General features: G+C 45.4%; 1 protein-coding gene across 1 annotated transcript; it reads left to right on the top strand.

Moving 5' to 3' along the window:
* Positions 1-65,910: 65,910 nt before the first annotated feature.
* Positions 65,911-119,129, top strand: kcnq5 (potassium voltage-gated channel subfamily Q member 5). Its single transcript, XM_033022083.1, has 14 exons — positions 65,911-65,999; positions 71,841-71,931; positions 74,773-74,899; positions 89,636-89,811; positions 93,328-93,453; positions 95,586-95,696; positions 99,715-99,810; positions 105,425-105,522; positions 107,976-108,002; positions 113,356-113,579; positions 114,649-114,754; positions 115,475-115,606; positions 116,835-116,961; positions 117,172-119,129. Exons 1-14 carry the CDS (start codon positions 65,911-65,913, stop codon positions 118,018-118,020), a joined length of 2,379 nt encoding a protein of 792 aa, XP_032877974.1. The 3' UTR covers positions 118,021-119,129.
* Positions 119,130-121,896: the final 2,767 nt, after the last annotated feature.

A 121,896-nucleotide genomic window follows, 5' to 3' on the forward strand; every position in this document is an offset into this window, starting at 1 on the left:
GTTGAAGAGCTGCAAATTCTGAAGCCAGACAAAGGAATTTTGTTCAGACAAGGGCGTGCTCAGCCCCCTGCTGTACTCACTCTATACTCATGACTGTGTAGCCGGACATAGCGCAAAACTCCATCATCAAGTTCGCCGACTACACCACTGTTATTGAACGAATCACAGATGGTGATGAGTCAGAGTATAGAAGTGTGATCGACCGATTGACCAAATGGTGCCAGCATAACAACCTGGTTCTCAACACCAGCAAAACCAAGGAACTGATTGTGGACTTTGGAAGGGGTAGGATAGGGACCCACAATTCCGTTTATATCAACAGGACGATGGTGGAAAGGGTCAAGAACTTCAAATTCCTGGATGTGCATATTTCCGAAGATCTTTCCTGGCTCCAGCACACTGATGCAATTATAAAGAAGGCACATCAGCGCCTCTACTTCCTGAGAAGATTACGGAGAGTCGGTATGTCAAGGAGGACTCTCTCGAACTTCTACAGGTGCACAGTAGAGAGCATGCTGACTGGTTGCATCGTGGCTTGGTTCGGCAACTTGAACGTCCAGGAGCGGCAAAGAATGCGGCAAGTTGTGACCACTGCCCAGTCCAGCATCGACTCTGACCTCCCCACCATCAAAGGAATCTATCGCAGTCGCTGCCTCAAAAAGGCTGCCAACATCATCAAAGACCCACACCTTCCGGGCCACACACTCATCTCTCCATTGCCATCGGGAAGAAGGTACAGGAGCCTGAAATCTGTAACATCCAGGTTCAGGAAAAGCTACTTCCCCACAGCCATCAGGCTATTAAACACAACATCAAATAAGCTCTGAACAATAACAGTGTTTTATAACTATTGCACTTTATCTGTTTATTTATTGTGTATATATATGGTCTATGGTTCATAGACACACTGGAATTTATCTCCCGTTCTGTATTATGTTTACATATTCTGTTGTGCTGCAGCTAGCAAGAATTTCATTGTCCTATCTGGGACACATGACACTAAAACTCTCTTGACTCTTGAATGTAGGGGGATGAGAGAAATATATGAAATGATATGGCCTGGTGGAGAACAGAGGAGGTGTTCCCTTTAAACACTCCCTTTAAACTTAAGGGATTCACTGAAACGATTATTATTCTACTGTGTAACAACTTAAAAAATATATAATTAACAATGTATGGGAATATTAATGGAATCATTTCCAATAATTCAGAATATCTGCTTGTTCAGCATCAGTGAAGACCCAAGCCGCTGAGTTTAATTGAGTTTAGTTTATTGTCACGTGTACCGAGGTACAGTGAAAAGTTTTTGTTGTGTTCTAACCAGTCAGCGGAAAAACAATATATGATGACAATCGAGCCATCAACAGTGTGGTGGATGATAAAGGGAATAACACGGATAACGTTTAGTGCAAGATAGAGTCCTGTAAAGTTTGATCAAAGATAGTCCGAGGGTCTCCAATGAGGTATATAGTCGCTCAGGACTGCTCTCTAGTTGTTGACAAGATGGTTCAGCATTACTGCATTGCTTAACTTTGGCTCAAAAGTACCCGGGGCCTGAATAAATGAACTCAGGTAGATGACAGTAAACGTCAGTCGAGCAAAGTTGGTGAGTTTGCCCAGGCAAAGGGACTGAAGTAACACAGCGACAGAGGGGTTAGAAAATGGGCAGATAGATGCGAGTAATTGCTGGCTCCTGCTGAGGTAGAACGTGGGAATGTGCTTGGAGTTTCCTCACATACTGCTCACACGATACCCCGGAGCAAGAGAGAGAAAGAGAGAGAGAGAGAGAGCAATGTTCATTAAATTGTGTAGCTGTGAGAATCTGCTCTAAACCCAGTCAGCTGAATCACAGTTTTGTTCCATTCCACTGCAGATTGTTTTGTCCAGAATGGAGGAGGAGTAGGAGGTGGGGTGGGTGGGGTAGTGACCACAATAGCACGATGCACTTCTTAAACCTCCTAGGAAACCAACAATCAATTTTGGCTCTCTTTGCAGCGGCACAAAGCGAAGGGATAGATTTAAAACCCAGTTCAAATCTTAATCAGGAGCTGGCGCTGACAGACTCCCCGGCCCGAGAGAGAGAGCAGGATCTGTGAGCTGAACTCTGCGCCACTTCGCTGCTTTTGTTTGGTTGCTGGAATGTGCTGAGTGAGACTAATGACCAGCTGAGAGAATATAAATAGATCACCTGATTACTCTTGGTATTGGCCTCCCTGCAATTGCTCTGCGCTTCACACCTGCACCCGCGCAGGGTTAGCGGAGGAGCTGATTGAATTTCAGTAAAGATAAATGCTGCGTTTTTTTTCCCGAGGAATAGCCCTTGGGAAATACCGTCGTAGTCCAAAGAAGTCAGTCCAACTCTGATGGGTGAGTAGGCATCCAGATTTGGTGCCCAAATCACCAAAAGTAGCAATGCAGCTATTTTTTTTTAAATAAATAGTGCTGCAATTGATTTCTGGAGGCAGAGAACGGATTGTCATGTATGAAGAAATAGAGGCTAATTTATAAAACCCGTGCTTACATTTTTTCAGGTTTATTAGCTTGATCGTTCACTCATCTTGAGCAAAGAACAAAGTGCTGGAGGAACTCAGTGGGTCAGCCAGCATCTGAGTGGAGGGAATGGACAAAAATGGAATGGATAGATTCCAGCATTGAGTTCAGTTTATTGTCACGTGTACCGAGGTACAGTGAAAAGCTTTAGTCTGTGCAAACCAGTCAGCAGAAAGACAATACATGATTACAATCAATCCATCCACACTATGCAAATATATGATAATGGGATTAATATGAATAAAATTTAGTGCAAGATAAAGTCGAGTAAAGTTCGATTAAAGATAGTCCAATGAGGTAAATAGTAGCGCAGAACTGCTCACTACTTGTTGGTAGGATGATTCAGTTGTCCGATAATAGCTGGGAAGAAACTGTCCCTGAATCTGGACGTGTGCATTTTCACACTTCTGTACCTCTTGCTTGATGGGAGAGGGGAGAAGAGGGAGTGACTGGGGTGAGTCAACTATATGCTCATTATGCTGCTAGCCTTGCTCAGAGAACTGATAATAACTCCTGGAGAACTGATAGAATAGGGAGACCTAAGGGTACACAGTTCCCCGAAAGGGTCAACACTGGTACAGGGTGGGGAAGAAGATTATTGGCATGCTTGCCTTCGTTGGTCAAGCCATTGAATGCAGGATCACTAGTAGATAGAACATGTGTTTTGTGCAAGGCCTGAAATCTGGATCAACCAATACCTCAGGTGACCACAGACTGTGATGGATCATCGAAGGCAGTGTTCAACTTCACATCAACATCTGCATCTGCGGAAAGGTAGATCCTCAGGTACACAAAGTGGTCCACATTTTCCAGGTTCTGCTGTGAATCTTTGTTGTCAAAATATCATGGTTGTTCAGCGGGGCATTCGGGTCATTTGTTTGTGGATATTAAGCGTAAGATGAAGAAGGGTCTCGACCCGAAACGTCACCCATTCCCTCTCTCCAGAGATGCTGCCTGTCCCGCTGAGTTACTCCAGGTGTTTGTGTCGATCATAAACGTAAGATCCATCGTCCTGCATGCTTCGGTGAATGAGTTGGAGTCCAGCTTCCAAGCTATGCAAATGCAAGCAGAACCTGGATATAGCAGCTCCAACATGAAGGCTGTGGTAACTCTAGTCCAGAGACAATTTGCAGCAGGAACATTTGTTAGTAGTTGGATGCAGCAGGAAATATTGATGAAACATCAGCAGCTTTACAGCAGCTTTGTCCGATACCAGTCTTCACTGAGATTGGACATCTTGTAGAGTCAATGATTAAGAACATGAAGCCAATGTAAGGTGGAGAATTAGTTTTGCGGGCAACCGGATTTGAGGCAAGTGCTCCTCCGTCCCTCTCAGTAGAGGGGGTTAAAAGCATTGGTAAGGTCGGGAAGGTAAAGTGAGTACAGTGCTTCTCCCAGTATGTCTCTTGGAGTTGTGCTGTGAAGAACATGTCCACGGTGCCTCTGGATGGATGGAGTCTGCATTGCATTTCTGGAAATTACTCTTTGATCAGTGGGAGGTATTGGTGGAAAAAGACTGTGACAGCCACCTCTACTGTAGCAACATAAAGACATTTCTCTACTCCTACCCCCACAGACACCCCTCCCCCCCCTACCCCCTCCCCCCTCCCCCCCCCCCCCCCCCCCCCCCAGCATCCCACGCAGTTGCCTGGGTTGGACTTACATTCTTGCTTCAAGATGCTCACAGCACCCCAGAGGTCCCCTAATGTGCCCTTTATCCAGTTGTGGATTCACAGATGAAATGCCTCGCCATTCACCACTGCATTCAAACTGGGACTTGCAAACGATAAAACGGCTTAGTAAAATCTGGTTGCTCCGTCAGTTGGTAAAAATTGTCTTTTTGGGGCCCAGCGAGGCCGGAATATTCACCTTCAGGTAAAATTTGCACTGCTGTTGAAAAAATTGGGCGGGTGAGGAGTGGGGGTTACCCTGGAAACAAGATGCTGGGGAGAACCAGGGAATTGAAGAGACACAAGAGACTCCAGATGCTGGAATCTGGAGTAAACATCAGTCTGCTGCAGGAACTCAGTGGGCCAGGCAGCATCTGTACTAAGAACTGTACAGTCACTGGTTCGGGGTCAAGACTCCTTCTCCAGATTAGGCCCAGGAGAAGTCTCAACCCGAAATGTTGTTTGCCAATTTCCCACCTCAGATGCTGCCTGACCCGCTGAGTTCCCCCAGCAGGTTGTTTTTAACTGTAGATTCCCATTTCCGGACAGGTACTTAGAAATCCAGGAATTGTGCCAACTGTTTCACATCACATCGAGCCTATGTTCACAGCAAGGTGCTGGGTGACCGCAGAAAACAAAGTGGGTCCAGGCAGGGGTCAGTGTGAGGCCGCCTGCTTCCTTATGCGGTGGCAGGCAGAAGATAGGACCGTTCGGTGAACTTTGGTAACTTTGACGGTGCCAGAAACGTGGCGACTCTTAGACACTACCTAGGTGAGGTCTGCTGTATGATTTTACCAGGTTATATGCAAAACCAAGCATTTCACTGTACATGTGACAATAAAGTATCAGGGAGGTACACAAAAATGCTGGAGAAACTCAGCGGGTGCAGCAGCATCTATGGAGCGAAGGAAATAGGCAACGTTTCGGGCCAAAACCCTTCTTCAGACTGATGGGGGGTTTCGGCCCGAAACGTTGCCTAGTTCCTTCGCTCCATAGATGCTGCTGATGCTGCTGCACCCGCTGAGTTTCTCCAGCATTTTTGTGTTCCTTCGATTTTCCAGCATCTGCAGTTCCTTCTTAAACAAAGTATCAGGGAGCCATTGAATTCTTTGTTCCCAGAGTTGTGTGAATGGCTTTCTGGCTTTGTTTTAACAACCTGCCTGGACCTGGTCTGCATTGGAGTCACAAAGCAGAGTTAGTGAGCTGCAAACAGTAGTGGCACAGTGGTGGAGCTGCTGCATTACAGTGCCAGAGACCAGGGTTCGATCCTGGCTACTGGTTTGCACTGGGTCTGTATGGAGTTTGTACATTCTCTCTGTGACCGTGTGGGTTTTCTCCAGTTTCCTCCCACATTCCAAAGATCTGCAGGTTCGCAGGTTAATCAGCTTCGGTAAATTGCCCCTAGTGTGTATGATAGAACTGGTGCATGGGGTGATTGCTGGCCAGCGTGAAGTCGGTAAGCCAAAGGGCCTGTTTCCATGCCATCGCTAAACTAAACTGAACGGCTGGACTAATGTGCAGGAATGCTGATTTCCGAGGCTGTTGAAGAAGTTGACAAAGTAAGTGATAAACTAGCCGGTGAACATCGCCAGAACATCCAGGAGTGGAGGTTGCAGCAGCCTTGTGATGGACCTTGGTCTCTGATCTGTTCTCTGATCGGACGTGGATAAACACATTTTTGCTGTTCAGTGCGCAAGCTCATCCATCATTCAGGACCAGACGTTCTCATCTATTTTCTTATCCATCTATCGGATTGACCCACCACACAGCTTCAAAAGTGATGAAGTGGAACTGCAACGTTTACTGATTAAGGAACTTGGCAGAATCTGGATATTGTTCCTCCTTGGAGCAGATCCCTCTGCACACTGCTGCGTATTGCATTAGTACTGAAGGTACAATTGAGGGAACAAAGTCCTCCCGACTAACATGTGGGTCAGTTATAACTGCAATCTATACTTACTAGTAATCGAAAGCAAAACACTGCGGAAGCTGGAAATACTCTGTGGGTCAGTCAGCATCTGAGCAAAGAGAATCAGAATTAACATTTCAGGTCGATAGATTTTCATCTGGATTTATGAAAGGCTCTGATGGTAGGTTATTGTGCTTCAATAGTTCCACAGATAGAAACATAGAAAATAGGTGCAGGAGTAGGCCATTCGGCCCTTCGAGCCTGCACCGCCATTCAATATGATCATGGCTGATCATCCAACTCAGTATCCTGTACCTGCCTTCTCTCCATACCCCCTGATCCCTTTAGCCACAAGGGCCACATCTAACTCCCTCTTAAATATAGCCAATGAACTGGCCTCAACTACCTTCTGTGGCAGAGAATTCCAGAGATTCGCCACTCTCTGTGTGAAAAATGTTTTTCTCATCTCGGTCCTAAAAAATTTCCCCCTTATCCTTAAACTGTGACCCCTTGTTCTGGACTTCCCCAACTTCGGGAACAATCTTCCTGCATCTAGCCTGTCCAACCCCTTAAGAATTTTGTAAGTTTCTATAAGATCCCCCCTCAATCTTCTAAATTCTAGCGAGTACAAGCCGAGTCTATCCAGTCTTTCTTCATATGAAAGTCCTGACATCCCAGGAATCAGTCTGGTGAACCTTCTCTGTACTCCCTCTATGGCAAGAATGTCTTTCCTCAGATTAGGAGACCAAAACTGTACGCAATACTCCAGGTGTGGTCTCACCAAGACCCTGTACAACTGCAGTAGAACCTCCCTGCTTATCGATACTGCTTATCTTTTGAGTACCTTGCCATGTATTTTGTCACATCATCGCAGTGAATGGCTCAATTGTGGGCGTGTGTTTTCTTTCCGCTGGCTGGCTGGCGCGCTGCAAGGGCTTTTCACTGTGCCCCGGTACACATGACAATAAAGTCAACTAAATTATTTCTATATGATTGTGTTTGTATCTATATAGCATCTTTACCAAGGCAAAGCATTCTGAATTGTTTCCAAGTTATTAGAAACAAAATTTGACGTCCCCAGAGCACCACAAGATGATAAGAAAATATGACAGAAAGTTTGGTCAATGGTGTAGTATTAAAGAGGATCCCAAAGATGGAGTGTCGTGAGGCAAAGAAGTTGAGAGAGAGAGATTTGCACTGTGGAAAGAGTGCAGCCAATTACAAGCAAAACACAACGTGCTGGAGTAACTCGGTGGGTCAGGCAGCATCTGTGGTGGGAACAGATGGCCATTGTTTCGGGTCGGGAAGTTTCTTCAGAATAATAAAACATGAACAAGCAAGTGATAAACTAGCCAGCTAACATTTTTCTCTAGAACATCTCCAGAGTGGAGATTGGAGCAGGCATGCTTAAAATGTGGATTTCAAACATGTCGGAAACCTTACATCTTGAAGAAATGAGACTCCTCCTAACAGACAAAGCAGACCAATTCCTAAGGATTTGGTCTCCATTTGTCGACTTCTTACAAGCATATGGTGCAACACAAATGACCTGTTTCAGGTGGTCAAGAATAATAAATAGCTATCTCTCCTTTATTCTTCTGCTTTCTACCTCTCCTTCTTTTCTATTTTCTTTCTTCTCTCTTTTTCTCTTTCTCACTTTCCAATATCACACACCTCTCTATTTCTTTCCTATTCTCTTTCTGTCTTTTTTTTGTTAAAATAAAAAGTTTAAAAAAATAAGAAGCTGTACATGAAATGTAACATGCCAATATATACTAGGTATCTACGGTACCATATTAGTGTACTTACTTCTAATAAAATTTAAATTAAAAAATTAATTAATTAATTAATTAAAAAAAGAGCAGGCATGTGACATTTTAGTTTAGTTTAGTTCAGCTTAGTTTAGTTTATAACGTTTGTTATCACAAAACAGTTTAGTTAGGGCTTGAGCTAGGAGAATGGGACTCCAGCCGCCTCGTGCTGGGGCTAGAGGGTTACGAAGATTTGAAGAGGGAGTAGGTCAGAAAATGAGAGTCACTTGCATTTGAATAGCTTCAAACACATCACAACTGGTACTTTATCAAGTGCGAATGTAGCATCAAATTTGTGCACAGTGAGGCACCATGAAAGCAGATGGTTCCACTGAAAGATCATTTCAATGAAACATGGACTCTCTCTCTCTCTCTCCCTCCAATATCTTCCGCATTCTCTGTTCGTTAGTGAAACCAGATGGTCTGCCTTGGTAAAGGTGAGCAAAGGGTAGTTATTGGCCAGGTAGCCTGGGATAACTCTCCTACTCACTATTCAAACACACCCATCGAATGCTTTACATCTTTCTGATAATGCAGTTGGAACTCCTGTTCCATCTCCTTCATGTGCTCCTTCATAAGGGCACTGGTGTAATTTGAAACAAAGTGTTGCTATGTAAGATTCGGGAGTGGAGAGTGACACTGGGTGGAAGTGGCTGGCGGCTGAAGTTGGAGACTGTATCTCCAGTGGCTGGCATGGAAAACCACACAGGGAAGCGGGATTGTTTTTGTGTAGGTCCGCTCTCGATGCTGCCAGATCCCCACTGGTTGCACATTCTGGGCCTGGATTTAACTGAGAAAATACAGTCCAGAAATGCTGGCAAACCAGAGTCAAAACTCCCACCTACCCTGCAGGACTGACAGCGGAAGTGGGGTCAGAAAGAAATATTTCAAAGTATGCACGAGGGTCAACAGTGTGAGTGATGAGGGTGAGTGTGAACAGTGAAAATGAGTGTGAACCAGATGGAAGGTGATCAACTAATGTCCAACAGTCCAGACAATCTGCCAAGTGCAGCAGCTTCATGGAGTTTTACTCGCGAGGCATTTCTTGCCGGGTTGTGTGTTTGAGGTTGTACTGGGAGCACCCAGCGAGCTTCAAATAGGATCTCATGGCCTCGTGCACTGTTCCATCAGTATTGTCAATGGTTGAATTGTTCCAGGCAAACCCTCAGAGGATAATGTACCCAACTTGGTTTTTTTCGGCCCTTTCATTCAGAGATTCATAAAGTCATGCAGCACAGTGACACGCCCTTCAGCCCAACTCGTCCATGCTAACCAAGATTCCCGTCTACTGCATTCTTTCCTCCCAGCCCCGCAAACTGCCTGAAGAAGGACCCTGACCCAAAACGTCACCTATCCATGGTCATGGGGGAAGCATGCAAACTCCACACAGACTGCAGCAGAGGTGTGGATTGAACCCTGATCGCTGGAGCTGTAAAGCAGCATCTGTACCTACTGAGCCACTCTGCCATCTATTATTGTGTGGGGTTTAATGTCCTTGAATTCTTGTTAGTAATTTCTTACAAGCCTGTGAATTTTCAACAACAATTTATCTTTCTGACATAATAAATAGTTCCTCCCAATAAAGTGATTCAATGAAGTGATTCAAGAATTAGCTTTAGCAAATTAGTAACAAGGCTCTCGACTCCACATTCCCAATGGCTCTGTGGGCAGCTGTTATGGGTAAAGTGAGGGATGTGGATCAGGGAGAGGTGTTTGATTAGATTGAGAATTATCGGCAGAAACTGTATTCCTTGAGTTGAGGTATAGGGCGAAAATCTGGTTCTTTGGAATTCAGAGCATCAGTGAGCTGTGGGACTAGGGGTTATGTGAAGAGATTGATAGGTGGGATTGAGCTACAAAGATGGGAAGACTATGTTGAGAAATATCAGGAGAAATCTGAGAGTCATGCACAGGCCATTGGACCGACCATCAACCACCCATTCACACGAATCCTACATGAAGCCTATTTTTTTAATCAGCCCACATTCCCATCAACACTCTCCAGATTTTAAAACTCATCAGCACACTTTATGTGGCCAATTAATCTACCAACCATCTTTGGGAAGTGGGTGGAAACTGGAGCAGCAAAGGGAAAAATCATGCAGTCACTGGGAGAACAAGCAAACTCCGCAATTGAACAATCAGAAGCAACAATTGAACTCGGGGTCTCTGGCACTGTGAGGTCGTGGCTCTATTAACTGTGCTGTCCGAAGATAAAGTAAATGTATTGTATTGTGGAACAGGATAAGCTGAAGTCCAAGAAGTCCTGAGATATGAAGATCTATTTTGTGCCTAAAACCTGAATTGGTTATATCTGTGAACTTGAAGTCTTGGGGCGGCACAGTGGTGCAGCGGTAGAGTTGCTGCCTTACAGCGCCAGAGACTTGGGTTCGATCCTGACTATGGGTGCTGTCTGTATGGAGTTCGTACTTTCTCCACATGGCCTGCGTGGATTTTCTCTGGGATCTCCGGTTTCCTCCCACACTCCAAATACGTGGAGATTTGTAGATTAATTGGCTTGGTGTACATAGTTGTAAATTGTAAGATATGTTGGTGTGCGGGGATCGCTGGTCGGCGTGGACTCGGTGGGCCGAAAAGCCTGTTTCCACATCTCTAAACGAAACTTAACTAAGTGGGCTTCCTGTTAATGTTCTGCATGTGAGTTTCTGGAGTAATGGGCTGGTTCTAAACGTATCTAGGAACAGCATCAGATGGCCACAGATACAGGACACAAGCCGTATTGATAACGAATACTTTAGAACAGTTAGTTTTCACACACAGTTCTAAATAATTAATTTTTTGCTATCAGATTTTGTTGTTTTCGCTCTTGTGATGTGTGAGTGTCTGTCGGTGGGAGGTCAGGAGCTGCTAACTGCAGTGGAGGAGGAGGAGGAGGAGGAGGACTATCCCTGACCTCCATCAGAGATCGTGTCTCTCCACCCACTTGACCACCTGCATTCAGCAAGGCCTTTCTTGACCCCTTTCCCCAATGTCTCCTCTTTCTATATCCCAATATCTGAAGAAGGGCTTTCACCTGAAACATCACCTATTCTTTTTCTCCAGAGATGCTGCCTGACCCGTTGAGTTACTCCAGCATCTTTGAGTCTATCTCCTCCCCCACTGTCTTCTCCTATCACTGCCGTGAAATCTCACTCCCTTCTTCTTTCACATTGCTTCTCCCTCTTTCTCTCATTTTCTCTGTCCATTTCTGTCACTCTCCGTGGCTCTCACTGTCACTCTTGCTGTCAGTCCTGCACTCCAGCACTCTCTTCATTGCTCTTGCTCTTTCACATTCCTTCTTGGTCTCTCACTGTTTCCCTCTGTCACTTTTACCATCATGTCTGACCTCTGCGTCACTTTCACTGTCATTCTGCATTTGTGTGTGTCTCGTGCTGTTGTTATCCGATACCTATCTCCTCCCTCCCCCTCCCCCTCCCCCTCCTCCTCCCCCTCCCCCTCTCCCTCTCCCTCTCCGATTCTGTGTGTTCAACAATTGTCTCAGAATTTTCCTATTGTCCCCCTACCTATTACTAATCCTGCCTCACACAATTTGCCCACTCCCACTGCAACGTTTCTTGCATCTCACCACAATCTTTTGAATGTATTCAGCTTACAGGCCCTGCATGTTCAAAGAAGCCAACCTGATAACAGCCTCGTGTTTATAACTGAAGGGGCAAGTTTCCTGATTAGATCATGCGAACTTGGGCTCTATGTTGAAGCCCTCTCTGAGGAACAACTAATGGCGCAGCTGGTAGAGCTGCTGCCTCACAGTCCCAGAGACCTGGGTTTGATCCTGACCTCAGGTGCTGTCTGTGTGGAATTTACACATTCCTGCGTGCGTTTCCTCCAGATGCTCCATTTTGCCTCCCTCTCTCCCTCTCTCCCTCCCTCCCTCCCTCTCTCCCTCTCACCCTCTCTCCCTCCCTCCCTCCCTCTCTCCCTCTCTCCCTCTCAGAGGAAGATGTGGGGTTTGGAGGTTAATCAGTCTCTAAATTGCCCCTAGTGTGTAGGGTGTTGATGGGAAAATTGGGATAAGATAGAACTGGTGTGAACAGGTGATTAGTGGTCGGCGCAGGGCCAGTTTCCACGCGGCAAAACTAAACTAAACTAAAACAAAACCTCCTTCAACATCCTTCCAATACCCCAAATTGAAATGTATCTGCGATATCATGACAAACAATTCCAAAAGCTACTCGTAAACAGGATAGTGAAGCCGATATGCTTGAGCTGCAAGATGTGGAACGAATCACTATTAATATTAGACCCAGTGTGAAGGGCAAAAGATTATTTTGGCATACTGGCATTACGTACTTTCCGTCTGCAAACTCAGCACTCCTAGAATTCAATCCATACTGTTCATAGACGAGACTAACATAACTTTCCTGCCACTTTGTTTATCTCCCTAACATTGCCAAAATGCTGACTGTGTCACCAGCAGGTAGAAACAAGGAACTTCAGATGCTGGTTTACAAAAAAAAACAAAGTGCTGGAGTAACTCAGTGGGTCAGGCAGCAACTCTGGAAAACATGGATATCAAAATGACATCAAATGCTGGAGTAACTCAGACAAAAAAAAACAATTACAGTACTTTGTGTTTTTTATTTTTGTTATCGATGTTCTACAGAATTGCTACCTGCATCGCTGAGTTACACCGGCATTTTGTGTCTAATTTTAGTAAACCAGCAAGCTCATGTTCACCCATTATTGTCGCCAAACTGTGACTTGACACAAATTCAGTGCTCTACCCATGTGACTGTGGCAGGACTGAGAGTACGTTGGCCAAAGCATCTAGGTTTGGCTCAGGAGGTGGTGGTGAACAAAACGGGCACCACCACAGAGGAATGAACACAAACACATCACAACACAGAAATGGGCCGGCACAGTGGAGCAGCGGTAGAGTTGCTGCCTTACAGCGCTTACAACGCCAGAGACCCAGGTTCGATCCCGACTAGGGGTGCTCTTTGTACGGGGTTTGTACATTCTCCCCGTGACGCATTGGGTTTCCACCGAGCTCTTCGGTTTCCTCCCACACTCCAAAGATGTACATGTATGAAAGACTCACTTTGCTTCCATTTAAGCATTATATTGACGTTAAAATTCAGATCCCTGACTTCAAATCCCTCTGTAATTGCTCTCCGACAAACCTATAAACTGCCTGGATACCGTTGTGCTCCTTCAATTCCAATCTGTTGATCATCTCCAAGTTCAACTGCTCCAAAAGTGACACTCGTGCCTTGTATGGCCAATCCCCGAATCTCTTAGTTTCCCACCTTGAAGCTCCCTGTCCGCACTTACCCCTCCTTAAAGTCTCTCTATTTGGTTAAACTTTTCATCACCTGGCCTAAGATATCCTTATGTAACTCTATGTCAATTCTTGCTTAATTATACTCCTGTGAAGTGCTTTGGGACACTTTGCTTCACTGAATACAAAGTGCATAGAAGTAATTTTTACTTTAGAGATACAGCATGGAAACGGGCCCCATCGGCCCACCGAGTCCGCGCTGACTAGTGATCACCCGTAGTTCTAGTATGCTAGTTCAATCTTACACACTAGGGACAATTTACTATTTATTTCAGAAGCCAGAGCACCCAGAGAAAACCCACAAGGTCACAGAGAAAACGTACAAACTCCATACAGACAGCACCCGTAGTCAGGACCGAACCCAGGTCTTTGGCTGTAAGGCAGCAACACCACTGTGCCACCCAAATTATCGTTCATAAAGAATCGTAAGAGCACAGAAAGAAGTCCTTTCTGCCCATCTCATCAATGCTAATCCCATTTTCCTGCATTGGTCCTGTATCCCACTAGATGTCTCTTATCCAAATACCTTTTAAACATTGTTGATAAGGATGGAAATCTTCCGTGACATTTTTGTTTTGAACGCTCAAAACCTTTATTTTAAAGCATTGCAATTGCCAAGTAAGTTTGATATTTGCAGCAGAAAATATTGTGGCAGACTAATGCTGACATCACTGCACAGGGAAGTTGCTGACTCAGCCGTCCTGGAACAACATTGTTATGTCAGCTTGACAATGCGGCTTAATTCCCCTCTTACACGCTGTCAGGTTCTGTAAGTCCCCAGACAGTGATATCTGCACACACTCTTCAAACCCATGGAAATGAATCCAACGATGAACGTTGGCGGGAGAATGGAGCGAGTGAGAATGGTTAGCAGTGATTAAACGTGTAAAAGCGAGTTGCTATGATCACCACCCCCCGGTTGCTGGTTGCGAGGTGTAGGTGGGTGGTGGTGAACCGCGAGCATTCTGCACTTGGGCTTCCCTGCTCTTCCACCCCACAATCTTCAGAATCCAAGTTCATAGCTTCTCTCATAGAAACATAGAAACATAGAAAATAGGTGCAGGAGTAGGAGTAGGCCATTCGGCCCTTCGAGCCTGCACCGCCATTCAATATGATCATGGCTGATCATCCAACTCAGTATCCTGTACCTGCCTTCTCTCCATACCCCCTGATCCCTTTAGCCACAAGGGCCACATCTAACTCCCTCTTAAATATAGCCAATGAACTGGCCTCAGCTACCTTCTGTGGCAGAGAGTTCCAGAGACTCACCACTCTCTGTGTGAAAATTGTTTTTCTCAGCTTGGTCCAAAAGGATTTCCCCTTTATCCTTAAACTGTGACCCCTTGTCCTGGACTTCCCCAACATCGGGAACAATCTTCCTGCATCTAGCCTGTCCAACCCCTTAAGAATTTTGTAAGTTTCTATACGAGCCCCCCTCAATCTTCTAAATTCTAGCGAGTACAAGCCGAGTCTATCCAGTCTTTCTTCATATGAAAGTCCTGACATCCCAGGAATCAGTCTGGTGAACCGTCTCTGTACTCCCTCTATGGCATGAATGCCTCTCGCAAGAGGGGGAATGGGCTGCAGTGACGTGGTGTACACGAAGGGGAACAGAGGACTTTCTGGAGGAGAGTTGGGTCAGTTGGGAGTGGGTTGGCAGGGATGAGAGAAGTTTGACTGAATATATGTTGCCTTGCTAATAATTATAATAAGCCAAAGGAGGATTGTTAATAATGGATGGTGGAATGCTGATTAATGATAGAGGTCCAATGGAGGATTTGCAATCGATGGTTAACAAAGACAGGTTAGTGATGAATGGCTGCTTAAAAAAAGCTTGATAAGTGATGGAGGGCCATTAGTGATGGAGACTTGTTTAATGCTGAAATAACCGAATAGTGAAAGGCCTGGATAGAGCAAATGTGAAGAGGATGTTTCCACTAGTGGGAGAGTCTAGGACCTGAGGTCGGAGCCTCCAAATAAAAGAATGTTCTTTTAGAAAGGAGATGAGGAGGAATTTCTTTAGTCAGAGGGTGGTGAATCTGTGGAACTCATTCCCACAGACGGCTGTGGAGCCCAAGTCAATCAATATTTTTATGGCGGAGATTGACAGATTCTTGATTAATCCGGGTGTCAGGGGTTATGGAGCAAAGGCAGGAGAATGGGGTTGAGAGGGAAAGATAGATCGTCCATGTTTGAATGGTGAAGTGGATTTGTTAGGCCGAATTATAAGATTGTTAAGGGCTTGGACACACTAGAGGCAGGAAACATGTTCCCGATGTTGGGGGAGTCCAGAACCGGGGGTCACAGTTTAAGAATAAGGGATAAGCCATTTAGAACGGAGATGAGGAAACACTTTTTCTCGCTGAGAGTGGTGAGTCTGTGGACTTTGCCTCAGAGGGCGGTGGAGGCAGGTTCTCTGGATGCTTGACCCGCTGAGTTACTCCAGCACTCTGTGAAACATCACCTATGCATGTTCTCCACAGATGCTGCCTGACCCGCTGAGTTGATTGTGAAGCCAGAACATTTTAAATGTAAAGAGGATGAGACACATAGCATGGAAACTGATCCATGTTCCTTCTGCAGTTGTACAGGGCCCTAGTGAGACCACACCTGGAGTATTGTGTGCAGTTTTGATCTCCTAATTTGAGGAAGGACATTCGTGTTATTGAGGGAGTGCAGCGTAGGTTTACAAGGTTAATTCCCATTTAGAACGGAGACGAGGAAACACTTTTTCTCACAGAGGGTGGTGAGTCTGTGGAATTCTCTGCCTCAGAGGGCGGTGGAGGCAGGTTCTCTGGATGCTTTCAAGAGAGAGCTAGATAGGGCTCTTAAAAATAGCGGAGTCAGGGGATATGGAGAGAAGGCAGGAACGGGGTACTGATTGGGGATGATCAGCCATGATCACATTGAATGGCGGTGCTGGCTCGAAGGGCCAAATGGTCAACTCCTGCACCTATTGTCTATTGTCTATTGTCTATTGTCTATTGTCTATTGAATGGCCTAATTCTGCTCCTAGAACTTATGAACTTAAAATGTATATTTAGCTACTGAGGAGTACTTAGTGAGGGAGGACTTGTTAACATTATACTGGTGCGATGAACGTGGGAACAGAGTGCAATTGAGGTTTTGACTGAATGTAAACTTGTCTGATTTACACCATTAATTGAGAGTTGGTGTGGTTGTTGAGTAAATTGATTGACCCAGGCAGCATCGAGGGAGGGGATGGACAGGAGACGTCTTGGGTATGAACCTAGCTAACTCCATCCAAATAATTAGTTGCTTCATCACTCCATCAGCAAGAGATTAGGTTAGAGACAAATATTACAGACAGCACATAGAAACATAGAAACATAGAAACATAGAAATTAGGTGCAGGAGTAGGCCATTCGGCCCTTCGAGCCTGCACCGCCATTCAATATGATCATGGCTGATCATCCAACTCAGTATCCCGTACCTGCCTTCTCTCCATACCCTCTGATTCCCTTAGCCACAAGGGCCACATCTAACTCCCTCTTAAATATAGCCAATGAACTGGCCTCGACTACCCTCTGTGGCAGAGAGTTCCAGAGATTCACCACTCTCTGTGTGAAAAAAGTTCTTCTCATCTCGGTTTTAAAGGATTTCCCCCTTATCCTTAAGCTGTGACCCCTTGTCCTGGACTTCCCCAACATCGGGAGCAATCTTCCTGCATCTAGCCTGTCCAACCCCTTAAGAATTTTATAAGTTTCTATAAGATCCCCTCTCATTCTCCTAAATTCTAGAGAGTATAAACCAAGTCTATCCAGTCTTTCTTCATAAGACAGTCCTGACATCCCAGGAATCAGTATGGTGAACCTTCTCTGCACTCCCTCTAGGGCAATAATGTCCTTTCTCAGATTTGGAGACCAAAACTGTACGCAATACTCCAGGTGTGGTCTCACCAAGACCCTGTACAACTGCAGTAGAACCTCCCTGCTCCTATACTCAAATCCTTTTGCCATGAAAGCTAACATACCATTCGCTTTCTTCACTGCCTGCTGCACCTGCATGCCTACTTTCAATGACTGGTGTACCATGACACCCAGGTCTCGCTGCATCTCCCCTTTTCCTAGTCGGCCACCATTTAGATAATAGTCTGCTTTCCTGTTTTTGCCACCAAAATGGATAACCTCACATTTATCCACATTATACTGCATCTGCCAAACATTTGCCCACTCACCCAGCCTATCCAAGTCACCTTGCAGTCTCCTAGCATCCTCCTCATAGCTAACACTGCCCCCCAGCTTAGTGTCATCCGCAAACTTGGAGATATTGCCTTCAATTCCCTCATCCAGATCATTAATATATATTGTAAATAGCTGGGGTCCCAGCACTGAGCCTTGCGGTACCCCACTAGTCACTGCCCGCCATTGTGAAAAGCACCGAGTACTATAACATGTCAAGCATCATTGTGTAAAATAGATGAATTGCAAGGTGGTGCAAAAGAAGCAATTTAGGTAAAGCAACACGGATGGTTTTTTTGCAGAGCTGATATATTGAATTAAATCCTTTTGAAATAAAGCAAGTAAATTCTCTTTGTGTTCCAACACATTATTTCATTGCCAGAGAGCCCGCTGTCCAGTGGGATAATAAGCTGATTCCTGGCTTCTCCCTCAGTAGGATGCTGGCACCATCAGAGGGTGAGATGGGGTTTTCTCACCAGTAAACAGGCCAATAACGCATTATGCAGTCAGCCACCAAAAACTGATCAAAATGCAAAAAAAAACTGCAGATGCTGGAACTATGAAATAAAAAGTGGCAGAAATCCTCTGCAGGTTTAGTTTTGCTGAGTTTAGAAATATAGCGTGGAAACAGGCCCCTTGGGCTCACCGATTCCCCTCTGACTAACAATCCCCGGACACTAGTTCTATCCCACACACTGGGGACCATTTACAGACGCCAATTAACGTACAAACCTGCACATCTTTAGAATGTGGGAGGAAAACAGAGCACTCGGAGAAATCCCTGGCGGTCACAGGGAGAACATACAAACTGTACACACTGAGCCCATAATGTGGGTTGAACTTGGGTCTCTGGTGCTGTAAGGCAGCAACTCTACCGCTGCACCACTGTGCCGCCCCTAGGTCAGACCTATCATGTGGTCATTAACACAGACCAGCCTGAAGAAACTTTCTTTGTGTACACCCTATCTTATATTAGGGATTCACTACTCTCTGTTGGAAGAGATCTCTTGTCCCAGTTTGGGTCCATATTTTTTGTAGTTCAGAAGAATGATGGGTGAGAGGTGGGAGAGTCTCAAACAAGGTCACATAGTTAAAATATTAGAGACTGATCACCTGATTTTTTTTGTATTTTACAGAGGGCAGCAAATCTCTGGAGTTCTCTACTTCAGAGGACGATGGAGGCTATATGTTAGCAAGTAATTAAATCAAAGGTAGATACATTTTGAAAAGTTTAGGAATTGAGAGCTCTGAGCAATTGGCACAGAAGAGAAATTGTGGGCAGCATAGATCAGCCATGGTCACAATGATCGATAGGATGGGCATGAGGGGCCGAGTGGTCCATTTCCATGTGTTCTTGCATCTCAGTCCCAAAATTGTCTTTTCTTAATATACACTTTTGCTGGGAACACACTCCCCCTTCCTCTATCATATCAAGTCCTAAAATAATTGTATTATTTTAAATAAGATCACCTCTCATTCTTCTAAAGGCTATCGGCCCAGTCTGTTTGATCTCCCTCATGGGACAAGCTCCTCATCCCAGGCCCTTTGCTGCACTCCCCCTTATCAAAGCCTACCCTTCCTTAGATAGGGGGACCAGATGTATCCACAATATTCACGGGGAAGTCCATCAGGATACTTTATAATTCCCAGAACAATCCGTCCAGGCCACTGGGAAGCAGAGATACCAGTCCACAAAGTCGGCCTCGGATGTCGACTATGGGAAAGGATCTGCCGACGCTGTCCGGGCAGGAGTTCCAGAGCCGCGTGCGGCAAATTCGAACCGTCGATCGGCGAGGAAATCCCAATGAGGTAGAGATCGGCCGCCTCACCCGGCCTAGGCGCCACATTTTCAGGGCGAATTTCCAGGAGAGATTTCAAGTGCGCTGTCATAACTTTGTCCCGATTAAGGGAGGTGCTGGACCGCCAGGTGCTGGAAAATCAATTTTGATCTGGAAGTAGAAATTGGCTGGCGAAAGGAAAAAAAATGCGGTGTTGGGGAATAAATGTAAAAATGTTTCCCTGTAGCCTCCCCACAGTAACTAGACACCATTCTGTCTACAGAACACAGCTGTTTTTTTCACCATGGGTGGCCATTGAAACTGACACTTGTGCCATGATACTCTATTAAACAATGTAACATAAAGCCTTTGGTATTTTTAGCTTGCAGTAACAAAAATAAACTTAGAGCTATTATAAGATCTCTGTTTTTGAAAATCCTGTGGGGAAAAATAGTGTTGTTATTGCAAGTCTGGGACTCTCTAGCCCCCTAAACCTATAGCAGAACTTCCGGCATAGAGTACATGAAACGCCAATAATCTGCTATCCAGTTGTCTAAAATCTCAATGGTTCTGTATCTGGCTTATGGGGCAATTTCCATGCTTCCTTTAAACATTCCAGGGCCACATTTTCCATGACCCCATTTTCCAGGACCCCTTTAAACTCCCCATGTCATGTTTCCCACACTCCCTTTACTTGGCAGTGTAATCTTTCCCGAAGATAGAAACAAAGTGCTGGAGCACGTCAGCGAGACAGGCAGCATCTCTGGAGAGAAGGAATGGACGACGTTTCGGGTCGAGACCCTTCTTCAGACTTTTTCAGACCTTCAGTAATTTTTCCCATGCAATCTTTAACCGTACTTGAAAATTTATCACACAAATGTCTAGCATTAAAAAAAAATAGCATATTAGAATTGTGTTGGGCTATTAATCACAGTAATATCAAATAGTCTGGAAAATCGGCCGGGGCAGTATCACCCAAGCATACCAGGTCATCGGAGTTGTGCTTGGTGGCAGTTTTAGATCCTTCTGTACATCAACATTTCATAGTTTCTCAATATTTCTATTTCTCCTGCCAAAATGATTAGCCACATATTATCCAAATTATGTTCCCTGTGCCTTATGTAATTTTACCTTATCCCATATTATGTACAGTATAAGGACATCATTATGGACAAATTATGTTTCCTTATCCATTCACCACCTGTCTATGTCCCTTTGTAGCCAGCTCACAGATGAATGTTCCCATCCAGTTTTGCACCAACATGGATTCATCGCACTCACTGAGTTATTAATATACTTTGTAAGCAGCTGAGGCTCCAGCAATTAATACATGTGGCATCCCATTCATTACTACTTGGCCATCTGAAAACCACCCCTTTATCCTGCTCTGTTTCCTAGCTGCTGCCTGTCTCACTGAGTTACTCCAGCACTTTGAGAATGGCAGGGCAATTCCTCTCCCATGTTTGTTCTTCTCGTGACCAATGATGGTAGCCGTCGCTGGTAATTGCCACTTTGCCTCTATCTTCACTGCCGTTAGTCCGACTCATAATTCCTGCCAGATTCCGGGTTAAATCTCCAGTTTCTCAAAGGCAGGTATTTGTGATGAAGCACTCGTGCTTAGTAAAGGAGTTGGGTTGGGAGACCGCAGTAAGTATTGTTCAAAACATGAAACATAGACCAGTATAGCACAGGAAAACCAATTTCAACACACGATGTGCCAAACATGATGCCTAGTGAAACTCACCCCTTAGCATGCATGTGATCCACATCCCTACATACCCTACATACTCACATGTCTATCTAAAAGCCTCAACCACCACCTGTGGCAGTACCTTCCAGGCATCCACTACTCTGTATAAACTTACTCCACACATCTGTGGAGATCTGTGAAGACCGCAACAAAATTGCAGAGAATTGTGGACGCAGTCAAAATCATCACACAAACCAACCTCCCTTCCATTGACTCCATCTGTACCTCATGCCGCCTCGGCAAGGCCACCAGCATAATCCAAGACCACAGCCCAGATACTCCCTCTTCTCCCCTCTCCTATCAGGCAAGAGGTACAGAAGTATGACAACATACACTTCTAGATTCAAGGCCAGTTTCTTCCCAGCTATTATCAAGCAACTGAACCAACCTATTACCAACTAGAGAGTGGTCCTGTGCTACCCTTACCTCTTTGGAGACCCTCGGACTACCTTTAATCGGACTTTACTGGACTTTATCTTGCACAAAATGTTATTCCCTTGATCATGTATCTGTACACTGAAGCTCAATTGTAATCATATATAATCTTTCCATTAACTGGATAGCACGCAACATAAAGCTTTTCACTGTACCTCAGTACGTGTGACAATAAACTGAACTAACTAACTAACTAACATCTCCTTTAAACTTTCCCCCTCTGACGTAGCCATGCCCACTAATATTTGACATTTCAAGGTTTCAAGGTCAGTTTATTGTCACATGTAGCAATTAAGGTACAGTGAAATTTGAGTTACCATTTCATTGTGTAGGCTCAGAAATATGTGCCTCAAACATTCTGTGTGTGGGGTTTATTTTGAGTATGTGCGTTATCTATAAAAGGTGCAGAGTGTATTGGTCCATTACAGTTGATGCTGATGGGAATCTCAGGCCTATTTGCATCGGAGGTTTGAATTTTAACTCTACCTGTATTTCTTCAAATTATATTTAATTTGAGTCCTTTTTAAATGGAGTTGCAACTTTTCAATCTCCCCTATATCCATTTTGTTTCAAGAGATGACCTGTTCAGTTTCACCTCTTGTTTTGCACTTCTGAGTGCCTTCGTTTTGCCAGCCGGTAGCTACGATTTGCAATCAGCTCACATTTTCACCATTATTCGGACTGTTTTACTTGCCGTGCTGGCCCCTTGACTGGGCTGATGTTGACAGGTTCAAAACAAATACAGGTGGATGTGATTCGCAGCTGAGGTTGTAAGTGGTTAGAAAGCAGCAAGGTTAGGACACTGGAGGGTGTTCAGGCCGAGAATGTTTTTTGGTGATATTTCAGGATACAGGTTAAAGTTTCTATGATACTATGATGGCTGTTACCACACACTGACTTCTAGCAGTTCCTGGTCTATTTTATTTTCCCACTTGCATGTCCTGCAATAGCCCAAATTCTTTGGATGCCCTTGCCTTTAATGACACCCAGGATGTTAGTTTTCAAGTTGGAAATTGTGCAGAGAAGATTTACACGGAAGTCGCCAGGACTCGAGGGTCTGGGCTACAGGGAGAGGTGAACAGGCTAGGACTTTATTCCCTGGAGCGCAGCAGGATGAAGGGTGATCTTATAGAGGTGTACAAAATCATGAGAGGAATAGATCGAGTAAATGCACAGTCTTCTGCCCAGAGTTGGAGAATCGAGAACCAGAGGTTTAAGATGAGGGGGAAAGGATTTAATCGGAACTTTTTTACACAAATGGTGGTGAGTTTCTGGAATGACCTGCAGTTGAGGCAGGTACTATCATGGCATTTAAGAAACATTTAGACAGGTTTAGAAGGATATGGGCCAAGCGCGGGCAGATTCAACTAGTGTAGATGGAGCATGTTGGTCGGCATAGGCAAATTGGGCTGAAGGGCCTGTTTCCATGCTGTATGTCTCTATAACATCCTTCTGACCAGATTTTTAACATCTACCCAATTTAATCCAATGTTTCCCATCTGAGACCAGGTGGTAACAGAGTGTTTGGCCCATTATTGACAGATGGTTTAAATTGCTGCCTGTCTGCAGGAGTGGAGTTGCATTGGGTTAAAGAGGAGTATATTAGGGCAGTAATTAGACTTTTGATTTGGCATTGAGGTGAGGGCATTTTGATATTTTCAAGATTGGGTTAATTAAAGTAAACACATACCGACCCACACTTTATCTCAGTGCTGGATGAATGGGTTGCTGCATATTTTCTTGTGTTTCTTGCATTGACCCAGAGCCTGTTCCCAAATTCCCACTCCGTACACGGGTGACTTTGGGAGCAATTACAATCATCACCTTCTGTGTTACTATTTGAGATACACAAGTTTCCATGTTTATCCGTTGTGAATAGCTGCCAATTGACACTGAATGCAAAAACCTGCCAGACTTCAGTTAATAATAAATATCTAATCCTACTTAAGCTTTAGAATTCCCACTACCCCAAAGGTATCTCCAAAGGAATCCAATAATGTGAAAGACACACAGGAATAGCATAGCTCTGCCCTGAAGCATGACTTGGAGTAGAAAACCCGATGTCACATTTAAAGTTGAAATTTGCTTTTTAAAACTACTGCAGAATAACACCTAGTATTTCTAAGTTTGGGCTTCAGCAATGACCCCTGAACTGCGATTTGTTTAAATTCAGGCATATTCAGGCTGACACTTGCAGAGTGTTCTCATATTGTTAATTAAATCAAATATGAATGATCCTTTGCTGGTTTTAAGACATTTAAAATGATGCTCAGTATTGTCCTACACATTTCATGCCAAAATGGTAGGGATTTTATCCACGATGCAAAAGTGAATCGTTTTTAGTTTAGTTTACTATTGTCACATGTACTGAAGTATGGTGAAAAACTATTTTGTTGCATGTGGACAGATACAGGATTAAGGGTATAACGTTTAGTGCAAGATAATGTCCAGTAACGTTGGATTAAAGATAGTTTGAAGGTGTCCAGTAAGGTAGACGGAAGGTTTCAAAGGTCTTTATTGTCACATGTGTTAATTAAGGTACAGTGATATGTGAATTACCATACAGCCATACGAAAAAAAGCAACACGACACACAACTACATAAAAGTTAACATAAACATGTTAACATAAACAGTGGATTCCCCACATTCCTCACTGTGATGGAAGGCAAAAAAGTCCAATCCTCTTCCTCTTTATTCGGGACAGTCGAACCATCCATTGGGTTAATTGAAGTTCCCGCAGCTGGCGGTCAAAGCCCTCGTGTCGGGGCGATCAAAACTCCTGCGCCGGGTGATCGAAACCCCTGTGTCGAGGCAGTGGAAACTCCCGTGGCTTGGAGTTCCCAAAGTCGGTCACTTACCAGAGACGGTGGGCTCCGTGATGTTAAGTCCGCAAGCACCCACAGTTGCCAGGGATCGCGGGCCCCACAATGATAAAGTCCCGTAGGCACCCGCGGAAGAGCTCTCAAAATCGGTCTCCAGCAAAGGCCGCCAACTCCTCGATGTTTGGCCGCAGTGTAGACGGAGATACGATACGGAAAAAAGTCGCATCTCCATCGAGGAACAGTAAGAGATTATAAAAAGTTTCCCCAACCTCCCCCCTCATCCCCCTCATAAAACAAGCTAAAGAACACTAAAAACACACATTTAACACATACTATTAAACACAAAAGAAAGAAAGGACAGACAGACTGTTGGCAAGGCAGCCATTGCTGGTGCCACCAGGCACTCTCTAGTTGGTGAGACCACTCTCTGGTTGGTGATAGGACCGTTCAGTTCCCTGATAACAGATGGGAGGAAACTGTCCCTGAATATGTAGGTGCATCTGTAAAAGTTGGCGAAGGTTTTTGGGGACATGCTGAGCCTCCTAAGCTTTCTAAGGAAGTAGAGGCGTTGATGTGCTTTCTTTGCCATTGCTTCGTTGTGGCTGGTCCAGGACAAAGTGCTGGTGATATTTAATCCTAAGAACGTTAACCTGTCAATCATCTATACTTCGGCGCAATCAATGTATGTGTGTGGCATGTATGGGCATGTGTGATGCTTCGCTTCCTAATGTCAATCGTTATCTCCTTTGTCTTGCTGACATTGAGAGACAAGGTGTTGTCTTGACACCAGGTCACAAGGTTCTCAAATGTTTTGTTGGAATGTTTCTTGTTATTGGAATATTTGGTCTTGCTGGAATGTTTTGTCATTGGAAAGATTTGTCTTGTTGGGGTGGTATGTTGGAAAAATCTATTGGAATATTTGCTTGGAAGGTTTCTTGTTATTGGAATAATTGGTCTTGTTGGAATGGTACTGTATGTTGGAATATTTGATCTCACTGGAATATTTTGACCTGTTGGCATAATTGGTCGTGTCGGAATGGTATGTTGAAATTATATCACACGTGTTGCCTTCTTGCAATGTTTTGAACTGTTGAAATGGTTTATCCTATCGGAATATTTTGTTTTAATGAGTGATTATGTTGGAACGATTTATCTTGTTGGAGCAACAGTTTGGAATAATTTCAGTGGTTTTGGCTTGTTGAATTAATTTGTTCCATGGAATATTTTGTTGGAATATTTTGTCCTGTTGGAATATTTCATCCTGTTGGAATGTTCCGTCTTTTTGGAGTCGTGGTCTTGTTGGGACGATTTGTCTGTGGGATGGTTTTGTTGTGTTAAAATATTTCATCTTATTGGAGGGTTTTATCCTGTTGAAATGCTCCATCTTCTTGGAATGTTTTGGGGTTTTTGGAGAGCACGTGTTTGTTGGAATGTTTGGATTTGTTGTAGTGTTTCTTTGAAATGTTTTTACCTATTGGAATGCACACTTGTTCAAAGGTTTATACTTGAGTGATCTTATGGAATGTTTAGACTTGTTGCAATGTTGTATAGAAACATAGAAAGTAGGTGCAGGAGTAGGACATTCAGCACTTCGAGCCTGCACCGCCATTCAATATGATCATGGCTGATCATCCAACTCAGTATCCTGTACCTGCCTTCTCTCCATACCCCCTGATCACTTTAGCCACAAGGGCCACATCTAACTCCCTCTTAAGTATAGCCAATGTACTGGCCTCAACTACCTTCTGTGGCAGCGAATTCCAGAGATTCACCACTCTCTGTGTGAAAAATGTTTTTCTCATCTCGGTCCTAAAAGATTTCTCCCTTATCCTTAAACTGTGACCCCTTGTTCTAGACTTCCCCAACATCGGGAACAATCTTCCTGCATCTAGCTTGTCCAACCCCTTAAGAATTTTGTAAGTTTCTATAAGATCCCCCCTCAATCTTCTAAATTCTAGCGAGTACAAGCTGAGTCTATCCAGTCTTTCTTCACATGAAAGTCCTGACATCCCAGGAATCAGTCTGGTGAACCTTCTCTGTACTCCCTCTACGACAAGAATGTCTTTCCTCAGATTAGGAGACCAAAACTGTATGCAATACTCCAGGTGTGGTCTCACCAAGACCCTGTACAACTGCAGTAGAACCTTCCTGCTCCTCTACTCAAATCCTTTTGCTATGAATGCTAACATACCATTTGCTTTCTTAACTGCCTGCTGCACCTGTATAGATATGGGTTTATTATTGTCACGTGTACTGAGACACAGTGAAATACTTGGTTTGTGTGCTATCCATTCAAATCATAACATGCAGCAAGAGACCCACAGACAATCTTTAATTGGACTTTACTGGACTTTATCTTGTACTAAACATTATTCCCTTTTATCATCCTGTGGATGGCTCGATTGCAATCATGTATAGTCTTTCCACTGACTGGATAGCAAGCAACAAAAGCTTTTCACTGCACCTTGGTACACGTGACAACAAGCCAAACTAAACTAAATAGTTGATGCAGAGAAAATAATACCAAAGTGAAGAATATAACAATACTGTTACAGAGAAAGCAGATTTATTTTAAAGTGCAAAGGCTGCAATGAGGTTGGTTCGGAGATCGGCACCACACCCTTAGCTTACGAGGTCTCTTCAATAATTTGATGACAGTGGGGAATAAGCTGTTCTTGAATTTGGTGGTTCGTGCTTTCAAGCTGTTGTATCTTCTACCTGACAGCAGATGGGTGAAGAGTGCATGACCAGGATGCGATTAGTCCTTAATTATGTTGGCTGCTTTTCCGAGGCAGCGTAAAGTGTAGATGGAGTCGATAGGGGGAGGCTGGTTTGTGTGATGGACAACTCTCTGCAATCTTTTGTAGTCTTGGAAGGACAGTTGCCAAATCAAGTTAGAGTTATAGAGTGTTACAGCATGGAAACAGGCCGTTTGGCACAACTTGTCATGCTGATAAAGAGGCCCCATGTACACAACTTTTCCGTGTTTGGCCCATATCCCTCTAAGTCTTTCCTTTCCATTGGCGTGTCCAAATGATTGTTGCTATAGTACCTGCCTCAACTATGTCCTTTGAAGCTTGTTCCATATACCCACTGTGTGGAAAAGGTTGCCCCTCAGGTTCCTAGTAAATCTTTCCTCTCTGATCTTATTGTGTGCAGTTCTGGTCTCCCAATTACAGGAAGGGTGTGGAGGTTTTGGAGAGGAGGTGTACCAGAATGCTGTGTCGATTAGAGGGTTTCAGCTACAAGGAGAGGTTGGATAAACTTGGATTGTTTTATCTGGAACGTCAGAGGTTGAGGGGAGAGTGATAGAAATATATAAAATCATACAATACAATACCATTTATTTGTCATTTGAACCTCACATGAGGTTCAAACGAAATTTGGTTTCTGCAGTCATACAAGAAAAGAACCAAGACACACACCTCCTCACTGTGATGGAAGGCAAAGTCCTGTCTCTCCCCTGCTCTCCATTCTTCTCCCGATGTCAAAACCAGAGCCCCCGGCGGGTGCTAGCAAGTCCTGCGGCTGTTTAAGCCGCGCCGGGCGATGTAAGGCCCCGCTCCAGGTCACTTTCAACCCCGCAATTCGGGCGGGAGAAGTCGCCATTGCCGGTGCCCCGCAAAGCAGTCTCCCACCGGGGATCCGCGAGCTCCGCGCGCCACCGCAGCCGCGCGCCACCGCAGCTCTCCACGCTCCGAACTCTCCACCCTCCGAAGCTGGCCAGCTCCACGATGGTAGGTCCGCAGCTCCGCAGGCTCCGTGACTTGAGCCCCCAGATCGTTCCGGTTGGAGGCCGCTCCACGGTGCTAGGCCCCAACGACAACGGAGACCCGACAGGGAAAAGGTCGGGTCCCCGTGCAGGGAAGAGATTTAAAAGTTTCCCCCACCCCCCACACATACATATTTAAAATCCCACTACAAACTATACCCTCAACGGGACATGAGGGGCATAGACAGGGTAGACATGTTAGAAACTTTTCCCAGGGTGGAGATTTCCAACAAAATAGCTATAAGATAAGAAGAGGAAAATTTAATGGAGATGTGCAGGGCAATTTTTTTTACGCAGTGGGTGATGGGGGCCTGGAACGCATTTACAGATTGGTGGTAGAGGCAGGTATGATTGTGATGTTTAAGAGGCTTGGATTGCATGTAATTGCAAGGAATAGTGGGATAAGTATCATGCATGGGCAGATGAGGTCAATTTAACTTGACATTATGTTCGGCACAGACATTGTGGACCAAAGGGCCTATTCCTGTTCTATGTTCTTAAACCAATGTCCTCTGGTCCTTGATTCCCCCACTTTGGGTAAAAGACGATGTGCATTCATCCTACCTATTCTCCTCTTTGTCTTATACACCTGACAAGAGTCAAGAGTGCAGACAAGAGTCCAGGACATGCATCTTCCTGTTAGAGTAAAGGGCAAGGTAGGTGAGCACTAGGAAGCTTGGGTGACGAGGGAAATGGAAACTCTGGTCAAGAGAAAGAAGGAAACATGGGCAGGTATAAGCAGCTGGGATCAAGAGTATCCCTGGAAGAGTGTCGGGAACTGAGGAGTAAGCTAACGATGGAAATCAGGAGGGCAAAATGGGAATGGGAATGGCTCTGGCAGATAACATTAAGGAAAATTGTTAAAGGAAAAAAGGGTAACCAGAGAGAGAATAGAACCCCTCATGAAACAAAGTAATCACCACTGTGTGAAGCCACCGGAGATGGGCAATGTCCGCAATGAGTTCTTCTCCTCTGTTTTTACCATGCAGAAAGACATGAGGAGTGGGGAACTTGGGGCAGTCAATGGAAGTGCCTTGCGAGCTGTCAGTATTATGGTCAAGGAGGTGCTGAAGGTCCTAACGCAGATGAAGGTAGACAAATCTCTCGACCTGATCAGATATATCTGAGGACACTATGTGAAGCTAGAGAGGAAATTGTAGGTGGCTTGGTTTATGAATTGTGATCAAATACAGGTCAGTTGCCGGATGACTGGCGGGTGGCAAATGGTGTGCTCTATTCAAGAAGGGTTGCAGGGAAACCCTGGAAGTACAGGTCAGTGAGCCTAACATCTGTGGTCGGAAAGTTATTAGAGAGTATTATGAGGGGTAAGATGTACAAGGGTTAATTAGAAACACAGTAGTTGGCATGATTTTGTACATGGTCGTGTCTCACCAATCTGAGTTTTTGAAAATGAGACCAAAAGCATTGATTGGGGCAGAGCTGTAGATGTATATATGGATTTCAGAAAGGCATTCACAAGAGTTCTGTATGGTAGGCTGCTCTGGAAGGTTAGATCACATGCGATCCAGGGACAGATGGCTGAATGGATGGAAAATTGGCTTCATGCAGGGAAGCAGAGGGTGAAGATGGAATGTTGTTTATCAGGACTGGAGACTTGTGACTAGTGGAGTGCCTTTGGGTTTGGTGCTGGGCCCATTGCTGTTTGACATCTATATCAATGAGAACGCACAAGGCATGATTAACAAGTTTAACAACCACGAAAGTGGGTGGTATTGTTGATAGTGAAGCTGATTGTAAAAAAGATTAGTCACAGATTCATAAAGTCAAACAGCGTGGCGACTGGCACTTTGGCACAACATGCCCCTACCAACCAACATACCCCATCTACACCAGTCCTACCTGCCTGCAATTGGTCCATATCCCTCTAAACCTATCCTATCCATGTACCTGTCTAAATGTTTCCTAAACATTGCGATAGTACCTGCCTCAAATACCTCCTCTGGCAGCTCGTTTCATACCCTCACCACCCTTTGTGCAAAAAAGTTACCTCTCAGGTTCCCATTAAATCTATCTCGATTCCCCTATGCTGATCAAGATCTTTCTAATTTTTGATAACCTTCTTAGCTTTCTACGATACCACCCACTTTAGTGTCTTCAAAATCACTAATCGTGTTTTCTGTATTCTCGTCCAAATTGTTGATATAAACCATTAGCACCAAAAGGCCAAGCACCGATCCCTGGGACACACCTAGTCACAACCTTCTACCATCACCCTCGAGATCCTTCCAGGAAGCCAATTCTCTATTCAGTTCAGCTCGCTCTACCTGGATCCCATGCGATGTAACCTTCCAGAGTAGCCTACCATGCGGCACTTTATCAAATGCCTTGGTGCAATCCATATGGACAACGTCTATGGCCTTTTGGTTCTTCGAAAAACTCAATCAAATTCATAAAGCATTCTGATAGGATCCTTTCAACGTTTGTTTTACTTGGTGAAGTACAAACTTGTTCCAATGTCCAAACTTGTTGGAATAGATTGATGGAAGGTTTTAACTATTGGAATGTTTTGGTTCAGTTAGTTTAGTTATTTCCCATGTGTACCAACTACAGTGAAAAGCTTGTGTTGCCCGCTAACCAGTCAGCAGAAAGACGATGCATGATTACAATCAAGCCATCCATAAGGGATAAGAGTAGAATTAGGCCATCCATAAGGTCATAAGGAATAGGAGTAGAATTAGGCCATTCGGCCCATCAAGTCTACTCTGTCATTCAAGCATGGCTGATCTATCTCGCCCTCCTAACCCCATTCTCCTGTCTTCTCCCCATAACCTCTGACAAATGAGTGTACATGATAAAGGGAATAGCGTTAGGTTGAATCCAAAATTCCTCTGCTAACTTCAGTAAGATGTGCTGTGCAAAAGATCACAATGTAATTTACTGACAATAGAAAAGGAAGAAATAAATTGGAAGAAATGGTGATTAAAGAAGTTAATTCATTTATACCGTGGAGAGCGAGTAGAAGCATATACGTTTGGCACCAAATATTCTGTTTCTAGTGGTTTCCTGATGTTGGCTTTAAATCTGTAACATACACCTACCCTCTTGCCTTGCATTTCTCACAGCTGAGTCTGTATTCTGCCAGATTATTTTTCCAATACTTCGTTTCTAATGAGATTAGGTTTTACTGTATGGAGTGCAATCTTGATGATTAACCTCTGAGGGGATTGCGATGAAACCTATGCTTCAGCAAGATGTTACTCAGCAGGTCCAAGGATTATCCCAGTTTGTATCAGCAAAAAATCAACTATCTGAAATAAAACCTAAACATGATGGAAAGTCTCCATTTTAACTTCTTCCGAAAATCCCCACGTCATAGTAACTGGTCTTCAGCCAATGTGATTCATGCCATGTGATGCCAAGAAACACTGGATACCACTTGTATCGAACCTCCTGTCTCCCATCTTTGGCAATGCTGAACTATCTAGTGTGGGCAGCAGCAGCAGACTTAACCTGGCTGTTGAGATTGTGGGAATGAGGGCAAAGTATAAAGACAGATGTTTGCATCTCCTACAGTTGCATTGGATAGTTCTGTGAGGATGGGAGTGGCTGGTGAAGGAGGGAGAGTTGACCAGAGCATTTTGGAAGAAACTGACTTGAACCACGACAGCCTTCCCACTGTTCCAGTTCTGCTGAGGCTCTGTGAAGCAATATTTACCCCTCCCCTCCCCCCCCCTCCCACCAGGGATGCTGCTCGATCAACTGTGTGCTTCCTGCATTTTCTGTTTCTGTTTTCTATTTCTAACACTTGTAGTTTATTTGCTCCAACCTGATCAATAATCTGCCTTGAACCCTGAGCTTTAATTTTCACCGACAGTTACTATCATATCCAAACCTCGCACTGTACACCATTAAGCTCATGCCCTGTAACATGCTGTATTCATTCTACTTGTCTGGTCTGTCATGCAAATGTGGTATATGTACAGGAATCAGGTACAAGGTTACAATGGAACAAGTTTAATGATTTGCTTTAATAACTGCAAGACACAGGAGTGAGTGAAGGGCCTGTCCCACTTGGGCGTCAATTGCACGTAATTTACACGACATAATTTAGGTGTCACGACGCGCGCATCATGACGCGCACGTGATGCGCGCATAGCGTGTGTTACGCACAATGGTGCATGGTGACGTAGGCAGTGTCGCGCGTGGCGCCCCAGGATTTTGGGATTCACTAAATCTTCGCGCGCCACCTGCGTGACCCGCGAATGACGCCCAAGTGGGACGGGCCCTAGATGTTCCCAATTGTTCTGACAACTTCTGCTGGAATGTTCAATTAAATTTGATTGAGATTATAAGGGGATCTGGAAGATAAAGGATTTATTTGGTAGGCGGCAGAACACGAAGGGTGGAGGGGGGGAGCAGATCGCTCTTTCTCTTTGTGGGTCCCTATGATCTACCTTTATGTCCTCACTGAAAAGTTAGCTTACCAGTGTTGAAGGTTTCTGTAGCTATTTGGAGAGCAAGTTCTGAGTTTTGCCCACACCCGATGACAAAAGATTGAAAAAAAAAAAGTGCTGGACCTGTAGAAGAGAGAGTGAGATCTCTTTTGTCTCCTTGCAAAGATTTCCTCTCAACCATAAAGAGCCAAATGGATTAACTGGAATTTGATTTTTCCATCTATGGGAATTGTAACATCCATCATCTGTTGGGGCGTCTAAAAAGTAACAATGACAACGCTTCAAAAGTAATTGAAAATAAAGTTGGGAATGTTCTGAAAATTTGGCAAGATGTTACATAGATGCTCAATCTTTCAAAGACATGTAGCATTGCAAGTATATGCATACAGTAGTTGCCACTGGCTCACTCTCTCACCCCACCCACTTAAGGGATGAAAAAAAAACACATGGTGCTGGAGTAACTCAGCAGGTTAGGCAGCATCTCTGGTGGACATAGACAGGCGACCTTTCGGGTGGGGTCTGACCTTCAAGCCAGAAATCTCACCTATCCATGACCTCCAGAGATGCTGGCTGACCTGCTGAGTTACTCCGGCACTTTGTGTTTCGCTTTCGTAAACGGGCATCTGCAGTTCCTTGAATCTACATTTAAGTAATGAGATGGTTTGAAAAATTGCAGGCAGTTCAACTTTGGCTGAGTTACTCAAGTTGAAACTGGATCCAAAGGTCAATGCAAGAGGTAGCTTTATCAGAAATACAGAATATGAAGGCTGTGAAAATGCTCAATTGCATTTTAATTGGGTGATGCCATGCAATTGCCAGAGACATTAATGATAAACCTAGTTAACTGATGGGCCGCCTTATTGAACTGCCCCAATTTGTAAACTTATATGGTTCCATGGTTTCTGATGGTGATGTAATAGGAGCACAATTGCTTTTTAAGTTGGGCTGATCGTAAATTTACAGCAACTCCAGTGGTTGATTGGTACAAGTTCAAGAAGTGTTCATTAAAATTGATTACTAGCAAGTGCTGAGCAATTGATATCAATTTATGAATACATTGTTTTCTGCACACTTCCCGTTTCTTGCAGACACTGCAGTTTGTTATCACAATTTGGATGTCAATGTGGTTAACATTGTTGCTAAATTTGCAGATGTCACAAATTGATTGTGTCACAGGATATCTCTGGAATCTCTGGATATCTCTGGAATTCTCTGCCACAGAAGGTAGTTGAGGCCAGTTCATTGGCTATATTTAAGAGGGAGTTAGATGTGGCCCTTGTGGCTAAAGGGATCAGGGGGTATGGAGAGAAGGCAGGTACAGGATACTGAGTTGGATGATCAGCCATGATCATATTGAATGGCGGTGCAGGCTCGAAGGGCCGAATGGCCTACTCCTGCACCTAATTTCTATGTTTCTATGTTTCTATCTAAGTTTACTACAGGATCTAGATCATTTGGGAATGTGGGCCAAGAAATGGCAAATGGAATTTAACTGACAAGTGTGAGGTGTTGCACTTTGGCATGTCAACATGCACGGTAAATAGTCGAGCTCTGGATAGTGTTACAGAACAGTGAGATCTGGGAGTACAGGTACGTGGTTCCTGAAAGTGGCAAGTCAGGTTGAAAGTGCGACGTTAGAAGATGTTTGACACTCTGGCCTTCATTGGGAAGAGTATTGAGTACAAAAGTTGGAACAGTTGTACAAGTCATTAGTGAGACCACACTTGGAGTACTGTGTACAGCTCTGGTCGCTCGTCTACAGGGAGGATGTTTCAAGTTGATTGCAGAAATTAGGGTGCAGAAGAGATTCACCGGGACATTACCTAGGCTTGCGGGATTGAGTTATAGGGAGAGGTTGGCTAGGCCGGGACTTTTTTCTTTGGAGGGTAGGCTGCTGCGGATTGGCCTTATTAAAGTGTGCAAGATCATGGATGAAGTGAACGCGTACTGTCATTTTCTGAGGGTGGACTATTCTAAAACGAGAGGGCATAGGCTTAAGATAGAGATTTAAGAGGGTTCCTTAGGGGCAATTTATTCACTCACAGTGAGTAGTTCATATCTGGAATGGGCTGCCAGGGGAAGGTATAGAAGCAGATACAATGATTAATTTTAGAAGACACGGACAGATATCTGGAAAGGAAGGGTTCAGAGGCCTATGGGACTGGACCAGCATGCCAATTTGTTCAGCATTGACAAAGTGGGCATAAAGTGTCTCTATGTCCTGACCTTTGACCTAGGGTGCTGGGTTGCTTTTTCTGGGGTCAGATATGTTGAAGCTCCTACCCTTGTTTCTAATTAATTAATTAATTGATCAGATAACCAATTATTTCTATAATGGGTTTAAGCCGGCAAAATAAAGATATTTACACTTTCTGTGCTCGTGGGGCAAAGCCTCTGGGATTCTGACCTGTGAACCAATGGTCTCCTAGACCCCAATATCCACCAGCCTTGACCTACGAGACTCGTGACTTGTAGCACCATGAACGACGGGGAGCTGACTACTGGGGGTCATGACTCCTGGCATTGTGACCTATGGAGTCGTGACCTACCATCAAGTGAATTCCGGATTTTGATTTCTGGAGTTCATGTTTAGGGTGACGCAGAGGTAGAGTTGCTGATTTACAGCGCCAGAGACCTGGGTTTGATCCTGACCATGTGTGCTGTCTGTACAGAGTTTGTTCGTTCTCACTGTGACCGCATGGAAGATGCACAGGCTTGTAATAATAATAATAATTATAAATACTTTATTGATCCCCTCAGGGAAATTCAGATGTCCAGAAGCCCCCAACCAACAAACCCACAGATTCAAAACGAACGCAGACAGAAAATACATAGAATACAATGTGGACACTACCTGAGAGCCATAAATACTTAAAAAGACCAATAATTAACAATTAAAAATTAAAAATTGCAAAATGCATCCCCCTACAGCCTAGCGGTCTGAATTATAAAATCTAATGGCTGCATGGGTGAAGGATCTCCTGAACCGCTCTGTTCTACAGGGCAGGGAGAGGAGCCGGTTGTTGTTCCGAGTGCTCTTTTGACTCTCCAGAATTACATGGAGGGGATGCCCGGGGTTTTTCAGGATGACCTGCACCTTGTGCCTCATACGCCTCTCAAGCACATCCATCCCAGAGTCTACTCTCCCCTCCAGCACTGAGCTAGCTCGTTTAACCAGTTTGAGGTTTGTAGGTTAATTGGCTTCTGTAAATTGTACCTAGTGTGTAGGATAGAATTAGTGCACAGGTGATCACTGGTTGGCGAGGATTCGGTGGGCCAAAGGGCCTGTTTCCACTCTATTTCTCTAAAGAAAACTAAGTTTAGTTTGATTTTTTTAAACAATGTGCAATCAGAGAGCGGGAACAACTTGAGTTGCAGATAGTAAATAAGTGCGGAGAAAATGGAGTTGACAACAAGAGGTACCCTTCACCACATTGGAGCATGTCTTTTTCTCCACTCCATCATCTGCTTCTCCAGTCACAATAATATGTTAAAAATGGCCTCCTTGCATGCAGTGTTCTCACACTGTGCTGCATACTGGGTAATCAGTTCCAAGAGCATTATATATCCACTGAAGCCTGTTTGAGTGAGACAGCGGGAGAGGGGCGACTGTTGTATGAGACAACCTGGTGATGGGTGCTTGGAGGAAATAGCTCGTTGACAAGCATGTCCAGAATTCAGTCTGCCTCCTCTGCATGCTCACACTGTGAAGCAGGGACAGATGGGGGGAGGCAAGGATGGAAAACTTCCCTGCTTGTCATGGCTTTAAAAGCTTCCAGTGTGCTGGTAATGATGATCCCTCTGGAGTTGGCATGAAATGTTTTGCCTCTGGGAGTGCAGGTGATGGACAGGTAGTCTTCCTGCAAAGTGCTGAAACTCGTTGCTTCCAAGCATGTTCGAGGGGCTGATGGCAAATGGGTTACGCTCCTAGAAGGTATTCTCTGAATAAATCATCAGAAAGATCGTCGGGGCTCTGTGGTTTGGACAGTTATTAATGGAGCTGCTATGTTGGAGGCATTACTGTCTTTGGATTGTTCGGCAAGGAATGGTTCTTCCCTCAGCGCCAGCAGTGATCAAAACCCTCTGGCTCAGCACCTCAGCTCATTAGCGTTTCCTTCAATAAATCATCACCGGTAAAACCCTGTCATTATGGCACCTTGTTGCAACCCTAGTTGTGTCTTTGTTATTCTGCGGATGGAAGCTTCCTTTCGCAAAAGCGTTTGGGAAGCTGAGGGATTTCATCTGGTGATTAGCTGCAACACATGATCTACAGGGAGAAGGAACGGGGCAATGGGATGGAGAATGCAAAAGACCATAAGTAGCATAGCAGTTTAATAATGAATATAGAGAAACAAGCCAAGCACTGGAGGATTGTGGTTTTTTTTTTAACTTGTTTTGAACTTTGGTTGAAGCGCGCTGGGAGACTATGAACAGTTTTATTCTCCAATAATTAAAAAAACTCAGAGCCAGCGAAGATGTTGGACTGTAGTGAGATCAGAAATGGGAGGTTGTAATTATCGAGAAATTCGATTTGATTATCGAGCTGAATCCGAGCTCCGCGAACGGGCCGGTTCAAACTCCGCGGCCCAGGGCGGTCGAAGCTGCCGCCCTCCAGTCCAGCGGACGAAGCTGGTGTTACGGGAACTCCAGAAAAACAAGTCACCAACCTGTGACCTGCGAGCTCCCGACGATATCCTCCACTGCACCCACGGCCGAAGCCTCCGAGGCTCCGAAGTCAGGTCGCCCCCACCGCAAAGCCGTCACAGCCCCGAAGTCGGGTCGCCGCCGCCACAGCCCCGAAGTCGGCCAGCCTCGCATTGGTAAGTCCTGGCTGGCTCTGCCTCCGGAGCCTTGAGGTCGGTCCCCGTTGGAGGCCACCAGCTCTGCGATTAGGCCTCAGCGCAGACAGAGACGGAGACGGGGGATACAACAAGAAAAGGTCGCATCCTCCCCGAAGGAAGAGACTAGAACAGGTTTCTCCCACCCCCCACACATACACAACTAAAATAAATTGAAAATAAACTGTAACGACGGGACAAGAAAAACAAAAAAAGAAAAAACAAACGGACTGCAGGCGAGCCGCAGCTGCTAGGGCAGCGCCGCCACTTCGATCTTTGATCTTCCATCATGTGGAGACCCCATGATTAGGGGACCATAAATATAAGGGCGGCACAGAGGTAGTGTTGCTGCCTTACACTGCCAGTGACCCGGGTTCGATCCTGACTAAGTGTGCTGTCTGTAGGGAGTTTGTACGTTCTCCCCATGACCTGCATGCATTTTCTCCAGGTGATCTGGTTTCCTCCCACACTTCAAAGACGTACAGGCTTGTAGGTTAATTGTTTTTTGTAAAATTGTAAATTGTCCCTGGTCTATAGGATAGTGTTAGTGTATGGGGTGATCGCAGGTCGACATGGACTCAGTGGGCCATGGTGCCTGTATCCGTGCTGTATCTCTAAACTAAACGTGTGAAAAATATACATCTTCTAGATGCGCTGGGACACATCCTCAGTGATGTGATCTGAGGTCATCGGGTGTTTCGGGTCTCACAACATCAGACACCCTCGCCCAGGCGACCCAGCCGGGGCTGATCAGGCCCCGACTTATGTCCCAGCAACAACCGCCCACGGATCAGCCATCTTAATAACTACTCTGCAGGGGTTGGGAGACTGGGCTCTGTGGGGTGAGTCATGGCCGGGCTCCTCCGGCGTCTCACCAGGTTCAAGGCCTGTGCGCTGCACCTCTTTCTCCTTCTCCGAGCATTTCATTCACGCCTGATGGATTTTTAGGCCACGGTGGTTCATTAGGCATTTCCATAGCTTTATTGGGTGTCTTTCTCACAAAGGACACAGACTGGGGTGCTAACCCAGCCTTTCCCGGGTGCCATCTTTCGGTGCCGTCAACTGTCAGTAGTCACCAAACTATTCTTGGTTGTCACCCAGTCTATTCCTAGATGCCATTGGCTGAGCCAGACTTCAGTGTGAAAAATATACATATTCTAGATGCGCTGGGAAGCATCCTCAGTGATGTGACTAAACTAAAAACTTGTAGGTCTGATGGAGAACTCAACAAAGATTTCTTCAGTCAAAGGAAATATAACAAGAATGTGGACCTGGCCACCTCAAGGAATGGTGAGGCAACTGGTGCTGTTGCCTTTAAACAGACAGTGAATAAACAAAAGGGAGAAAGGGATTGAAGGCTGTGATAATTAGTTGGGAATAGGAAACATGGAAAGGAACTCCTGAGGAGCATGAACAACTTCTGTGGACAGTTGGGCAAAATTGTCCCCTATGTTGCAGATTCAGTTTTAATAACTAGAGTTGAAAGACCTTCTTGGCTTGGCCTAGTGAGGTGAAGGTGGACAAAAAAGCTGGAGAAACTCAGCGGGTGAGGCAGCATCTATGGAGCGAAGGAATAGGCGACTTTTCGGGTCGAGACCCGTCTTCAGACTTCTTCAAACATTCCACTGAGGTGAGATCTGTTGAGATCAGTGAAATGTTGAGGTGAGAAGGAGCATAGGTAAGCTTAAGATAGACATAAAATTTTGGCGTAATTCTGCAGAACAGGCAGTCTCCGTGGTGAAAATTTGGGTGATGTTTAAGGTCAGGGTCCTTCTAACACCCGATCGCTAAATGTCTTTAGGTTCTTCCTCTTTGCTTAGCCAGTGGCATTGATTCACTCCTGGTCTGCTGAGCACTTGCATACACTGGCCATTGGCCATGTAGACTGATAACAAATGGCCTACAACATTTCTCTTGACGTCACTTGTAGAAAACTCTTCAATCATGACATTAATAGACAATAGATAATAGGTGCAGGAGTAGGCCATTTGGCCCTTCGAGCCAGCACCGCCCATTAATGTGATCATGGCTGATCATCCCCAATCAGTACCCCGTTCCTGCCTTCTCCCCATATCCCCTGGCTCCGCTATCTTTAAAAGCCCTATCTAGCTCTCTCTTGAAAGTATCCAGAGAACCTGCCTCCACCGCCCTCTGAGGCAGAGAATTCCACAGACTAACACCCGATCGCTAAATGCCTTTAGGTTCTTCCTGTTTGCCTGTTAGGTTCTTCCTGTTAAATGGCAGGGCAGGCTTGAGAGACCGAGTGACCTATTCCAGGTCCTAATTCATATGTTCGAATGTATGTCTTAATGTCAAATAAGACGTAAAATATGCAGAGAACTATGATGGTAATATGTTTTATGGCATGCTGACTTATTTTATTTATTTCTGTATAAGTAAATAAGTAACCCAGGCACAGGTTATTGATAGGGGACGATCAGCCATGATCACAATGAATGGCGGTGCTGGCTCGAAGGGCCGAATGGCCTCCTCCTGCACCTATTTTCTATGTTTCTATGTAAAACAAGTAAAATAAGTCGGCATGCCATAGAAACATAATACCATCATAGTTCATTGCATATTTTTCTTCAACAATTTTTTTTCAGTCAAGACTCTTGTGGCTACCCGTTAACAGCACGTTACTTCTACATGTAACCTTGTCCACCATCTTGTCCACCCTCTCCACGCACTGGTTCCTGGGAACGACCTCTGAATCCTCCGATGCCGCAAAACAGGGGTCAGAGGAAACCATGGAAGCACGCAGCAGGATGCTGCCATCCTTCTGGGAAGAGCAGGGAGAATAACTATTATTCTGTTGTTCACCAACTTGTCAATGTTCTGACACAGCAATCCATCGGCAGCCCCAGATTTCCAGCCTCTGCAGTAAGTCGCTGTCATTGACTTAGTGCTCCTCAGTGGTAGAAGGCTGACATATATACCTGCAGTGTGGACAGAAGGGTGGCACCGCGGTAGAGTTGCTGCCTTACAGAGCTTTCAGCGCCAGAGACCCGGGTTCAATCCTAACTACAGGTGCTGTCTGTATGGAGTTTGTACGTTCTCCCCGTTGCCGCGCGAGTTTTCTCCAAGATTTTTGGTTTCCTCCCACACTCCAAAGACGTACAGGTTTGTAGGTTAATTGGCTTGGTATAAATGTAAATTGTCCCTAGTGTGTGTAGGATAGTGTTAATGTGCAGTGATCGCTGGTTGGCATGGACTCGGTGAGCCGAAGGGCCTGTTTCCACGCTGAATCTCTAAACTAAACTAAATTAAAAGAAGGACCAGTAGCTTGCTGTGGTCACCAACGCTGCCCCTAGTTTATTATGTCCCTTGTTAAAGAGTCCACATTAAGATCCAAGTGTGACAGGTTAATAGTGTAACATAATCTAGTATATATATTACTAAAACTCTCATCGTGTTTGTTTGTGAGTCTGTGTGTCTGCGTGTTTGTGGGTCTGTCTGCAAGTCATGCCATGAATTATGCCAAAATGGTACATGATAGCGCTACCGTTTTTGGGCCTCCTTGCATTGTCCTGTGGTGTGTTGTATCAGGTTCCGTTCAGATATATTTGTATATTTTACAAGTTATTCACATTTAGAACTTTACAAAATCCAGTTTGAAAAAAATCAGTTCAAGTTGCAGTGGCAGTTAGCAGGTCTGACGCCACAATGGGATCTCATTTACATAAACTGCCCACTTAACTTTTCACTGTAAAAAAACAATTGCACTTTCTGGCCCTGCCTGTTACAATGTTGCAAATCACAGGACACTGAGTCCTGGCAGCAAGTGCAATTGGATTTTTTTAAGGTAAAAAGTTGTTTAAGTTTAAAAAGAGGGAGGGTGAAGAGGAGGGGGAGGGAGTGCGGGGGGGATAAGGGGAAACGAGCCGCCCCTGTGCAGTTAAGGGCTATGGGTGAATGGTGGAATATTGCATTGGAGGAATGGGTTGCGTTGGGGGAACGGGTGAGTGGTGGAATATTGTGTTGGGGACGGGTAGCGTTGGGAACCAGGCTTCCCGTGGGGGCTATGGGTGAGTGGTGGAATATTGCGTTGGGGGAACGGGTGAGTGGTGGAATATTGTGTTGGGGACGGGTAGCGTTGGGGACCAGGCTTCCCGTGGGGGCTATGGGTGAGTGGTGGAATATTGCGTTGGGGGAACGGGTTGCGTTGGGGGACCAGGCCTCCCGTGTGACAGGGACCCAACGGGTCCCACTTGGTCTAGTTATACATAAAGATTCCAATCGATACCACCATTGAGTTTTCACATGGGAAGGAGAACTGATATACTTGGCCTGCAGGGAACTTTGCTGAGTTTAGTTTATTGTCACGTGTACCGAGGTGCAGTGAAAAGCTTTTGTTGCGTTGAATATTCTATTGTAAAATAAAAGACAGATTGAAATTGAATGGTTGCTGTTTCTAAAAGCAGAAAGACAAATTATAAGCGGAAAGTCAAATTATAAACAAAAAAACTTACTGGTGGAAAAGGATACAAAATGCTGTGGTAACTCAGTGGGTCAGGCAGCATCGCTGAAGAACAAGGATAAGTGATGTTTCGTGTTGGAACATTTCTTCGGACTGACGCCTGACCTGTTGAGTTACTCCAGCACTTTATATCCTTCACTGTAAAATAGCATCTGCAGTTCCTTGCTTCCTTGCTTCCAAGTGCAGGTGGACTTCAGCGGTTGAGTTGCTGCCTTAGTGCCAGAGTACTGAGTTCGATCCTGACAACGTGCGCTGTCTGTACAATGTTTGTACATTCTCCCCGTGACCTGTGAGGGTTTTCTCCGGTTTCCTCCCACACTCCAAAGATGTACAGGTTTGTAGGTTAATTGGCTCCTGTAAATTGTAAATTGTCCCTATTGTGTGTGTAGTAGGATAGTGTACTGGTTGGTGATCATTGGTTAGCGAGGACTCGGTGGGCCGAAGGGCCTGTTTTCAGGCTGTATCTTTAAACTAAACTACTTTTTAAAAATCCATTTGTGGGAGCTTTCTAAGCACAAATTAGCTGCTACATTACCTTACAACACAATAAACAATAGACAACAGACAATAGGTGCAGGAGTAGGCCATTCGGCCCTTCGAACCAGCACCGCCATTCAATGTGATCATGGTTGATCATCCCCAATCAGTACCCCGTTCCTGCCTTCTCCCCATATCCCCTGACTCCGCTATCTTTAAGGGGCTGTCCCACTGTGGCGACCAAATCCGCGAGTTGAAGTGCCCTTCAAGCTCGAGGGCACTCGCCTGGAAAACCTCGAGCTGGATCGACCGTCACTGTTGAAACAACGAGCTGGATCGACCGACCGCACACACACAAACACACAAACACATCGCAAAGGCGAGGGCCAGGTAAAGCAGTGGAGCGCTGTCTGAAATTCAGACCTGCGATGAAGAAGAAGAAGAAAAGACGGCTGCACAGTGGAGGGGGGAGGGGGGAGTGGAGGAGAGAGGGGGAGGAGAAGGGAGTAGACACTTTTAAGAAGTATAATAACATTTAGCGGGCATTTTACCTACCGATTGGTTTTCCATGATCCTGAAAATTCCAATGAGCCAATCAAAATGCCCGGTCAGCAAAGGAGATTGCCTATGGCTGCCCTCGACTGCCTGTAACTAAATAGCGACTCCATTCCACTGCACTACGAGTTAAAAAGAACCATGCCGACCAAATTTTTACTCGCGGAATATTTATCAACATGCTGAAAATGTTTCTGCGACCTAGGTGAGGACACGAGTATTCGGGAACTTCCCTCGAGCATGAAGGAGAGTTCCAGTCACCTCATAGGACCTCCGAGGACCCCGTGTCAACCATGCTGCGAGTTTGAGTCAAGGGCCAACTCGTCTAAACTCGCAAATTAGGTTGCCGCAGTGGGACAGCCCCTTTAAGAGCCCTATATAGCTCTCTCTTGAAAGTATCCAGAGAACCGGCCTCCACCGCCCTCTGAGGCAGATCACAATATTCCAAATATATTTACTTGGCTATGAGGCACTTTAAAATGTCCTGCGGTTATGAGCTGCCTTATAGAAGTGAAGATTCCTTCTGTGCACATGCATTTGTTTATAATGCAGGGGGAATATTTGCAGCCAACACATTCACAGGATGCTTCCATCTCCACCCGATGATTTTGGGTGCTCTCCTTAATGATCTGGCATTTGCATAATTTATTCATGTAGAGACTGATGCCAAATCCTTCCCTTAGTCCTTCGGGGTCTTTTATTTAATTATCTGAAACTGAATGTTTCAGCACTATTTTCCATCTCTGGTGACCCATAGTTTTTTTTAATTCCAAAAATATACCTTAACAAAGATAGGCAAGTTGCATTATTATACAAACAAAAATTCACTGTTCATGAAACATTATGGATAATCTTAGTTACTGTACGCACAGAGTATGGCACACGAGGGAGTTCCCCTCATATCTAAACAGGGGCATGTTTATAATTGGATAGAGAATTTGTGATAGAAACTTTCTTGGCATACACTACGGGCTTATTGTTAACTTGGACACAAACCATCTGTGTGCAATGGATGTAGACACATAGAAACATAGAAAATAGGTGCAGGAGTAGGCCATTTGGCTCTTCGAGCCTGCACCGCCATTCAATGTGATCATGGCTGATCATCCAATTCAGTATCCTGTACCTGCCTTCTCTCCATACCCCCTGATCCCTTTAGCCACAAGGGCCACATCTAACTCCCTCTTAAATATAGCCAATGAACTGACCTCAACTACCTTCTGTGGCAGAGAATTCCAGAGATTCACCACTCTCTGTGTGAAAAATGTATTTCTCATCTCGGTCCTAAAAGACTTCTCCGTTATCCTTAAACTGTGACCCCGTGTTCTGGACTTCCCCAACATCGGGAACAATCTTCCTGTCCAACCCCTTAAGAATATTGTAAGTTTCTATAAGATCCCCCCTCAATCTTCTAAATTCTAGCGAGCACAAGCCCAGTCTATCCAGTCTTTCTTCATATGAAAGTCCTGCCATCCCAGGAATCAGTCTGGTGAACCTTCTCTGTACTCCCTTTATGGCAAGAATGTCTTTCCTCAGATTAGGAAACCAAAACTGTACACAATACTACAGGTGTGTTCTCACCAAGGCCCTGTACAACTGCAGTAGAACCTCCCTGCTCCTATACTCAAATCATTTTGCTATGAATGCTAACATACCATTCGATTTCTTCACTGCCTGCTGCAACTGCATGCCTACTTTCATTGACTGGTGTACCATGACACCCAGGTCTCGTTGCATCTCCCCTTTTCCTATTCGGCCACCATTTAGATAATAGTCTACTTTCCTGTTCTTGTCACCAAAGTGGATAACCTCACACTTATCCACATTATACTGCATCTGCCATGCATTTGTCCACTCACCCAACCTATCCAAGTCACCTTGCAGCCTCCAAGCATCCTCTTCACAGCTAACACTGCCCCCCAACTTCGTGTCATCCGCAAACTTGGAGATGTTGCATTAAATTCCCTCATCCAAATCATTAATATATATTGTAAATAGCTGGGGTCCCAGCACTGAGCCTTGCGGTACCCCACTAGTCACTGCCTGCCATTCTGAAAAGGACCCGTTTACTCCTACTCTTTGCTTCCTGTTTGCCATCCAGTTCTCTATCCACATCAATACTGAACCCCCAATGCCATGTGCTTTAAGTTTGTATACTAATCTCTTATGTGGGACCTTGTCGAAAGCCTTCTGAAAGTCCAGATATAACACATCCACTGGTTCACCCTTATCCACTCTACTAGTTACTGAGCTTGGCCGCTCGCCCGCTCGGCACCATGGAGGCGCCCGCAGACGCAGCTCCAGCCGGCGGAGCGTCAGTGATGCTCAATCCACTCCTTCAGCTTTATATTCTCCTCGCTGGGCGATGCAGGCGCTGGGCGAGTAGGGCTCCGCCCGTGACTGGCAGCAGACCCGGCCAATCAGTGCGGTGATGGTACAGGAAGGGGCGTCACTATCCCAGCGACTGACAGGAGAGGAGACCAATCGGCGTGGCGGCGACTGACAGGTGGGGAGACCAATCTGTGCAGGCGCGGTTTTTAAGATTTTTAAACCTTAATAACTTTTCAAATATAACATCGAATAGAACAAAACTTGTTGTGAATGCTGAGTAAACATAGAAACATAGAAACATAGAAATTAGGTGCAGGAGTAGGCCATTCGGCCCTTCGAGCCTGCACCGCCATTCAATATGATCATGGCTGATCATCCAACTCAGTATCCCGTACCTGCCTTCTCTCCATACCCCCTGATCCCCTTAGCCACAAGGGCCACATCTAACTCCCTCTTAAATATAGCCAATGAACTGGCCTCGACTACCCTCTGTGGCAGGGAGTTCCAGAGATTCACCACTCTCTGTGTGAAAAAAGTTCTTCTCATCTTGGTTTTAAAGGATTTCCCCCTTATCCTTAAGCTGTGACTCCTTGTCCTGGACTTCCCCAACATCGGGAGCAATCTTCCTGCATCTAGCCTGTCCAACCCCTTAAGAATTTTGTAAGTTTCTATAAGATCCCCTCTCAATCTCCTAAATTCTAGAGAGTATAAACCAAGTCTATCCAGTCTTTCTTCATAAGACAGTCCTGACATCCCAGGAATCAGTCTGGTGAACCTTCTCTGCACTCGCCTCTATGGCAATAATGTCCTTCCTCAGATTTGGAGACCAAAACTGTACGCAATACTCCAGGTGTGGTCTCACCAAGACCCTGTACAACTGCAGTAGAACCTCCCTGCTCCTATACTCAAATCCTTTTGCTATGAAAGCTAACATACCATTCGCTTTCTTCACTGCCTGCTGCACCTGCATGCCCACTTTCAATGACTGGTGTACCATGACACCCAGGTCTCGCTGCATCTCCCCTTTTCCTAGTCGGCCACCATTTAGATAATAGTCTGCTTTCCTGTTTTTGCCACCAAAATGGATAACCTCACATTTATCCACATTATACTGCATCTGCCAAACATTTGCCCACTCACCCAGCCTATCCAAGTCACCTTGCAGTCTCCTAGCATCCTCCTCACAGCTAACACTGCCCCCCCAGCTTAGTGTCATCCGCAAACTTGGAGATATTGCCTTCAATTACCTCATCCAGATCATTAATATATATTGTAAATAGCTGGGGTCCCAGCACTGAGCCTTGCGGTACCCCACTAGTCACTGCCTGCCATTGTGAAAAGGACCCGTTTACTCCTACTCTTTGCTTCCTGTTTGCCAGCCAGTTCTCTATCCACATCAATACTGAACCCCGAATGCCGTGTGCTTTAAGTTTGTAAACTAATCTCTTATGTGGGACCTTGTCGAAAGCCTACTGGAAGTCCAGATACACCACATCCACTGGTTCTCCCCTATCCACGCTACTAGTTACATCCTCGAAGAATTCTATAAGATTCGTCAGACATGATTTACCTTTTGTAAATCCATGCTGACTTTGTCCAATGATTTCACCACTTTCCAAATGTGCTGCTATCCCATCTTTAATAACTGACTCTAGCAGTTTCCCCACTACCGATGTTAGACTAACTGGTCTGTAATTCCCCATTTTCTCTCTCCCTCCCTTCTTAAAAAGCGGGGTTACGTTTGCTACCCGCCAATCCTCAGGAACTACTCCAGAATCTAAAGAGTTTTGAAAGATTATTACTAATGCATCCACTATTTCTGGAGCTACTTCCTTAAGTACTCTGGGATGCAGCCTATCTGGCCCTGGGGATTTATCGGCCTTTAATCCATTTAATTTACCCAACACCACTTCCCGGCTAACCTGGATTTCACTCAATTCCTCCAACTCCTTTGACCCGCGGTCCCCTGCTATTTCCGGCAGATTATTTATGTCTTCCTTAGTGAAGACGGAACCAAAGTAGTTATTCAATTGGTCCGCCATATCCTTGTTCCCCATGATCAACTCACCCGTTTCTGACTGCAAGGGACCTACATTTGTTTTAACTAATCTCTTTCTTTTCACATATCTATAAAAACTTTTGCAGTCAGTTTTTATGTTCCCTGACAGTTTTCCTTCATAATCTATTTTTCCTTTCCTAATTAAGCCCTTTGTCCTCCTCTGCTGGTCTCTGAATTTCTCCCAGTCCTCCGGTATGCTGCTTTTTCTGGCTAATTTGTACGCATCATCCTTCGCTTTGATACTATCCCTGATTTCCCTTGTTATCCACGGATGCACTACCTTCCCTGATTTATTCTTTTGCCAAACTGGGATGAACAATTTTTGTAGTTCATCCATGCAGTCTTTAAATGTCTTCCATTGCATATCCACCGTCAACCCTTTTAGAATTAATTGCCAGTCAATCTTGGCCAATTCACGTCTCATACCCTCAAAGTTACCTTAAGTTCAGAACCATTGTTTCTGAATTAACAATGTCACTCTCCATCCTAATGAAGAACTCAACCATATTATGGTCACTCTTGCCCAAGGGGGCACGTACAACAAGACTGCTAACTAACCCTTCCTCATTACTCAATATCCAGTCTAAAATAGCCTGCTCTCTCGTTGGTTCCTCTACATGTTGATTTAGATAACTATCCCGCATACATTCCAAAAAATCCTGTTCCTCAGCTCCCCTGCCAATTTGATTCACCCAATCTATATGTAGATTGAAGTCACCCATTATAACGGTTTTGCCTTTGTCGCACGCATTTCTAATTTCCTGTTTGAAAGCACAAACTACGGCACATGCAGGAAAGTTGGCGAAAAGGGAGCTGAGGTGTAATCATTTCACGCAGTCAATACGTGGAATAGGTTGCTAGAGGAAGTGGTAGAGGTTGATACAATTACAGCTTTTATAAGATATTTGAACAGGTTCATGGATAGGAGTGGTTTACAGAGATATGTGCCAAACAGAGACAAATGAGTGGCTCAGCTAAGCAAGTTAGTCGGCAAACAGCACAGGAACAGGACCACAATGTCTGTGCTGAACACAATGCCAAGTTAAACTAATCCCCTCCACCTGCACATGATCCATAACCCTCCATGCTCTGCATATCCATCTGCCCTTAAAGTCTCTCAAATGCCATTATTGTATCTGCCTCCATCACCACCCTGGCAGCACATTCCAGGCACCCATCACTCTCTGTGTAAAGAACATGTCTGGCACATCTTCTATAATCTTTTCCTCTCGCACCTGATTCTGTGCCGTGTCGCACTATCACTCTATAACTCTATTAGGAACCAGGGACTTGGTTAATGGTCTCACACATCTCCTTCAAACTTTTCCCCTCTCACCTGATTCTGTGCTGTATAACCATATCGCTCTATAGCTCCATTAGAGATCAGGGACTTGGTTAATAATTAATGATGGGACGACAGATGGCACAATGGGCTAAGTGTTCGGCTGGCAACCGGAAGGTAGCCAGTTCGAATCCCGCTTGGAGTGCATACTGGCGTTGTGTCCTTGGGCAAGACACTTCACCCACCTTTGCCTGTGTGTGAATGTGTGTGAATGTGTGTGAGTGATTGGTGGTGGTCGGAGGGGCCGTAGGCGCAGATTGGCAGCCACGCTTCCGTCAGTCTGCCCCAGGGCAGCTGTGGCTACAGAAGTAGCTTACCACCACCGAGTGTGACTGAGGAGTGAATGAATAATGCGATGTAAAGTGCCTTGAGTATTAGAAAGGCGCTATATAAATCCCATCCATTATTATTATTATTACAGTCTTAGGGTTTAGGTTTAGGATGTGAGGGTTGGAATTGAGATTAGTATACTGAATAGAATTATTGTTGGGATTTGGATGTTTGCTAGGTTTATAATCACGAGTTGTGTTTGGCATACTGTACACAGAGCTCCCATTGGGGTAAGGTTAGATGTAAAGTGGTGATTAATGTTATGATTAAATAAGGGAGTGTTTCATGTTGCAGTTAGATTACGTTGAGTACGATTATGACAATCTTGTACTTTGTTATGGGATGTGTGTTATATCTAGGATTGGCAATTTATGAGTAGGTATATTGTGAGGACCGCAAATCCTATTCAGCATTATTGTAAGGATTGTGAGCCTGATTAGGATTAGGGTTGAGTTGAGTGTTAGAAACTGTGCGTTCATCATTTTTATGGACTACATTATTTCGCAGGAAAATTTCACTATGTTGGAAATCTGCCAGACTCAAAAATATTTATTTCTTCAAGTGGGCCTGTGCTTAATAAAACACAGCATAAACAATTAATTTGTTTCCTCTAACAAGCTGACAGCAGTAAAGAACTAGCTTGTTCCGGGAAAATTTTAATTTTGACATATTCGCCGTTGGCAGTGCTTGGAGATAAGGATATCTTCGATCTACTCTTTCACTTAGTTTGGAGTAATTGGATTCCTTGGTCATTTTCAATCCTGCTCATTAATTTCCTGCATGTGCCGTAGTTTGTGCTTACTTCTCTTGCTGGTTATTACCAAGGCAAAAGCCGGAGCAAATGCCAGCCCGAGTGCCAACATCATTGCCAGAGCTACAATCAAACTCACTGGCACTGTCAGTTTCACCCAACAAGCTGATGAAGGTGGTTCACCTTCAGACTTCAGAGATACAGAGCGGAAACAGGCCCTTCAGCCCACCGAGTCCTCGCTGACCAATGATCACCCCATACACTCGCACTATCCTACACACTAGAGACAATTTACAATTTTTACCAAAGCCAATCAACCTCAAACCTGTACGTTTTTGTGGTGTGGGAGGAAACCAGAAAACAAGGAGAAAACCCACGCGGTCACGGGGAGAATGCACAAATTCCGTACTGACAGCACCCATGGTTGGGATCGAACCCGGGTCTCTGTGTCGCCCCAAACTAACCTGTTAATGGCCTGAAGTAGGGAAGATTGAGAGACTGGCAAGCTTTGTGTGTAGGGTCTACAGTGTGCTTTAGTGCTGTAACTACACACTGAATCCAGCTCTGCTGCATTTTCCATCGCACCTGAGCTGAGCCTGCTGAGGTTTTGTGTAGGCTACTGATGTCCCCATTCACAATCCCAAACACAGGTCTTGCATCTAATTTAGCCCCAATCACTACAGTAGTTTGAGATACAAACTGCCCCCTCACTTGGTGAGCTCCTGGTTCTTTTCCTCCTGAATCGAGCAAGGAAGCAGAAAGTAAGCAGAGAGATACATCAGAGGTAAGCAGAGAGAGGGTGCAGGGAGAGGGGACAGAGAGGGTAGAGATTGACAGGACGCACAGAGTAAGGAGAGTCAGGGGGAACGGGGGGGGGGGGTGGAAATAGAGGACACATCAAGGGGGAAATAGAGGAGATCATGCTCAGAGAGGGGGGAGAAAGGTGGAGTAATGCAGTTGGGGGGAGGAAAGAAGAAGGAGAGAGAGAGAGAGAGAGGGAGAGGGAGAGTGTTGGAAGGTGAGACAAGGGAGAACAGGTAGACAAATGGAAAATAGTAAGACTAATGGAGGATGAAGAGGGTAGAGAAAATGAGATTGAGAATGAGACAATAGAGAAGGAGCAGAGCTTGGTGCTGGTGAGATTTCCACTGCTGCTCTGTGGACTGAGTCATTCTCTACAGACTGAGGATTCCAGGGCTGCCAACTCTCACGCTTTGAGCGTGAGAGTCACGCCCTCAAGCAAACTCTCACGCCCTCACGCTCATCAGAAATTTCTCACGCTCAGTGGTGAGAAATTTTGTGATCAACGAAAATGTCAAAACTCGGATAAACTGCATGGTCCGCGGGTGTTGGAGAGCAGGGGTTGCGGGAGGGATGGGAGCAGAACCAGCGACCGGTGCAGATGCGGGGAGCCGGGACGGCAGAGTGTTTGCCGGGGCCGGCGTGTCGCTCGCTGCAGCTCTGGCCATGGAGCACTCCGGACAGTGCAAGAGTCCCCGGGCTGCGGAGCCGTCGGAAGCGTTGCGCCGCTGCCGCTGCCGCGAGAGTCTCTGTGCCGAAGGGACAGACTCTCAAAGGGAGGTGGAGAGAGAGAGAGAGAGGGGAAGGAGACAGGGAGACAGTGGGGAGAGAGAGAGGGGGGTGAGAGGAGAGAGAGGGGAGAGACGGGGGGGTGTGAATGGAGAGAGGGGAGAGGGGGGGGGAGAGAGGGAAGAGAGAGGTAGGGGAGAGAGAGGGGGAGAGTGAGGTGGGAGGGGGGGGAAGTGAGAGAGGGGTGAGTGGGAAGAAAGAGGGAAGAGAGAGGGGGTGGAGAGGGAGGAGAGGGTAGGAGAGAATGGGAGAGAGAAGGGAAAGAGAGAGCGGTGGTAAAAGAGAGAGAGGGGAGAGGGTGAAAGAGAGAAACGGGGGAAAGAGAGAGATAGGGGGCAAAGAAAAAGAGATAGAGACAGAGGAGAAAGAGAGGGGAGAGAGGGCAAGGGGAAGAGTGAGAAATGGGGAAAAGAGGCAGAGAGAGGGGGGAAGAGAGAGAGGTCAGAGGAGAGACAGAGAGGGGAAAGAGAGAGGGGAGAGTGTGTGGAGAGGGAGAGAGAGGGGGAGATAGGGAGGGAGAAACTGGTTGGGGGAAGCGAGGGGGAGAGAGAGGAGAGAGAGGGGGAGAGAGAGTTATGGGAAAGAGAGGGGAGAGAGAGGGAGAAGGGGGAGAGAGAGAGGGGGAGAGATTAGTTATGGGAAGAGAGGGGAGAGAGAGTTAGGGGAAAGAGAGGGGAGAGAGAGGGAGAAGGGGGAGAGAGAGAGGAGAGAGGGGACAAGAGAGAGTGGGAAGAGTAAGGTGGGAGGAAGAGAGGGGGAAAGAGAGGGGGGAAGAGAGGAGGAAAAGAGAGGGGGGAAGAGAGAGGGGGGGAGAGAGAAGAGAGGGAAGGGGAGAGAGAAGAGAGGGAAGGGGAGAGAGTGAGAGGGGGAGACAGGGGAGAGAGAGGGGGTGAGAGGAGAGACAGAGGGAGAGAGGAGAGAGAGAGGGGGGAAAGAGAGGGGGAGGGGAGAGATAGAGGGAGAGAGAGAGAGGGGGTAGTTGAGAGGAGAGAGAGCGGGAGTCTCTGTGTCGAATTTGCCCAGGTGACCGGCATGGATCAGGCTGCGGCTCGATGCATCCTGGAGGACAACCAGTGGCTGCTGGAAGTAAGTACCAAGCACTGGGTTGAAACGGTAGAAGATAGTGGACTTCAAATGGGGGTGGTTGGAGAAAGCATCCTGCTTGCCTGCTTGATTTTCACTTACTGTAACTGCAGGAAAAATGTTCCCGATGTTGGGGGCGTTCAGAACCATGGGTCACAGTTTAAGAATAAAGGGGGGGGGAGTTAGGACTGAGATGAGGACAAACTTTCTTCACGTAGAGAGTTGTGAATCTGTGGAATTCTCTGCCACAGAAGGCAGTGCAGGCCAATTCACTGGATGTTTTCAAGAGAGAGTTATATTTATTTCTTGGGGCTAACGACATCAAGGGATATGGGGAAAAAACAGGAAAGAGGTACTGATTTTAGATGAATAGCCATGATCATATTGAATGGCAGTGCTGGCTCGAAGGGCGATGGCCTATTCCTGCACCTATTTTGTATGTTTCTATGCTTGAGTATATGGCAATAAAACTCAATCACTTGATTTTGAAGCATTCATGCATGGTGGAGGTATAATGTAGTCATAGAGTGATACAGTGTGAAAACAGGCCCTTCGGCGCAACTTGCCCACACCCGCCAACATGTCCCAGCTACGCTACCTCCAAACCTGTCCTATCCATGTATCAGTCTAACTTTTTCTTAAATGTTGGGATGGTCCCTGCCTCAACTACCTCCTCTGGCAGCTTGTTCCATACACCCATCACCCTTTGTGTGAATAAATTTACCCCTTAAAAAGTTACCTCTTAAAAATACTTCATCCAAAAAACATTGAAATCATACTTCTACAGTGCACTAAAACATGATTTTAATACATCAAATTTCAAAAGGTTCCTACCCTTCTTCCACACCCTCTCCCCACTCGGTTGCTCCACTCCCTCATCGGGTACCCCCAAAGCCAGTGATCAGTGATCGCACAGCCTGCCCCCTTTCAAAAACGCTCCAATCCAATTTAAAGCCTATATATTGCATTCAAGTGTAAGTTATAAGACTCGCTACTGTATGCACCATATTGCACAATTTCAAGCTGAAAAATACAAATGTTCCGTACCAATGGGAGGGGGCACCCTCCTCCCACCCACCCTCCAGTGGCGCAACGGTGGAGCTGCTGCCTTACAGCGCCAGAGACCCAGGTTCGATCCTGACTGTACGGGTGCAGTCTGTATGGAGTTTTACGTTCTCCCTGTGACTGTGTGGGTTTTTTCCCAAATCCCAAAGACATACAGGTTTGCAGGATAATTGGCTTCTGCAAATTGTCCCTGGTGTGTAGGATAGAACTGGTATACGGGTGGTCGCTGGTCGGTATGGACACGGTGGGCCGATTGGCCTGGGTGAGGATGCACCATGAGTGAGTGAGATGTTGCCTGCACCGTGTGATGGGGTGGGGGAGACAGACCCAATTACAAAGTGCATTGGACAAACACCTCAGGCGGAGGAGAAGGTGAGGCCTCCGGGAAGGAGCATGGGATTTGAATGAAATGCACAACACAGCCATGCTCTGACTCAGCTCCTTCAAGCTAGTCCAGACTTCAGGAAACTTTCAGTTCGGAAGAGGAAGCCAAGTGCTGACCTTAAAATGTATTTTCATTTTAATGAATCACGGGTTTTCCATGCACATCCTGCAGACGTGATACTGGAGTTTAATGTTACACCACCTCCCCCAACCCATTCCCCCCCCCCCCCCCCTCCCCCCTACATGCCGAAAGGCAAAAAAACAGCAGTCTGAAGAAGGGTCTCAACCCAAAACATCACCCATTCCTTCTCTCCAGAGTTGCTGCCTGTCCCGCTGAGTTACTCCAGCATTTTGTGTCTATCTTTGGTGTAAACCAGCATCTGCAGTTCCTTCCTACATATTCCGCATTTATTTTTGACTGGTTAAAAATAACTGACGTTGTGTTTCTCTGTGTTATTCTCAGTTGGGATAACGAGTCACCAGGGAGTGACGCTGATCCATGGGACCCCACCATCAAAATATTCAAAATTCCCACTTTGTTAATGGCCTCTCGGACAGGCCATTAACAAATGGTCGGCGCAGCAAGCCACGTCTGTTTAATGACTTCCGTATTGCAGGCCCCCGATCCCTCATCTTTACTACGGATGTTCGGTCACTCTACACCTCCATCCCCCACCAGGAAAGCTTTAAAACCCTCGGTTTCTTCCTCGAAGGTAGAACCAGCCAATTGTCATCTATGGACACTCGCCTCCACGCACCTTTTCATACTTCCATTCCCTCTCTTCTGATTGTTAGTCCGAAGAAGAGTCTCGACCCGAAACATCACCTATTTCTTTTCTCTAGAGATACTGCTTGACCGGCTGAGTTACTCCAGCATTTTGTGTCTATCGTCAGTAAACCAGCATCTGCCTTTCGTTCCTACATCTTTATCTTTTTTACCAAATTTACGCCCTCTTTCGCCACCTACTTACTTTGTCATCCTTATCCCTCCTCCTTATTGGAATATGCCAGTTCTGAACATTGATAAGCTGTCCTTTAAATAACTCTTGTCAGATGCGGACTTACCCAATAACAACTGCTCCAAATTTACTCACCCTATATCCTGCCTATAATGTCTTAAGGGCCTGTCCCACTTACGTGTCCTTGGCATGCAAATTACGTGACCTCGTGGCCGCGTTGAGGCGTACGTGCATCGTATGGCCGCACGGGGCCAGTCCCACTTAGAAGCGCGGAGGGGTATGTAGTTGTGCGCGGCATCGCGCGGGGCTCCAAAATTTTTGTAGTGAACTAAATCTTCGCGCGCCAACGACCTGTCGCGGAACTGACGGCCAAAGTGGGACAGGCCCAAGACCCTGGCGTGACGGAACGTCTCGCCTTCACCAGCAGCAGAAGCAGGCAAACGATTGCCGAACTCGGCCTGGGGCTCACGGCCGTTGCAGTCCGGATCCGCCCCCACTTCTACTCCCAGAGCGGGGCCAAGAAAATTGAAGATAGACACAAAATACAGGAGTAACTCAGCAGGAACAGCAGCATCTCTGGAGAGAAGCAATGGGTGACGTTTCGGGTCAAGACCCTTCTTTCAGACTGAAGAAGAGTCTCGACACAAAACATCACCCATTGCTTCTCTCCCGAGATGCTGCCGGTCCCGCTGAGTTACTCTAGCTTTGTGTCCATCTTCAAATGACGCCACGCGCTCCAGACAGCTGTGCGTATGCATGTAATCGCGCCTGACCATCGCGGCTCAACATGACCACGAGGCCGCGTAATTTGCGTGCCAAGGACACTTAAGTGGGACAGGCCCTTTACTCCAATTTCCCTAATCTAATATCCCTATGGAGCTTATAGAGTATTCAAAAGATCCTTTCATCGGTCTTGCATGGGTGAGGTCCATGTCAGAGCGGAGTTGGGAACAAATTGGGTGGGGCTGGGTGACTGTGGTCGGGGCGGTGAGGGCTGGGGTTGAGGCATCTCAAGGCCAATGCTGAAGTCTAGTTCATCTCACGAGCGCTGGGCAATTGTGAGGGGTCAAGACTCGTGCAGAAACCTGGGCAGATGACAGGGTATCACTCTGCAAGCCTGGCATGTGCCCATACTGATACCTACATCTGGCACCGCTGGTGACTGCACTGAGCGTTGTAGACTGGAGATGGAACTCCGTGCATGAGCAAGAAGGAAGAGTCAAGAGGGTCAAGTCGACAGTGTTTTTATTGTCATATGCCCTGAAATCCTGACCATGGGTGCTGTCAGTGTGGAGTTTGCATGTTCTCCCAGTGGCTGCCTGAGTTTGCTCCGGGTGCTCCGGTTTCCTCCCACACTTCAAAGACGTGCAGGTTTGTCGGAGTGTGTGCAGGAGTGAACTAGTGTATGGGGAGTCACTGGTCGACGTGGACTCGATGGGAAGAAGGGTCTGTTTCCATCCTATATCTCTAAACTAAACTAAAGTATAATCTGCTTCTGGTTTTGAGACAAATGGACTTCAACTATTGATTGTAGAGGGCGGGGGGGGGTCGGGGTGATGTTGTGACAGGGGATCAGAAAGGGATGGTGAGGGAGTTGGAGAAAAGTTGTGGGGACAGAGTTGTAAGTAGATTAGAGGTAAAATGAGGGGAACGGAGAGAGGCTGTGAGCAGATTAAAAGGAAGGATGTGAATTGGTTAGAGATTATGACCTGGTCAATTATAAATGAGTTCCAAATTGTATCACGTCAATAGCTGTTCACAGAAGGCTGTTCTGCCCATTTAGAATCTCTGCACCTAAACCATCCCCCACCCCCTCGGTCGATATCGGCACCCATTTCATTGTGATTGGGAGAAAGGTTACACTGAACTTTCTATTTGGAGAAAGCTTAATTTAATATCAGAATAACCCTCGTAACATTTCTCTTGGCTTGTGTTTTGCAAGCCCGTGTTTATTTAATTGATCAGTGTTTCGGCTGACTCTTTCTGGAAGTTGCGGGATTCGATACTTCCTGCAGGTTCAAAATGTTGACAGGATCAGTTATTGGAAAGGTTAGAAAGAATGTAGCACTTGCCCCATCTCATCTCTAACATTTCATTAGCTCGGCACTCAATACCTTCTGCTTGGTTATCCAATTAGTGCCAGGCTGCCAGTATGTTTGGAATAGAGGAGAGCGGTCCATTGGGAACGAGAGTTGCTGACTGTGAGAGGAGTACGAAGGTAACTCTTCACCTTCTGTGGACGCCTGGTTTCTTGATTAGTGCAATTTGTAAAGAAGCACCATTGAAGTAATCCATACAGTGCTGTGCATGGCCTGTGATGCTCTATTCTCACAGACACTACTTTGCTAACACCGTATCCAACAATAACCATGACACTTTCGATTTACAGAATGAATGAATTGTGCTTCAGTTTTCTTGCTCAATCAATTTCCTTGTTCCCGTTGATTTTTTTGTTTTCTGTGAAGTGTTTTGAAGAGGATTGTTACTCTGCCTTTATTAACCTGGATTTTCACTGGAGTCTTTAATTTCTGCGAAAGAACCTTGAGTTGTTAAAAGATTCCTGAACTTGATTCTTGAACAGATGGCTTGGGAGGGGTGTGCCTCAGATGGGTTTTCTGGTCCACTGAGGCTAACTGCAGATGAACAACAATAACCCAGGCATACTGCTTCATTGTAATTCAGTGAGATATGAACACCTCATCTTCAATCATGCTTGTGATGAGGACAAATTGATGCAGTTGCACAAAATATGGAGCTATAAAGGAGAATTGAACATCAAGGCAAACACCACAGGACCAATGGCTGGACTGTTTACAGACAGTTCATGCACATTTCAGAGCTACTTCACAAAACCAAGGGAGCAATGGGGTAAATAGACGGAATGAAAGAAGCAAATACAGAATGGCTTGTATTTATAAAGCAATTTTTGTAAGTTCAGGATGTTTTACAGCTAACGAACTACCTTCCTGCTAATAATAATAATAATAATAATAATAATAATAATAATATCTTTTAATGTCATTGCACATGAGTGCAATGAGATTTGGTATGCAGTTTCCATCCGATGTCATAACTTAAGTAACTAATAAAATTTAGATTTAGATACCCCGAGAACATGGTTTGTAAAAGAACATTACAACAGTAAAATAGTCAAAACAGTTCAAACAGACTAAAGTGCAGATGTGTCTGTGCGACGTGACCATCCGAGGGAGACAGTCCAGGGGGGGTGTGGGCCACTCAGCAGGGCCGGTTCAGAGCCACTATAGCTCTGGGGATGAAGCTGTTCCTGAGTCTGGAGGTGCAGGCGTAGAAGGCCTTGTAACGTCTGTCGGAAGGAAGTAGTTCGAACAGTCCATTACAAGGGTGTGAGGAGTCTTTATGGATGCTGACGGCCTCCCTGAGGCATCGTGTGTGGTAGATGCCCTCATAGGCTGGTAGCTGTGTCCCAATGTGGTAATGCTGTAATGTGGTCCAGACTGTTATCTGTCATAGGCCGAGATAACCAAAATGAATCGGAATAAGAGTGAGAAACAGGGTCGGAGATACACAGAGGAGGAGTAAGAGAGGAAAGAGAGAGTGAGTCATAGTCATACAACATGAAGACACTACTCATCCTTGCCAACCAGTTTTTATAACTGACCAAGTCCAATTTGTTTGTGTTAGGCTCATATCGCTCTAAGCCTTCCCTATCCATGCACCTGTCGAACTATCTTTCAAACATCATCTTTGAACCAGCCTCTTCAGCTTCCTCTGGTGTTTCAATCCATAGACACAGTACATTCTGCATGAAGAAATTGTCTCGAGTCTAAGTCTTTCCCCTCTCATCGTAAACCTATGCCTCTTTATTCTTTAATCTGGGAAAAGGCTGTGACCATTCACCTTATCTATGACTCTCATGATTACATATACATCGATATAAAGGGTCTGTCCCACCTACGTGACCTATTTGGCGACTGCCGGCACCCGTCATAGGTCGCTGAAAATTTTCAACATGTTGAAAATTCAGCGGCGACCAGAGAGACGTTACGACTCTTTGGAGACCTCTCATGACCATAGGACACCTCTCACAACCTTACAGCCTGTATGGTCGTGAGAGGTCTCCTATGTTCGTGAGAGGTCACCTGCGACATGTCGCCAGGGGTCGCCTGGATGGTCGTGAGAGGTCTCCTATGGTCATGAGAGGTCTACGAAGAGTCGTAGCATCTTCCTGGTCACCGCTGAATTTTCAACATGTTGAAAATTTTCGGCAACCTATGACGGGTGCCCGCAGTCGCCGAAAAGGTTGCGTAAGTGGGACAGGCCCTTAAGGTCACCCCTCATCCTCTTACCCTCCAAGAAAAAAAAGTCCCAGCCGATCCGGCCTCCCTTTGTAACTCAAGCCCTCGAGCCCTAGTAACATTCTGGTGAATCTTTTCTGCACTCTTTCTTGCTTAATGACATCCTTCCTATAGCTAAACTACACACTATACTCCAGCAGCATCTCATCAATGTTTTGTACAGCCGTAACATGACTTAAAAACATCTGTACTCAATACACTTAGCAATTGAAAGCAGGCATGCCAAGTGCCATCGTCACCACCCTGTCAACCACTGTCTCCACTGTCAAGGAACTAGTCCTAGTGCCCCTGGGTCTCCCCACTCTGCATCGCTCTCCGGACCCCCAACATTTACTGTAAAGGTCCTCCCCTGGCTTGACTTACCAAAATGCAAGGGAAAATACCAGAGCAAATGCTAGAGAAGCAGAGGCAGAAAGATTGGGAGCAAGAGAGATAGAGGGAGAGTGGGCAAAATAAAGGGATACTTAAAGAAAAATAGGGACAGAAGAATGAAGAGAGTTGGTGTGGAAGGTCGCCAAAAGAAAGGGGGTGAAAGAGTTGCTTTTCTCCCAGAATGTGTCCTGTGCTGCAGTCAGTCTCCAAAACCAGTGTTTAATATTAGATGTCCTTCCTAAACTCATCTGCCCCTCTCTTGTCTCCTAATTGTTTTTCTCCCTCAGCCCTCTCCGTCCCTCACATTGCCTTTCTTCCCCTCCTCTCTTCTTACTCTGCTCCCCGTTCTCGCCTCTCCTCAACTCAATTCTCCTGCACTCTCTTCTCCTCCACCGCTTTCGTCTCCTCTCTCCAATGATTCTGTTCCTTCTGTCAAAACTCTCCTCTTCTCCCCACCCTTCTCCTCCTTTCCCTATCTATTTCCTTATCCTTCCTCGCTCCCGATTAATCAACCCTCGCCCTAATTTTTCTTTCCTCTCTGTGAATCTCTCCCACCCCTTCTCAACCACCTTTTCCCGAGCCTTCCGCTTGCCACCGCTCAACTGCCCCAACCTATACCTATACCCAGTGGCGGACTGGCCAGGGTGTCAGCTTGCCCGATGGCAAGTGAGCCCCTGATGAAGTCATAGCAAGTGATGGCAAGTGGGCCCCTGTTAAATGATAGCATTGTAGTTGTGGGTGGGCTCCCTTTGTTTCCTGGCACCCAATATTTTTAGACCCAGTCCACCACTGCCTATACCTCTATCATCAGGATCTGTGTTAACAGCAGAGAAATTCATAAACGATCAACTTAGAAGTTTGGATAAAGAGCCGCGTCTCCACGTTTGCTGATGATACAAAGATTGCAGTGTTTTAAGCAGTGACCACTGATACTCAACATCTCAGATGGCTAAACGTCATGCCTATTCCATGACAGCTGGAAGCATTAAATTACAAAGAGAATGGATAAAATGAATGGGCAAAGCTGTAACAAATGGATTTCATGGTAGCCAAATATAAGATTCTCCCTACTTGAACTGGAAAAGAACTGGAAAAAGTATTACTAAACGATGAAAAGCTGGAACCAGTCAAGATTTGAAGAGCCTTAAAGACCCAAGTACATGCATCCTTAAAACATCACAGACAGATGATCAAAAATAATCAAAAGGGCAAGTGGAGTTTAAGATGATTGGTAAAAATGGCAGAACAGTCATGTGAAAAATAAGTGAGTCTTGTTCATACAGGTGGAAAGAGTGATAGGAATAGCTTGCAAAGTAATGTAAAAAAGAAAATTGTTGAAATACTTGGAATAGTGAAAAGGGAGGAAATGGGTAGTAGATGGCAACTACTGGATACCATAGACCTTGCATGGAATGATGGCAGGAATGACCTTCTGTGCTGAAGTGCTGACCGGTTGCATCGTAGCTTGGTTCAGCAACTTGAGCGCCCTGGAGAGGAAAAGACTACAAAAAGCAGTAAACACTGCCCAGTCCATCATCGGCTCTGACCTTCCTTCCATCAAGGGGATTTATCGCAGTCGCTGCCTCAAAAAGGCTGGCAGTATCATCAAAGACCCACACCATCCTGGCCACACACTCATCTCCCTGCTACCTTCAGGTAGAAGGTACAGGAACCTGCAACAACCAGGTTCAGGAATAGCTACTTCCCCACAGCCATCAGGCTATTAAACCTGGCTCGGACAAAACTCTGATTATTAATAACCAATTTTCTGTTATTTGCACTTTATCAGTTTATTTATTCATGTGTGTATATATTTATATAATGCTATCTGTTTTGTAGTAAATGCCTACTATGTTCTGTTGTGCTGAATCAAAGCAAGAATTTCATTGTCCTATCAGGGACACATGACAATAAACTCACTTGAACTTGAATAAGGCAGAATGTTTCCATGAAGTTTGCTTTAGTAACAGAAGTTGTGTTTCTGAGAGGCGTGCTGCCGTAAGCATGGATCCATTCCCCATGCTGAATTGCAAGCATTGACATCGGATAAAGACTTTGCCTCGGACCTTTATCTGGTGGGCAGTAGCAGCTGCGAGAAGCACTTTGAATTTAGTGACAGACAAATTGGAGCTACCAGCATGACTGCATTGCCCACTGTCATCAATCAGGGAGGGTTGGTCTTGCGGTAACCAGCAGCAGCTGGAAATCTAACCAATCCACTCCAACCAGCAGCGGATTACGAGCCCTGTTTTCCCCAGGGGAGGAATTATGCTTCCCTGATCAGAAATTCCAGGAAGGAGTTGGAGACAAAAACAACAGCTGCCTCCTGTCATTTCAAAGCACGTGGAAGGACAGGCCTGAAAACTCGGGAGAAGGTTGGGATGATGAGCGTGGCAATCCCGTGTCAAAGACCCTCTTGGAGCAGAGGAATGGAGGATATCAATTGGCCCTTTGAGACTAGTATATGAAAAGGAAGTCTTTCAGCTCTTAGAGCTCCAGATGTGGCCTCCTTTACATTGGCGAGACCAAGTGTAGACTAGGTGACCATTTCGCCACACACCTAGGCTCGGTCCGTGAAGGCCTGTTGGATCTCCTGGTTGCTCACCATTTTAACTTCCCTTCCCATTCCCAGACAACCTTTCTGTCCTGGGCCTCGTCCATTGCCAGAATAAGGCCACAAGCAAAATTCAGGAACAGACCCGGGTTCGATCCTGACTACGGATGGAGCAGCACAGTAGCGCTGCATTACAACGCCAGAAATCTAGGTTCGATCCTAGCTACTGGTGCTGTTTGTACATTCTCTCCGGGTGATCTCCGGTTTCCTCCCACGCTCCAAAGGTTTTTACGGGTTTGTGGGTTAATTGACTTGTATAATTGTAAATTGTCCCTAGTGTTTGGTAAGTTAGAGTTCGTGTTCGGGGATCGCTGGTCGGCGCGGACTCGGTGGTCCGAAGGGCCTGTTTCTGCTCTGTATCTCGAAAACTAAACTGAATTAAACAAGACATTTCTTCTCTCAGAGAGCCATGAATTGACTTCTCTAGAGAGGCAGAATCATAATAATAATAATACATTTTATTTATGGGCGCCTTTCAAGAGTCTCAAGGACACCTTACAAAAATTGAGCATGTATAGGAAAAACATGTAAGGGGAATGAAATAAATAGTAGAGACATGACTAGTACACAAAGTAAAGACAGAATTCAATACAAAACACAGCATGAGGCAATTAATGCACAGATGAAAAGGGACGGGGACGTGGGGCTAAGGATAGGCAGAGGTGAAGAGATGGGTCTTGAGGCGGGACTGGAAGATGGGGAGGGACACGGAATGTATGTTGAAGACGGGGACTGGGCAACTGAGGACGAGCCTCAACAAGGACCACTGCGTCATTATCCAGACGTGGCCAATGCACAGTCCAGGAGGAGCAGGCGATATCTCATCCACGTTGCCTCCATCTTGGGGGCAGCATGCGCTGGGAGTGAGTCTCCAGCAGTGCAGGAAGGATCGGACTGGAGCTGGACCCCTCTCTATGCCCCGAGCGATCCCGCCATCAGATAATATACGAGAGTCGCCCCTCTGAACCGTCCCATTGGTGGATAACATGACCGTGGGACCCACACGTGTTGACAGTACTGAGAAAATGAAGTGGTCATGAAAGAAACCACAGGGATTGGTTAGTGAAGTGGACATTTGTGTATGTAGCAGCTGTTGGTGATGTTATTGCTTATTGTTTGTCACTCATTAAATGATTGCCTGCTGGAGTCCTAATCCTGATGCTTAGATGAAGGAGGATGGGGATCTTTAATTGGCCGACTTAATGGCAGCCATTTATTTAATTGTGCCATTACGATTATGCATAAACAAAGCTCCATTAAATCAACAGTTGTCATAGAAATATTGTCCACAGATTTGCTTGCCTTCCTCCAGATGATGTGCTTCTGAATGATCCATTTTCTCAGGAATCCTTTCAAAATAAAGCACGGTAACTAGCTGAGCCTTTCCTCCACCAATCAACCCCAGACCACTTCTCCCACTCACTGTGGCCAGAGGCAGGAATGCACACTCTTGTAGCCACCCCACTCCCCTCTTATACGATGAATGAGCAGAAGTGTGCAAGACAAAGAGCAACTTTGCAACTTTGCAAAGTTTGCAACTTTCACCATCTGTCCTTAGGGATGTGATTAGTTTTAGAGTTGCAGCATGGAAACAGATCCTTCGGTCCACGCCGACCAACATTCCCCGCACATTAATACTATCCCACACACACACTAGGGGCAATGTTACAATTTTACCATGCCAATTAGCCTGCAAACTTGTACGTCTTTGGAGTGTGGGAGGAAACTGGAGCTCCTGGAGAAAACCCACGCAGGTTACGGGGAGAACGTATGAACTCAATCAATGAATCAATCAATCAACCTTTATTGTCATCTTGCAAAGCAACAGTTGTACAGTGCAAAATGAGAAGACATTTCCCAGGGAATACCGGAGCATCGCACATAAAACTTAAAACATTTCACACATAATAACAGTAAAAACAATCCAGTCCCTGATGATACAGTATAAATAGTTAAAAGCAGGTAAAACAGCAACATTAAAATACAGTAAAAACAATCATTAAAATGGCCAGGGCAGCTGATTTGAGTGGCCAGTGCCAGAGTTATTAAAATGTCAGTGCAAAGCCGCAGAATCAGGTGGAGTGACTGTTTAGCAGCCTCACAGCCTGTGGCAGGAAGCTGTTTAGCAGTCTGGTAGTCCGGGCTTTGATGCTACGGTATCTCTTGCCTGATGGCAGGAGATACAGATGTGTGTGGAGGGGGTGCAGTTTGTCCTTAGCTATTCTCAGAGCTTTTTTCAGACAGCGGCTCTGGAACAGTTCTTGTACCGAGGGTAGGGAGACGCCAATGATCCTCACTGCTCCCCTCACTACCCTCTGCAGAGCCTTCCTGTCTGAGTTCTGTATAGAGAGCACCTGTAGGATCTAACCCGGGTCACTGGCGCTGTAAGGCAGCAACTCTGCCGCTGCACCACCGTGCCGCTGTTATGTAGAGGAATAGACCCACGCAGTATCACTTCTTCACAGACCCTCGTACTGTGGTCAGATGATGCACTTAGATGAAGCTGACAGGGATATTGGAGGAAATGTCCTACTGTGCTAATGAGTTATCTGCTGAGGCTTTAAGTCCGTTACCAGTTCTTAATGGAGTCAGTAACCAGGCTAGTTGTGCTATATTCTGCAAGCAGATCTCTGTAACTTGAAAAGGGTGCAGATAAGATTTACGAGGATGTTGTCAGGACTCGAGGGCCTGAGCTATAGGGAGAGGTGAACAGGCTAGGACTTTATTCCTTGGAGCGCAGGAGGATGAGGGGTGATCTCATAGAGGTGTATAAGATCATGAGAGGAATAGATAGGATAGATGCACAGAGTCTTTTACCCAGAGTAGGGGAATCAAGAACAAGAAGACATAGATTTGAGGTGAGAGGGGAAAGATTTAAGAGAAACTTGAGGGGCAGCTTTTTGACAAAAAGGGTGGTAGTTGCATAGAACAAACTGCCAGAGGAGGTAGTTGAGGCAGGTACTATCACAACATTTAAGAAACATTTAGGCAGGTACATGGATAGGTTAGGTTTAGTGGGATATGGGCCAAATGCAGACAGGTGAGACGAGTGTAGATGGGACATGTTGGTCGGCGTGGGCAAGTTGGGCTGAGGGGCCTGTTTTCACTCTGTATGACTCTGATTTCATCTCATGGCAAGAAGTTATCATTAGTTCTGTCAATGTAAGGCACCAGGGAGGGGAAATCAAGGCTCTGCTTCCCATCCTTTACATACAAACATAGAAAATAGGTGCAGGAGTAGGCCATTCGGCCCTTCGAGCCTGCACCGCCATTCAATATGATCATGGCTGATCATCCAACTCAGTATCCTGTACCTGCCTTCTCTCCATACCCCCTGATCCCTTTAGCCACAAGGGCCACATCTATCTCCCTCTTAAATATAGCCAATGAACTGGCCTCAACTACCTTCTGTGGCAGAGAATTCCACAGATTCACCACTCTCTGTGTAAAAAATGATTTTCTCATCTCTTTGCTGCATGACATTTGATAGAAGTAGCCTGGCAGTCACCAATTGATCCGAACAAATGCTGCATGAATCCATTGACTCTAGTGAATGCAGTGGACTAGGAGTGTGCCTTCAGGGGATAATGGTGGGGAGGTGAGATGGAAAGCTTGGGGAAGAACTGTTGGTAACAGGAGCAATAAGACTAATCAACCCTCAAAGTTGCATCACCATTCAGTAAGATTGTAGTGGCCTGGTCAAGGTCAGGAAAAGACCAGTTGCCAGGCAGATTCAAAAGAAGCTTTTTATTCCAACAGTCAGAGTACACACCACGACACCCTTGAGAGAACCCCTGGGGAGTGTCGTCAGGAAACCCCGTGGCAGACCAACGCCCCTGTCCCTCAATCGGCGAGGGGGATGATCCAAGGAGTGGCCTACCCCCCAGGGACCGCCACAGGTGGTTGTTGCGGAATTCTGTAGCGGAATGGCTTCAGGCCACCGCGTGAAGCGGTCCACAACGGTGAATAGATACGTCATGCCCTGCGACGACGGCAGCGGCTCCACGATGTCCACGTGAATGTGGTCGAAATGTTTCTGAGGAATGGGGAACTCCTGCAACGGCGCGTGCACGTGTCGTTGCACCTTGGCGGTCTGGCACGGGATGCAAGTGCGCGCCCAATGTCCAACCTCCTTCCGCAGCCCGTGCCCGTGCCACATAAAGCGGGAGGCTACCAGGGCCGTTGTCGCCCTGATGGAGGGATGCGCAAGTCCATGGAGCACCTCAAACACCCTGCGCCGCCAGGCAATGGGGACGATGGGTCGCGGAACTCCAGAGGAGACATCACACAGCAGCGTGGAACCCCCAGGACCACAGACAACGTCCTCCAACTGCAGGCCCGAAACCGCCGTTCCTTCCGCCACAAGATCATGGCTAATCCAATCTCACCCTCAATATTTTCCAACTCGCTCCATGGACTCCTTGTCTCCCCTAGTTTAAATATCTCCCAGTCCCTGTCTTGAACATACATTTGATGATTCTGCCTCTCTAAAGATTAAATTCATGGGCCTCTGAGAGAAGTAATTCCTTGTTTAATTTAAAAAAGAACTGCAGATGCTGGAAAAATCGAAGGTAGACAAAAATGCTGAAGAAACCCACCAGGTGAGGCAGCATATATGGAGCAAGGGAATAGGTGACGTTTCGAGTCAAGACCCTCCAGACTAATGTGGGGGGGGGGGGGGGGGGGCGGGAAAAGAAAGGAAGAGGCGGAAACAGTAGGCTGTGGGAGAGCTGGGAAGGGTAAGGGAAGGAGGGAGAAAGCAAGGACTACATGAAATTGGAGAAGTCAATGTTCATTCCGCTGGGGTGTAAACTACCCAAACGAAATATGAGGTGCTGCTCACTCTGGCCATCCGCTGTAACCAACCAGATCCCCCGGTGGCTCAGCACCAACTCCCCCTCCCATTCCGAATCCAACCTTTCTGTTCTGGGCCTCCTCCATGGCCAGAGTGAGGCCCACTGCAAATTGGAGGAGAAGCACCTCATATTATGCTTGGGTAGTTTACACCCCAGCGGTATGAACATTGACTTATCCAATTTCAGGTAGTCCTTGCTTTCTCCCTCCTTCCCCTCCCCGTCCCACAGCCTACTGTCTCCGCCTCTTCCTTTCTTTTCCAGCCCCCCCCGTCCACATCAGTCCGAAGAAGGGTCTCGACCTGAAATGTCACCTATTCCTTCGCTCCATAGATGCTGCCTCACCCGCTGAGTTTCTCCAGCATTTTTGTCCACCTTGTTTAATTTAGTTTAGTTTAGAGATACACAGCGGAAACATGCCCTTCAACCCACCACGACCACGCCCATCGGCGATCCACACGCAAGAACACCATCCTAAACACATTACTACCAATTTATCAGCAGTTCCTTCCTACACAGGAACAATTTACAATTTTACCAAAGCCAATTAACCTGTACATCTATGGAATGTGGGAGGAAACTGGAGGTCATGGGGTATAAACTCCGTACACACACCACCAGTAATCAGGATTGAACCCGCGTCTCTGGCGCTGTAAGGCATTAACTCTACTGCTGCGCCAACAATTCCTCATCATAGAAACATAGAAACATAGAAAGTAGAGGCCATTCGGCCCTTTGAGCCAGCACCGCCATTCATTGTGATCATGAATCCTATCCATAACCCGTGCCTGCCTTCTCCCCATATCCCTTGACTCCACTAGCCCCTAGAGCTCGATCTAACTCTCTCTTAAATCCATCCAGTGACTTGGCCTCCACTGCCCTCTGTGGCAGGGAATTGCATAAATTCACAACTCTCTGGGTGAAAAAGTTTTTTCTCACCTCAGTCTTAAATGACCTCCCCTTTATTCTAAGACTGTGGCCCCTGGTTCTGGACTCCCCCAACATTGGGAACATTTTTCCTGCATCTAGCTTGTCCAGTCCTTTTATAATTTTATATGTTTCTATAAGAAGCCCTCTCATCCTTCTAAACTCCAGTGAATACAAGCCTAGTCTTTTCAATCTTTCCTCATATGACAGTCCCGCCATCCCAGGGATCAATCTCGTGAACCTACGCTGCACTGCCTCAATCACAAGGATGTCCTTCCTCAAATTAGGAGGCCAAAACTGTACACAATAAACCAGATGTGGTCTCACCAGAGCCCTATACAACTGCAGAAGAACCTCTTTACTCCTATACTGAAATCCTCTTGTTATGAAGGCCAACATTCCATTAGCTTTCTTCACTGCCTGCGTCATTTTCAGTGACCGGTGTACAAGGACGCCCAGGTCTCGCTGCACCTACCCCTAACCTAACCCCATTGAGATAATAATCTGCCCCTTGTTTTTGCCACCAAAGTGGATAGCCTCACATTTATCTATATTATACTGCATCTGCCACGCATCTGCCCACTCACTCAACCTGTCCAGGTCACCCTGAACCTCCTAACATCCTCTTCACAGTTCACACTGCCACCCAGCTTTGTGTCATCCGCAAACTTGCCAGTGTTGCTCCTAATTCCCTCTTCCAAATCATTAATATATATGGTAAACAGTTGCGGCCCCAACACCGAGCCTTGCGGCACTCCACTCGCCACTGCCTGCCATTCTGAAAAGGACCCGTTCAATCCTACTCTTTGCTTCCGACCAACCAATTTTCTATCCATTTCAACACCCTACCCCCAATACCATGTGCTCTAATTTTAGTCACCAGTCTCTCGTGCGGGACCTTATCAAAGGCTTTCTGAGAGTCTAGATACACTACATCCACTGGCTCCCCTTCATCCATTTTACTTGTCACATCCTCAAAAAATTCCAGAAGATTAGTCAAGCATGATTTCCCTTTCATAAATCCATGTTGACTTGGACTAATCCTTTTACTGCTATCCAAATGCCCCATTATTACCTCTTTACTGCCATCATCTATCATCACTACCTTAAAAGTTCTTCCCCTTATTCTGAAAGCATATGTACCCAAATTTCAAACAAAACCCATTAGAGAAACTAACCTTTCAGTATCTACCCTGGCGATTCCCCACAACTTTAGTACATGCCCTCCTCATTGTGCTTAACCCCAATATATGGGCCTATCCAGCTTAGGCTTACTTTATATTCCATCTTTTCAACCCAGGAATCGACCACGTAAACCTTCTTTGCACTGTTGCCTTCTTTGCATCAATGTAAGTACATAATTCTTAGGCATGGAGACCAAACAGCATGGAGTTGTCAGGGAGCGGTCCTGTCCTAGAAAGTTGCATCCGTTACTTTTACACTCCGCAGCCTCTGCACTAAAGGCAGCTATTCCAACAGCATTAATTACTTGTTGCATCTGCATTCCAGCCTTTTGGCTTTCTAGCATTTTCACTGCCAGATTCCTTTTTTTAAGAGATCCAGTGTGGAAGCAAGTCCATCAGCCCACCGAGAACACACCGACCAACAATCACCTGTACACTAGTTCTATGTCACCCCAGTTTTTGCATGCTACACACTAGAGGCAATTTACTGAAGCCAATTATCCTGCAGACCTCAATTTCCTGATTTTTCTGCCTATTTCAACTAAATCTCACCCAGTCTCCACAACACCCTGGGGTAGCAAATTCCAGAGATTCGACAACTTCTATGAGTAGATTTTGTAATCCTATTATACTTAACTAATGATTTGTTTTCACTCTTCCTTCCACATTGTGGCATACTGTGCATCATCTGCCAGGCAGGCTTGTTTATGCTGCCTATACTCTCTGCTGGCTCTTTGTATCATCCTCACAGTTTGCTGCCCCACCTATCTTTGTATAGTTAGCCGCTGGAGGAGATGAGTAGAGAGTACCTGGCCTGGGAAACATCTTAGTCAGAGGGGAAGGGGTTAATTTAGAAAAACTTTGTTATCTAACCTGCTGTCTCGAGACATTGTGCAACAAGGGTAACGGAGCAATGAGGAGTTCACAGCCATTCGCCAACTGCCAAACTCACAAGTGTGCGTGCAATTTGGATACTAGCGTTTTGGGAGTGATTAAGATTGTAAAACACTCTTGCCGTTTGTTGCAATTGCACCGAGTATGAACCACTTGAGCTCCGAGCTCCACACGTACAGTTCATGAAACAATCTCGCTTTCTCAACCATGTCTCACGCCATCTGTTCAGCTCACACATGGAGTCTGAATTTAAAAGGGAACTGTGCGGACAGATTGAACAGAGATACTCACAACAGCAATGCAGCAACAATGGCCATTCCCATTCATGTTGTCCTGGATTACATCTTCAGCATCCTCCTCACAATGTGGGACCCAAGACTATACACACTGCTGCGAGTCACCGGTTTACCTTTTGTTGAACTATTGTTGGACGTAACTAGGAATTAGTTCACTCAGTGGATCTTCCTGTTGTGAGACTCCACTGCCTTTTTAGGATTGGGGTGTTTTACATGACAATCAGTTTCAGTCATTTACTGTTTTAGGTATGTATCCAATTAGCTACTGACCCTGCTAAAGGCTCTATGGGGTAAACCTCTATGGGGTAAACCCACAACTTTCAGGTATGGGAAACCCCCATGGACTTTAAAGAGCAAGGTGGGGGTGGGGGTTGGGGGTTGCAGCGGACACAGCTGCCTGGAAGTATTTGCTGATTCAGCTCATTCTGAGTGACTGAATTACACCAGTGATTAGATTTTGGAAACACGGTTAGACGACATGGAAACGCTGCCTATACATGTTCTCCAGAGATGCTACCTAAGCTGATGAGTTACTCCAGCACTTTGTGTCTTTTTTTTTGCAAGCCAGCATCTGTGGTTCCTTGAGTCTAGAGTCATTAGGCTTTGCAAGGCGGATGCGCGAGCATTAAAGTCGAGGTTATTTCTTTACCTTGGGTATTATTTCCACTGTGATTCCAAAGTAAAGTTTGGGTACAAAATTCAGCACGAAATCAGCAAACTTCAACGTTTCTACTGCAGTTGTACAGGGCGTTGGTGAGACCACACCTGGAGTATTGCGTACAGTTTTGGTCTCCTGATCTGAGGAAAGACATTCTTCCCATATAGGGAGTACAGAGAAGGTTCACCAGACTGATTCCTGGGATGTCAGGATTTTCATATGAAGAAAGACTGGATAGACTTGGCTTGTACTCGCTAGAATTTAGAAGATTGAGGGGGGATCTTATAGAAACGTACAAAATTCTTAAGGTACACAAAATAGCTGGGGAAACTCAGCGGGTGCAGCAGCATCTATGGAGCGAAGGAAATGGGCGACGTTTCGGGCCGAAACCCTTCTTCAGAATTCTTAAGGGGTTGGACAGGCTAGATGCAGGAAGATTGTTCCCGTTGTTGGGGAAGTCCAGAACAAGGGGTCACAGTTTAAGGATAAGGGGGAAGTGTTTTAGGACTGAGATGAGAAAAATATTTTTCACACAGAGAGTGGTGAATCTCTGGAATTCTCTGCCACAGAAGGTAGTTGAGGCCAGTTCATTGGCTATATTTAAGAGGGAGTTAGATGTGGCCCTTGTGGCTAAATGGAATCAGGGGGTATGGAGAGAAGGCAGGTACAGGATACTGAGTTGGATGATCAGCCATGATCATATTAAATGGCGGTGCAGGCTCGAAGAGCCGAATGGCCTACACCTGCACCTATTTTCTATGTTTCTATGTTTTATAAAATCCAAAGCTCTCAACTTTCATTTTCAGTGCATTCAAAGTTAGTTGGGTCAGGCAGAGGGATGAAGCTAGCACGGATCCTGCCCTGTATTACCATCTCCATATTTTCATGTCCTCCTTTCCCCTTCCATCCAGTGATTTTGCTGTCCTACCATTCTAACTGCAGTCTGCCCCAACCCAGCCAACCCTCCCATCTGTTAACCCTCCCTCTCACCACCTTTACTTCTGACCACTGGTTTCTCTAACTGACTCCTCTTTTTGTTCACAGGTTCCTCCTGGTCTTTGGCTGCTTGGTTCTGTCGGTGCTCTCTACAATCCCGGAGCACGCCACACTTGCTTCGCACTGTCTCTTCATCCTGGTGAGAGCCTTTCGCACGGGGAGTTTGTGTACAGATCACTGCATGTGTTGTGCATGTTTGACATCAAAGTCCTCGAATCCTGCAGGCTGTGCTGAAGTAGAAACACAGATGGGGGCGAGATTGTGATAGTTCTCTACTTGAGCTCATTGCGAACTTTCAATGCATTTTAACTGGGCAACAATCAGTTTGTTGTCGAAATGGAAATCAAAGCAGCTAAAAGTCTAATACAAATGGCAACCTGAAATAGACATCAGGTCAAAAAGACCAAGGGGTTGCAGTGAACAGAAGCTCCAGAATTAATGCTAGCATTGTATTAAATTACTGCAGACATAACAGACAAATCGCTCACACATTCACCCATTAGTCACACTCAATAACTATTAATAACTTGGATCTATCAGCTAGTGCCAAAGCCACAGATCATCCGTTTGCACATCCATCACTCACACCCGTCGATCACTCACACTCATCATTTTCTCGTTCCCTCACTCCTGCACGCATCACTCCATTGCTCATCCTCCACTGACATAACCATCGCTACTTGTGCCCCCACAGCCATTCATTATTCAGCAGGAGCAACCTTAACACAATGAAATCAGAAGAGTGATACCTATAGTAACATGTATGACACACGGTGGCACAGCGGTGGAGTTACTGCCTTACAGCAACAGAGACCCGGGTTTGGTCCTGATTGCGGGTGCTGGCTATACGGAGTTTGTACATTCTCCTCATCACCGCATAAGTTTTCACCGGGTGCTCCGGTTTCCTCCCTCATTCCAAAGACGTCCATGTTTGTAGGTTAATTGGCTTGGTAAAATTGTAAATTGTCCCGAGTGTGTAGAATAGTGCTAGTGTATGGGGTTCATTGGACGACGCGGACTCGGTGGACCGAAGGGCTTAATGTTAAACCCTTTCCCAGGAATATAAAGAAGGACAATAAAAGCTTCTTTAGATATGTTAAGGGAAAAAGAGTAGCAAAGTCAAACGTGGCTCCCTTGAAGGCAGACACGGGTGAAATTATTATGGGGAACAAGGAAATGGCAGAAGAGTTGAACAGGTACTTCGGATCTGTCTTCACTAAGGAAGACACAAATAACCTCCCAGAAGTACTGGAGGACAGAGGATCTAAGGGGGTCGAGGAACTGAAAGAAATTTTCATTAGGCGAGAAATAGTATTGGGTAGGCTAATGGGACTGAAGGATGATAAATCCCCTGGGCCTGATGGTCTGCATCCCAGGATCCTCAGGGAGGTGACTCTAGAAATAGTGGACGCATTGGTGATCATTTTCCAATGTTCAATAGATTCAGGATCAGTTCCTGTGGATTGGAGGATAGCTAATGTTATCCCACTTTTCAAGAAAGGAGCGAGAGAGAAAACGGGGAAATACAGACCAGTTAGCCTGACTTCGGTGGTGGGAAAGATGCTGGAGTCAATTATTAAAGAGGTAATAATGGGGCATTTGGATAGCAGTAAAAGGATTAATCCAAGTCAGCATGGATTTATGAAAAGGAAATCATGCTTGACTAATCTTCTGGAATTTTTTGAGGATGACAAGTAAAATGGATGAAGGGGAGCCAGTGAATGTAGTGTATCTAGACTTTCAGAAAGCCTTTGATAAGGTCCTGCACGGGAGACTGGTGACTAAAATTAGAGCGCATGGTATTGGGGGTAGGGTGTGGATAGAAAATTGGTTGGCAGACAGGAAGCAAAGTGTAGGAGTGAACGGGTCCTTTTCAGAATGGCAGGCAGTGGCGAGTGGTGCCGCAAGGCTCGGTGTTGGGGCCGCAACTGTTTACCATATATATTAATGATTTGGAAGAGGGAATTAGGAGCAACACTAGCAAGTTTGCGGATGACACAAAGCTGGGTGGCAGTGTGAACTGTGAAGAGGATGTTAGGAGGTTGCAGGGTGACCTGGACAGGTTGAGTGAGTGGGCAGATGCGTGGCAGATGCAGTATCATATAGATAAATGTGAGGTTATCCACTTTGGCAGCAAAAACAAGGAGGCAGATTATTATCTCAATAGGGTTAGGTTAGGTAAGGGGGAGGTACAGTGAGACCTGGGTGTCCTTGTACACCAGTCACTGAAAGTTGGCGTGCAGGTACAGCAGGCAGTGAAGAAAGCTAATGGAATGTTGGCCTTCATAACAAGAGGATTTCAGTATAGGAGTAAAGAGGTTCTTCTGCAGTTGTATAGGGCTCTGGTGAGACCACATCTGGTTTATTGTGTACAGTTTTGGTCTCCTAATTTGAGGAAGGACATCCTTGTGATTGAGGCAGTGCAGCGTAGGTTCACGAGATTGATCCCTGGGATGGCGGGACTGTCATATGAGGAAAGATTGAAAAGACTAGGCTTGTATTCACTGGAGTTTAGAAGGATGAGGGGGAATCTTATAGAAACATATAAAATTATAAAAGGACTGGACAAGCTAGATCCAGGAAAAATGGTACCAATGTTGGGCGAGTCCAGAACCAGGGGCCACAGTCTTAGAATAAAGGGGAGGTCATTTAAGACTGAGGTGAGAAAAAACTTTTTCAACCAGAGAGTTGTGAATTTGTGAAACAGAGGGCAGTGTAGGCCAAATCACTGGATGGATTTAAGAGAGAGTTAGATAGTGCTCTAGGGGCTAGTGGAGTCAAGGGATATGGGGAGAAGGCAGGCACGGGTTATTGATTGGGGACGATCAGCCATGATCGCAATGAATGGCGATGCTGGCTCAAAGGGCCGAATGGCCTCCTCCTGCACCTGTTTTCTATGTTTCTATGTTTCTATGTCTATGTGCTGCTCAGCGCAGTTATTGGAAACCGTCACCAATTTTCCTCTCTGTTTGCCCGGCAGGAATTCGTGATGATCGTGGTGTTTGGGCTGGAGTTCATCGTGCGAGTGTGGGCGGCGGGCTGCTGCTGTCGTTACCGCGGGTGGATGGGACGCGCCCGCTTTGTACGCAAGCCGTTCTGTGTCATCGGTGAGTGATAACCCGCATGGTGGGAGTGGGAGGTGGGGCCGCCAACGACGGGTAATGGCGAATGCCGTGAGCATCAAAGACAAGGACGTTGATCGATCCTGACTCGACTGGAGGCTCCACCTCATTGTTGGAGTCATGTACCTGTGTACTGAATCACCTTCTGTGTGACTCAGTGGGTGAAACTGTTTGATGAACATCACCCTGTTAGAATTGGTTCCAATTTTTCATTTGTAGTCTGCAGCCACTTCGGAATTTCTTTAGCTGCGAAAAAACAAGAAGTGTTGCTGGATAGGGTAGTGATTCTTTCAATGGATGCCACCTGGTGCAGACGATGGCTTGCTGACAGCAGTGAAGTTCTAGCCATTCTTCCAGTGCCACTTGTCGGGAAGGATTCTGATCCAAAACGTCACCTATTCCTCGTCTCCAGAGATGCTGCCTGACCCGCTGAGTTACTCCAGCATTTTGCGTGTATTCACTTAGCACAAGTACTTAGTACTTAGCTGACTAAGTACAAGGATTGGAGGGCAGGAAAGAAGGAAAAGACAGAGACACAAGGATTTGCAGGTGCTGGAATCTTGAATAAAACACAAAGTGCTGGAGTAACTCAGTGGGTCAGGCAGCACCTCTGGAGGACATGGATGGTCAATGTTTCAGGTCATGACAGAACGAAAACCCATCAGATATACCCAGTCAACAAAGGAGATAGAAAAGCTTGTGGGAGTAACCAATTGTACAAGCATGAACTAATTCATGAGGTCCAATTGGTTGGTAAAGGCCCTTCAACCCAAATGCCCCCACAAGCTTCCTCCCTTCCCTCTTCCTCCAACATTTCCTCTTATTCATTTATTTTTCCTCTTCTTATAAAGTTTTCCCCTCGAAGGCATCAATTAAAGAAGCTAAGCTACTTTAGCCTGGGACAGAAGATTTTCTCAAATCAACTCAGTTCCTGCTCCGATGAATGACTGCAGTTTCACTCTTGAGAAATATTTGGTTAGAATTTACACAGCGAGGTAAACCTGGACTTCGGTGAGTAATGAGGTGTTAAAAGGATTCATTTGGGAGCATAATTAATGCTTTTACCAGTTGCAAGGGAACACAAGCAATAAATCTGCTATGAGAAGGAACTGTGTAAATGAAGTAGAAAACTATTTACTGAAAATTAAAATGACCCTACATGTTGCACATAAAACAAAATGTTCTTTGGCAAGAACAGATATGGATGAATTGAATGTTAAACAAGAAATCAATTGACCACAAGTCTTCATTGTTGCAATCGGATTTGTGGTGACCTGTAGCACAGCGTCTTTGTCTTCAGTGGCTCCTTTGCCTACACTGGCTGAGGGGACAAGTATTCCCCACCACTGACATTAGTGGCTCACAAACCATTCATGTGGCTTTGTTAGAATAAGGAGAAGGAGGGGAAGCAAATAATGGAAATCTGCAATGAAAGCCAGAACTCACGAGAAACACTCAACAGGTTGGTCAGCACCTCAGATTCAGATTCAACTTTATTGTCATTGTGCAGTGTACAGTACAGAGACAACGAAATGCAGTCCTGTAGAGAGGGAAACAGTTGCCCTGAAGAAGGAAAGGGCCACACAGTGTGGCACAGCTGGTAGAGCTGCTGCCTCCCAGTGCCAGAGACTCGGGTTCGATTCTGACCTCAGCTGCAGTGTCCGTGTGGAGTTTGCACGTTCTCCCTGCGACCGAGTGGGTGTTGTCCGGGTGCTCCAGTTTCTTCCCACATCCCAAAGACATGTGGGTTTGTAAATTAATTGGCCTCTGTATATTGCCCCTAGTGTGTAGGCGGTGGATACAAAAGTGAGATAACGTTGAACTGGTGTGAACAGCTGATCGTTCGGTGGCAGAAGGTCCTGTTTCTCTAAACTAAAACTAAAAGAACTAAATTAAAATGCTCCAGGCATTCTTCTGAGTTGCTTCCAAGGTTCAATGAAAGGCCTGCTTGCAGCATCATCACGTTCACATGCTCAGACAACACAAAAAACATTAATTATACATCAATCTCACCAAAGATTCTACCCAACAGTAAAAAGAAAGAAGCCTGCAAAAAAAAAGATATTAGTGCAAAACTCATTTAACAAAAAAAGTACGTCCATGGTACTGCAGGAGGTGGTTCATAGTGTACCATTGCTGAGGTGGGATGCAGGTTGTGCAGATAGGTTGAAGAATCTAATAATCTTATAAAGTACTTCTTGCTGAATCTGGTGGTCTACGACTTCAGGCTTCTATACCTCCTGCAGTGAGAAGTGGCCCCGATCCGGATGGTGAGGATCCTTGATGAAATATGCTGCCTTTCATTAATACCTAATGTAGATACCTCCAATGGTGGAGAGGGCTGTGCTCATGATGGACTGGACCGAGTTCGTCACTCTCTGTTGCCTTGTGTATTCTTATGTGTTTAAATCCTAGCACAGGATACGTACTACAGAAGAAACAAGGAACTGCAGCTGCTGGTTAATACACAAAAGTACACAAGGCGCTGGAGTAACTCAGCAGGTCAGGCAGCATCTCTGAAGAACATGGAGAGGTGATGTTTCAGGTTGAGTCTGAAGAAGAGCTTCGACCCGAAAAGTCACCTATCCATGCTCTCCAGTGATGAGCTGCCTGACCTGCTGAGTTCCTCCAGCACTTTGTGTACTTTCTATGGTACATCTGTAGTTATTTGGTGACATCCCAAATCTCTTTTGACTTCTAACAAAGTAGAGGCTGGTGTGCCTTCTTTGTGATTATATCTGTGCTGGGCCAAGAACAATTCATCCAAGATCTTAAAGCATATGAATTTCTCGATAAATCTGTGCATTTGGGCATCAGAGAGTCACAGCTGTGACAGCTGCTGCCTCAGAGCTTCAGTGATCCATGTTTAGCCCTGGCTGCAGTGCTGTCTGTGTGGAGTTTGCACATTTTCCCTGTGACTGAGTGGGTTTTTCCGGTTTCTACACACATCCCAAAGACATGCAGGTTCAGTGGTAATTGGCCTCTGTAAATTGCCCCTCGTGTGTAGTAAGTGATAAAATCTGGGGGGTATTGATGGGAATACGTTGATAGAGAATCCCTTTGTTATCACCTCTTCCGTAACCAACAATAGACCATTGTGGGCTCTACCTTCCTTGGTCATCAGTGCCTGCTCTGATTTCTGTACCTTTTCTTGCTTCTAGTTTCCCTCTTCCCTTACTCTCAGTCTGAAGAAGGATCTCGACCCGAAACGTCACCTATTCTTTTTCTCCAGAGATGCTGCCTGACCCGCTGAGTCACTCCAGCTTTTTGTGCCTATCCTCCATCAATGAAGGCAGGTTTGTGCATCCTCGGCTTTATCCTTCTAAATTCAACAATCAATTCCTTGGTCTTACTGAAGCTGAGTGCAAGTTTGTTGCTCTGGCACCAATAAATCAATTTTCAATCTCCCTCATGTATTCTGACTCAGCAACGTCCAAAAACGGTGTTGGCGTCGGCAATTTTAAAGATGTCGTTGGAATTGTGTTTGGCTCCACAGTCATGAGTATAGCGAGCTTAGAACAGGGGACTGAGTACACAATCCTGAGCTGCTCCTGTGCTGATGGTTATCGAGGAGGAAGTGTTGCCAATTCATACTGATTGTGGGCTGCCAATGGGGAAGTTGAGGATTCAATTACGTCGGGATGACAGGAGACCCAGTTCCCTAAGTTTGGAGGGGATGATGGTGTTGAACATGTGTGTCCTAAACACATTGATACTCCCAACATGTATTACTTCATGTTTGAATTAAACTCCGCCTGCCATTCCTCAGCCCATTTCACCAACACATCGATATCTCCTGGTAGTCTAATACTGCGCTCCACACCGTTAACACCTCAGCCCATCAACTGCGAACATATTTCTTGAAAATATTTTGAGAAATCAGTAAATCAGCCTATTAACTTCATTCACCCCTGAGATTATATTGTGGCTACCATCTGACCCCTGCTCGCAGGGTTTAACCAACAATTGATCCCCATTAGTGTAGTTGTTACAAAATAATAAAGATCTTTCAAATACTGCAGTAAGATATTGTGCAAGGGAGCATGAAATAAATATTTAATGAATGCATTGTCAACAGTGCATTTACATAATAGAGAATTGGCTATTTTTGCACATTGGTGAGATGCTGTACAAAGACAAAAATACAGTGCCGTGAATGCAGTTCCACAGAATTAAATAAATGCCAGGTTGGCCTCAGGGAGTTTAGAAAGAGAGAGAGAGAGAGAGAGAGAGAGAGGGAGAAACTGATGGGGAATAGGAAAGAGGGAGAGGGAGATCTGCATAATACAAGATCAGACACAATCTCACATCAGCACAGTAACTATCTCAGCAGCAGTACCTGATGCTCAATAAAGGACCATGAATCAAACAGATTACCTTACTGCTAAATGCAAAATGCTGCAAATACTCATCAGATCAGGCAACTTGTGTGGAGATGGAAGCAAAGTTCATGGTTTATTATGATACAAGGCCATTCCCCTGAAACATTAACTCCGTTGCTGTCTCATATAAAAAAAATAGAAAATGCTGGAAACATTCAGTGGGTCGGGCAGCAAATTTATAGATGCTGCCTGTCCTGTTGAGTAATTCTAACGGTTGCTGTTTTATTTCAGATTTGCAGCATTTTCAGTCTTTTTTTCCCTTTTCTTATCTTCCTGCAACATCTGTGGTGTCATTGCTTTTTTTTCTGAGACAGGGTTGCTCGATTCATGTTCCACCACAAAGTCTTGAGTCCCCAACATTTAAACTGAAACTCCAGTGCATTACAGGGGAAGTCCTGTGTACCTGAACAGTTCATCCTTGTGTGAGTTTTATACTATATGTGGAGAGATACAAGATAACATTTATTTGTCACATGTACCAGTCGGTACAGTGAAATGTGTGATCGCCATACAGTCATACAAATAATAAAGAGAACAGAACACTATAGTCTTTAACACAGACATCCCCACACAGCGGGATCAATGTTTCCCACTGTGAGGGAAGGCTCCAAAATTCAGTCATCCTCCTCTGTTGTCCTCCCGTGGTCGGGGGGCTCCCGAACCCCCCCCCCCCCCCCCGCTGTCGCCACTACGGGCTGCCCGATGTTCAGGCCCGCTTGCCGGGGTGATGGAAGTCCGACGTCGGGACTGAGGGACATCCTCAGCAGCTTGGACATCCGAATCGGCCACCTCCTACCGGAGTCCGCGGTTCCCGAAGTCAACAGGCCGCGCTGGGTGGAGATTCAACGCTGGCGGTCCTCGGCAAAGGGCCCCAGAACTCCGCGATGTTAAAGTCAGCGCCACCCGCGCTGGAAGCTCTACAGACCACAGCTCCGATGTTGAAGCAGCAGGCCCAACACTCCGGAGCTTCAACGGCGATCCAGGTAAGGCATCGCCCGCCTCGCGATGGATCCAGCGCTGTGTCGCCGCTGCTGAAGCTCTGGTCTGGGTCCCCGGCAGGAAAGGCCGCTCCAATCCAGGTGGTAGGCCGCGAGGAGGAGGAGGGGCGAGGACGCGACTCGGAGAATAGTCGCGTCCTCGCCAGGAAGTGACTGGGAAACGGTTTCCCCTTACCGTACCCCCTCCCCCACATAGAAAAGCTAAAGAAATCTCCAAAAACAAACTTTTAAAACTGACTAAAAATGTTAAAGTGACAGAAAAACGGACAGACTGTAGGCAGAGGCTGCCATCAATGCAGCGCCCCTAGTGGACCAATGCATAATGCACTGGAGTGTGGCTGGTTTAGTTTATAGTTTAATTTAGTGATACAGCATGGAAATAGGCCCTGTGTCCGACCAAGTCTACGCCGACCATCGATCACCCATTCACACTAGTTCTATGTTATCCCACTTTCTCATCCGCTCCCTACACACTAGGGGTAATTTACTGAAACCAATTTACCTACAAACCCGCATGTCTTTGGGATGTGTGAGGAAACCGGAGTACCTGGAGTAAACCCACGCAGTCAAGGGGAGAACGTACAAACCCACACAGTCAAGGGGAGAACGTACAAACCCACACAGTCAAGGGGAGAACGTACAAACCCACACAGTCAAGGGGAGAACGTACAAACCCACACAGTCAAGGGGAGAACGTACAAACTCCACACGGTCAAGGGGAGAGCGTACAAACCCACACAGTCAAGGGGAGAACGTACAAACCCACACAGTCAAGGGGAGAACGTACAAACTCCACACGGACAGAAACCGAGTTGAGGATCGAACCTGGGTCTCTGGTGCTGTGAGGCAACTGCTCTGCGTCGCCCTTTAATTATTGTCACATAGAAGGCGTCATTCGACTCATCGTGCCAATGTTAACTTGCAGGCAGGTCCCGATATTCCTCCTACTGTTTACCTACATTCCCCCTCCACCCAAATCTATTCTCTCTCACAACTGAACTCCCCGTTGATTTATTGATTGTTGCTCATCTCCTTTAAATCATGCCCCTCTCATCTTATAGCTATGCCCATTAGTACTTGATTTTTACATTCTGGGACGAAGGGCTAACTGCTGACCCTCAGCAGTCTCTCATAATTTTATATAGATCTCTCAGGTCTCCCAGCAACCTCTGGTGTTCCAGAGAAAACAATCAAAGTCTGAGCAACCTCTCCCTGTAGCTAATACCCCACTAATCCAGGCATCATTCTGGTAAACCTCCTCTTCTCCCTTTCCAAAGCATCCACATCCTTCCTGGAATGGGGTGACCAGAACCGCACGTAATATTCCAAATGCGGCCTAACCAAAGTCTTATAAAGCTGCATCATGCCTTCCTGACTATCTTCTCTTAATCTATTAATCTATTACCCTAATCTGAGGAAAGACATTCTTGCCAAAGAGGGAGTACAGAGAAGGTTCACCAGACTGATTCCTGGGATGTCAGGACTTTCATATGAAGAAAGATTGGATAGACTCGGCTTGTACTCGCTAGAATTTAGAAGATTGAGGGAGGATCTTATAGAAACTTCCAAAATTCTTACGGGGTTGGACAGGCTAGATGCAGGAAGATTATTCCCGATGTTGGGGAAGTCCAGAACAAGGGATCGCAGTTTAAGGATAAGGGGGAAGTCTTTTAGGACCGAGATGAGAAAATCATTTTTTACACAGAGAGTGGTGAATCTGTGGAATTCTCTGCCACAGAAGGTAGTTGAGCCCAGTTCATTGGCTATATTTAAGAGGGAGTTAGATGTGGCCCTTGTGGCTAAGGGGATCAGAGGGTATGGAGAGAAGGCAGGTACAGGATACTGAGTTGAATGATCAGCCATGATCATATTGAATGGCGGTGCAGGTTCGAATAGCCTACTCCAGCACCTATTTTCTATGTTTCTAATTGATCTATTAAGGTTATTTTGCTGATCAAGTAAAGCTGAGAAAAGAGAGACTTCATTGGTAATTTGGCAAATCAGCTACAGCTGTGCCCAATGTTCCAACTTTGATGCATTTCCTCGTCTAATCGTATCTTTCCTCAGCCACTTTGTTCAGCAATATTCTGCTCCAGAAACAGAGTCTGCTGCAGTCCCCAGATAATCCTATTGTTCTGGTTTGCATGGTCCAGAGTAAGGGACAAACTGCGGCAATATCAACATCAGTGTGATCCCACTTCAATGGGAAGTTCAGAACTACATGTTATTCTTCCCTAAAAAGGGGCATCCAAATACAAGGAGGGGTATCCTGTAACATCCGAGCCAGGAGATAAGATAAGATAAGATAAGATAAGATAGAATTTATTTGCCACACAACCAGGGTTGGTGGAATTTGGGTTGTCAGCAGCGATACAATAATAAAGAACACACAACCACAATAAAAATGTAACACAAACATCCACCACAGCATTCATCACTGTGGTGGAAGGCACAAAATTTGGCCAGTCCTCCTCCATTTCCCCCCCATGGACAGGACCAGAGTCCAGAGTCCAGATGGGGAAATGGATTGGACAGGCGTGTACACTACACTGAGGCAGAATTGCTGCCAGAGACCCAGGTTCGATCCTGACCACGGGTGCCATCTATATTGTGTTTGCACCTTGTCCCTGTGGCCACGTGGGTTTTCTCCGGGTGTTCCGGTTACCTGCCACACTCCAAAGACATGCAGGTTTGTAGGTTAACTCTCTTCAGTAAATTGTAAAATTGACTCTAGCGTGTGTAGATTGGTATTCGGGGCGATCGCTGGTCGGCGCTGACTCGGTGGGCCGAAGAATCCGTTTCCGTGCTGTATCTCTAAAGTGTGGGTGGAGCATTCATGATTTTGGTGGCGACACTTGTGAGGAATCCAGGGCTGGTGTGGAGTACGGGAGGCACATTGACAGGGAGAGTTCTGGGGAGATCCAAGGGGAACCTTTCCCAAAATCACACAGACAGCACTTCCAAATTCAGTACTCGCTGCAGCAGAAGAACGGGTGATGCGTGCCAACCTTGCCCACAACCCAAAAATAAATAGCAAAACACACACAGGGATAGCTGGCTTACTGCCAGGATGAAGGGTAGAGAATGGTAATTATTTATAGTAAAAAGACACAAAATGTGTTGTAGCTTCTGATCTATCTCTCTCAAAGTGCAGATACATCAGTTCCACACTGGCAGTGATTTAGAGCGTGCTGCATTCCCTCCCTCCCAAGGGCTCATGCTGGGGTGGAGCGAGGCACCACGCATCAGGCTTTGCAGTACAACCTGAGTTAGCACTTTTTTTTTGTTTTGACAAGCGCCGTTGAAATATAACTGGGCTCATTCCCTGCAATGCACCTTTTCCCCAGTCCTGCCACACCGAAGGTCTCGCTTCATAAACAGTTCTGTACAAGATCGGACAAATGTACCCTGACAACAGGTTTCTGTTGAGTTCAAGTTCAAGTTCAAGTGAGTTTATTGTCATGTGTCCCTGCATAGGACAATGAAATTCTTGCTTTGCTTAAGCACACAGAAAATAGTAGGCATTTACTACAAAACAGATAAATGTGTCCATATACCATGATATAAATATATACACACATGAATATGTTGTGTATATCTGCTTGTGTTGTCGATCCGGCACAAATTGAAGAAGCAAGGAACTGCAGATACTGGTTTACAGGGGGGGAAAGGCCCAAAGTGCTGGAGTAACTTGACAGGTCAGGCAGCATCCCTGAAGAATGTGGATAGGTGATGTTTCAGGTCAGGACCCTTTTTCAGACTAAATGTAAAGGGGGGGTGGGGGAAGAAAAGTTGGAAGACAGGGGGGTCAGGCTGCCTCCTGTGTCTTTTTTTTCAGCACAAATTGAATCCGTTTTTGGAAGTCATTTTTTTCATCTCTGAAGTTGGCTCTGAAGCTCATTTGCATTCCACTGAAAGCAACATTTTGATATATATCGGTGTACGTAAGGTGGTGCAGTTGTATTAATTCATCTGCAAATGGTTTGCCCCACAAAATTATCAGCATTTTGAACCAAGTAGCCAAACCTCAGCCTGTGATTTATTTGCTTTTAACGAAATGAAAATGACTTTCAAGTACTGTGTCGAACCATTCAGGTTTTATGGGCCACCAGTAGCCAGATTCAAAGCAAATCGGAAGCAATGTATTATCGAGAGATTTTAAATGTTGAATCCATATCTGGGTGGCCATCCTCATAGCTCTCATTAAGATACTGAACTTTTTTAAACTCCTTGGGGGAAATTTCCTGTGGTGGGGCCATTTTTATAGGTTTCCAGCACCATGGGCTGGGATGTAGACAGGAGGAAGTGCAGATGCTACGAATGTTGCATCAAGCACAAAGTGCTGGAGTAACTCAGCAGATCAGGCATCATCGCTGAAGGACTTGGACGGGCGAGGCAGCACCTATAGAACCATAACTAAAGAAAATGGAAAGAGTTGGTAGGAAACCCCAGAGGTTCATTTCTTACACAAAGGGTGATGGGTGCATGGAACGAGCTGCCGGAGGAGGTCATTGAGGCAGATACTATTGTAATGTTTAAGAAACAATGGCTCCTTACAAACAGGCCGTTCAGCCCATCGTGTATCTGGGTTAGGAGCAAAGGCCATTCATAGTTGGCAAAACCTGAGAACTGCTCGCTGAACACAATGCAGACACTGATAGTGTAAAAAAAAACTTCCCTCAGCAGATCCCCCTATCCATTCCCTGCTGTCCTGATAATAGCGCCAGAAAATCCTCACCAATAAATCATCTTCAGCCTGAAGTAACAAAACAGCTGTTTTCCCTTCACTAACTTGAATGCTGATAAAGTCTTCCCACACAATGTGCTAAATTAAAAGATCAGTTCAAGCTTCTCTCAAAATTAAATGCTCCTCAGGGATTTAATTAGATCCAATTCATCTCACGATTGTAAATGGTGAGAGGTTTTTTTTAAACATTGTAAATGGGAATCACACAAAATTTGTCAGTTGACGAAATCCATTGTTAAATTCAAAAATGTTCTGAAGAATTAAGAGGAATTATGCTGCCTGGGGTCAGATTGAAACCTCGCTGTAATCTCGTTGGTGTGCAGACAGGACTTTGGACTTTTTCTTTTTCTTTTGTAAATTGAGTCAAACTATGGCGACGAGTTCAATAATTTCACTGTACTGTGCAATAAAGTGCCATTGAGCCATTGTACCTGTTGACAGCCGTAGATTGATACATTCATACATTCATACATTCATACAGCTCAGAAACAGGCCCTTTGGTCCATCATTTCCATGCTGTCATTTGCATCGGTCTACAGTATACTAATCCCATTGCCTGCATTGGGTGAAGAAGGGCCCTGAGCCAAAACGTCATCTATCCATGTTCTCCGGAGATGCTGCCTGACCCGTTAACGCACTCCAGCACTCTGCGTCTTTTTTTGTCAACCAGAATCTGCAGATCCTTGTTTCTCCTGGTATACCCTGCAGATTCAAATGCCAAATGTCCAAATGCTTCTTGAATATGATTGTATCTGCCTCCACCACCTCCTCTGGCAGCTGGTTGCAGATATCAATCACTCTCCATGTGAAAAACTTTCCCCTCAGATTCCTTTTAAATCTCCTCCTTTCATCTTAAGCTTGTGCCTTCCTGTCTGAAGATAGACAAGGTAATCAGACAAGCATCCCTGACGCACTCCCTGCGGGTCGGGTACTTTTCGGCGCTGCCGTTTCAGCGCCTCCGTTTATAATATCTGTACTCATCAGAACCCTAACCCTAATCCTAACCTCTGTAAATACCTCCAGATAAATAAAAGTGTTCCATGCATCACAATACTCCTGAATAGTGAATTCCAGAGATTCATCACCCTCTGAAAGATGTTCCTATGCCAAGGATATTGCAAGTGAGATCAGCTTTATGTTAACAAGTTTGGAAATTGGTTTCCACTGGCCACCGCTGTGGCACCCTAACCCTAACCCTAACTCTAACACCCCGAAACGGAGGCGCCGAATCAGCGGCGCCCAAATGGCAGCGCTGAAACGGTGGTGCCGAATGGTACCATTCCGCTCCCTGCTGCTCCTGCGGTGAAACCTCTTTGGTTGCTGACTCTGACTGACAAACTCACATTAATCATCCAGATTCATGCACGCAGCATAGGCTGCCGGTACGTTTTATTATTTAGCATTATTGCCTGGGCAAGACAATGGGCAAAAAACACTCAAATAAACATAGAAACATAGAAAAATAGGTGCAGGAGTAGGCCATGCGGTCCTTCGAGCCATTTAATATGATCAAGGTTGATCATCTAAAATCAGTACCCCGTTCCTGCTTTTTCCCCATATCCCTTGATTCCTTTAGCTCTAAGAGCTAAATCTAACATCCCAAACAACTTGACAGTGCCATCGTCATAAAAATACAACGCATCCTAACATCGCTACTTCCTCAAAACTAAGAAAATTCAGCATGTCTCCAGCGACTCTTACCAATATTTACAGATGCTCCATAGAAGCATACTATCAGCACCACCACTTGCTTTGGCAACTGCTTTGCCTAACATCACAAGAAACAACAAAAGTTATGGTTGTAGCCCGGTCCATCACACAAACCCCAACCCCGCCATTAACTCCATCTGCACTTCACACTGCCTCAGGAAAGCAGACAATATAATCAAGGACAATTTACACCCTAGTCATTCCCTCCTCCTCACTCTCCATTGGGTCTCTCATGAGCTGTAGATGTAGTCTCATTCTCTCCATCTTGCTACTGTCCTTGCAATATATTTTTATCTACACTTTCTATATAACTGTAACACTGTATTCTGCACTCTGTTTCCTTGATTTCTTTGCACTGCCCGTTGTACTTGTAAATGGTTTGATTATACTCATGTATGAATGAATGAATGAATTGGCCAAGTATTCACATACAAGGAATTTGGCTTGGTGCTCCGCCGACAAGTGACAACATGACATACAGTGACAGTTAGTAATGACACATAAAACATTAAACATTAATAATAAAACATTATTGATTAAACATGTGAATTAAATAAAATACCAGAACAAAAGGAGGCTACAGATTTTTGGTTATTGAGTAGAGCTACTACTTGTGGAAAAAAGCTGTTTTTATGTCTGGCTGTGGCAGCTTTGACAGTCCGGAGTTGCCTTCCAGAGGGAAGTGATTCAAAGAGGTTGTGGGGTAATTCATGCCTGTTTAGCATGTAAAGCACACCTTCTCACTGTGCCTCGGCACATGTGAATGAATGAATACTTTATTGTCACAGTGAAATTCTTTGCTTGCCAAGGTATGCAATAGTCGACACTAAGGGCGGCAACAGAGTTAAAAAGTATCCCGTGCCAGGTCCACCTTGGTTCTCCCCCCCCCCCCTCCCCCTCCGCCTCCCCCATAGCGGACCCCCCACACCGGGTCCTCCATTGTTCCTGCCCCTGGCGGCGATGTCCTCACTCCCACCTGGTCCATCCTTGACTGCCGCACCGACCTCTCCACTAGCGCCATTGGGTCCGCTCCTGACGCCTCCGTGGAGCCCACACGTGACAATAGTAAATCAAACCAAAACAAAGAGTCATTAAAATAAGGTGATCAGCAGATTGTTCAGATATCCCAGGTTAAGCTGGAAAGAGTGCAGACAAGGTTTATGTGATTGGTGGCACGAATCGAGGTGCCTCAGCTATAGGGAGAGTTTGGGCATGCTAGGACTTTATTCCTTGGAATGCAGGTGACTAAGGAGTGATCTTATAGAGGTTTATAAAATCATTGAGGGTAATTAATAGGGTGAATGCTCAGAGCCTTTTATCCAGAGTAAAGGAATCACGAACCAGATGTTTTAGGTGTAAGGTGAGAGGGGAAAATTTAATAGCAACCTGAGGGGCAACCTTTTCACTCAGAGGGATGATGGATATATGGAACGAGCTGCTTGTGGAGGTAGGTGATGCAGGTACAATAACAACATTTAAAATGCACAAACCAATTACATGGGTAGTACAGGTTTAAAGGGATATGGGCCAAATGCGGGCAAACGGGACCAGCTAAGATGGGGCATCTTGTTCGGCATGGACCAATTTGCCTGGATGACCTGTTTCCGTGCTTTAAGACTCCGTGACTCCAGGGGTACCGCAATATTGTGACATTCAAGGCATCAAAGAGGGAATTACGCAGACATAGTTGCGTGGTGAAATAAAAAGAAATCTAAAGATCTAAGACAGGTTAGATTCCAATAAGGAAGGCTAAACACTAAGAGCTCGATTTAATGTTATGAGGTTGCAGGGTGACCTGGACAGGTTGAGTGAGGGGGCAGATACGTGGTAGATGCAGTATAATATAGATAAATGTGAGGTTATCCACTTTGGCGGCAAAAACAAGGGGACAGATTATTATCTCAATGGGGTTAGGTTAGGTAAGGGGGAGGTACAGTGAGACCTGGGTGTCCTTGTACACCGGTCACTGAAAGTTGGCATGCAGGTACAGCAGTCAGTGAAGAAAGCTAATGGAATGTTGGCCTTCATAACAAGAGGATTTCAGTATAGGAGTAAAGAGGTTCTTCTGCAGTTGTATATGGCTCTGGTGAGACCACATCTGGAGTATTGTGTACAGTTTTGGTTGAGGAAGGACATCCTTGTGATTGAGGCAGTGCAGCTTAGGTTCGCGAGATTGATCCCTGGGATGGCGGGACTGTCATGTGAGGAAAGATTGAAAAGACTAGGCTTGTATTCACTGGAATTTAGAAGGATGAGGGGGCAATCTTATAGAAACATATAAAATTATAAAAGGAGTGGACAAGCTAGATCCAGGAAAAATGTTCCCAATGTTGGGGGAGTCCAGAACCAGGGGCCACAGTCTTAGAATAAAGGGGAGGTCATTTAAGACTGAGGTGAGAAAAAACTTTTTCACCCAGAGAGTTGTGAATTTATGGAATTCCCTGCCACAGAGGGCAGTGGAGGCCAAGTCACTGGATGGATTTAAGAGAGAGTTAGATCGAGCTCTAGGGGCTAGTGGAGTCAAGGGATATGGGGAGAAGGCAGGCACGGTTATTGATAGGATTCATGATCACAATGAATGGCGGTGCTGGCTCAAAGGGCCGAATGACCTCTATTTTCTATGTTTCTATGTTTCTATGACGAGGAATTGTTGGCGATGATGAGCCATGATCACAATGAATAGCGGTGCTGGCTCGAATGGCTGAATGGCCTCCTCTTGCACCTATTTTCTATGTTTCTACGTTTCTATGTTAATAGAGATGTTACTGTTAAGAGGTGATGGGGAAGATCAATTGCGGTTGCCTGGGAGTCACAGAGGAAAAGCTCAGTGTATGAGAACTGGAGAAACATGAAGGGAACTTGCTGACATCCTTGCCCTCCGCAGATATCCTGGTTCTGATCGCCTCCGTCGCCGTCATTGCTGCCGGCACACAGCAGAACATCTTTGCCACGTCCGCCCTCCGAAGTCTCCGCTTCCTGCAGATTCTCCGCATGGTGCGTATGGACCGTCGAGGAGGCACCTGGAAGCTGCTGGGCTCCGTGGTGTATGCGCACAGTAAGGTGTGTGGGTGGGGAGATCCGCGCGGCAGGCTCATCGCCCAGGCCCCATCCCAGCTTGTAACTGGGCTTAACACTCACTCATTGTTTTATTGACCAAAAATAAACCTTTTTATTCAGGATAAAAAATACATACAAAACAAAAACGGTGCAAAAACTCTTCTTACATTCTCAGCGTCTACACATTCATTAGTGTTAAACCCAGAAGTGTTTAACACCTATCTTTAATCAGAACAATTCACCCTTGCCTCTCATGTGGCCCCCTGGGGTGATATTCATTCCCTTGTTTGAGGGGCATCTTCACCAGACTCTGCTCCTCAATGTTCAGCAGCTGAAGGACCCTAGACTATAGCCCTAACCCCCACAGAGTCTTGGAAGCAAAGCCCCCAACCCACGTACACCTGTAGTTTGAAATGGGCCTCTGGACAACATTCCCTGATGGACATCTTGCTGATCAGCCAACGAGATCAGCCTAACTGTCTCCCTTACCTTGTTCTCACTCCTGTTCTGAGGCTGGACGAAGGCTTGGCATTGAGGGTCCCATGAGTCCAGGGTGAACATTCCTGGCCCGGAAAGGCCTCAGTGGCGCATCGGTAGAGTTGCTACCTTACAGCGCCAGAGACCCGGGTTCGATCCTGACCACGGGTGCTGTCTGCAGCGAGTTTTACGTAGTTCTTCCTATGTTTGTATGGGTTTTCTCCGGGTGCTCTGGTTTCCTCCCACATTGCACAGACATGCAGGTTTGTAGGTCAATTGGCTTCTGTAAATTGTCCCTGGTGTGTAGGATGGGCATGGAACCAGTGTATGGGGATCGCTGATCAGCACGGATTCAGTGGGCTGATGGGCCACAGTACATCTCTAAACTAAACTAAATATTCCTGGCCAGGGAAGGCCTCAGTGTGGGGCTGCTGTTCATCACGATCCTGAGGTTGTTGCAGGAGCAAAGAGTTTGTCTAGAACAGCAGAATCCCAGGACACAGCGCCTTCTTAAAGAGGGGAATGAAAGATGTGGCCAACCTGGGAAGAAGTCTTCTCAGAGAGATAATGGAAGATGAAAAAGAGAATGAATATCAGAGTTAGCATTGATTTATTCTAACACTAAATTAAATAACTTTCTTCTATGCTATATGATGTTATGATCCAGTCTTTTTCTTTTCTTTATTCCCTATGGGTTGTGAACATTGTTGAGAGGGCCAGCATTTATTGCCCATCCTTATTGCCTCTGTGCTGAGGAGGCAGATACAAGTCAACCATATTGGTGGGGATGGAGTCACATAGAGACGATAGATTTCCCCCGTCTGAATAGTGAGTCTTTACAGCAATCCAATGGCTCCGCGGCTATCATGACTGATGCTAGTTTTTAATTATAGATTTATTTGCTGGCACATGAAGAAATTGTGGTGAGAGTAACTGAACACCAGGGAGGGACAGCTGGCATTGTACCTCTGGTTCCAAGTCTACCCACCGCGGGGGATTTTCCACACCTCGTGTCCCGGTCTATTGCCGTTGACAGGGAATGATTGTTGGGATTAGTCAACAATCCACCATTAGTGTATCAAATGGCTCCCAGAATGGTAGAAGGAAAACAGTTGCACCGTCTACATTTCCGAATGGAAATTTCTGAGGTCCCGTGAACCTTTTCCAAAATATAATATTTTCCGTCCGACGGATTAACCAATGGTGCACCAGGTTCCTTCCCACACCTGGGAATCTAACACAGATAGCTCCCTAGAGCTGTGGAGGAGACAATGATCCCTCATGGCCCATACTGTGTGGGACCAAGTGATTGACCACTGCTAGTCTTATTACTTCATGCCAACCTGTATCTCTTAAACTGGAGTTACATCTACTTACAAAGGGTACTGGAACTTGTTCAGTCCCCAAGTGTTATTTTAAAGATTGCTATAACGGTAAGGCTACCAACCTGCTCCGGAGGCCTTGAGACCGGAAATGGTGGAGATGTACCTTGTCTCATAGGGCGACAAGGTGTCACAGCGGTAGAGTTGCTGCCTTACAGTGCCAGACACCTGAGTTTGACCCTGACTGCGGGTGCTGTCTGTATGGAGTTTGTACCTCCTCCGTGTGGCCGTGAGGGTTTCTCCAGGTGCTCTGGCTTCCTCCTACACTTCAAAGACACACAGGTTTATAGGCTAATTGGCTTCTGTAAAAATTGTAGTGTCCCTAGTATTAGATTGTGCTAGTGTACGGGATGATCGCAGGTCGGCACGGACTCGTTGGGCCGAAGGGGCTGTTTCCACGCAGTATCTCTAAAGTCCAAAGTCTATAGTTTAAATCTCAGGAGTTCCTCCACCCACAGACGGTCAGGAGCACGGGTCAAATCCCAGGAGCCCAGATCCAGAGACGGAAGAACGACATTAACATATACACACACGCACACACAGTGAATGCATCGTGAAGTAGAATCATCAAGCACTCTGATAAGCACGGGGCCATTGGATTGTTGTATGACTCGGCCCCAATGTGTCCTTGCTGGTTGAAATGAAGCCCCCCAACCAAATTCCACCTTCCGTCACTGGGTCCGTAGCTCTGCAGCTCACACCTATTGGTGGTTCAGTGTGAGGTTCAAGCTGCTGGAGGACCTCAGCAGATCAGGCAGCACCTCTGGAGGCCATGGATAACCCTGATGCAGGGTGTCAATCCAAACTTCGACCATCCCTCCGCCTCTACCTTCATGGATGCTGCCCGATCCTCCTGCAGTTTGTTTTCTACTACAGATTCCAATCAATGGGCGGCATGGTGGCGTAGCTGCAGAGCTGCTGCCTGGCTGCACCAGAGGCCCTGGTTCGATCCCGACTAAGGGCGCTGTCTGTACGGAGTCTGTACTTTCTCCCCGTGACCGCGTGGGTTTTCTCTGAGATCTTCGGTTTCCACCCACACTCCAAAGACGTACAGGTTTGTAGGTTAATTGGTTTGGTAGAAATGGAAATTGTCCTTAGTGTGTGTGGGACAGTGTTAATGTGCGGGGATCGCCGGCCGGAGTGGACTCGGTGGGACGAAGGGCCCATTTCCGCACTGTATCACTAAACTAAACTAAGACTAAAGACGGTTTAAATGTGGTGAGAGTTTCTGCTGTCTTCAGGCAGAGAGTTGCTGATCCCCAGTTTTATTCATCATCTCCCCTCTAACCTTTCCACTAGTTACTTTAAATTTATGCCTCCGGGTTTTGACTTTGAGTTTAGTTTAGTTTACCTGTCCGATAAAAGGTATTAGATCCTTTCTATCAGAAAGCCATGTCCCACAACCACACCGCTAGACACACGAAGCCTAAGCATCATTGCTCATTCCTTCTGTCAGGATCTATACCTAATATTCAGAACCTCCTTTGTCCACCTAACACCACCGCAGGCTTTGTGGCCACGTATTACACCTTAACCCTTAATGGGATTATGAGGTTGCTGGATTGTTGCAGATCTCCTTGTACTTGGTGCTGGCTCCTGGACCCCGTGCTGTCGACAAGCCCTGGAGACACTGACACTGTGTTCCCTTCCCTCCCTGCAGGAGCTGATCACGGCCTGGTACATCGGCTTCCTGGTGCTCATCTTCTCCTCGTTCCTCGTCTACTTGGTAGAGAAGGATTCCAATGTGCAGTTTGCCACGTATGCAGATGCTTTGTGGTGGGGCACGGTGAGTTCAGCCTTTTGCCGTGCTGACTGGTCTTCACTGGTCTGACTGGGGGGGGAGAGGAGTTGGGTGGGGGTGAGGAGGAAGTGGCGGAGAAGAAGAGGAGGGGGGAGAAGAGAGGAGGAGGGGGGAGAGGAGGGGAGCGGGTCGGGCGGCTGGGTGACATCACTCGCAGCGCGTGGAACACAGCGTGCATACCCATTGTGATGTCATCACGGCATCAGCCAAAGCCAGGCGGTTTTATTTTCTAAGTTATTTCAGATTTTTTAACCTTTTGATTAATAACTCGAGAAATAATGCATGAATTTTTCAGATAAGGCAATTTTGGACTCCACGGGATAAATCTCTATCGATATATGTCAAATTTTCAAAGGCTTCTTACGAGAATGCAACGTAGTAGAAACCAATTTTGAAATGATCACAGAAGATAGACACAAAACGCTGGAGTAACTCAGCGGGACAGGCTCTGGAGAGAAGGAATGGGTGACATTTCGGGTCAAGACCCTTCTTCAGAAACCCCAGGTCCTTCGACGAGCAGAGAATACAGGACCAGCCAACCTCAGCTGATGGGAAACTGTAGATGTTGCATCCCCCAATTTACAATCAGGATCCATCCCGACTGCCCCAACTCTCTCTCCCACCCTGCTGTTGTGATGATAATTCATTTTGCAGCAGGGCAGTTTTAAGGGAGTGACTCCCGTTCAATGTCACTGCATTTGATGTTGCTGCACTGCCTTCTGTTCCAGGTAGGGAAAGAGATAGACACAAAAAGCTGGAGCAACTCAGCGGGTCAGACAGCATCTCCGGAGAAATGAAATAGGTGACATTTCGGGTCGAGGCTCATTCGATCTGGAACACTGAACAAACCCCTGAAGAAGGGTTTCAGCCCAAAACGTTGCCTATTTCCTTCGCTCCATAGATGCTGCTGCACCTGCTGAGTTTCTCCAGCATTTTTGTGTACCGTCGATTTTCCAGCATCTGCAGTTCCTTCTTAAACCCCTGACACTAGTAGTTCAGTGTGTGTATCTATCGAACTGCTGGAGGACCTTAGCAGATCAGGTAGCACCACTGGAGGCCGTGGGTGACCCTGAAGCACGGTGTCAATCCAATACTTCGACCATCCCTCTGCCTGTGCCTCCACGGATGCTGCCTGATCCTCCTGCAGTTTGTTTTCCACTCCAGATTCCGGCATCTGCAGTCTCTTGTGCCTCTGTGTGAGTATCCAGTCCTACAACATGTGGGCCGTAGGAACTCCAGGCTAAGCAGATCTTCACTGTCTGCTCCCATTGCATCAACTCTGTGTGATCCTTGTGTAGCAAAACACGGTCCGTGCTTTCTGTTCTTGATACTCCAACCCTGTCAGAAACTCCGGGGTGTGTTTTGCAAAGCTAGGGTTAGTCAGCTAGCAGACTGACCACTGGGGTTCCTGCCATAAACTGGGAGGCTGGGTGAATGGGTGTGTTGTGGTATTAGTGTGCCTGGTCCCCACAGAAGCCCCTCTGCAGTCCCAGTATCATCCAAGGCCAGTGGCAGCAGCTGGGAACTTATCCACTCACAGCCTCAATGCTACAATAAACAAAGATTCCCCCCCCCCCCCTCCTTCCCCTTAGGGTGGCAAGGTGGCGCAGCGGGTAGAGCCAGCAGCTCAAAGCGCCAGAGACCCAGGTTCGATCCTGACCTTGGGTGTTGGCTGTGTGGAGTTTGCACGTTCACCCTGTGACCACATTGCTTTCCTCCAGGTGCTCCAGTTTCTTCCCACATCCCAAAGACGTGCGGGTTTGTAGGCTAATTGGTCTCTGAAAATTGACTCTTAGTGTGTTAGTGTGTAGGGAGTGGAAGAGAATGGGGGACACGATAGAATGTGAGATCGACGGTTGACATGGACTCAGTGGGCCGAAGGGTCTGTTTCCATGATGTATCTGTAAACCAAACTAAACTCACCTTTCTCTACCAGCTATCTCCCTCCTATTCCATGAGCCTGAAGAAGGGTCACAGCCCACAACGTCGTCTGTCCATTTTTCTCCACAGATGCTGCCTGACCCGCTGAGTCCCTCCAGCGCTTTGTTTCTTGCTCACGATTCCAGCACCTGCAGTGTCCTGTGTCTCTGACATGTGATCATTGTCTCTCCCTCCAGATTACACTGACGACCATTGGATATGGGGACAAGACTCCCACCACCTGGTTGGGGAGGCTGCTGTCGGCGGGATTTGCCCTCCTTGGGATCTCATTCTTCGCACTTCCAGCGGTAATTACCAGAGGTTGGATCGAGCATAATACGACGGGGGGGGAAGGGTGAAACTGGGGCACAGCCACTCCACTGTGGTGCTGAAGTGGCTGCATTTCAGAATGAGTTGGTGACCTCGCCACCTCCAGATGGGTTGTAGTCAAAGAGCAGCAGAAGCTGCCATCAACGTATGAAGGCAGCTTCCTTTAACCGTTTGCTGGCCGCATCAAGAGGGACATAATGTCCGGAGTGATCAGCGGTGCAGACTCCAGAATCAGGGTGCAACGGGTTAAATTATGAGGTGTTCTCATGAACTCGTATGTAGACCCCCAGAACACAGGAGTGCTCTAACTGAGGAGTTAGTTAAGATGAACAGAGAAGTGTGAAAAGAGGGCAGGTACAAAAACTCTCAGCCCAGATGGTAAGGCCGTCGAGATAGTGTAGATTAACAGGACGTGGCATTGAAATTAGAATCAAAGCAATTAAAGGTGTTGCCGCTTCACACAGGAAGTAGTGGAAATGAACGTAAACGGTTGGAAATGTTCCACACATGTCAGCCAGCACACGGCAGAGTGAAACTGAGTTAGTTGTAGCTCGGTAATGGCTTCAATTACAGGAGGTGGACCTCTCTCCCCAAAAGGATATGGATCCCGCTATCATTCTGAGCTTTCGAAATCGATCAACTCTTTATTTTTATTTTATTTTTTTTAACAGTAGATTGTTTTATTCTTAAAAGGAAGTTTATATCTCATTTCAAATGATAGTTATTTGTTCATCAATCAAGGAAAGTTATGAAGATAACAAAACTTCCAGGAACTTTCAATGGTTTTAAGAGTCCATTCTCTAATGATGTCCTCCGTTCTTCTTTGGAGAAAGTAGTGCATATTCCACACCCAAAGCTACAACAAACGCTGCAAATCCCCATTTGAAGCCTCGAAAGAAAACATCGCTGAAAGTAATTGGTAGATCAACTCTTGGAAGGCAAGAGGATGGAAGGACATGGGATAAGACGGGTGATTGTGCTGAAGAAGTAGATCTGCTCTGAACTAATTTGCAGAAGAGTCTCAAAGGGCTGTTCTCTTATTGTTCCGTCAAGGGACCTTTAATGGTGAAATTGAGTTTTAAAGTATTTTTTAAATAAACCTGACCCCAGATAATTACTGCGATTCTAATTGTCCCGACTATATCTGCTAAAGTTGCTAAATACAAGGAATAATTTCTCCTATTGTACAACGACACATTCTCACCGGTAATAAGAAGCGTCATTAGACTATAAAGAGCCTGAAGATGGTGTTGAGACCATGACTGTTTTAACCGAGATGGGGACACACTTGGATATGTTCATCCTCAGCACAATCCTTCCAGGGAAATAGGAATGGGAATGGCCTTGCACAGAAACAGTTTAATTTAGATTATTATTGTCACATGTACTGAGGTTCAGTGAAAAGCTATTTTGTTACGTGCCATCCAGTCAGTGAATATACTATACATCAGATTACAATAAACAATAGGTGCAGGAGTAGGCCATTCGGCCCTTCGAGCCAGCACCGCCATTCAGTGTGATCATCGAGTCGTCCACAAGTCGTGGATCAATCAAGCCGTCCACAGTGTACAGATACAGGATAAAGGGAATAATGTTTAGTGCAAGATAAAGTCTAGTAAAGCCTGATTAAAGATAGCTTGAAGGTCTCCAGTGGGGTAGATGGGAGGCCAGGAACATTCTCTAGTTGGTGGCGGGACTGTCATATGAGGAAAGATTGAAAAGACTAAGCTTGTATTAACTGGAGTTTAGAGGGATGAGGGGTCATCTTATAGAAACATATAAAATTATAAAAGGACTGGACAAGCTAGATGCAGGAAAAATGTTCCCAATGTTCGGCGAGTCCAGAACCAGGGGCCACAGTCTTAGAATAAAGGGGAGGTCATTTAAGACTGAGATGAGAAAAAACATTTTCACCCAGAGAGTTGTGAATTTATGGAATTCCCTGCCACAGAGGGCAGTGGAGGCCAAATCACTGGATGGATTTAAGAGAGAGTTAGATAGAGCTCTAGGGGCTAGTGGAGTCAAGGGATATGGGGAGAAGGCAGGCACGGGTTATTGATAGGGGACGATCAGCCATGATCACAATGAATGGCGGTGCTGGCTCGAAGGGCCGAATGGCCTCCTCCTGCAACTTTTTTCTATGTTTCTATGTTTCTATGACAGTTCAGTCTAGATATTTAACACAGAAAGTTAACGTAACAACATCATCCCAATGTAAATCAGAGAAAAGGTGAGTTACATTAGGGGGTATCAGGGCAGCTCCCCCAAAACATGGACAAAGATTAGGTGCATCTTTGAGGAGGAACGTAGGAGTGTAGCGTGGGAAGGGAATTCTAAAGCCGACACACAGCAGTGATGGGTCAAAGGAAGCGGGCAGAATGCGGAGAGCTGGGAGGGTTGAGGTGGGATAGGGGGTTCGAGATATGGAGTGGTAATGACATGGGGCGATTTGAAAACAAGGTGATTAATGAGCTGATGTGATCTGGTTCATATCTAAACCAACAGAGTGCTTTCTCAGAGTGTGAGTTTGCTGTTTCATAACTAATTGGAGGATGATAATCACCAGTGGTAATTGTTGTACGTCTTTAAAACTTAACGGTGTCCCTCTGCTTATTTAAAACTAAATGCTGGAGACTGGCACGGATTTTTAATGGAGACAGTATTGCCAAAGATTATGTTACGTGCTGTGTCGCATATAAAAATACAAATTAAGATCATGCGATCATAAGATTATAAGACATAGAAAGAGAATTAGACTCTTCAGCCCAATGATTCCTGTGAGGTTACAAGCCAAGCACTGCTCCGCTCACTGAGGCAAGGACCTGCCTTTACACAGGCTGCCCATCAGTGAAACTGCTCCCATCGGCTCGGCTCGAAGCAGCACAATGAGCTCAACAAATACTCTGCCTCCCGGCACTCAGAGTGGCTTCGGGCATTAAGTATTGGAAGAAGCGAGGCAAGAAGAGTTGTCAGGTCCCTGTTCTGTTTGCAGCAGTCATAGCTTCACACCCCTGGGATGACTGAGACCACTTCAGGGTGGGAGTCACTCACGGGCAGTGTTAGCCTCTAGCAGGTAGACAGCTAGTCCCTCAGGAATGGCCCATGGAGAGGTTATACCCTAGGACAGGCCAGATAACCACACATAGTCCCAGAACTGCCCAGGGAATCTGCTTGGAAAGCCATTTGAGTGATTTTTTTTAGTGAGCCAAACTAATTTTCACCACTTTCCATATATTCACCTTGCTATGATTAATGAGAAAATGTACGGGTCTCTAACATTTTAGTTTAGCTTTGTTTTGTTTAATTTAGTTTAATTTAGAGTCACGTGTATCAAAGTACAATGAAAAGGTTTTGTTGCGTGCTAACCAGTCAATGGGAATACAATACATTACAATCGAGCCATCCACAGTCTACAGATACATGATAAAGGGAATAACAAATAACATTTAGTGCAAGTTAAAGTCCGATCAAAGATAGTTCGAGGGTCTGCAATGAAGTAGATAGTAGCTCAGGACTGCTGAGTTGTTGGTAAGATGCCCAGGCAATTCCTGTAATATGTTTACTTGCTTGCTTGCTTGCTAAATTCTGTACCTCTCTGTGACTATGACTGCATGACTCTGGCACTAAACGGTAAACTAATACTTTTAGCAGTGAGCATGAAAAGTTTATTTCGACCCTCAGTTCGAGCACCGGGTGTTGTGTTGAGCGTCATACCTTACTTGGGATTTTGAGCGTTCATGAGAGATATAATGAGGGATATAATTACATAATAAAATAAGGGATGAACAAAACAAACTTTTTCATTCGACAATGCAAATTATGGAGCAAAACAATGGGTCTGTCTTAAAATGTTGCAGGAATAGAATGGGTAGGTATGCATGCGCTTAAGTAGCTGAGGGGGGCAAGAATCGGGAAACAACCCTCCCAGCAACTTGTGTGGGCATGTAACCAGTTGGAGCAGGTGAAACTGACGTGCTTTCATGACCTTTATCACAGGGCATTCTTGGCTCAGGGTTTGCCTTAAAAGTTCAAGAACAACACCGGCAGAAACATTTTGAGAAGAGGAGGCATCCTGCTGCAAGCCTCATCCAGGTGGGTCCAGTACTGATCAACACTGAAGTGTTGGGGAGTGGTGTTGGGGACGTTTGTCCATTCAGGTAGGTCTAATACTGAACCACACTGCAGCATGGGCGTGGTGTTGGAGGCATTTGTCCATTCAGGTAGGTCCAATACTAATCCACACTGCAACACAGGAGTGGTGTTGTGGATGTCAGTCCATTATGGTCCACATTGCAGCATTGGAGAGTCTGAAGGAGGGTCCCGACCCAAAGCGTCAGCTCTCCATGTTCTCCAGAGATGCTGGCTGACCCACTGAGTTACCCCAGCACTTTGTGGGGGTTTTTGTAAACCAGCATCTGCAGTTCCATGTTTTTCGCATGTGAGTGGTGTTGGGGATGTCATTCCATTCAGGTAGGACCAACACTAATAAAAAAACTAAAGATATCTCTGCAAAGGCATTCGTATTTCTTAAAGAAGTCTGGTGCCTCTGTGACAGATTTGATTCATTGAATAGTTCCCAATGGTGAAGGATCAAGGACTAATAGAAAACAAATCTGCAACACTACAGCAAGGCAGGGTGATATAAGGACCCTTGGACTGAGTTAACAACAGTGAGTCATGTTTATTGAGTCACGTTCTTTGAGTCACATGCAATAACATATACAATGACTCATGCACAGTGACTGAGAGCAGTGCTCATGTACAGTGACTCAAAACATATTACTCACTTAGAGTTACCCACGTATAGATATTTAGTTTGGGTCGCACCTGGACCACCCAGTTGCAGATCTCATCACATCTCTGTTCCAAATGCGAACAAGCAATTGATTATAAAGCTGAGGTGAGGAAAGGCTGTCATTGACATCAAGGGGCCCCGACAAACCTGAGAGAAAATATTCCTCACTGGCAAAATACATACCAAGCAGAAACAAAAATGGATTTGGTTGTTTAAGACCGACCACCTCAGTCTTAGGACAACACTGTAGGACTTCCTCACGGCTATGTGTGAGCCTCAACCATCTTCAGCTGCTTCATCAATCGTATTCCCTCCATCATGAGGTCAGGAGTGGAAATGTTTGGTGATGATTGCATAGTTTGGTGATAATTCCAATCACAAGCAATAAAAGGGGAGTACCTTCACTGGGAGACTTACTGTTCAATGCTACGTTCTTGAAGGAGATTTTCGGATGGGTAATAAGTGCCATAAAATAATCATTAAACTCTTAAGTTACTAACACACCAGGACTCAGGCAAGACAGAGGTAAAATGAAACCTAGAGTAATCTTTCCAGGTTCAAGACTCCAAAGCAAATATTATCTGCAACTATGCTAGGCTATAGAACTAAGTGTAAGCACAACCATTTCTAAGTTGGATGCAAGAGAAACAAGGTACGTTTAAAGCACCCCACAGTCAAGAATTATATTAAATATACAAATCAGACATTATTATTTTTGTTATTGATGATTGTGTGATTAAAGTGGCACAATTTCCAGAACATTTTGGTCATTAGGATTTTCATATTCACTCACCCTGATATTCATATGAAGTTTAAATTCATGAAAGCACTTATCTTCATGACTTAATAAACACAGTACCTTCATGAGAGTATTCCGACAATGAATTATTCTTTCTCATTTAATCAACTTACTTCTAACAGAACTCTAGTTTCATTTTTAGTTTAGTTTAGTTTATTGTCACGTGTACTGAGGTACAGTGAAAAGCTTTTGTTGCGTGCTAACTAGTCAACAGAAAGACTACATGATTACAATCGAGCCGTGCACTGTACAGATACATGATAAAGGGAATAACTTGTGGGTTAAACTTTGGTGGTGGAAGGCAGTTAATACATTGTCACAGAAGGCTGTGGAGGCCAAGTCAGTGGATATTTTTAAGGCAGAGATAGATAGATTCTTGATTAGTACGGGTGTCGGGTTATGGCGAGAAGGCAGGAGAATGGGGTTAGGAGGGAGCGGTAGATCAGCCATGATTCATGGCGGAGTAGACTTGATGGGCCTAATGGCCTAATTCTGCTCCTATCACTTATGACCTGGGATGGCAGGACTTTCATATGAAGAAAGACTGGATAGACTCGGCTTGTACTCGCTAGAATTTAGAGGATTGAGAGGGGATCTTATAGAAACTTACAAAATTCTTAAGGGGTTGGACAGGCTAGATGCAGGAAAATTGTTCCCAAGTTGGGGAAGTCCAGAACAAGGTGTCACAGTTTAAGGATAAGGGGGAAGTCTTTTAGGACCGAGATGAGAAAAACATTTTCACACAGAGAGTGGTGAATCTGTGGAATTCTCTGCCACAGAAGGTAGTTGAGGCCAGTTCATTGGCTATATTTAAGAGGGAGTTAGATGTGGCCCTTGTGGCTAAAGCGATCAGGGGGTATGTAGAGAAGGCAGGTACAGGATACTGAGTTGGATGATCAGCCATGATCATATTGAATGGCGGTGCAGGCTCGAAGGGCCGAATGGCCTACTCCTGCACCTATTTTCTATGTTTCTATGTTTCAATGACCTTATGTATCGACAGAGGCTTTCTCCAATCCTTCCATAGACCCTTTGGAATACAATGACCCATTCTTCAGATGCTAATCTTTAAAAATCCCTCTTCAGTGAGTTGAAAGTAGTGACTGGTGGCCGGTCGGTGGAAGCTGCCAAGTGTGAAACTCAGACTTCAGAGCATTCCTGCACGAACTTGAGCTTTCCCCAGCATTCCAACGTGAAACACCCGCCTCAACAGCGACACGGTGTCCCGTTTTAATTTACGTTGTTGCAGAACGGAGCGCCATGTGTCCGGGGTGAACAGCAGGGAGCATCAGTGAGGATCATCTTTCACTGCCGGGGAGGAAATTGATTAAAAAGAAAGGGCATGTTTCTTGGGCTAAGCTTGTTTGCCCTCGAGTATAGAAGATTAAAGGGAGATCTGATTGCAGTGTTAAGGGTGATTAGGAGATTTGGCCGGGTAGATGGAGAACAAGCATTTCCCCTGGAGCGGAGTCAATTACAACCAGGCAGTTCGGAAGATGCTGCCCCACACACAGTGAGTGAATGGTGGAAATCGAGGAAGCTGTCATAATGAAGTTGCCTTAGGGCAGCAGGGCAATTAAGGGAGAAAATGGGTAAAGGAGAATAGCTGCAAGACTGGCCTGAGGATAGACACAAAATGCTGGATTAACTCAGCGGGACAGGCAGCAACTCTGGAGAGAAGGAATGGGTGGCGTTTCGGGTTGAGACCCTTCTTCTGTCCTGAGGACCTGATTGGCTTCCTGTCCCAGTGTTCTCCACAGCAAAAGATCACAACAAACGCAATTCGACAAGTCTTTTTTTTTTACAATTTAAATCATTTTCTTACAATTCATAACTGCATGACTTATGTTAATTCCTGTCTGGGATGTTAGTGGCAATTCGCAGCTCTCTATAGAGATTTCCTCCTATCCCTTCACAGATGCTTGCTTGGCAGTAATCTTTCCTAATACTCCCCAGTGATCATTAATTAACTTCATAGAAACATAGACAATAGGTGCAGGAGTAGGCCATTCGGCCCTTCGAGCCTGCACCGCCATTCAATATGATCATGGCTGATCATCCAACTCAGTATCCTGTACCTGCCTTCTCTCCATACCCCCTGATCCCTTTAGCCACAAAGGCCACATCTAACTCCCTCTTAAATATAACAAATGAACTGGCCTCAACTACTTTCTGTGGCAGAGAGTTCCACAGATTCGCCACTCTCTGTGTGAAAAATGTTTTTCTCATCTCGGTCCTAAAAGACTTCCCCCTTATCCTTAAACTGTGACCATGATAACAACATCCACATACCCTTTCTTAATCAGTGCTATTCACCACTGGGCATAGCTTATTTAAACTCAGAAAGTGTATTGCTGGGCCTCTACTTACTGGAGTTTAGAAGATTGAGGGGGGACCTCATTGAAACTTACAGAATAATGAAGGGCATCGATAGGGTGGATGTGAAAAGGATGTTTTCACTGGTTGGAGAGTCTAGGACCAGAGGTCATAGCCTCAGAATTAAAGAGCGCTCTTTTAGAAAGGAGGTGAGGTGGAACTTCTTTAGTCAGAGGGTGTTAATCTGTGGAATTCATTGCCACAGAGTGCTGTGGAGGCCGTCAGTGGATATTTTTAAGGCAGAGATAGACACATTCTTGAATAGAACGGGTGTCAAGGGTTATGGGGAGAAGGCAGGAAAATGGGATTAGATCAGGCATGATTGAGGAGCGGAGCAGACTCGATGGGCCAAGTGGCCTCATTCTTCTCATATAATGTACGAACTTGTATCCACGGAACATTATCTCTCTAAAAATTGTCCCCAATATAAATCACTTGATTCTAATGGGAGAGGACCATTTGAGTGTTAAGTGTTAAGAAGAGCATTAGCAGGGTCAGTGAAGGAAGACCTTTCTGTGCTGGGCATCAAGAAGGGCCTCGACCCAAAATCATCCTTCCTTCTCTCCAGAGATGCTGCCTGTCCCAGCATTTTGTGTCTAACTTGAGTATAGAAGATGGGACATTATGTTACAGTTGTACAATACATTGGTGAAGCCGCCGTTGGAGTATTGTGATCAGTTTTGTTCATCTGGCTCTGGAAAATATGCTATTAAGCTGGAAGATTTATAAGGATGCTGCCAGGACTTGAGGGCCTAAGATATAGGGAGAGATGGACAGGCTACGACTTTATTGCTTGGAGTGTGGAAGGCTGAGTGGTGACCTTATAATGGTGTACAAAATCATGAGGGGAATAGATAGGGTGAATGCACAGAGTCTTTTTCCCAGGCTAGGGGAATCCAGAACTAGTGGGCAGAGGTTTAAAATGAGAGGGGAAAGATTTAATAGGTGGGATATGGAATTAGCTGCCAGAGAATGTAGTTGAACCACGTACAGTTAACATTTAAGACATTCGGTCAGGTACATGGAAAGGATAGGTCTAGAAGGTTATGGGCCAAATCAGGCAAATGGAATTCGCTTAGATGGGGCATCCTGGTCGGCATGGACGAGTTGGGTCACAGGGCCTGCTTCTATGCTGTATGTATCTGTGACTCTATGTGAGCTAACACCTCTTAAAAATACTTGTTTAACACAGAAAAGAAAAGTATTTGTATTTGCAGTGCAACTTGATTTATTTATTGCTCAGTTGTTGTAGTATTTGAATTAAAAGATAATTTGACAATATTTAGTAGCACACTGGGACAAGTTAAAGTGTGAGAGTGAATTCTCTTCTGCTACCATTCCCATTTATGAAAACACCAGATCTGAAACCAGTTCTTCCAGGGATTGTCTTGTGATTTTTTTTTAGCCACCACTCTTTTTGGCCTGTTTGACTTGCTGATTTTCTTTTGTGCCTTCTTCCTACCCCGAACATCTTCGCCCTTTGACCCAAGGCTGCTTGGCGGTTTTACTCCACCGACGGGAGTCGGACTTACCTGGGGGCCACCTGGCGATTCTATGAGAGTATCCTGTCTCCACTCAGGCATGTATCAAGTGCTTTGATCATGAATGCACCAATCATTGGGATTGCTTTCACTAATCTGCTTTTCTTTTCCATTTTTGTTTTACTTTCTACCCCTCGTTTTCCCCCTCCTTCCTGGCCTTGTTTATTTTCTCTGTATGTAAACATCTGCACGTAGTATGTGTGGCATAGTTATGCTGCTGATGATGAGAACTCGGTTTCTATAGCAACCTGGAAGCCACATTTGAACGCCTTGCATATCTGCAGCCGTGCAAAGTAGGTACAAAACTGGCAGCTGATGTTGTTATGTTGGCGTCCGTCTCCCGGCTTGTGGCTATCCCTTGCTTCTTGAGGCTGATTCCATGTGTTTCTGTGAAGCTGCAGCTGTCCGAGCAATCATTGGTAGGATCCAGTCACCCCTGCCCGGGAAAACCCACTGCCTGCCAGACAAGCAGAGTTAAAAGGGATACGTGCAAAATATTTATTTTCAAATCCTAAGACTTTTTAAACCAAAATCAAACAAAAACACTGCAAATCTTGGGAATGAGAAATAAAAAGGGGGTGTCAGGGGTTATGGGAGAAGGCAGGAGAATCCGGTTGAGGGGGGGAAAGATAGATCAGCCACGTTTTAATGGCAGAGTTGACTTGATGGGCCAAACGGCCTAATTCTGATTCTTTAACTTGTGAACTTATGAAAACTGTTATTGCTGCAAACATCCGGCAGGACAGTCAGCATGTTTGGAGAGAGAAACGGGGTGAACATTTCTTTGATGAAGGGTCTCAAACCAGAAATATTACCTCTGTTTCTCTTCACACAATTGCTGCCTCCTCTGCTGAGTGTTTCCAGCATTTTCTGTTTTTATTAGATTTTGTTTTAAATCCTTAAAAAGTACCAATTAGAATTTGAACCGATTCTCATCAAAAATAAATGATAGATTTGGTCTTCTGTGCATTTCAGGCACAACTTCTGTTGTCCACAATGTTTCGGCACGATGCACATATGCCATTATCCAGCCCACTCCATTCTGAATGGACAATTATAATCAAGTGCTTAGCCAGAGGTTTGTGGGATTCAATGCACTTTACTGGTCCCTGGAGTTTTTGATGGGGTAAAATAGAGAGAGTAAAGGGGCTGTCCCACTTGGGCGACCTAATCCGCGAGTTCTGGCGAGTTTGCCCTCGACTCATACTCACAGTATGGTCGACACGAGGTCGTAGGAGGTCTTTGTGACTCTCCTTCGTGCTCGAGAGTAGTCCCCGTGTACTCGAGGCCTCAGCTAGGTCGCAGCGTATTTTTCAACGTGCTGAAAAATGCCCGAGAGAAAAAAAAAGGTCGCAATGGAAAAAATCGATACTTTTTTACTCGTAGGTTTAGTCATAGTAGGTCGTAGTAGGTCGGCATGTTAGTCATAGGTAATCGAGGGTAGTTGAGGGTAGTTGAAGGTAGTCGTAGATAGTCTTCATCATAGTTGAAGGGAGGTCGAAGGAGATTGAAGGAGGTCGTCTTCACTCTCCACTATTCGGTGTCCAATTTTCCCGAAGTTAGTCGTAGCTCGTCGAAGCTAGTCGAAGCTAGTCTTCAACATAGTCGAAGGAGGTCCTCTACATAGTCGAAGGAGGTCTTCAACATGACATTTTTTCAAGCTCTCCTAAACGCTTCTAAACTCGCCAATTAGGTTGCCGCAGTGGGACAGCCCCTTAAGAGAGAGAGCTCTCTAATCCTACTCCAGGAGCATTTGAAGCACCAGCGATCAGTCGCCTGCTTTGTGACAGTTTTGTATGAACTTAATCTGTCCTTTGATGAGTAAATGGTTCAAATATCATGACATAACTCTGCACATGTTGGCAGCCAGAGGAGAGGGAGAACTGGATCCTGTCAACACCATTTCTCTTTCATTTCACATGCATGGCACACGTTTAAGATGATAGTTAAGAGCTTTTCTGGCAATATCTGCACTCTGGGGAGGGAGTCTATCCTATTTATACACACAAACTCACACACATTAAGAAACTCACGCATATACATACTCATGCACACACACATAGAATCACGCACGTACACAAACATGAACACACGCACACTCACACATGCCGAGACACATACATATGCACACACACAAATACACACACTCACACACAAACATGCATACACACTCACAAGCACACACACACACTCACATGCATACCATTACACAAACATGCACACTCACATACACACATGCACATACACACACGTGCATACACACACTCACACACACACACACATACATATATAGGGAAAATACAAATTAGAGAGAGAAAAGAGAAGGGCAAGCAGATGAAGAAGGGGTGGATAGGAGGGAGAGGCGTAAGGTAGAGGAAGAGGGAGGTGAAGGCTGAAAGTAATGGGGTTACACAGCTCCCCCCAGGAGTGCAGCATTAGAGCATGCACCCTCTACCCTTCAACATGCTGAGCACCACCTTTGCTTCCTGGAGTGCCTCCCGCTTTGGCTCCTGTGTTGGCTGCTGGGCTTAACTCTGACTCTCCGTTCTCCACTGCTGGTATGGATGGACCACTGCTTAACCCGCCCCAGCTTCTGCAAGTGGGTTTGACAAGTGCGATACTTTCCTGGTGTGAGCTGGGAGGCTGGTGGTTGTGACGGCTTTACAGTGCGTGGAATTGTTCAATGATTGTTTCTTTTTATCACTTTCTGTCTGACTCTGTTTCCTTTTACCAACTAACCCTGAAGAAAAGACCAAGGAGAGACTGTCGCCAGGTTTGTTCCCTCTTACCAAATAGCGGGAAACTGTGCAAGACATTCACTGTTTATATTCAGGTTCTCAGCTCTTTATATCTCACTGGAAATTAGTGTAGTTCCTCGTTAAAGACACAGGGTGATGCGATAAGCCAGGAAGATGAAGCTGTCGTCCACCACTCCCCCTACCTTTGCTCTTTCTTTATCCAGCTAGCTTACTGAAAAGATGCCTGTTGCCTAATCCACTTTTCAATTGATCTGGTCCAGTGACTAGTTCGCCCGCTGGTACATGCAAGGAGAGAATGTGGCCGGGTTTCCATGTGCTGGTGTGAAGGGAATGGTCCTGGCCTCACACAGTGATTCACGGACACAGGGCATGGAGACTTGGTGGCTGTCACTGGGTGCCCTCTGTCCAGGGGCTACCACTGCACTGAAGCCCACAGCCAAGGCCCAAGTGTTGGCCATAATTCCGCATCACCCACCTCACAAATTGTCCTGTGTTCTGCAGCTCCTTATGATGAATCATCCTTTTGTAGTCAGCCACGTGGTCACTTTGGAAAGCTCACCACCGCATCTTCAGCAAGAGCTGATATGCCAACAGGAAAATAATCCCTCATGCTAGGAATAGTCTGTCGTGATACGAGGTCATGGATCCACATCATTGAGAGTAGCCCTTCCTTCGCATTATTACTTAACCACTGTTTAATAATACAAGGTTATCGGTGAAAAGTGGTAGATGGAAGAAGAAAGGGTTATTGTTGGGACATGATTGCTCAAACTGTTTGGTGCATCGGTCAGTTTTTAAAATGCTCCTCTATCTCCCCTCACTTCCCAGTAAGCCATTTAATAATAAACAGAGGCTCTTCAGGATATACACCTCCCGGAAATATAGGTATCCAGTATCTGCTCACATGGTCTTTGGGAATGCCACTAACAGCAGTTGCATGCTCATTCATCCTCTCCTGACCTCTTGAAGGGGCTTTAAATACAACTACCTGTCCTCTAACTGTTTGCTCTGCCTTCCCTCCTTCTCCTTCCTCCCCTCGGCTTTCCATTCCCCCACTCTTCTTCCACTCTCTCTCCTCCCCATCCCTTCCTTTCCTACCTCCTCCTTTCCCCCACTATTGCTTGCTGCCTGCAGATCCTGAATAGCTGGGATGGACTTTGGTCACTGCCTTTTCTCAGCATGGTCCTCGGTACTCGAAATCTCCTCAATGCAGACATGGGACAAGAGGCTCTTCCAGTTATGTGAACAGTGCTCGGTAGGGTTCCTGCAATGACTCTTGAAACCCACACAGGTCCTTCCATGAATCCCATTGCTCGGATTTTATGCAAGAGTTAGCAGTTAGCGCTCGCAATTCCGAGTGTGAATCGACCAGCTGAGCCATGAAGCACACATGGGCAGATAAATGTGGAATCAGAGCTTTGTTGCCTTTGTGTCCCAGTCTTCCATGTTAACATGCTGACATTAAAATGTACAGTACATAAAACCCTAATGCCCTTGCACAGTAAACTGGAAGCTCACCAGAAGAAGTTAGGGCTAGTTTCTGTGTATATATATTTTTATTTTATGTTTTTAACTATGTGATATCCTGACAATTTCTCCTGTGTTGAAAATTATTATTAACTACTGTGGAGTCTAATTTTTCTTTCAGATTCCATTATTATTGGAGATTTGTAATCTTTTTTTTAAAACTTTAAATAGTGTATTACTGAAATGATTAACAAGTCAAAACCTCAACGAATGTTTGTGGGCAAATGTGGGTGTCATGAAAAGCAAATCTTTCACCATTGACAGTGAAATGTTGCCCCGTTAGGTGGGGCTGAATCTCTCACTGGGAACTGTTCACTAACTGCAGAGGATGTTCACACATTGGCTGCCGGCAAGAGAATGTGAGAGTTTAACTGCACTCCTCAACTTGACTTTTGTGCATTCTGCATGCTCGCAAAGTGTTGCATTTGGCATGAAACTTCTGTCATTTGATTCACGCTGATTGCTCACGAGAAGCAGACAGGTCGAGGATTTGTCATCTGTAATGTTGCACAATAGGGGCCTTGTGGAACAGAAAACACTTGGCAGATCTCCATCAGACGTTGTTCAGTAGTTGCCCAATTCCTCTTTAATTGATGTTGTAGTCTTATCCTCATGGTTATGTCCTTCCCTTTCTAATAACACTGCATCCAAACATCTCTTCTGACTTTCCCTGTGATTCTTCCCAAAGTAATCCTCAGTCTGGGCTCTTCATTGCTGCTTGGTATTTGATCTCCTTGCTCTAAACAAGTTTGAAGGGCTTTGAAAAACTAAAACTCCAAAGTGCTTTAACTTGTTGATTTAACTGCACTATTTGATGTGATCATCTATGTGATCATGCCTACTTAATCAGTGGCAATTTGCTATTTAACTCATTTCACAAGGCATGGTATAACTATTCCCTGGTACCTGGAGTGACTCACCTGCAGCTTTCTAACTCTTTCTCTACTTTACGTTGTATCTTTGACCATTGGCAGGGTATTGGGTTAAACACCTTTTTCCAATCATCTCTCACATCTTAATGGTTACACACAACCATAGAGTCATTGAGTCTTACAGTGTGGAAACAGGCCCTTCGGCCCAACTTGCCCACACCGGCCAACATGTCCCATCTACATGAATTCCACATACTTGCATTTGGTCCATATCCATCTAAACCTGTCCTGTCCATGTAACTGTCTAAATGTTTCATAAATGTTGGGATAGTCTCAGCCTCAACTGCCTCTTCTGGCAGCTTGTTCCATACACCCACCACCTTTTGTGTGAAAACATTACATCTCAGATTCCTATTAAATCTTTTCCCCTTCACCTTCAACCTATGTCCTCTGGTCCTCTATTCACCTACTCTTGGCAAGAGATTATGTGCATCTACCCAATTTATTCCTCTCATGATTTTATACACCTCTATAAAATCACCCCTCGTCCTCCTGTGCTCCAAGGAATAGACCCAATCGATACAGCCTCTCCCCATAGCTCAGGCCCTCGGGTCCTGGCAACATCCTCGTAAATAAATCTTCTGTAAATCCTTGTAAACCAGTGATGCAAATAGTTTGATTATTGAAATGTGGAATCTTCCAAAGAAGGCAAACATAAAGGTTAACATTAATCTAGTTAAAAGAAGGGAGGGGCGCAAGGGGCAGCTCCACCTCAAGGCAGCATCTTAAAATATACGCACATATGCTGGAAACGGAAAGCAAAAGTGAGAAAATACAATTAAGAAACTGACAGAAAGAAAGAGGCTGATTAAAAATTATTACAGGGAATTATTACGGATAGTCAGCATTGTTTTGTATGTGGGAGATCAAGTCTTACAAATTTAATTTGAGTTTTTTGAAGAAGCAATCAAAAAGGTTGATGAGGGCAAAACCATGGATGATGGCTATATGGACCTCTGCAAGACCTTTGATTAGGTTCTGCATGGTAGGCTGCTCTGGAAGGACAGATCGCATGAGAACCAGGTAGAGCTAGCTACATGGATACAGAATTGGCTTTATGGAAGGAAGCAGGTTGTGTGTGGAAGGCTGTGTGTGACTGCAAGTATGCCACAGGTATTGGTGTTGAGCTCATGGCGTTTGTTGTTTATATCAATGATTTGGATAAGAATGTACCAACCATGATTAGTAAGGGACAAGGTACTGTATGCCGTGAGAGAATTAGCAGAGCAGACTGAAAGCATAAATACAGCAGTAGATACTGTACATGTACGCATGTGTGTCCCTTAACTGAGCATCTTGGAGCATATGCAGTCCACGTTTGACCGCCTTGTGTTCTGTAGCCAACTCCACCATCCTTTATATTGTAGCTTGTACGTGCCTTGAAATATTGGATAAATTAACACATCGTGCCTGTTCAGCCTCGTTGATCAGGAACCTTGAAAGCAATGCAGCAGATCCTCCACTGACTGGTGAGATGTTAAGCAGTCAGCAGGGTGCTATTGCATGTACATTATCTCCACCAGTACATTCCTCGGAAGGGCGCTGGGGAGCACAAGGGTTCTCCCTGTAGTTAGTAGACCCGTTTCACTGGAGATATTGGAGAAGGCTGGGGGAGACTTTGGGCATCTATAGGAAGCTCTGATGAAGGCTGGAAGGATGAGGCTGGAGGTGGACTGGAAGAAGCTGGGTGTGATAGTACCAGTCCACACTGGAGAACAGAGGCGGTGACCAAGCCTGCCAACTACTCACTTTAGTGGCTGCTTCTCAGCCGGGCTGGAAGTCATGTCTCGGCAAGCCGTCCAATTAATGTAACCTTAGAATGTACCTTTTACCATCATCAAACGGAAGGCAATGTGAATTATTAGGGATGTTACTTTGTTTGTGTTTGAACAGATGTCCTGTGTGGAGCATAAACATGTTGCTCACCGACCACAGATTATTTCTAAACAGCATACAAACTCCCTTAAGCCAACAGCGCTTCCCTCTGGACTGAGAAAGATACTGGTGGGGCAAAGGGCATCTTGGTACATCCAAAGAATGGAGCACAACTAGAGTTCCTCATGTAACCTCAGCCAAACCTCAGGAAGGTGCTCGTAGTTTAAGCACCAGTCCAGCACTCTTGGCATCCACCCTCACCACACCACGCCTCTCCTCTCTCCCTCACTCCAGTTGTGCTCACTCAAGCCAGCAGTCTCGCAGGCCAGGCCGTCCACTGTCATATGACTTTGGGAAGCTCCGCTGAGTTCAGCAGAGAGCCCAGCATGTTGAGAAGCTGATGGGAAGTCAGGCAAACAAGTGGCGACGCTTTGCCTTTCTTCTTGATATATTCAAGAGAGAGTCAGATAGGGCTCTTGGGGCTAACGGAATCAAGGAATATGGGGAGAAAGTAGGAACGGAGTACTGATTTTGATGATCAGCCATGATCATATTGAATGGCGGTGCTGGCTCAAAGGGCCGAATGGCCTACTCCTGCACCTATTTTCCATGTTTCCCATTGGAAAATGCAGTTACGGGAATAAATGTAGGTTCCCTGTATGGTAATAGCTTGAAGGGGTTAAATACATCATATCTGCTATACTGGACTAGGCACTCTGTCACTTTTGTTTCCTTCTGCTGTATTTTCCTCCTTTACTCCGCATCACTAATCCTGTACTTTCCCTCATTACTCCGGCTCTGTCTATTCACATATTCACTCTCTGTCTCAATCCCCTCCTTCAACTCAGTGCCTCTACTACTTCTCTCAACGTCTTGCATTGCTCCGTGACTTGTGCAATGGGAAACCTTCGTTTGAATGAATTGCACTACCGAGAGTTGAACAGCCTGCAGAGTGTGGCTCTGGGGCAAAGTGGATCTGATTGTATTCCAGGAATAATACAAGACAGTCTCTTTCCCATCTCTCAATGTTTAGCCACAAATTAAGTTTTAAGGATCGGGTGCGAATGGCCAGCCCCAGGGGTCAAGGGGTGAAAGGTAGGCAAGCCTCGCTAGGTGCCGACCGCCCGTCACCCGGCAACGACCTCGCCGCAGAGACCAGTCCCACCAAGATGCAGAAGAGCTGGAGCTTCAATGACCGGACTCGACTGCAACCTTCACTGCGATATAAGGCCGGTCAGGCACGCGGCACAACAGACGGTGAGAGAGTGACTGCACTCGTAGAGAAACTCTGGGGCAGTGGGAGTCGCATCAGGTCAGGAAGAGAGGCCCAGATGCGAGGGGGAGAAAAAGACCCCGGGTAATAGGGAGAGACGATTTGGGGGCATTCAGAGACACTTCACAAATTCATAGGTTCTATGGGCAGAATAAGGTCATTCGGCCCATCAAGTCCACTCCGCCATTCAATCATGGCTGATCTCTCTCTCCCTCTCAACCCCATTCTCCTGCCTTCACCCCATAACCCCTGACACCCTTATTAATCAAACTAATAACCTTCCTGAGGTACTGGGCGAGATATTGTCGTCAGCAGAAGATCCCTATGGGACAATGGAAAATATAGTCTAGGGCACTGGGAAGTACAGTGTAGGACATTGGGAGAGATCTTCTGGAACACTAGAAGGATCATCCTGCAACACTGAAGAAGATTCTTGGGACTATTGGAGAAACCCTCGGGGAGCCAGGGAGAGACATGACAAACATATGGAAGGGACACGAGATGGTGACACCTGCAGAACTGGTATCTTCCAAATCTTCCTAACTCGGGTCTCAAATATTCCTGGGTCACAAATCAGGATCTCGTAGACATTGCATTAATGCATTGTGGGAACAAAGGCAAGTTGTAGGCAAAATTAGGGGGGGGGGGGGGGGGGGGGGCGGTTGGAGAAGAGGTCCGATGTTAGGAAGTAGAGTGGAAGGTTGAATTCAAGTTTTTGGAAGAGTTGCCTGAGTGAATGTCAGGAGAAGTAAAAGGAAGTTGAGAGACTGTCATCATTTCACAGACCACTTCCGCTTCCCCTTCCATGCCTGGTGGTGCAGGGGAGATGTCCCAGTGACTTTGAGGATGATGTTGATCAGATTTAATAGCACCTTCTGAGGGCCTTGTGTTTAACTCTCAGCTTCATGGTGAATGAATTTGTCCTTGGGAAATGTTTTAGACCTTGAATATTCAGTTTAGCAGATAGGAGAAATTCAATATTGTTGAGTTATTTGTCTGCTCTATTCAAAGATTATGCAGCGGAAAATAAACGTTTGTTGAATTATTCCACAGATGCTGTCATGGCTCCAGATGAAGGCTTTGATGAAAGGGGAGGTCACGCTGAGCTCTCAGTGAAGGAGCTTACACCCGTCTTCAAGACTGTAATTAGGGCCATCAGGTGCAGTTTTACAGGAGCTTGATATGGTCTTTGCAATGATCAATGCGCTTAAATATGCTCTGATGGGTATTGACAGTAATATAAATTCAGTGAGAGGAGACCGTAAAAGAATGGGGATAACATTGCCTTCTTTAGATTGGTGTGGAGTGCCTCAGCAACCAGAGTTGCGTGGTTATAAATCCACCTCTGTGACCAGCACACAAAGAGTCGTCTGGGTTGGGCGCCATCTTGGATCCTCGTTCCATGGCTTTCAGAAACTATCTATGTCACAAAGCACTCCTCTACTATTTATTTTTTTTGCCACCCTATAATGGTTGGCTAATTGATGGAAACTGACCTGTACTTTGTCAACCATCAATTATTGTTAAATCCAGTGTAGTGCTGGATTCAGGACTGCTACATTTTCCCTGTTCTATAATGAGATTTTTTAACTCACACTGAATCTTTCAATGGGTCAATCAATTAAGCAATCACAATTCAATACCCCTTTGACATTAAGTCATAGGTTAAAATTGAGTTGATTTAAAATAAACAGCTTGAGTTTTGCAGAATGCCAGAAGACAAATTGGATCTAGATCCCCACTCGCAATGTGATCCAAGGCTAGATGATGAGGGATGAAGTATGGTGGGGAATCGATGGATAACTACACTTTATGTATGACTCAATTACCTCCCAGTCAGAATACAGATGACTGGCGCAATTACCCTGGTGTGTTGCAGGTTTATGAAGTTCCACGTTGCAAAAAAAAAGTTCAAAGAGACTCTACGGCCATACGATGTGAAGGATGTGATTGAGCAATATTCGTCTGGACATTTGGACATGCTCAGTAGGATTAAGAGTCTGCAGTCACGGTGAGCGAGGCTTCCAAAGTTCCACTTAGTCCAGATTTAGTTGGCATTTAATGGTTCATATGATAGCATTCTTGTATTTCAATGGGAAGATTGGGATTTCTCATCCTTTTTTTTGGATCTGAGTTCAGTAATTTGGATTAACAATCCCAGTGCAATATGGACTTCCCATTAGAGTTCCTGACTTCCAGTTGCAATGTTAAACTGAAGTGTGTTCTACCCTCTTAAGTATCCATTGAAGGTCCCATGCCATTATTTGGACATCATCATTAGCCTAAAATAGACAGTAAATGTTGGAGTAACTCAGCGGGACAGGCAGCATCTTTGGAGAAAAGGAATGAGTGACGTTTCAGGTCGAGACCTTTCTTGGTGTCCTGTCCAATATTCGTCCCTCAGTCAACAAACAGAAACAGAATGCCTGGTCAATTTACACCACTGTGCACAGATTATCTGCTGCATTTGACTGGGACAATGACTGCACTTACGTAACTGATTCTTCTTTGCTGTGGAGTGTTTTTGGACAAGCTGACTCCATGAATGAAGACTATGTGAATGTTATTGTTTCTTTAGCTGAATTGAATTGGTTTTGACTCAGCCTCTACTCTGAAGTGTGGTTGACACCCATGGGAACCTGACTATTTCCAGAGGGCTGCAGAGACAGGCTGAGTGACTTGATCATCTCAGAGCACATTGTATGCATCTGTTCGTTCATAAGATCATAAGTGATAGTAGTAGAATTTGGCCATTCACCCTCATCAAGTCTACTCCACCATTCAATCATGGCTGACCTATCTCCCCCTCCTAACCCCATTCTCCTGCCTTCTCCCCATTACCTCTGACACCCATATTAATCAAGAATCTATATATCTCTGCTTTAAATATAAGTATATCTGAAGTATATCCACATGACTCCACACAACCTGTCCATTTGGAAAGTAACATCCTTTGTATTTTTAGGTGCAGTCGCTATTGCCTCCGATCCCCAGTACTTTGGCAAGATCAGTCCTAGAGATCAGAGAGGATGGCTCCTGGAGTTTAAGTGGGATATACCAATTTTTGCACTGGAATTTAAACGGATCAGTGTCCTTATTTTAGATGTAGCTTCTTGTGAAGATTTCTTTGTGTGCAGTTCAGTAGATGTTATTATAGACTGCAGTGGACCACAATGAAAGAACCCTTTCCCAGTCTATATGTGAGAATTACCTGATTGTGTTTGTTTCATTCAATGCAGCGTTGACCATATTCTTGGGAAAGGACAAATCACAACGGAAAAGAGGTCTCGTGATAAAGGACCCGCAGACAATGATGTCACTGTTGATCTTAGCATGATGGGACGGGTGGTAAAAGTTGAAAAGCAGGTAACGATATTGGTTACTACGAAATGACTCCATCCGTTCTCAAAAGGGAAACTCTTTTCATGGGATAATAGCTCTGCGGTGCACTTAGTCAAGGCTGGTTGGGGAGATTGAAGGGTTGGGCCTTTTGTTGTCCTCTCTGTAATCTGGATGATTGAAAAGCACACCAAGCACAGGGCCCTTTATAACTGCCCATGACCCTTGTCTTTGCAGGTACAGTCCATTGAGTCAAAGCTGGATGTGCTCTTGGAAGTCTACAGGCAGCGTCTATGGAAAGGCTCCATCTCAGCGTTGACTCTTGCCTCTCTGCAGAGCCCTACACTTGACCTCGATCAAACGTCTGATTATCAAAGCCCTGTAGATGGGCTCTGTTCAGCACGGCCCAGCAACTGCACGTCAAGATCTACAAGTGCCAGGGGACTGCAGCTCATCCTCACACCAAATGATCCAAGTGCTCCCTCTTACGGCAATGTTAGCCCGGTCGCGCATGCTCACCTTACTCCTGGTAACAAGACTGATGGGCCTACGATGCTTGCAGAAAAGCCAATAGTTCCATCTGCCAAGGCAGGAGAGACCTCTCGGCAGTTACCACCCTTCCAGAATGGCAGTAGGGTAGCTCCCCTCCAGATTATTCCAGTCACTTCACACAGGGTTGATTCTTACGTCACCACATGCCTTGTCGCTGGCCAAACGGCAGAAGTTAATTACACTCAGGAGATGCCGTGGAGGAGGTGCCAGAGTGTAGAAAGCGACTCCTTGGTCACAGTTTGTTCAGTGACGGACAAACCTTTAGAACACTCGCTATCAGTGCAAAATCTGATCCAGCCAAGGCAAGGACTGATGGTGCCATTCATGCGCAGGAACCCCAAGAGTGCCAAGGTGCGACAAGAGCACTACCCCAAATGGACAGAATCACAATTCCTGGTCGGGGATGAGATCAGCCCAGAGACGTTCGACATCACAAACACAACGAGGGCTGGCATTCCCAGAACATCTCAACTCATCGATCAAACTGAAAATCCTGTACGATCCTTGAGCATGTCTCCAGTTCACTTAAAATGAGAACAAAAGAAGCTTCCTTTTCACGTGTTACTTGAAAATGCAGCTTTCTCTGAAGTCTCTGAAAATGGGATGTCACTTGGACGCTCGGAGACACACAAAAAAGTGCAGATGCTGGAATTTCGAGATGAACACAAAATGCTAGAGTAACTCAGCGGGTCAGGTAGCATCTGTGGAAGGAATCGACAGACGACGTTGAGGGTCAGGACCCATCTCCAGAGAGTCACTTGGACATACTGGCGACATACTGAACAAATTAAAAAGGCACTTGTAGGTTCCGTACTGGCCTAGTTGCATGAATGAACGCATGCTAAATTGTAAATGAGATTGTTTTAAAGTATTGTGGGAGCAGCTTGTTTCTTTGATATACCAGGAATTATTTTTGTAACAAATGTGCACACAGACAATTTGATGTTGTACCAGAGAACAGTCCCGGGATCTGGACTGATTAAGACTACTTTTATTTACAGGATAGTTGCACTTTCCAACTTCTGTACTGTTTATGAAACCCTGTTACGTTCTTTTATCCAGGCAATGCCTCCTGTTTACACCAGAAGTATTTTTTCTGATTAATGTGAGGTACAAGGTATAGACCCTCATTCTGCTTGAAAATTGTTTGTAAAATATTCAACGTTACTTTGAAAGTTAATTGCTGAATATTTTATTGAACTTTTTATTTTAAGGTTAAGTGTTCAGCTCAGGTTGTTCTAAGAACCTTTTCGGTGTGGAGAGAAGTGTGTGAACAATCAAGGAGACAGATGGGGGGGATGGAGTACCAGAGCTAGAAGTCAGTATAGTCTTCAACTGTGAACATACTGTAACCTGTAAGATGTTATAAATGATGTGGCTTCCTTTGAAGCATATCCAGCCTTGGGCAAACTCTTTTCCATTAGAATAAGATATTCATGTCTCTCTTAAAAAAAAAAGACTTACTGTAGAATGCTTTGTATATCATTTTCTTAATGTATGTATAAGAGATGCTGATATTTGTACTGATTAGATATATAATACCGTTTGAACAGCAACCTGGCTGGTAGATCCAGATGCTGCTTTGAAGCACAATTTGCTGAGCAATCGATCATATAATAGAAACATAGAACCTTACAGCACAACAAGAGGCTTTTCAGCTAATTGTGCCTTTGCTGTCTCTTTGAAAGAGCCATGCATGTGATTCAAACCCTGTCTCTTCACGAGCTATGAAAATGATTTTCTTTCAATTATTTATATAAATTCCTCACACAAACCTCCACCATCCTTTCAGTCGAGTGCATTCCCAGCAACCGATTTTTCTAATTTATTTGATTACATTTTCTATTTATTTACCAATTATCTTTGACTTACTAATGAAATCCGTTTCTCCCATCAACGGCCATCATCCTCAGTATTTTGAACATTACTGTTCATTCATAGAGTCATACAGTGTGGAAACAGGTCCTTTTGCCCAACTTGCCCACACTGCCCAACATGCCCCATATACACTAGTCCCACCTGCGTGAGTTTGGCCCATATCCCTCTAAACCTGTCCTATCCATGTACCTGTCTAAATGTTTCTTTACATTTAAGTCACTCCTCACCCTTATCTGTAGTTAAGAAAAAACTGTCCAGAAACTGATAAACACGCTCTAAAGTTGTATCAATGTTTTGCATTCTTTCTACACAAGACATGAACGTCCCATATCCCTGGTACCATTCAAGTAAACCTCCTCAGAATTTTCTCCAGAGTTTTGACATCCTCCCTACAGCATAGGACCTAGAAAGCCCTAAACAGTGATTTATAAAGATTCTGTTTAGCTCTCCTGCTGCATTTATACTTATACCTTATTTATAAGCATAGAATTTCATGCTTATCATAAGCAGTTTTTTTAACTTGAATTTGCTATCTTAAAATATTAATATTGTGAAACCACAGGTATGTAAACTTGTGCTTGCCCATAGAAATTGTACCATTCAATTTATTTTATTTCTCCTCAACACCTTGCACTATATATTTAATTTTGAATGTCACATGTCTGCCCATTTCATTGATCTGCCTATGTTATCCTGATTTGCTACTTGCATGACTACACACTACTTTCAACTACAGTAAACATTGAAATGTGCCCTTGGTGCTCATCTTTAGAGAAGGATACTGCATTCTTCAACCACATCTGAAAATTAACCCACACCATTAATCTCTTCTTTCTGTCCCATCATGTCAGTTTTATATCCTTGTCCTGTTCATTCCATTTACTACCAGACCTATTGTGTTGCACTTTACCAAATGCCTTTTGGACGTCTGTATAAAAACCAAACTGCATACGTAAATCAAAGTCCATGCACATGGTTCCATGTGCTTTCTCCACTTCATCATTGCAGAGTTCTGTCAACGTAGATCTGATTTACTTTCAGCCAATGTATGCTGATCTTCATTTAGTAACCCATGTGTTTCTAGCGAGGAAGTAATTTGGTGTGTCCCATTATCTCTGGAAACTGAGATTAGGTATGACTGGCCTGTTGAGACTGCATTTATTGAAAAAGGGTACTCCAATTATCTGGTACTGCCCTCCCAAAGAAGAATTTCAAATCTTTGCCCTCCAAATGTAACTTAGAATGCTTCCCGTCCTCATTTTTCTTATTATAATAATTTCAAATTTATATATTTTTCACACAGAGAGTGGTGAATCTCTGAAATTCTCTGCCACAGAAGGTAGTTGAGGCCAGTTCATTGGCTATATTTAAGAGGGAGTTAGATGTGGCCCTTGTGGCTAAAGGGATCAGGAGGTATGGAGAGAAGGCAGGTACAGGATACTGAGTTGGATGATCAGCCATGATCATATTGAATGGCGGTGCAGGCTCGAAGGGCCGAATGGCCTACTGCTGCACCTAATTTCTATGTTTCTATGTTTCTATACATATTTCCTATTTTTCTACTTTCATTGTATCCAATTTGTCCAACTCTTGTTCGCTGTGATATTAGTAGCATCCTTTCCTCTCGCAGCTAAGTCACGATCTAATGAATATTTTCACACTGTCCCTAATCAGCCCCTCGAATCATTTGGCTACCCTCCTACCATTTGTTGTATGTTAATGAAAAACCTACTTATTCCTTTATACTTCAGTTCATACTCCTCATCTTGGTCCCCATGTTACCTTTTCCAGTTCTTTTCAATCTGACTTCGGTATACACTTATTTTCTACAATTTCATTTTAAGCTTTATATATTTAATCACTCATAACATCTCTGGAGAACTTCGATAGGTGACGTTTTGGGTCGGTGCCCTTCTTCAGACTGATCCTAAGTTCTAGTTTAAGTTAGCTGTATTTTTCTTCTAGTCTACTCTCTCCCCTCTTTGAAGACATTCCGTGAAATACTTATTGTATTGTGAGTTAACTTTTGATTCCATCCACAGGGTCTAGTTCCCATTTCAATGCACTAAAGTTTACCCTTTCCTCGTCTTCTTCTTTTGGTAACTGCAAAGCAGATCATAGTCCAAATCAGACATCCAGGCCAGGGTTTCAGGCTAGGATTTCAGATTTAGGTGCACTTTCTCTTGAGTGGACTGTACTGTTAATTGGATTCACTGTCTGCTTAGAAGCTGCGTAATGCAGATACTGTGGAGAAGGTGGCTGTGTCCGCCATGACCAGTTCTGAAATAGTTGAGGATTTTACAGCTTTTTCAGAGGAAAGGCCAATAGTTTAGGTTGTACTGTGAGATTCCTAGTGGGAACTCCATGTAACATATAGCAATTCCTGTAAGCATTATGCCCACAGACATCAAAATCCAAGTGGAAATCACAGGGGGACACCTGTGAATAACAGAATTAGCCTTCTGGGTTTGCGTTGAGTTGCTTTGGTGGTAGGTTAGTCAGATTACATTGATCAACTTGTCTACTGATGTG

This window comes from Amblyraja radiata, chromosome 5 (genome assembly GCF_010909765.2).
Source record: "Amblyraja radiata isolate CabotCenter1 chromosome 5, sAmbRad1.1.pri, whole genome shotgun sequence".
In the NCBI taxonomy this organism is placed as follows: Eukaryota; Metazoa; Chordata; class Chondrichthyes; order Rajiformes; family Rajidae; genus Amblyraja; species Amblyraja radiata.

What these genes read in the sequence shown, in the direction of transcription:
- kcnq5 (XM_033022083.1), top strand. Translation starts at nt 65,911, where the DNA reads ATGGCTTCAGGCCACCGCGTGAAGCGGTCCACAACGGTGAATAGATAC. An exon ending in TGGTGTATGCGCACAGTAAG is followed by an intron (nt 89,812 to 93,327) that starts GTGTGTGGGTGG and finishes CCCTCCCTGCAG; the next exon opens with GAGCTGATCACGGCCTGGTA. An exon ending in CATTCTTCGCACTTCCAGCG is followed by an intron (nt 95,697 to 99,714) that starts GTAATTACCAGA and finishes CCTTTATCACAG; the next exon opens with GGCATTCTTGGCTCAGGGTT.